This window comes from Myiozetetes cayanensis, unplaced genomic scaffold (genome assembly GCF_022539395.1).
Source record: "Myiozetetes cayanensis isolate MyiCay16 unplaced genomic scaffold, myiCay2020 scf99, whole genome shotgun sequence".
In the NCBI taxonomy this organism is placed as follows: Eukaryota; Metazoa; Chordata; class Aves; order Passeriformes; family Tyrannidae; genus Myiozetetes; species Myiozetetes cayanensis.
This window is the reverse complement of record NW_026088285.1, coordinates 1-135,256: the sequence shown is the minus strand read 5'-3', so window position 1 is coordinate 135,256 and position 135,256 is coordinate 1. Positions and strand designations below refer to the sequence as shown.

The window sequence follows — 135,256 nt, the reverse complement described above, 5'->3', positions numbered from 1 at the left end:
ACGCAGCGCGGCTACGAGAGCCCTGGGTGGGGAGGAGGGAAATTGGGAGGGGGAGGGGACACAAACACGGGGGAGAGAGGACACGCGAGGTCAGAGCTGGATCCGAGACCCTCCTCGTGTCCTCCTCCTGTCCCCTACGACCCCCTCCCCATTCGTGTCCCCTCCCCATTTCCTGTCCCTTGTCCCCCTACGACCCTCCCCATTTCCCTTCCCCATTTTCCCTCCCCATTTTCCCCTCCCCACGACCCCCTCCCCATTTCCCCTCCCCATTTCCCTCCCCCCACGACCCTCCCCATTTCCCTGTCCCCTCCCTTGTCCTTGTCCCCCCACGACCCTCCCCATTTTCGTGTCCCCTCCCCATTTCCCCCTCGTCCCTCATTTCCCCTCTCCCCCCTCACGACCCCCTCCCCATTTCCCTGTCCCCCTCCCCTTGTCCCTTGTCCCCCGACGACCCCTCCCCATTTCCCCATCCCTCCCTACGACCCTCCCCATTTTCCCGCTCCCCCACGACCCCCTCCCCATTTCCCTGTCCCACTCCCTTGTCCTCTCACGACCCCCTCCCCATTTCGTGTCCCCCTCTCCTTGTCCCTTGTCCCCCCACGACCCCCTCCCCATTTCCCCTCCCCATTTCTCCCTCCCATTTCCCTGCCCCCCACGACCCTCTCCCCATTTCCCCCTCCATTTCCCTGTCCCCACGACCTCCCCATTTCCTCTCTCTCCCCCCCTATTTCCCCTCCCCATTTCCTGCCCCCACGACCCCCTCCCCATTTCCCCTCCCCATTTCCCTGTCCTCCCTACGACCCCCTCCCCATTTCCCTTCCCCTACCCCCCCATTTCCTCCACTCCCACGACCCCTCCCATTTCCCCCTACCTCCCTCCCCTCCCCCTCCCATTTCCCCTCCCCTCCCCTCCCATCTCCCCCCCAGCTCCCTCCCCATTCCCCCTTACCTCGATCCATCCCCTGCGCTGCCCTCTCCCCTCCTCCTCCCCTCCCGCTCCCTCCCCCCTGCCCCTGCGTGGAGCTGCCGCGCCCCCTCCCCTCCCCACCCCCACCTCCCCACACCGCCCTCGCCCCCACGGCCACCCGCCAGGCGCGCTCACCACCCTGCACACCACGTAGGGACCCCCTCCCTCCCTCGCCCCTCCCCCACCCCATCCCCTCCCCCATCCTCCCCTCCCCCAGGGCGGCTCCTGCGGGGCGGCCGCGCTGGGGCGGGGAGAGGGCGGCCGGCGGGGGTGGCGGGGTGGGGAGGGGCGGCGGGCGGGGAGGGGCAGCGGCGCTGCTCGAGGCGACGCGCGCGGTGCTCGCAGCAGAAGCGGAGGCTGCAGGTGCCGCAGCAGAAGCGGAACGCGCCCGTCGAGCAGTTGAAGGGGGCGTCGAACTGGCCCATCACGTCGTAGTAGCCGTGGCACAGCTCCGGGGAGGGCAGGACCCCGGACCACCCCGGGGCGAGGAAAGTCCGGGGAAACCCCCTGTTTGGGAACCCGGGGAAACCCCTGGTTGAGGAACAACTCCTGGTTGGGAAGCCCCTCCCCACCCGGGGAGAGGCGGAGGTGGCCGCGACGGGGGAGGGGAGGGAGAGGAGACTCCCCTCTGTTCGTGGAAGCCCCCAGAACCCCCCTGGTTGGGAAACCCTCCTGAGTTGGGGAGCCCTCCCCCACCCGGGGAGAGGCGGAGGTGGCCCTGACGGGGGAGGGGAGGGAGGAGCGGGACCCCTGAAACCCCCTGGGCGGGGAAAGTCCGGGAAACCCCTGTTTGGGAAACCCCCCCTGGTTGGGGAACAACTCCTGGTTGGGGCCCTCCCCCACCCGGGGAGAGGCGGAGGTGGCCGCGACGGGAGGGGAGGGGGAGATGGGGAGATGGAGGAGGAGGAGACCCCACTCTGTTCGTGGAAACCCCGGGCGGGGAAACCTGGGAAACCCCTGGTTGGGGAACAACTCCTGTTTGAGGCCCCTCCCACCTGGGGAGAGACGGAGGTGCCGTGACGGGGGAGGGGGAGGGGGAGACCCCCACTCTTGTTCGTGGAAACCTCCTCGGAAACCCCCTGGTTGGGGAACCCTGGGAAACCCCCGGGTTGGGAAACCCCTCCCCACCCGGGAGAGGCGGAGGTGGCCTCGACGGGGAGGAGGGGAAGGGAGACCCCACTCAGACCCCCCGGGTGGGGAAAGTCCGGGAAACCCCCGGGCTGGGAATTCGGGAAACCCCCTGGTTGGGAGCCCCTCCCCACCCGGGGAGAGGCGGAGGTGGCCGTGACGGGGAGGGAGGAGGAGATGGGGAGGGTCAGAGGACCCCCACCTGTGGAAACCCCCGGGTTGGGAACCCCGGAAACCCCTCCTTGTTGGGAGCCCCTCCCCACTCGGGGGAGAGGCGGAGGTGGCCGCGACAGGGGAGGGGGAGGGGGAGGAGACCCCACTCTTGTTCGTGGAAACCCCGGAAACCCCCCTGGTTGGGAGCCCTCCCCACCCGCGGAGAGGCAGGAGGTGGCCGACGGGGAGAGGGGAGGGAGATGGAGGGGAGGAGACCCCACTCGAGACTCCCTGGTTGGGAAACCCCGGAAACCCCCCGGGTTGGGGGTGAAAAGAGGGAGGGGAGGTAAAAGGGGGAGGAGGAGGAGGAGAGGAGGAGGAGGAGGGGAGGGGAGGGCATGGCCAGGAGGGAGGGGGAGGGGAGGGGACCCCTAATTGGGGAGGGGGTTGATTTGGGAAGGGGGATCCCAATTAGGGGAGGGGGATCCCAATTAAGGAAGGGAGACCCCAATTAGGGGAGGGGGGTTCTAATTAGAAGAGGGGGATCCCAATTAGGGGAAGGGGATCCCAATTAGTGGGGGAGACCCCAATTAGAGGAGGGAGACCCCAATTAGGGGAGGGGGATCCCAATTAGGGGAGAGGGGTCCTAATTAGAGGAGGGGGATCCTAATTAGAGGAGGGGGGTCCCAATTAGGGGAGGGAGACCCCAATTAGGGGAGGGAGACCCCAATTAGGGGAGGGGGATCCCAATTAGGGGGGGAAGACCCCAATTAGGGGAGGGAGACCCCAATTAGAGGAGGGAGACCCCAATTAAGGGGGGGATCCCAATTAGGGGAGGGGGGTCCCAATTAGAGGAGGGGGATCCCAATTAGGGGAGGGGGATCCCAATTAGGAAGGGAGACCCCAGTGGGGAGGGGATCCCAATGGGAAGGGAGACCCCAATTAGGGGAGGGGGATCCCAATTAGGGGAGGGGATCCTAATTAGGGGAGACCCCAGTAGGGGGGATCCCAGTAGGGAGGGGGACCCCAATTAGGGAGGAGACCCCAATTAGGGGGGATCCCAATGAGGAGGGGGTCCCAATTGGGGAGGGGATCCCAATTAGGGAGGGGATCCCCAATTGGGAGGGGATCCCAATTAGGGAGGGATCCCAATTGGGGAGGGGACCCCAATTGGGAGAGACCCAATTAGGGGAGACCCCAATTAGGGAGGGCCCCAATTGGGAGGAGACCCCAATTGGGGAGGATCCCAATTAAGAGGGAGACCCCAATTAGGGGAGGGGTCCCAATTGGGAGGGGATCCCAATTGGGGAGGGAGACCCCAATTAGGGGAGGGGGATCCCAATTAAGGAAGGGAGACCCCAATTAGGGGAGGGGGATCCCAATTAGGGGAGAGGGGTCCTAATTAGAGGAGGGAGACCCCAATTAGGGGAGGGGGACCCCAAAAAGAAGGGGTGGGTTAATTAAGAGGGGGGGTTAATTAAGAGGGGGGGCTAATTAAGGGGAGGGGGATAATTTGGGGAGGGTCCCGGGTGGGGGAGGGGCCGAGGGCTCCTTCTGTGCCGCTCCTGTGGGGAGGGGAGGAGAGGGGGTGATTTTTGGGGGGGAGGGAGGGGTCCCTCCCTTTTCCCATCGTGCTTTGTGGCCCCTCCCCCACCCCCGGCCCCTCCCCACCCCGGCCCCTCCCCTGGTCTCCAAGGCAGCATCTTCCCGGTTGCCATGGCAACGGCTGCTGACAACCCAGCCCATCCCCCACCCCCAAAAAACCACCCCAAAAATACCCCAAATCCACCCAAAAATACCCCAAAAATATCCCAAAACCACCCAAAAATCCACCCAAAAATACCCCAAATCCAACCAAAAATACACCCAAAATACATCCCAAAAAAACCACCCCAAAAACCACCCCAAATCCACTCAAAATCCACCCAAAAATACACCCCAAAACACCCCAAAAATCCACCCAAGAAACCCACCCCAAATTCACTCAAAATCCACCCAAAACCACCCAAAAATACACCCAAAACAAACCCTAAAAATACCCCAAATCCACCCAAAAATGCACCCAAAATACATCCCAAAAATACCCCAAATCCACTCAAAAAGCACTCAAAAATACCCCAAATACACACCCCAAATACACCCCAAAAATACCCCAAACCCACCCCAAAAATACCCCAAATCCACCCTAAAAACTCACCCCTAAACCACCCCCCTGAAACCCCTCTCCAACCACAAAAAAACCCAAATCCTCTAAAATCCACCCAAAAATCCACCTTAAAGCCCCCGCCCCAAATCGACTCAAAATCCACCCAAAGCCCCCAGGAAGGCCAAAGGGCACTCGGTGTCACCCCCTTGTCACAATCATTGTCACCCCCTGGTGTCACCCCTGGGATGTCACACTTGTGATGTCACACCCAGTGTCACCCCCAGTGTCACCCCCGTGTCACCCCCCTTGTCACACTCATTGTCACACCCTGGTGTCACCCCCCTGGTGTCACCCCTGGGGTGTCACACTCCTGTCACACTCCTGGTGTCACCCCCAGTGTCACCTCCCCAGTGTCACACTGTCCCTGCCACACTTTCACTGTCACACTGTCCCTGTCACACTCCTGGTGTCACCCTCCCAGTGTCACACACTCACTGTCACCCCCACTGTCACACTCGTGACGTCACTCCCTGTGTCAGTGCCACACTCCCGGTGTCACTCCCCCAGTGTCACCCTCCCCCAGTGTCACACTGTCCCTGCCACACTGTCCCTGTCACATTCCTGGTGTCACACCCAGTGTCACCCCCCCAGTGTCACACTCCTGATGTCACACTCCCTGTCACACTGTCCCTGTCACACTGTCACAGGTGTCACACACTCAGTGTCACGCTCAGTGTCACATCCAGTGTCACACCCCTGATGTCACACTCGGTGTCACTGTCACTCCTGGGGCCACACTCAGTGTCACACTCAGTGTCCCACGGTCCCTGTCACAGTGTCACACACTCGGTGTCACATCCAGTGTCACACCCCTGATGTCACACCCCTGATGTCACACTTGGTGTCACACTTGGTGTCACACTCCTGTCACCCACTCAGTGTCACACTCAGTGTCACACTCCTGATGTCACACTCCTGGGGCCACACTCCCTGTCACACTCGGTGTCACCCACCTGTCGGTGTCACACACTCGGTGTCACTGTCACTCCTGTCACACTCAGTGTCCCACAGTCCCTGTCACACTCAGTGTCACACTCAGTGTCACTGTCACTCCTGTCACGGTGTCACACTCCCTGTCACACACTCAGTGTCCCACACTCCCTGTCACAGTGTCACGCACTCGGTGTCACCATCACTCCTGTCACACTCAGTGTCCCACACTCCCTGTCACAGTGTCACACACTCGGTGTCACTGTCACTCCTGTCACACCCCTGATGTCACACCCCTGATGTCACACCCCTGATGTCACACTCCCTGGCACACACTCGGTGTCACACACTCGGTGCCACACTTGCTGTCACTGTCACTCCTGTCACACTCAGTGTCACACTTAGTGTCCCACGGTCACTGTCACAGTGTCACACTCCCTGTCACACTCAGTGTCACACACACATTGTCACACTCGGTGCCACCTCCCTGCCGTCGGTGCCACGCTCGCTGCCGCACTCCCTGTCACACTGCCTGGCCCTGTCACACCAACCCTGTCACACCTCCAGTGTCACACCAGCCCTGTCACACTCACACCGTCACAGTCACATTGTCACTGCCACACTCCCTGTCACAGTCATTGTCACACGTCTCACACTGTCCCTGTCACACCCCTGTGGGTGTCACACACTCCCTGTCACACCAGCCCTGTCACACTCCTGATGCCACACTGCCACTGTCACACTCCCTGTCACACCAGCCCTGTCACACCTCCAGTGTCACACCGTCCCTGTCACACCAGCCCTGTCACACTCCCTGTCCCCCTGTCCCTGTTCCCCTGTCCCTGTCACACGTGTCACACTCCCTGTCCCCCACATCCTGTCACACCTCCGTCACCTGTGTCACACTCATCTCCTGTCACACTCATTGTGGGTGTCACACACTCATCCTGTCACACTCCCTGTCCCCCTGTCCCTGTCACCCCCTCCCTGTCACACTCCTGATGTCACGCTCCCTGTCCCCCTGTCCCTGTCCCCCCCTCCCCATCCCTGTCCCCCCTCCCTGTCACACTCCTGATGTCACACTGGGGGTGTCACACACTCCCTGTCACCCCATCCCCATCCCTGTCACCCCATCCCTGTCACACTCCTGATGTCACACTCCTGATGTCACTGTCCCTGTCACACTCCCTGTCCCTGTCACCCCATCCCTGTCACACCATCCTTGTCACACTGGGGGTGTCACACACTCATTGTCACCCCCTCCCTGTCCCCCTGTCCCTGTCCCCCTGTCCCTGTCACACTCGTGATGTCACACTCCCTGTCTCCCTGTCATTGTCACACGTGTCCCCCCCATCCCCTCCCCCCATCCCTCTGCCGTTCCCATGGCAGCCACTCACCCTCCCCTCCCCTAGATCCCCAGGACCCCCCAAAAACAACTCACCGGGAATGAGGGAGGGGGCGTCCTGAGGGGTCCTGGAAGGGTCCTGGGGGGACTTGGGGTCCTGAGAGGTCCTTGGGGGATTTTGAGGGTCCTGGAGGTCAGGGAGGTCAGGGGTCCAGGGGAAAATCTGGGGTCCTGGGGATTTGGGGATCCGGGGGATTTTGGGGGTCCTGGGGGGTCCGGGAGGAGTCTGGGGAGCTTTGGGGGTCCGGGGGGTCCGGGGGTATTTTGGGGGTCCTGGGGGTCCTGGGGGATCCGGGGAGGCTTTGGGGTCCCAGGGCGATTTTGGGGGTCCAGGGAGAAATTTGGGGGTCCTGGGGAGGATTTTGGGGTCCTGGGGGATTTTGGGGCTCCCGGGTGTTTTGGGGGTCCTGGGGATTCCAGGGGGTCCGGGGGCTCCTGGGGGAAATTTGGGGGTCCTGGGGTCCCGGAGAGGAAATTTGGGAGGTCACGGGGGCTTTGGGGGTCCCGGGGGATTTTGGGGATCCGGGGATTTGGGGGTCCCAGGGGGTTAGGGGGTCCTGGGGGTCCCGGGAGGGGTCCAGGGGTTTTGGGGGTCCCAGGGAGGATTTTGGGGGTCCTGGGAGGGGTTTTGGGGGTCCCTGGGAGGATTTTGGGGGGTCCCAGGGGGGTTTTGGGGGTCCCGGGAGGGAGTCTCAGGGGTTTTTGGGAGTCCTGGGAGGATTTTGGGGGTCCCGGGGGTTTGGGGGTCCCAGGGGGTCCTAGGAGGGGGTCCCAGGGGTTTCTGGGGGTCCCGGGAGGATTTTGGGGTCCCAGGGAGGATTTTGGGGTCCCGGGGGTTTTGGGGTCCTGGGGGTCGTGGAGCCGTCAGCGGAGCCCCTGCAGGACAAGCGGCTCCCACGGGGGGAAGGGGCGGGGAAGGGGCAGGCTCTGATTGGCTGAGAGCGGCCAATGGGGGCGGGGGCGTGGCCTGAGCCCCCTCCCCCCTTTTGGGGGGGTTCATTAACAAAAAGACCCCTGGGGGCGTGGCCAGGGCTGTCAATCAACAGGAGGGGGCGTGGTCAGGGCCGGGGGTGGCTGTCAATCAATTGCGGTGGGCGTGGCCAGGGCTGTGGGCGGCTGTCAATCAACAGGAGGGGGCGGGGCTAAGGAAAGGGTTGAGCTGTCAATCAACAGGAGGGGGCGGGGCCAAGGAAGGGGCTGAGCTGTCAATCAATCGCCGTGGGCGGGGCTAAGGAAGGGGCTGAGCTGTCAATCAATCGTGGTGGGCGGGGCTAAGGGGCTGAGCTGTCAATCAATCGCCGTGGGCGGGGCTAAGGAAGGGACTGAGCTGTCAATCAATCGCTGGGGGGCGGAGCTAAGCGAGTCCCACAGTGCCCCTCTCCCCCAAAAAGACCCCTCCCCACCTCCTTGACCCCCCAAACCACTCAATTCGAGGGGGAGGGGTCAAAGTTTATTGATCCCCCAAAATTTGGGGGTTGGGGGGTCTCAGAGACCCCCTTAAATTTGGGGAGGGGGAGGGGAATTGAGGGGTTTTGGGGAGGGGGTCAGAATCCCCCAAGGTCGGGGGGGTTGGGAGCTGGATTGGGGGCGATTTTGGGGGATTTTGGGAGGATTTGGGGGATTTTGGGGGCATTTGGGGGATTTTGGGGGGATTTGGGGGAATTTGGAGGCAATTTGGGGAGGGATTTGGGGTCAGATTTGGGGCGATTTTGGGGGATTTGGGGAGGATTTGAGGGGAGGATTTTGAGGGGATTTGGGGAGGATTTGGGGGATTTTGGGGGAATTTGGGGGATTTTGGGGGATTTGGGGGATTTGGGGGTTAGGGGGATTTGTGGGGATTTTGGGGAGATTTTGGGGATTTTGGGGGTTTGGGGTCGGATTTGGGGGATTTGGGGATTTGGGGTTGATCTTGGGAAGGATTTGGGGGATTTGGGTCAGATTTGGGGGATTTTGGGGTGGGATTTGTGGGGATTTTAGGGGGATTTTGAGGAGATTTAGGAGAGATTTTTGGGAGGATTTTTGGGGGATTTTGAGGGGATTTTGGTGGGGATTTGGGGGGGATTTTGAGGTCAGATTTGGGGGGAAATTTGGGGGATTTTAGGATATTTTTGGGGAGATTTTGGGGGATTTGGGGGATTTGGGGAGGATTTTGGGGGATTTGGGGAGGATTTGGGGGATTTGGGGAGGATTTTGGGGGATTTTGGGGGATTTTGGGGTCAGATTTGAGGGGATTTTGGGAGGATTTGGGGGATTTTGGAGGGGATTTTGAGGATTTTGGGGGATTTGGGAGGGATTTGGGGTCAGATTTGGGGGATTTGGGGAGGATTTTGAGGGATTTTGGGGGATTTGGGAGGGATTTGGGAGGATTTTGAGGGGATTTTGGGGGATTTTGAGGGGATTTTGGGGATTTTGAGGGGATTTGGGAGGATTTTGGGGAGATTTTGAGGGGATTTTGGGGGATTTGGGGTCAGATTTTGGGAGGATTTTAAGGGATTTGGGGAGGATTTTGGGGGGATTTGAGAGGATTTTTGGGGGGATTTGGGGGGGATTTGGGGACGCTTTGAGGGCTCAGCCCCCAATTCAGGGGGTTCGGGGCTGTTTTTGGGGCCATTTCTGGCATTTTTGGGGTTGTTTTGGGGGGGTTTTTTGGGGGTCTCAGGGCCCCCCCAGGACCCCCCCCAGGAGCAGCCCCGTGTCCGGCCAGGGCTCCTTCAGCAGGGGCAGGATCTGTAGAGGGGGTAATTAACACTAATTAGTGCTAATTAACACTCATTAAGCCATTCACCACCCATTAACCAGTCACTAATTAACCCTAATTACCCCCATTAACCAGGTAAACCACTCCTAATTAACCACCCCCTAATTAAACCCTAATTAACACTGAATAAATAGCCATTAATTAACCCCAATTAACCAAATAACCAGCCCCTAATTAATTATGCTAACCAGGCCCTAATTAACCCCTTATTAGCGCATCAAGCACTGATAACCCCCAACAGAGTCATTAACCAGGCCCTAATTAACCCCTAATTAACACACCAATTAACCCCTAATTAACACACCAAGTATTGATACTTAACCCCAACCCAGTAATTAATGAGGGCCTAATTAACCCTGAATAAACAACCATTAATTAACCCCAATTAACCCAATAACCAACCCCTAATTAATTATGTTAACCAGGCCCTAATTAACCTTTAATTAATGCATCAAGCACTGCTAATTATCCCTCATCAAACCTAATTGACCCCATTAACCAGGTAACCCATCCTTAATTACCCACCCCCTAATTAACCTGTTAACCACCCTCTAATTAACACTGAGTGATCACCCACTAATTAACCCCAATTAACCAAGCATATAGCCCCTAACTAACCCCTAATTAACGCATCAAGCCCTGCTAATTATCTCCCACATAGTCATTAATTAACTGCTAATTAACCCCTAATTAAGGCATTAAGCAACCATTAAAACCCCGCCCCTTCCCCATTAATGAGTTTGGGGGTGGGCGTGGCCTGATTGGGTGTGGTCGGGGTGGGCGTGGCCACACAGGTGTGGGAATGTTCTAGGGGGCGTGGCCTGACTGGGTGTGGTCAGGGGGCGTGGCCCACCACCCAGAAGTGGGCGTGGCCCCACAGGTGTGGGGGCGGTTCTAGGGGCGTGGCCTGACTGGGTGTGGTCAGGATGTGGTCAGGTGGGTGTGGCCCACCATCCAGAAGTGGGCGTGGCCCTAGAGGTGTGTGGGGGGGGGATGTTCTAGGGGGCGTGGCCTAACTGGGTGTGGTCAGGGGGGCGTGTCCCACCACCCGGAAGTGGGCGTGGCCCTAGATGTATTGGGGGCATGGCCTAACTGGGTGTGGTCAGGGGGCGTGGCCACACAGGTGGGGGGGCAGTTCTAAGGGGTCCTAGGGGGCGTGGCCTAGCTGGGCGTGGCCAGGGCGTGGCCCACCAATTAGAAGTGGGTGTGGCCACACAGGTGGCCAGGTTGTTCTAGGGGGTCCTATGGGGCGTGGCCTGGCTGGGTGTGGCCAGGTGGGCGTGGCCCACCACTCAGAAGTGGGCGTGGCCACACAGATGGGGGGCAGTTCTAAGGGGTCTTAGGGGGCCTGGCCTAACTGGGTGTGGTCAGGGCGTGGCCACATGGGGGCAGTTCTAGGGGGTCGGGGGTGTGGCCTAACTGGGTGTGGTCAGGGTGTGGTCAGGGGGCGTGGTCAAACAACCAGAAATGGGCGTGGCCCTACACATGTGGGGGACGGTTCTTGGGGGCGTGGCCTAACTGGGTGTGGTCAGGGGGTGTGGCCACATGGGAGCAGTTCTAAGGGGTCCTAGGGGGTGTGGCCTAACTGGGTGTGGTCAGGGGGGCGTGGCCACACTGGGAGAAGTTCTAAGGGGTCCTGGGGGTGTGGCCTAACTGGGTGTGGTCAGGGTGTGGTCAGGTGGGCGTGGCCCACCAATTAGAAGTGGGCGTGGCCACACAGGTGGCGGGATGTTCTAGGGGGTCCTGGGGGGCGTGGCCTGACTGGGTGTGGTCAGGGGGCGTGGCCACACAGGTGGGGGGGGTTCTAGGGGGTCCTAAGGGGTGTGGCCTAACTGGGTGTGGTCAGGTGGGCGTGGCCCACCAATTAGAAGTGGGCGTGGCCACACAGGTGGGGGGGCAGTTCTAGAGGGTCCTAAGGGGCGTGGCCTGACTGGGTGTGGTCAGGTGGGCGTGGCCCACCAACTAGAAGTGGGCGTGGCCACACAGGTGGTGGGATGTTCTAGGGGGTCCTAAGGGGTGTGGCCTGGCTGGGTGTGGTCAGGGGGGTGTGGCCACACAGGTGGGGCAGTTCTAGGGGGTCCTGGGGGCATGGCCTAACTGGGTGTGGTCAGGGTGTGGTCAGGTGGGTGTGGGCGTGGTCAGGGCGTGTCCCACCTGCCGGAAGTGGGGGTGCTGGCTGTCCCTGAGCAGCAGCAGGAGGGGGCGTGGCTCTATTTTTGGGGGGTTCTGGGGGCGTGGCCTGTCAGGGTGTGGTCAGGTGGGTGTGGGCGTGGTCAGGGCGTGGCCAGGGCGTGTCCCACCTGCCGGAAGTGGGGGTGGTGGCTGTCCCTGAGCAGCAGCAGGAGGGGGCGTGGCTGTACTTGGGGGTTCGGGGGCGTGGTCTGACTGGGCGTGGTCAGGTAGATGTGGGCGTGGTCAGGGTGTGGTCAGGGCGTGTCCCACCTGCCGGAAGTGGGGGTGGTGGCTGTCCCTGAGCAGCAGCAGGAGGAGGGGAGGGGGCGTGGCTCTATTTTGGGAGGGTTCTGGGGGCGTGGCCTAACTGGGTGTGGTCAGGGCGTGGTCAGGGCGTGGTCAGGGCGTGTCCCACCTGCCGGAAGTGGGGGTGCTGGCTGTCCCTGAGCAGCAGCAGGAGGGGGATGGGGTGGCTGTATTTTGGGGGGTGTGGCCTGGCTGGGTGTGGTCAGGGCGTGGTCAGGGCGTGGCCAGGTGGGTGTGGGCGTGGTCAGGGCGTGTCCCACCTGCCGGAAGTGGGGGTGGTTGCTGTCCCTGAGCAGCAGCAGGAGGAGGGGGCGTGGCTCTATTTTGGGGGTTCTGGGGGCGTGGCCTGTCAGGGTGTGGTCAGGTGGGTGTGGGCGTGGTCAGGGCGTGGCCAGGGCGTGTCCCACCTGCCGGAAGTGGGGGTGGTGGCTGTCCCTGAGCAGCAGCAGGAGGGGGGCGTGGCTCTATTTGGGGGTCTGGGGGCGTGGCCTGTCAGGCGTGGTCAGATGGATGTGGGCGTGGTCAGGGCGTGGTCAGGGCGTGTCCCACCTGCCGGAGAGTGGGGGTGCTGGCTGTCCCTGAGCAGCAGCAGGAGGAGGGGCGTGGCTCTATTTTGGGGGGTTCTGGGGGCGTGGCCTGACTGGGTGTGGTCAGGTGGGTGTGGGCGTGGTCAGGGCGTGGTCAGGGCGTGTCCCACCTGCCAGAAGTGGGGGTGCTGGCTGTCCCTGAGCAGCAGCAGCAGGAGGGGCGTGGCTCTATTTTGGGGGTTCTGGGGCGTGGCCTGACTGGGCGTGGTCAGGGCGTGGTCAGGTGGATGTGGGTGTGGTCAGGGCGTGTCCCACCTGCCGGAAGTGGGGGTGGTGGCTGTCCCTGAGCAGCAGCAGGAGGGGGGCGTGGCTCTATTTTGGGGGGTTCTGGGGGGCGTGGCCTGACTGGGCGTGGTCAGGGCGTGGTCAGGTGGGTGTGGGCGTGGTCAGGGCGTGTCCCACCTGCCGGAAGTGGGGGTGCTGGCTGTCCCTGAGCAGCAGCAGGAGGGGGGCGTGGCTCTATTTTGGGGGGGTTCTGGGGGGCGTGGCCTGTCAGGGTGTGGTCAGGTGGATGTGGGCGTGGCCAGGGCGTGGCCAGGGCGTGTCCCACCTGCCGGAAGTAGGGGTGGTGGCTGTCCCTGAGCAGCAGCAGGAGGGGGCGTGGCTCTATTTTGGGGGTTCTGGGGGGCGTGGCCTGTCAGGGTGTGGTCAGGTGGGTGTGGGCGTGGTCAGGGCGTGTCCCACCTGCCGGAAATGGGGGTGGTGGCTGTCCCTGAGCAGCAGCAGGAGGGGATGGGGTGGCTGTATTTTGGGGGTGTGGCCTGGCTGGGTGTGGTCAGGGCGTGGTCAGGGCGTGGTCAGGTGGATGTGGGCGTGGCCAGGGCGTGTCCCACCTGCCGGAAGTGGGGGTGGTGGCTGTCCCTGAGCAGCAGCAGGAGGAGGGAGGGGGCGTGGCTGTATTTTTGGGGTGTGGCCTGTCAGGGTGTGGTCAGGGCGTGTCCAGGTGGATGTGGGCGTGGTCAGGGCGTGTCCCACCTGCCGGAAATGGGGGTGGTGGCTGTCCCTGAGCAGCAGCAGGAGGGGGGCGTGGCTCTATTTTGGGGGGGTTCTGGGGGGCGTGGCCTGTCAGGGCGTGGTCAGGGCGTGGTCCAGGTGGGTGTGGGCGTGGTCAGGGCGTGTCCCACCTGCCGGAAGTGGGGGTGCTGGCTGTCCCTGAGCAGCAGCAGGAGGGCGCTCTCGCAGCTCGTCAGGAAGGCCCCGCTCTGGCGCATCCGGGACAGGGCTATGGCTCGTTCTTCCTGGCTGGGGACCCCAAAAATCACCCCAAAATACCCCAAAAATATCCCAAAATTACCCCAAAATACAGCTGAGATCCCCCCCAAAATACCCCAAAAATATCCCAAAATTACCCCAAAATACACCTGAGATCCCCCCAAAATACCCCAAAAACACCCAAAAAATACCCCAAAAATACCCCAAAATACCCCTAAATACACCTGAGATCCCCCCCAAAATACACCTGAGATCCCCCCCCAGAAAACACCCCAAAATACCCCCAAAATACCCCAAAATACATCTGAGATCCTCCCCAAAAATACCCCAAATTACCCCAAAATACACCTGAGATCCCCCCCCAGCTACAGCTCATTCCTCCTGGCTGGGGACCCCAAAAATCACCCCAAAATACCCCAAAAATATCCCAAAATTACCCCAAAATACACCTGAGATCCCCCCCAAAATGCATCTGAGATCCCCCCCCCAAAAAACACCCCAAAATACCCCAAAATACATCTGAGACACCCCCCCAGCCACGGCTCGTTCTTCCTGGCTGGGGACCCCCAAAATCACCCAAAAATACCCCAAAATACCCCAAAAATACACCTGAGACCCCCCCCAACATCCCCTCCCAGCCATGACCTGCTCCTCCTGGCTGGGGACCCCAAAATACCCCAAAAATACCCTAAAAATACACCTGAGATCCCCCAAAATACCCCAAAATACCCCAAAATACACCTGAGATCCCCCAGCCACGGTTTGTTCCTCCTGGCTGGGACCCCCAAAATCACCCCAAAATCACCCCAAAAACACCTCAAAATACCCCAAAAATACCCCAAAATACACCTGAGATCCCCCCCAAAATACACCTGAGATCCCCCCCAAAATACCCCAAAAATACCCTAAATTATACCTGAGATACCCCAATACCCCCTCCCAGCCATGGCCCGTTCTTCCTGGCTGGGGACCCCCAAAAACACCCCCAAATTACCCCAAAACCACCCCAAAATACACCTGAGATCCCCCCAAAATACACCTGAGATCCCCCCCAAAATACATCTGAGATCCCCCCCCCAAAACACCCCCAAAATACCCCAAAATACACCTGAGATCCCCCCCAGCCATGGCTCGTTCTTCCTGGCTGGGAGACCCCCAAAAATCACCCCAAAATACTCCAAAAATACCCCAAAATACACCTGAGACCCCCCAAAATACATCTGAGATCCCCCCAAAACACCCCAAAATACCCCAAAATACACCTGAGATCCCCCCCAAAATACACCTGAAATACCCCCAAAATACACCTGAGATCCCCCCCCAGCCACGGCTCGTTCTTCCTGGCTGGGGACCCCCAAAAATCACCCCAAAATACCCCAAAAATACCCCAAAATTACCCCAAAATACACCTGAGATCCCCCCCAAAATACCCCAAAAACACCCCAAAAAATACCACAAAATTACCCCAAAATACACCTGAGATCCCCCCCCAGCCACGGCTCGTTTTTCCTGGCTGGGAGACCCCAAAAATACCCCAAAATACCCCAAAATAGAGCTAGGACCCCCCAAAAAACCCCCCCAAAAAACCCCAGGCACCCCAGGACCCCCAGGACCCCCCAAAACCTCCCCAAAATCCCCCCAAAAGCCCCCCAGGACCCGCCAAAGCCCCCTCCAAGACCCCCAAACCCCCAAAATCACCCCCTCCCCGGACCCCCAGACTCCCCAGGATCCCCAGGACCCCCAAAACCCCTCAGGACCCCCAGGACCCCCAAAAAGCCCCCAGGACCCCCAAAGCCTCCCAAGATCCCCAAAACCCCCCAGGACCCCCAAAAAGCCCCCAGGACCCCCAAAGCCCCTCCAAGACCCCCAAACCCCGCAAAATGACCCCTCCGGACACCCCAGACCCCCAGGACCCCCAGGATCCCAAAACCCCCAGGACCCCCAAAGCCCCCAGGACCCCCAAAGCCCCCCAGGATCCCCAAAAGCCCCCAGGACCCCCAAAGCCCCCAAGACCCCCAAACCCCCCAAAATCACCCCCTCCCAGGACCCCTCAGATCCCCCAGGACCCCCAGGACCCCAAAATCCCCCAGGACCCCCAAAACCCCCAAAAGCCCCAGGACCCCCAAACCTGCGGGAGGAGCAGGCATTGACCACGAGCGTGCACGTCCAGACCCCCAAAAACCCCCCAAAACCCCCAAAACTCACCCAAAATCCCCAAAATCACCCCTCCCGGACCCCCCAGACCCCAGGACCCCAAAACCCTCAGGACCCCAGGACCCCCAAAAGCCCCCAAACCTGCGGGAGGCAGGCATTGACCACGACGTGCACGATCCAGACCCCCAAAAACCCCCAAAATCCCCAAAACCCCCAAAATCACCCTCCTCGGACCCCCAGACCCCCAGGACCCCCAAACCCCCAAAGCCCCCAGGACCCCCAGAACCCCCAAACCTTCGGGAGGAGCAGGCATTGACCACGACGTGCCGTCCAGCCCCCAAAAACCCCCAAAACCCCCAAAAACCCCCAAAATCCCCAAAATCACCCCCTCCCCGGACCCCCAGACCCCCCAGGATCCCCAAGCCCCCAAAACCCCTCAGGACCCCCAAAAAGCCCCCAGGACTCCCCCAAAGCCCCCCAGGACCCCCAAAGCCTCCCCAAATCCCCCAAAACCTCCCCAGGACCCCCCAGTCCCCCAAATCCCCAAAATCACCCCCTCCCCGGACCCCCCAGACCTCCCAGGATCCCCCAAACCCCCAGGATCCCCAGGACCCCCAAAGCCCCCCAGGATCCCCAAAAAGCCCCCAGGACCCCCAAAGCCCCCAGGATCCCCAAAAAGCCCCCAGGACCCCCAAAGCCCCCTCCAAGACCCCCAAACTCCCCAAAATCACCCCCTCCCCGGACCCCCAGACCCCCAGGATCCCCAGGACCCCCAAAACCCCTCAGGACCCCCAGGACCCCTGCAAAGCCCCCCCATGAACCCCCACAAATAGTGGGACCCCTGTGACCTCCCAAACTCCCCTAAAAAGCCCCCAGGACCCCCAAAGCCCTCCAAGACCCCAAAGCCCCCCAAAATCACCCCCTCCCCGACCCCAGACCTCCCAGGACTCCTCCCAGACACTCAGGACCCCCAAAGCCCCCAGGACTCCTCAGCATCCCCAAACCTGGAGAGGGCAGGCATTGACCATGACGTGTGCGTCCAGACCCCCTAAACCCCCAAATCACCCAAAATCACCCAAATCCCCCAAATCCCCTCCTCGGGATCCCCAGACCCCCAGGACCCCAGGACCCCAAAACCCCCCAGCCCCCCCAGGACCCACCAGGATCCCCCAAAGCCCCCAGGACCTCCCAAAGCCTCCCCAAATCCCCCAAGAACTTCCCCAGGACCCCCAAAAGCCCCTCCAAGACCCCCAAATCACCCCTCCCTGGACACCCCAGACCCCCAGGACCCCAGGACCCCCAGGACCCCCAGGATCCCCCAAAACCCCTCAGGACCCCCTAAAACGCCCCCAAACCTGCGGGAGGAGCAGGCATTGACCACGACGTGCACGTCCAGACCCCCAAAACCCCAAAAACCCCAAAATCCCCCAAAATCACCCCTCCCCGGACCCCCAGACCCCCAGGACCCCAAAGACCCCCAGGACCCCAAAACCCCTAGGACCCCCCAAAAGCCCCCAAACCTTCGGGAGGAGCAGGCATTGACCACAACGTGCACGTCCAGATCCTCCAAAAACCCCCAAAACCCCCAAAACCCCCAAAACCCCCAAAATCACCCTCCCCGGACCCCCTAGACCCCCAGGACCCCCAGGACCCCTAAAACCCCAGGACCCCCCAAAGCCCCCCAAACCTGCGGGAGGAGCAGGCATTGACCACCACGTGCCGTCCAGCCCCCGCTCCAGCAGGTCCAGAGTCGTTTGCTGGGGGGAGAGAAATTCAGGTGCAGGACCCAAACCCCCAGAATCCCCCAAATTCCAACAGGATCCCCAAATTCAACAGGGACCCCAAAACCCCCCAGGGAGCACCCAAATCCCTCAAATCACCCCAAATCCCTCCAGGACCCCCCAAATCCCAATCCAGGAGCCCCCAACTCCCCAAAATCCCCCTCAGACCCCTCCCAGGACCCCCAAACCCCTCCAGACCCCCAAGACCCCCAAATCCCTTCCTGACACCCCCAGGACCCCCAAATTCCACCAGGATCCCCCAAACCCCTCCAGGACCCCAAAATTCTTCTAGGACCCCCAAAACCACCCCAAATCCCCTCTAGGAACCCCTAACCCCCCAAATCATCCTAAATCCCCCAAACCCTCCAGGACCCCAAATCCCCCAACCCCCCAAATCCTCTAGGATCCCCCAAAATCCCCCAAATCTCCCAACCCCCAAATCCCTCTAGGACCCCAAATCCTCCAGGACCCTAAATCCCATCCAGGACCCCCAAACCCCCAACTTTGGGGTCCCCCTCACCATGCAGGCAGGCTTGGGACCCCAGCCCCCAAACCCCCAAACCCCCAGGACCCCCAAACCCTCCAAATTTGGGGTCCCCCTCACCAGCAGGCAGGCCTCCCCAAACCCCCTCAAACCCCCCAAATTCCTCCTAACCCCCAACCCCCCAAATCCCCTCAAATCCCCCAAATCCTCAGGACCCCCTCCAACCCCCAAATCCCTCTAGGACCCCAAGCCTCCCCAAACCTCCCCAAATCCCCTCTGGGACCTCCCAAATCACCCCCAGCCTCCCCAAATCCCTCTAGGACCCCAAATCCCTCTAGGACCCCCAAATCCTCTCTAGGACCCCCAAATCCCCTCTAGGACTCCCCAATCACCCCAAATCCCCCAAATCCCCCAAATTTGGGGTCCCCCTCACCAGCAGGCAGGCCTGAGACCCCCAGCCCCCAAACCCCCAGGACCCCCAAATTTGGGGTCCCCCTCAGCAGCAGGCAGGCCTGGGACCCCAGCCCCCAAACCCCTCCAGGACCCTCAAACCCCCCAGATCCCCTCTAGGACCCCCAAACCCCCCAGATCCCCCAAACCCCCCAAATTTGGGGTCCCCCTCACCAGCAGGCAGGCCTGGGACCCCCAGCCCCCAAAACCCCTCCAGGACCCCCAAATCCCCCAAACCTCCCCAGGACCCCCAAATCCCTCTAAGACCCCCAAACCCCCAAACCCCCCAAATTTGGGGTCCCCCTCACCAGCAGGCAGGCCTGGGATCCCCAGCCCCCAAACCCCTCAGGACCCCTCAAACCCCCCAGATCCCCTCTAGGACCCCCAAACCCCTCAGATCCCCCAAACCCCCCAAATTTGGGCCCCCTCACCAGCAGGCAGGCCTGGGACCCCAGCCCCCAAACCCCTCCAGGACCCCCAAACCCCCAAACCTCCCCAGGACCCCCCAAATCCTCTAGGACCCCCAAACCCCCAAACCCCCAAATTTGGGTTCCCTCACCAGCAGGCCCAGGACCCCAGCCCCCAAACCCCTCCAAGACCCCCAAAGCCCCTCAAAACCCCCAAATCCCTCAAAATCCTCCCCAAATTCCCTCTAGGACCCCCAAACCCCTCCAGACCCCCAAATCCCCCTCAAAACCCCTCCAGGCCCCCAAATCACCCCAAATCCCTCTAGGACCCCCAAACTCCCCAAATCCCTCAAATCCCCCAAATCCTCCCCAAATCCCCCAAATTCTCCCAATATCCCTCCAAATCCCCCAAACTCCCTCAAAACCCCCAAATCCCCCAGCTCCCCCAAACCCCCCAAACCCCCAAATTGGGTCCCCCTCACCAGCAGGCAGGCTCCCCCAACCCCCTCCCAAACCCCCAAACCCCCAAATCCCTCAAACCCCCAAACCCCCAAATTTGGGGTCCCCCTCACCAGTAGGCAGGCCTGGGACCCCAGCCCCCAAACCCCCTAAGACCCCTCTAGGACCTCCAAACCCCCAAACCCCCAAATTTTGGTTCCCCCTCACCAGCAGGCAGGCTCCCCCAAACCCCCTCCCAAACCCCCAAATCCTCCCAAATCCCTCTAGGACCCCCTCAAACCCCCAAATTTGGGGTTCCCCCTCACCAGCAGGCAGGCCTGGGACCCTCAGCCCCCAAATCACCCCAAACCCCCAGGACCCCCAAATTTGGGTCCCCCTCACCAGCAGGCAGGCTCCCCAAACCCTCAAATGCCCCCCAAAACCCCCAAATCACCCCCAAATCCCCTCAGGACCCTCAAGCCCCCAAATCCTCAAATCCCCCAAATCCTCCCCAAAATCCCCCAAATCCCCCAAATTTCCCAAAATCCCCAAATCCTCCAAATTTCCCAATATCCCCCAAACCCCAGGACCTCCCAAACCCCCAGGACCCCCAAATTTGGGGTCCCCCTCACCAGCAGGCAGGCCTGGGACCCCAGCCCCAAACCCCCAAACGCCCCAAATCACCCCAAATCCCCTCCAGGACCCCCAAACCCCCCAAAATCCCCTCTAGGACCCCTAAACTCCCCAAACCCCCTCCAGGATCCCCAACCCCCAAATCACCCCCAAATCTCTCTAGGACCCTCAGGACCCCCAAACCCCCCAAATTTGGGGTCCCCCTCACCAGCAGGCAGGCCTGGGACCCCAGCCCCAAACCCTTCCAGGACCCCCAAACCCCCCAAATCCCTCTAGATCCCCAAACCCCCAAATCCCCTCTAGGACCCCCTAAACTCCCCCAAACCCCTCCAGGACCCCCAAATCCCCCCAAACCCCTCTAGGACCCCCAAATCACCCCAAACCCCCCCAACTCCCCCTAGAATCTCCCAAAATCCCTCTACAGACCCCCAAACCCCCAGTGACCCCCCCAATTTGGGGTCCCCTCACCAACAGGCAGGCCTGGGATCTCAGCCTCCCAAACTCCTTCCAGACCCCCAGCCCCCCAAACCCCCCAATTGGGATCCCCCTCACCAGCAGGCAGGCCTGGGATCTCAGCCCCCCAAACCTCCTCCAGACTCCCAAACCCCCCCAAATCCCCCCAAATTTGGGGTCCCCCTCACCAGCAGGCAGGCCTGGGCCTCGATGCCGCAGAGGAGCACGGAGCGGATTTTGGGGTCCCCCTCCCCAGCAGGGCCCTCACGGCCCCCACCCCCACCATGCTGAAACAGCTCTTGGGGTGCCGGGGCAGGTCCTGAGCCCCCAACTCGGGCACCGTGGGCCCCAAAAGCTCCGGGCGCTGCTCGGTCACCAGGGCCGGGACCCCAAAATCCGGCACCCCTGGGGGATCAGAAGGATTTTTGGGAGGTTTGAGGGTTTAAGGGGGGATTTGGGGAGTTTAAGGAGATTTGGGGGGGTTTAGAGGATTTGAGGGGATTTGGGGGTTTAGAGGGATTTGGGTGGGTTTGAGAGGGATTTGAGGGGATTTGAGGGGTTTTGGGTAGGTTTAGGGATTTGAGGAGATTTGAGGAGGATTTGGGGCTTTGAGAGGGATCAGGGAGGGGTTTAGGGAGATTTAGAGGGTTTAAGTGAGTTTGGGGGATTTAAGAGATTTGAGGGACTTGGGGAGAGGGATTTGGGAGATCTGGAAGACTTGGGATGGATTGGGGAGGATTTGGGGAGGTTTGAGAGGTTTGAAGGGATTTGAGGGATTTAGAGACTTAGGGGTTTGAGGGGGTTTTGAGGGGACATTAGAGGTGGAACTATAGCTGGGACTTAGGGAGGACTTGAGGGGATTTGGGAGGGATTTGGGGTGATTTGGGGGGGATTTGAGGGAGTCAGGAAAGGATTTTGAGGGGTTTTGGGAAATTTGGGGGATTTAAGGGGATTTGAGGGGGTTTTGAGGGCTTGAGCCTCAACTCGGGCACCGTGGGCCCAAAACCTCCGGCGCTGCTCGGTCATCAGAGCCGGGACTCCCAAAATCCGGCACCTGGGGAGCAGGAAAAGGTTTGGGGGATTTAGGGGGCTTAGGTGGGATTTGGGGGTTTTAGAGGATTTGAGAGGGTTTAAGAGGGATTTGGGGGTTTGAGGAAATTTGGGGGATTTGAGGGAGGTTTAGGGGGATTTTGAGGGATTTGGGAAATTTGGGGGATTTGGGGAGAATTTGAGGGGATTTGAGGGATTTTGGGGAGTCAGGAAGGGATTTTGGGGGATTTAGGGGTCAGGAAGGATTTGGGGGTTTAGAGGGATTTGGGGGTTTGGGGGATTTGAGGGGTTTTGAGGAGTTTGAGCCCCCAACTCGGGCACCGTGGGCCCCAAAACCTCCGGGCGCTGCTCGGTCACCAGAGCTGGGACCCCAAAATCCGGGCACCCTGGGGGGCACAGAAGGATTTTGGGGGGTTTGAGGAGTTTAAGGAAGGGATTTGGGGGGTTTAAGAGAGCTTGAGGGTTTAGGAAATTTAGGGGATGAGGATTTTGGGGCAGGACTTTGAGGGAGTCAGGAAAGGATTTTGGGGGTTTGAGAATTTGGGAGGGTTTAGGAGGATTTGGAGGTTGGAGAAGATCTAGGGGATTTGAGGGATTTGAGGGAGATTTGGAGGGATTTGAGGGTTTGAGGAGTTTGAGGGGATTTGGGGGTTCATGGGATTTGGGGGTTTAGGAGGATTTGAGGGGTTTTAGGGGATTTGGGGGACTTAGAGGGATTTAGGGGGGGATTTGAGAGGTTTAGGGGATTTGAGAGGGTTTAGAGGTTTGAGGGGTTTGAGGGAGATCCTGAGCCCCCAACTCGGGCACCGTGGGCCCCAAAACCTCCGGGCGCTGCTCGGTCACCAGAGCCGGGACCCCCAAAATCCGGCACCCCTGGGGGATTAGGGGGTCAGGAAGAGTCTGGATTTGGAAATTTAGGGGATTCAGGGAGGTTTGAGTGGAAATTTGGGGATTTGAGGATTTGAGGGTGATTTTGGGAAATTTGGGGGGTTTAGAAGGGTTTGAGGGCTTTAGGAAATTTGGGGGCTTAAGGGATTTGGGGCACTTAGGGGGCTTAAGAGGATTTGGGGATCTGCAAGATTCTGGGAGATTTGAGGGGTTAGGAGGATTGAGAGGTTCTGAAACTGGGGAGGATCTGGGGAGATTTGAGGGGATTTGAGGGGTTTAGGGGGACTTGAGTGGGTTTGAGGGGATTTAGGGGGGATTTAGGGGGATTTGAGGGGACTTAGGGGGTTTGGGGAAGGTCAGGAAGGGATTTTAGGGGATTTAGGAGTCAGGAACGGATTTGAGGGGAGACTGTGAGAGTGTAAGAGGATTTGGGGGAACCCTGGGGGTTTGGAGGGGTTTCAAGAGGATTTGGGGGATTTTGAAATGTATGGGGGATTTGGGAGGACTTAGAGGGATTTAGGTAGTTCTGGAGGTATTTTTGGTGTTTTGGGGTGTTTTGAGGCACTTTGAGCATTTTGGGGCAGATTTTAGGGGTGTCTGGGGTGGTTTTACGTGTTTTTGGCATGTGGGGGTATTTTGGCGTGTTTTTGGGGTATTTTGGGGTGGTTTTGAGGTATTTCAGGACGTTTTCAGTGTTTCTGGTGTATTTTTGGGGCATTTAGGGTGCTTTTGAGGGTGTTTCGAGAGCCGTACCTGCAGCATCCGGGCGGCCACGGCCACGACCTCGGGAGAGGCGGCGACGGAGCCGCGGAACGCTCCTGGAGATCACAGAGGAAGAGCAGGGAGGAACAGGGGTCCAACCGACCCAGGGGACGTCCTGGGGCATCATCCACCTGGGGGACACCTGGGGACAGGTGGGGACAGTTGGGGACAGTTGGGGACAGGTGGGGACAGGTGGGGACAGGTGGGGGAGCTCAGGAAACGACTCCTGGAGATCACAGAGGAAGAGCAGAGGAGGAACGGGGTCCAACCTGCCCAAACGGGGCATCATCCACCTGGGGGGACACCTGGGGACAGTTGGGACAGCTGGGGACACCTGGGGACAGGTGGGGACAGGTGGGGACAGTTGGGGACAGTTGGGGACAGGTGGGGAGCTCAGAAACGCTCCTGGAGATCACAGAGGAAGAGCAGAGAGGAACGGGGTCCAATCGGACCCAGGGACGTCCTGGGAGCATCATCCACCTGGGGGGACACCTGGGGACAGGTGGGGACAGTTTGGGGACAGGTGGGGACAGTTTGGGGACAGGTGAGTGGGACAGTTTGGGGGCACAGGAAACGCTCCTGGAGATCACAGAGGAACAGGAGAGAGGAACGGGGGTCCAACCTGCCCAGGGGACGTCCTGGAGCCATCATCCACCTGGGGGGACACCTGGGGACAGTTGGGACAGTTGGGGACAGTTTGGGGACGGTTGGGACAGGTGGGGACAGTTGGGGGCTCAGGAAACGCTCCTGGAGATCACAGAGGAACAGGAGGGAGGAACGGGGGTCCAACCGACCCAAACGGGGCATCATCCACCTGGGGGGACACCTGGGGACAGGTGGGGACAGGTGGGGACAGGTGGGGACAGGTGGGGACAGTTGAGGGACAGGTTGGGACAGTTGGGGACAGTTGAGGACAGTTGGGGACAGGTGGGACAGTTGGGGACAGGTGGGGACGAGGTGGGGACAGTTGGGAACAGTTGGGGACCCCCAAAGCCCCCAAATCCCCAAAACCCCCAAAAATCCCCCAAATCGCCCCCCGCGACCCCCCACGCGAGTGTCACTCGCGTCACGTGACCCGCCGCGCCACGCCCCCTCATTCGCTCTCAGCCAATCAGAAGCCGCCTTTCCGCCACGCCCACCCTCATCGCGGCCAATCAGAGCCCGCCGAAGCCGCCGGCCAATGGGAAGTGTGGGACGGCGATGGCCACGCCCCTTTTTGCGCTTTCAGCCAATCGGGTGGGGAGGGGGCGGGGCCTCCTCGAGGAGGGGGCCGGAGTAAGGAACCAACGGGCCCCAAAACCACCCTAAAATAACCCAAAAATAGCCCCAAATAGATTTGGGGGATTTGAGGGAGTCAGGAAGGATTTTGAGGGGTTTTGGGAAATTTGGGGGTTTAAGGGGATTTGAGGGGTTTTGGGGGTTTGAGCCCCAACTCGAGCACCGTGGCCCCAAACCTCCGGGCGCTGCTCGGTCACCAGAGGCTGGACCCCCAAAATCCGGCACCTGGGGAGCAGGAAAAGGTTTGGGGGATTTAGGGGGCTTAGTGGGATTTGGGGGTTTAAGGGGATTTGAGGGGTTTAAGGGGATTTGGGGGTTTGGGGAAATTTGGGGGATTTGGGGAGGTTTAGGGGATTTTGGGGATTTTGGGAAATTTGGGGATTTGGGGAGATTTTGGGGGATTTGAGGGGATTTTGGGGAGTCAGGAAGGGATTTTGGGGGATTTAGGGGGTCAGGAAGGGATTTGGGGGTTTAGGGGGATTTGGGGGTTTTGGGGGATTTGAGGGGGTTTTGGGGGTTTGAGCCCCCAACTCGGGCACCGTGGCCCCAAACCTCCGGGCGCTGCTCGGTCACCAGAGCTGGGACCCCAAAATCCGGGCACCCTGGGGCACAGAAGGATTTTTGGGGGTTTGAGGGTTTAAGGGGATTTGGGGGTTTAAGGGGATTTGGGGGTTTAGGAAATTTGGGGATTTGAGGGATTTCGGGGTTTAGGGGATTTGGGGAGTCAGGAAAGGATTTTGGGGGTTTGGAAATTTGGGAGGGTTTAGGGGGATTTGGGGGTTGGGAAATTTGGGGGATTTGAGGATTTGGGGAGATTTGGGGATTTGAGGGGTTTGGGGGATTTGAGGGGATTTGGGGGTTCAAGGGATTTGGGGGTTTATGGGATTGAGGGTTTAGGGATTTGGGGGCTTAGGGGATTTAGGGGGATTTGGGGTTTAGGGGGATTTGGGGTTTAGGGGTTTGAGGGGGTTTGGGGCAGGTCCTGAGCCCCCAACTCGGGCACTGTGGGCCCTAAACCTCCGGGCGCTGCTCGGTCACCAGAGCTGGGACCCCAAGATCCGGCACCCCTGGGGGATTGGGGGTCAGGAAGGGGTTTAGGGATTTTGGGAAATTTGGGGGATTTGGGGAGGTTTAGTGGAAATTTGGGGGATTTGAGGGATTTGAGGGTGATTTTGGGAAATTTGGGGGGTTTAGGGGATTTGGGGGTTTAGGGAAATTTGGGGAGTTTAAGGGGATTTGGGGGACTTAGGGGGTTTGAGGGGATTTGGGGATTTGGGGAGATTTTGGGGGATTTGAGGGTTTAAGGGGATTTGAGGGGTTTGGGAAATTTGGGGAGGATCTGGAGAGATTTGAGGATTTGAGGGGATTTAGGGAGATTTGGGGGGTTTGGGGGATTTGGGGGATTTAGGGGATTTAGGGGGATTTAGGGGATTTGGGGAGGATCAGGAAGGATTTGGGGGATTTAGGGGTCAGGGAAGGGATTTGGGAAATTTGGGGGTGTAGGGGATTTGGGGAAATTTGGGGGTTTAGGGGTTTTAAGGGGGATTTGGGGGGGTTTTGGGAAATTTATGGGGGATTTGGGGGGGATTTAGAGGGGATTTAGGTGGTTTTGGAGGTATTTTTGGTGTTTTTGGGGTGTTTTGGGGCACTTTGAGGTATTTTGGGGCGGTTTTTAGGGGTGTTTGGGGTGGTTTTTACGTGTTTTTTTGGCATGTAGGGGTATTTTGGCGTGTTTTTGGGGTATTTTGGGGTGGTTTTGAGGTATTTCAGGACGTTTTTTCAGTGTTTCTGGTGTATTTTGGGGCATTTAGGGGTGTTTTTGGGACGTTTCGGGGGCCGTACCCGCAGCATCCGGGCGGCCACGGCCACGACCTCGGGGAAGGCGGCGACGGAGCCGCGGAAACGCTCCTGGAGATCACAGAGGAAGAGCAGGGAGGAACGGGGGTCCAGACGGCCCAGGGGACGTCCTGGAACCATCATCCACCTGGGGGGACACCTGGGGACAGGTGGGGACAGGTGGGGACAGGTGGGGACAGGTGGGGACAGGTGGGGACAGGTGGGGGCTCAGGAAACGCTCCTGGAGATCACAGAGGAAGAGCAGAGAGGAACGGGGGTCCAATCGACCCAAACGAGCCATCATCCACCTGAGGGGACACCTGGGGACACCTGGGGACAGGTGGGGACAGGTGGGGACAGTTGGGGACAGTTGGGGACAGGTGGGGGCTCAAGAAACGCTCCTGGAGATCACAGAGGAAGAGCAGAGAGGAACGGGGGTCCAATCGACCCAGGGGACGTCCTGGGGGCATCATCCACCTGGGGGGACACCTGGGGACAGGTGGGGACAGTTTGGGGACAGGTGGGGACAGTTTGGGGACAGGTGGGGACAGTTGGGGGCTCAGGAAACGCTCCTGGAGATCACAGAGGAACAGGAGAGAGGAACGGGGGTCCAACCTGCCCAGGGGACGTCCTGGAGCCATCATCCACCTGGGGGGACACCTGGGGACACCTGGGGACAGTTGGGACAGTTGGGGACAGGTGGGACAGTTGGGACAGTTGGGGACACCTGGGGACAGGTGGGGACAGTTGGGGACAGGTGGGGACAGGTGGGGACAGTTGGGACAGGTGGGGACAGGTGGGGACCCCCAAAACCCCAAAAACCCCCCAAAACCCCCCCAAAATGCCCCAAAATCGCCCCCGCGACCCCCACGCGAGTGTCACCTCCGCGTCACGTGACCCGCCGCGCCACGCCCCCTCATTCGCTCTCAGCCAATCAGAAGCCGCCTTTCCGCCACGCCCACCCTCATCGCGGCCAATCAGAGCCCGCCGAAGCCGCCGGCCAATGGGAAGTGTGGGAGGGCGGTGGCCACGCCTCCTTTTCGCGCTTTCAGCCAATCGGATGGGGAGGGGGGCGGGGCCTCCCCGGGGAGGGGGCGGGGCCGTTAAAGGAACCAACGGGACCCCAAAAAATGCCCAAAATAACCCAAAAATAACCCCAAAGTAGCCCCAAAATAGAACAAAGTAGCCCCAAACGGCCCAAAATGGCCCAAAATAGCCCCAAAATAGACCCCAAATGGCCCAAAGTAGCCAAAGTGCTCCCAGTACTGTCCAGTGACCCCCAGTGCTCCCAGTATTCCCAGTGACCCCCAGTGCTCCCAGTACCGCCCAGTGACCCCCAGTATTCCCAGTGACCCCCAGTGCTCCCAGTACCGCCCAGTGACCCCCAGTGCTCCCAGTACTGTCCAGTGACCCCCAGTGCTCCCAGTGACCCCCAGTGCTCTCCAGTGACCCCCAGTGCCATCCAGTGACCCCCAGTGCTCCCAGTACCATCCAGTGACCCCCAGTGCTCCCAGTACTGTCCAGTGACCCCCAGTGCTCCCAGTACTGTCCAGTGACCCCCAGTGCTCCCAGTGACCCCCAGTACCGCCCAGTGATCCCCAGCGCTCCCAGTACTGTTCAGTGATCTCCAGTGCCTTCCAGTGACCCCCAGTGCTCCCAGTGCTCCCAGTACTGCCCAGTAACCCCCAGTGCTCCCAGTGACCCCCAGTACTGTCCAGTGACCCCCAGCGCTCCCAGTACCGCCCAGTAACCCCCAGTGCTCCCAGTACCGTCCAGTGACCCCCAGCACTGTCCAGTGACCCCCAGTACTGTCCAGTGACCCCCAGTACTCCCAGTATTCCCAGTATTCCCAGTCAGTATTCCCAGTCCCTCCCCGATCCCGCCGCGCTCCCATTCCCTGCAGAGCCCGCGCTCCGATTGGCCGAGCGCCACGTCCATCTCCCCAATCCCCGCCCTCCCCGCGGCGGTTCCCGCAGCTGATTGGCCCTTCTCCCTTCCCGCCCTTTCTCCCCCTGCCCTGCTCCTCTCCCATTGGCCTCTGGCCCCGTCAATCCCTCCCCGCCCTCCCTCCCGGTTGGTCCCCGCCCTTGTCCATCAGGCTGGGCGGGCGCTGATTGGCCGGGGCGGGGCGGGGGGGCGGGAGTTGGAGGCGTGAGGGGGCTGAGGGGGAGAGGGGTCCGCCATGGCGGAGCCTGAGGCGGCGGCGGCCGGGACGGACCCGGGAACGACCGGGACGGGCCCGGGAGCGGCCGGGAATGGCCCCGAGGAGGAACCCTTGGGGCCCCTGGACCTGCTGGATCACTGCGGGCGCTGCCGGGAGCGCCTGAGCCCCCGGCGGGAGCCGCGGCTCCTGCCCTGCCTGCACTCGGTGTGCGGGCCGTGCCTCGGAGGGGACGGAGCGGGTGAGGGGGGCACTTTGTGTGTGTGGGGAGGGGGCTCTGGGGGTATAAAAGGGGCGCTGCTGGGGTGGGTGGGATCACCAGGAGCTCAGGGTGACCCCTCTGTGTGCCCGCAGTGTTCGAGTGCCCCGTGTGCCACCATCAGTGTCCCCTGGGCGACATCCTGGACAACTTTTTCCTGCAGGACAGCGGGGCCGGAGCCGCCTCAGGGCCTGAGCCCTTTCAGGTAGAGCCTCGTTAGTGGTTAATTAGCGCTAATTAAGGGGAAAGGAGTGTTGGTGGCCCAGCCCGTCCCTTGTCCGCAGAGCTGCACCAGCTGCGAGGACAACGCGGCGGCCACGAGGTTCTGCAGCGACTGCTGCGAGCCCCTGTGCGACACCTGCGTGCAGGCTCACCTGAGGGTCAGGTACACCCGCGGCCACTCCGTCAGGGACATCGGTGAGCTGCTGGCACCTTCCCCACCCTCCCCGTCCCGTCCTGCCTCTGCTCTGCGTGACGCCCGTCCCAGGGGATCGCTCCCGTTCCCGGTGCTGTCCTGGTGCCATTCCCATTCCTGGTGCCATTGCTGTTCCCACTGCTGTCCTGGTGCCATTCCCGTTCCCACTGCTGTCCTGGTACCATTCCCAGTGCCATTCCCGGTGCCGTTCCCAGTGCCACTCCCGTTCCCAGTGATATCCTGGTGCCATTCCCACTCCCGTTCCCGGTGCTATCCTGGTGCCATTCCCAGTGCCATTCCTGTTCCCATTGCTGTCCTGGTGCCATTCCCGGTGCCATTCCTGGTGCCATTCCCATTCCCACTGCTGTCCTGGTGCCATTCCTGTTCCCGGTGCTGTCCTGGTGCCATTCCCATTCCTGGTGCCACTCCTGTTCCCGGTGCCATTCCTGGTGCCATTCCCACTCCCACTGCTATCCTCGTGCCATTCCCATTTCCAGTGTTTTCCTGGTGCCATTGACAGTGCCATTCCCACTCCTGTTCCCACTGCTGTCCTGGTGCCATTCCCGTTCCCACTGCTGTCCTGGTGCCATTCCCAGTGCCATTCCCACTCCTGTTCCCACTGCTGTCCTGGTGCCATTCCCGGTGCCATTCCCACTCCCATTCCCACTGCTGTCCTGGTGCCATTCCTGTTCCCGGTGCTATCCCGGTGCCATTCCCATTCCTGGTGCCACTCCTGTTCCCGGTGCCATTCCTGGTGCCAGTCCCGTTCCCGATGCTGTCCTGGTGCCATTCCCATTCCCAGTGCTATCCTGGTGCCATTCCTGTTCCTGGTGCTATCCTGGTGCCATTCCCATTCTTGGTGCTATCCTGGTGCCATTCCTGTTCCTGGTGCTATCCCGGTGCCATTCCCATTCCTGGTGCTATCCTGGTGCCACTCCCATTCCCAATGCTATCCTTGTGCCATTCCCAGTGCTATCCTGGTGTCATTCCCACTCCCATTCCCACTGCTGTCCTGGTGCCATTCCTGTTCCCGGTGCTATCCCGGTGCCATTGCTACTCCCATTCCAGGTGCCATTCCTGGTGCCATTCCTGGTGCCATTCCCAGTGCCATTCCCATTCCCGGTGCTATCCTGGTGCCATTCCCAGTGCCATTTCCATTCCCAGTGCTATCCTGGTGCCACTCCCGTTCCCGGTGCTATCCTTGTGCCATTCCCACTCCCGTTCCCACTGCTATCCTGGTACCATTCACAGTGCCATTCCTGGTGCTATCCTCATGCCATTCCTGGTGCCATTCCCACTCCCGTTCCCACTGCTGTCCTGGTGCCACTCCTGTTCCTGGTGCTATCCTCATGCCGTTCATGGTGCCATTCCCATTCCCATTCCCGGTGCTATCCTGGTGCCATTCCCGTTCCCGGTGCTGTCCTGGTGCCATTCATGGTGCCATTCCCACTCCCATTCCTGGTGCCATTCCCGGTGCCATTCCCACTCCCGTTCCCACTGCTGTCCTGGTGCCATTCCTGTTCCCACTGCTGTCCTGGTGCCGTTCCCGGTGCTATCCTGGTGCCGTTCCTGGTGCCGTTCCTGGTGCCATTCCCACTCCTGTTCCCACTGCTGTCCTGGTGCCATTCACGATGCCATTCCCACTCCCATTCATGGTGCTGTCCTGGTGCCATTCCCGTTCCCACTGCTGTCCTGGTGTCGTTCCCACTGCTGTCCTGGTGCCATTCCTGTTCCCAGTGCTGTCCTGGTGCCATTCCCACTGCTATCCTGGTGCCACTCCTGTTCCCAGTGCTATCCTGGTGCCGTTCCCAGTACCATTCCCACTCCCGTTCCCACTGCTGTCCTGGTTCCATTCACGGTGGTCCATCCCCATCCATCCCAGTCCATCCCCATCCATCCCAGTCCTGTCCCAGTCCATCCCCATCCATCCCAGTCCATCCCAGTCGGTTCCCGCAGGCTCAGTTCTATCTTAGCTCCATCCCAGTCCTATCCCAGTCCATCCCAGTCCTATCCCAGTCCATCCCCACCCATCCCAGTCCATCCCAGTCCATCCCCATCCTATCCCAGTCCTACCTCAGTCCATCCCCATCCATCCCAGTCCTATCCCAGTCCATCCCCATCCCATCCCAGTCCTATCCCCATCCATCCCAGTCCATCCCCATCCATCCCAGTCCTATCTCAGCTCCATCCCAGTCCATCCCAGTCCATCCCAGTCCTATCCCAGTCCATCCCCATCCATCCCAGTCCTATCCCAGTCCATCCCAGTCCATCCCAGTCCTATCCCAGTCCATCTCTGTCCTATCCCAGTCCTATCTCAGTCCTGTCCCAGTCTATCCCAGTCCATCCCAGTCCTATCCCAGTCCATTCCCACAGGCTCAGTCCTATCTCAGCTCCATCCCAGCTCCATCCCAGTCCATCCCAGTCCATCCCAGTCCATCCCAGTCGTATCCCAGTCCATCCCAGTCCATCCCAGTCGGTTCCCACAGGCTCAGTTCTATCTTAGCTCCATCCCAGTCCGTTCCCATCCATCCCAGTCCATCCCAGTCCTGTCCCAGTCCATCCCAGTCCCGTCCCAGTCCTGTCCCAGTCCTATCCCAGTCCATCCCAGTCCGTCCCCATCCATCCCAGTCCATCCCAGTGGGTTCCCGCAGGCTCAGTTCTATCTTAGCTCCATCCCAGTCCTATCCCAGTCCATCCCAGTCCTATCCCAGTCCATCCCCATCCATCCCAGTCCATCCCCATCCATCCCAGTCCTGTCCCAGTCCATCCCCATCCATCCCAGTCCCGTCCCAGTCCATCCCAGTGGGTTCCCGCAGGCTCAGTTCTATCTTAGCTCCATCCCAGTCCCGTCCCAGTCCTATCCCAGTCCTATCCCAGTCCATCCCAGTCCATCCCAGTCCATCCCAGTCCATCCCAGTCCCGTCCCAGTCCATCCCAGTCCATCCCCATCCATCCCAGTCCATCCCAGTCGGTTCCCACAGGCTCAGTTCTATCTTAGCTCCATCCCAGTCCCGTCCCAGTCCATCCCAGTCCTATTTTAGTCCATCCCAGTCCATCCCAGTCCCGTCCCAGTCCATCCCAGTCCATCCCAGTCCGTTCCCGCAGGCTCAGTTCTATCTTAGCTCCATCCCAGTCCATCCCAGTCCTATCCCAGTCCCATCCCAGTCCCGTCGCAGTCCATCCCAGTCCGTCCCAGTCCATCCCAGTCCTATCCCCAATCCATCCCCACCCATCCCAGTCCGTCCCAGTCCATCCCAGTCCATCCCAGTCCATCCCCATCCATCCCAGTCCTATCCCAGTCCATCCCAGTCCATCCCAGTCCTATCCCAGTCCATCCCAGTCCTATCCCAGTCCTATCCCAGTCCTATCCCCATCCATCCCAGTCCATCCCAGTCCATCCCAGTCCCGTCCCAGTCCCTCCCAGTCCCGTCCCAGTCCATCCCAGTCCTATCCCAGTCCATCCCAGTCCATCCCAGTCCATCCCCATCCATCCCAGTCCCGTCCCAGTCCCTCCCAGTCCATCCCAGTCCAGTCGCCTAGGCTTAGCCCGCCCTAGTCCCGCTCCTGTCCCGCTCCGTCTCTGGGGCCGTGCCCGGAGCACCCCGAGGAGCCCCGGGATCACTTCTGCTCCACCTGTGCCACCCTCATGTGCCGCCTGTGCCAGCTCAGCGCCCACCAGGGCCACCGGTGAGTTCGTTAGCGCTCATTTGCATATTAATTAAGCACGTTAATTAGCGTGGGGAGCCATCGTCCCGCTCCTCAGCCCGGGATAAACGGGGATCGGGGGCAAAGAGGGGCTGCAAATTGGAGTTATTGGACTAAAAGTGCACCTGGAAGGGGGATTAATTAATTAGTTACGTTAATTATTTGGTGAAGAAGAGCTAGAAAAAGTTTGCAGGTTGATTATTGTCATTAATTGAATTTTAGTTTAGTAAGCACAGCTCGTTAGTGGGGCAGGTAACGAACGCTTGTTGAGCTGATGAGAAACTTAACCAGGTTTTTGGTTTTGTTTCTTTTTTCTCTCATTTTTTCTCTTCCTTCTCCTGTTTTTATTTTTCTTTTTTATTTTATGCTTACACCTTTTTACAATTTTCCCCTTTTTTCCTCCTCCTTTTTTTCTCCCCCCCTTTTCTCCCCCTTTTCCTTCTCCCCTTTCTTCCTGCTTTTCCTCCCTTTTCCCCCTTTTTCCCACCTTTTCCCCCTTTTCCCCCTTTTCTTCCCCCTTTTTCCCCCTTTTCCCCCTTTTTCCCCCTTTTCCCTTGTACCCCACTTTTCCCCCTTTTCCCCTTTTCCCCCTTTTTCCCCCTTTTCCCCCTTTTTCCCCCTTTTCCCCTTCTTTTCCCATCCTTCTTTTCTCCCCTTCTTTTCCTCCTTCTTTCCTCCTTCTTTTCCCCCTTTTCCTCCTTTTTCCTCCTTTTCTCCCCTTTTACCTCCTTTTCCTTTCCTTTTCTCTTTCCGTTTTCTCTTTTCCCCCTTTTTCTCTCTCCACCTTTTTCCTCCCTTTTCCCACTTTTCCCCCTTTTTCCTCCCATTTTTCCTTTCCCCTTTTCCTTTTCCCATTTCTCCCCTTTTCCCCCCTTTTCCCCTGCCCTTTTTCCCCCTTCCCCCTTTTCCCCCTTTTTTCCCATCTTTTCCCTTTCTTCCCCCTTTTCCCCCTTTACTTCCTTCCCCCTTTTCCCCTTTTCCCTATTTCTCCTTTTTCCCCCTTTCTCTCCCTTTTCCCTGTCCTGTCATTCCCCCGTTTCCCTCCTTTTTTTCCCCCTTTTCTCCTCCTTTTTCCCCCTTTTTCATTTCCCCCTTTTCCCCTTTTCCCCATTTATCCCTTTTTTTCCCCCCTTCCTCTCCCTTTTCCCTGTCATTCCCCCCCATTTCCCTGCCGATTCCTGTTCTCATTCCCAGTTCCCGGAGCGTTCCCGAGGCGGTCCCGACGGAGCAGGCTCTGCTGCTGGATCTGTCCCGGTGCTTGGGCACCAAACTCTCGCTGCTGCAGCGCTGCCAGCGCCACCTGCGAGGCCTGTGCGTGTCCCCTGTGTCCCCTGTGTCCCCTCCTGTCCCCTGTGTCCCCTCCTGTCCCCAATGTCCCCTCCCTGTCCCTGTGTCCCCTCCCTGTGTCCCCTCCCTGTCCCCTCCTTGTCCCCTCCCTGTCCCCTCCCGTGTCCCTGTCCCTGTCCTCCTGTGTCCCCTCCTGTGTCCTCCTGTCCTCCTGTGTCCCTCCTGTCCCTCCCCTGTCCCTCCCTGTCCCTCCTGTCCCTTCCCTGTCCCTCCTGTGTCCCCTCCTGTCCCCTCCTGTCCCTCCTGTGTCCCTCCTGTCCCCTCCCTGTCCCTCCTGTGTCCTCCTGTCCCTCCTGTCCCTCCCTGTCCTCCTGTCCCTCCCTGTCCCTCCTGTGTCCCTCCTGTCCCTCCTGTGTCCTCCTGTGTCCCCTCCTGTCCCTCCTGTCCTCCCTGTCCCCTCCTTGGCCCCTGTGTCCCCATTCCCGTTATTCCCATTGTTACCAGGCAGCTCCAGGGGCTGTCCCCAGCATTCCCAGCTCCAGGGGCTGTCCCCAGCATTCCCAGCATTCCCAGTATTCCAGTTGTTCCCAGGCAGCTCCAGGGGCTGTCCCCAGCATCCCCGTTATTCCCGTTGTTCCCAGGCAGCTCCAGGGGCTGTCTCCCCCTCCCCATCATCCCCAGCATTCCCGTTATTCCCGTTGTTCCCAGGCAGCTCCAGGGGCTGTCCCCAGCATTCCCAGCATTCCCAGCATTCCCAGCATTCCCAGCATTCCCATCATTCCCGTTATTCCCGTTATTCCCGCTGTCCCAGGCAGCTCCAGGGGCTGTCTCCCCCTCCCCAGCATCCCCAGCATTCCCAGCATTCCCAGCATCCCCAGCATTCCCGTTATTCCCGTTGTTCCCAGGCAGCTCCGGGGGGTGTCCCCATCATCCCCAGCATTCCCAGCATTCCCAGCATTCCCAGCATTCCCGTTATTCCCGTTGTTCCCAGGCAGCTCCAGGGGCTGTCCCCAGCATTCCCAGCATTCCCAGCATTCCCAGCATTCCCGCATTCCCGTATTCCCAGTCAGTTCCCAGGCAGCTCCAGGGGCTGTCCCCAGCATTCCCAGCATTCCCATTATTCCCGTTGTTCCCAGGCAGCTCCAGGGGCTGTCTCCCAGCATTCCCAGCATTCCCAGTATTCCCGTTGTTCCCAGGCAGCTCCAGAGGGTGTCCCCAGCATTCCCAGCATCCCCAGCATTCCCAGCATTCCCAGCATTCCCGTTATTCCAGTTGTTCCCAGGCACTCCAGGGGCTGTCCCCAGCATTCCCAGTATTCCCATTGTTCCCAGGCACTCCAGGGGCTGTCCCCCATTCCCAGCATTCCCATTATTCCCGTTGTTCCCAGGCAGCTCCAGGGGGTGTCCCCAGCATTCCCAGCTCCAGGGGCTGTCCCCAGCATTCCCAGTCTGTTCCCAGGCACTCAGGGCTGTCCCCAGCATTCCCAGCATTCCCAGTTGTTCCCAGGCAGCTCCAGGGGCTGTCTCCAGCTCCCAGCATTCCCAGCATTCCCAGCATTCCCGTATTCCCGTTGTTCCCAGGCACTCCAGGGGCTGTCCCCAGCATTCCCAGCATTCCCAGCATTCCCATTATTCCCGTATTCCCATTGTTCCCAGGCAGTTCCAGGGGCTGTCCCCAGCATTCCCAGCTCCAGGGGCTGTCCCCAGCATCCCCAGCATTCCCATCATTCCTGTTGTTCCCAGGCACTCCAGGGCAGCTGTCCCCAGCATTCCCAGCATTCCCAGCATTCCCAGTGTTCCCAGGCAGCCAGGGCTGTCCCCAGCATTCCCAGCATTCCCGTTGTTCCCAGGCAGCTCCAGGGGCTGTCCCCAGCATCCCCAGCATTCCCAGCATTCCCAGCATTCCCATTATTCCCATTGTTCCCAGGCAGCTCCAGGGAGTGTCCCCAGCATTCCCAGCATTCCCAGCATTCCCAGTTCCCATTCCCGTTATTCCCAGCAGTTCCAGGCAGCTCCAGGGGCTGTCCCCAGCATTCCCAGCATCCCCAGCATTCCCGTTGTTCCCAGGCAGCTCCAGGGGCTGTCCCCGGCATTCCCAGCATTCCCAGCATTCCCAGCATTCCCAGCATTCCCAGCATTCCCATTATTCCCATTGTTCCCAGGCAGCTCCAGAGGGTGTCCCCAGCATTCCCAGCATTCCCAGCATTCCCAGCATTCCCGTTATTCCCGTTGTTCCCAAGCAGTTCCAGGGGCTGTCCCCAGCATTCCCCAGCATTCCCAGCATCCCCATCATTCCCGTTATTCCCGTTGTTCCCAGGCAGTTCCAGGGGCTGTCTCCCCCTCCCCAGCATTCCCAGCATTCCCAGCATTCCCAGCATTCCCAGCATTCCCAGCATCCCCAGCATTCCCATCATTCCCATTATTCCCGTTGTTCCCAGGCAGCTCCGGGGGGTGTCCCCAGCATTCCCAGCATTCCCAGCATTCCCATTATTCCCGTTGTTCCCAGGCACTCCAGGGAGTGTCCCCAGCATCCCCAGCATCCCCAGCATCCCCAGCATTCCCAGCATTCCCAGCATTCCCGGTATTCCCGTTGTCCCAGGCACTCTGGGGGCTGTCCCCAGCATCCCCAGCATTCCCAGCATTCCCATTATTCCCATTGTTCCCAGGCAGCTCCGGGGGGTGTCCCCAGCATTCCCAGCATTCCCAGCATCCCCAGCATTCCCAGCATTCCCAGCATTCCCAGCATCCCCATCATCCCCATCATTCCCGTTATTCCAGTTGTTCCCAGGCAGCTCCAGGGGCTGTCTCCCCCTCCCCAGCATTCCCAGCATTCCCATCATTCCCGTTATTCCCGCTGTCCCAGGCAGCGGCGCGGCTCGGAGGCGCAGCAGCGGCTGCAGGTGGAGGTGAAGATGGCCATCCTGCAGGTCATGAGGGAGCTCAACAAGCGCGGCAAGGTCCTGCTCGGGGAGGCACAGGTCAGGTGGCACTGCTGTCCCCTCCTGTCCCCTTCCCTGTCCTGTCCCCTCCTGTCCCTTCTCTGTCCCCTCCTGTCCCCTCCTGTCCCCAATGTCCCCTTCTGTCCCCTCCTGTCCCCAATGTCCCTCCTGTCCCTCCTGTCCCCTCCTGTCCCAATGTCCCCACTGTCCCCTCCTGTCCCCTCCTGTCCCCTCCCATGTCCCCTCCCTGTCCCTCTGTGTCCCCTCCTGTCCCTCCTGTCCCCTCCCCTGTCCCCTCCTGTCCCCTCCCTGTCCCCTCCCTGTCCCCTCTGTCCCCTTCTGTCCCCTCCTGTCCCCAATGTCCCCTCCTGTCCCCTCCTGTCCCCTCCTGTCCCTCCTGTCCCTCCATGTCCCTCCTGTCCCCTCCATGTCCCCTCCTGTCCCCTCCCTGTCCCCTCCTGTCCCCTCCATGTCCCCAATGTCCCCTCCTGTCCCCAATGTCCCCTCCATGTCCCCTCCTGTCCCCTCCTGTCCCCTCCTGTCCCCTCCCTGTCCCTCCATGTCCCCTCCTGTCCCCTCCTGTCCCCTCCTGTCCCTCCTCTGTCCCCCTGTCCTGTCCCCTCCTGTCCCCTCCTGTCCCTCCCTGTCCCCTCCTGTCCCTCCCTGTCCCTCCTGTCCCTCCTGTCCCCTCCTGTCCTCCTGTCCCCCTCCTGTCCCCTCCCTGTCCCCTCCTGTCCCCTCCATGTCCCCATCCTGTCCCCTCCTGTCCCACCATGTCCCCCGCTGTCCCTGTCCCCTCCTGTCCCCTGATGTCCCCAAAGCTACCCCGATGTCCTCGTCCATGTCCTGTGCTCTCCAAGCCCTGCCAGTGTCCCCTGCTGTCCCCTGCCCTGCTGCCCTCCATGTCCCCAATGTCCGCCTCCATGACCCCCAATGACCCACCTGCTGTCCCCAATGTCCCTCCATGTACCCCAATGTCCCTGCTCCTGTCCCCAGAGTCCCATCCCCCGATGTCCTCCTGCGTGTCCCCCATGTCCCTCAGTGTTCCCTCCATGTCCCCTGCTGCTCCCCGATGATCCTCAGTGACCCTCCATGACCCCCCAATGATCCCCTCCATGTCCCTTCCATGTCACCCAATGTCCCCAATGACCCCTGCTGTCCTCAATGTCCCATCCTTGTCCCCTCCTGTACCCCAGTGTCCTCTCCAGTCCCCCAATGCCCCCCCAGACCGGTGACCGAGGCGTGGCACCCGGAGCTGAACCGGCAGCCGCAGGGCGCTGCGGAGCCTGCTCGAAGCACCACCTGAACCCCCGTCACGGCCATCCGTGAGTCCAGGCCAGGGTGTCCCTGCTCGTCACTCCCATCCTGCTGCTCTCCTACAACCTGGTGAGGCTGAGACCCCAAAACCCACCCACAGACCCCTGAACCTCAAATCCATCCCTCGAGTCCCCTGAACCCCCTCAAATCCATCCCTCGAGTCCCCAGGGTGTCCCTGCCTCGTCACCCCCATCCCTGCTGCTCTCCTACAACCTGGTGAGGCTCAGACCCCCAAAACCCACCTACAGACCCCCTGAACCCCCTCAAATCCATCCCTGGAGTCCCCCTGAACCCCCTCAAATCCATCCCTGGAGTCCCCAGGGTGTCCCTGCCTCGTCACCCCATCCCTGCTGATCTCTCCTGGTGAGGCTCAGACCCCACCACAGACCCCCTGAACCCCTCAAATCCATCCTCGAGTCCCCTGAACCCCTCAAATCCATCCCAGGACCCCTGAACCCCTCAAATCCATCCTCTGAGTCCCCAGGGTGTCCCTGCCTCGTCACTCCCATCCCTGCTGCTCTCTACAACCTGGTGAGGCTGAGACCCCCAAAGCTCCCCAGACCCCTGAATCCCTCAAATCCACCTCCAGGACCCCTGAACCCCTCAATCCATCCCCTGAGTCCCCAGGGTGTCCCTGCCTCGTCATCCCCATCCCTGTGACCTTGTGTGTGTCCTGCCACATCCCTGCTGCTCTCCTACAACCTGGTGAGGCTGAGACCCCAAAATCCACCTACAGACCCCTGAACCCCCTCAAACCCACTCCCTTGTCCCCAGGGTGTCCCTGCCTCGTCACCCCCATCCCTGCTGCTCTCCTACAACCTGGTGAGGCTCAGACCCCCAAAACCCACCTACAGACCCCCTGAAACCCCTCAAATCCATCCATGGAGTCCCCTGAACCCCTCAAATCCATCCCCAGGACCCCCTGAACCCCCTCAAATCCATCCCCCCCCGTCCCCAGGGTGTCCCTGCCTCGTCACCCCCATCCCTGTGACCTTTGTGTGTGTCCTTTGTCACATCCCTGCTGCTCTCCTACAACCTGGTGAGGCTGAGACCCCCAAACCCACCCCCCAGACCCCTGAACCCCCCAAAGCCCACCCCCAGACCCCTGAACCCCCAAACCCACCTACAGACCCCTGAACCCCCAAATCCACCTCCAGGACCCCCTGAAACCCCTCAAATCCATCCTTCGAGTCCCCAGGGTGTCCCTGCTCTCGTCACCCCCATCCCTGCTGCTCTCCTACAACCTGGTGAGGTTGAGACCCCCAAAACCCATCCAGGACCCCTGAACCCCTCAAATCCAGCCCTGGAGTCCCCTGAACCCCCTCAATCCATCCCTGGATTCCCAGGGTGTCCCTGACTCGTCACCCCCATCCCTGCTGCCTCCTACAACCTGGTGAGGCTCAGACCCCAAAGCCCACCTACAGACCCCTGAACCCCCTCAATCCACCCTCAGGACCCCTGAACCCCCTCAAATCCATCCCCTGTCCCCAGGGTGTCCCTGCCTCGTCACCCCCATCCCTGTGACCTTTGTGTGTCCTGCCACATCCCTGCTGCTCCTACAACCTGGTGAGGCTGAGACCCCTCAAATCCATCCCCAGGACCCTGAACCCCTCAAATCCATCCCTGGAGTCCCCAGGGTGTCCCTGCCTCGTCACCCCCATCCCTGCTGCTCTCCTACAACCTGGTGAGGCTGAGACCCCCAAACCCACCCCCAGACCCCTGAACCCCTCAAATCCAGCCCTGGATCCCCTGAACCCCTGAAATCCATCCCTGGAGTCCCCAGGTGTCCCTGCCTCGTCACCCCCATCCCTGTGACCTTTGTGTGTGTCTCTGTCACATCCTTGCTGCTCTCCTACAACCTGGTGAGGCTGAGACCCCCAAAGTCCACCTACAGACCCCCTGAACCCCCTCAAATCCATCCCTCGAGTCCCCCTGAACCCCTCAAATCCATCCCTGGAGTCCCCAGGGTGTCCCTGCCTCGTCACCCCCATCCCTGCTGCTCTCCTACAACCTGGTGAGGCTGAGACCCCCCCAAAATCCACCTACAGACCCCCTGAAACCCCTCAAATCCATCCCTGGAGTCCCCCTGAACCCCCTCAAATCCATCCCTGGATTCCCCAGGGTGTCCCTGCCTCGTCACCCCCATCCCTGCTGCTCTCCTACAACCTGGTGAGGCTGAGACCCTCAAAGCCGCCCCCAGACCCCTGAACCCCTCAAATCCATCCCCAGGACCCCTGAACCCCCTCAAATCCATCCCTCGAGTCCCCAGGGTGTCCCTGCCTCGTCACCCCCATCCCTGCTGCTCTCCTACAACCTGGTGAGGCTGAGACCCCCAAAACCCCGTCCAGGACCACCCCCCCGAGCCTCAAACCTGCCCCCAGGACCCCTGAACCCCCTCAAATCCATCCCTGGAGTCCCCCTGAACCCCTCAAATCCATCCCTGGAGTCCCCAGGGTGTCCCTGCCTCGTCACCCACATCCCTGCTGATCTCCTACAACCTGGTGAGGCTGAGACCCCCAAAACCCCATCCAGGACCCCCTGAAACCCCTCAAATCCATCCCCAGGACCCCCTGAACCCCCTCAAATCCATCCCCAGGACCCCCTGAACCCCCTCAAATCCATCCCTGGAGTCCCCAGGGTGTCCCTGCCTCGTCACCCCCATCCCTGCTGCTCTCCTACAACCTGGTGAGGCTGAGACCCCCAAAACCCACCTACAGACCCCCTGAACCCCCTCAAATCCATCCCCAGGACCCCTGAACCCCTCAAATCCATCCCTCGAGTCCCCTGAACCCCTCAAATCCATCCCTGAGTCCCCTGAACCCCTCAAATCCATCCCTGGAGTCCCCCTGAACCCCCTCAAATCCATCCCCAGGACCCCCTGAACCCCCTCAAATCCATCCCTGGAGTCCCCCTGAACCCCCTCAAATCCATCCCTCCCTGTCCCCAGGGTGTCCCTGCCTCGTCACCCCCATCCCTGCTGCTCTCCTACAACCTGGTGAGGCTGAGACCCCCAAAACCCACCTACAGACCCCCTGAAACCCCTCAAATCCACCCCTCGAGTCCCCCTGAACCCCTCAACCATCCCTGAGTCCCCTGAACCCCCTCAAATCCATCCCCAGGACCCCCTGAACCCCTCAAATCCATCCCCTCGTCCCCAGGGTGTCCCTGCCTCGTCACCCCCATCCCTGTGACCTTTGTGTGTGTCCTTTGTCACATCCCTGCTGCTCTCCTACAACCTGGTGAGGCTGAGACCCCCAAAACCCACCTACAGACCCCTGAACCCCTCAAATCCATCCCTGGAGTCCCCAGGGTGTCCCTGCCTCGTCACCCCCATCCCTGCTGCTCTCCTACAACCTGGTGAGGCTGAGACCCCCAAAACCCACCTACAGACCCCCTGAGACCCCCCAAACCCACCTACAGACCCCTGAACCCCTCAAATCCATCCCTCGAGTCCCCTGAACCCCTCAAATCCATCCCTGGAGTCCCCAGGGTGTCCCTGCCTCGTCACCCCCATCCCTGCTGCTCTCCTACAACCTGGTGAGGCTGAGACCCCCGAAATCTACCTACAGACCCCCTGAACCCCCTCAAATCCACCTCCAGGACCCCCTGAACCCCCTCAAATCCATCCCTGGAGTCCCCAGGGTGTCCCTGCCTCGTCACCCCCATCCCTGCTGCTCTCCTACAACCTGGTGAGGCTGAGACCCCCAAAATCCACCTACAGACCCCCTGAACCCCCTCAAATCCATCCCCCCCTGTCCCCAGGGTGTCCCTGCCTCGTCACCCCCATCCCTGCTGCTCTCCTACAACCTGGTGAGGCTGAGACCCCCAAACCCCATCCAGGACCCCTGAACCCCTCAAATCCACCCCAGGACCCCTGAACCCCCTCAAATCCATCCCTTGAGTCCCCTGAACCCCTCAAATCCACCCCTCGAGTCCCCTGAACCCCCTCAAATCCATCCCTCGAGTCCCCTGAAACCCTCAAATCCATCCCTGAGTCCCCTGAACCCCTCAATCCATCCCTGAGTCCCCAGGTGTCCCTGCCTCGTCACCATCCCTGTGACCTTTGTGTGTCCTGCCACATCCCTGCTGCTCTCCTACAACCTGGTGAGGCTCAGACCCCAAAACCCTGTCCAGGACCCCCTGAACCCCTCAAATCCATCCCTGAAGTCCCCTGAACCCCTCAAATCCATCCTCGAGTCCCCCTGAACCCCCTCAAATCCACCCCCGAACTCCCTCAAAGCTGCCCCCAGACCCCTGAACCCCTCAAATCCATCCTCGAGTCCCCTGAACACCTCAAACCCCTCCCAGGGTCCCCTGAGCCTCAAAGCCACTCCCAGGACCCCTGAACCCCTCAAATCCATCCCTGAGTCCCCCTGAACCCCTCAATCCACCCCCGTCCCCAGGGTGTCCCTGCCTCATCACCCCCATCCCTGCTGCTCTCCTACAACCTGGTGAGGCTGAGACCCCCAAAACCCACCTACAGACCCCTGAACCCCTCAAATCCATCCCTGAGTCCCCCTGAACCCCTCAAATCCATCCCTGAGTCCCCAGGGTGTCCCTGCCTCGTCACCCCCATCCCTGCTGCTCTCCTACAACCTGGTGAGGCTGAGACCCCCAAAACCCCATCCAGGACCCCTGAACCCCCTCAAATCCATCCCTCGAGTCCCCTGAACCCCTCAAATCCAGCCCTCGAGTCCCTCTGAACCCCTCAATCCACCCCCTGTCCCCAGGGTGTCCCTGCCTCATCACCCCCATCCCTGCTGCTCTCCTACAACCTGGTGAGGCTGAGACCCCCAAAACCCCATCCAGGACCACCTGAACCCCCTCAAATCCATCCCCAGGACCCCCTGAACCCCCTCAAATCCATCCCCCTGAGTCCCCAGGGTGTCCCTGCCTCATCACCCCCATCCCTGCTGCTCTCCTACAACCTGGTGAGGCTGAGACCCCCAAACCCATCCTACAGACCCCCTGAAACCCCTCAAATCCACCTCCAGGACCCCCTGAACCCCCTCAAATCCATCCCTGGAGTCCCCCTGAACCCCCTCAAATCCACCCCTCGAGTCCCCAGGGTGTCCCTGCCTCGTCACCCCCATCCCTGCTGCTCTCCTACAACCTGGTGAGGCTGAGACCCCCAAAACCCCATCCAGGACCCCCTGAACCCCCTCAAATCCATCCCTGGAGTCCCCAGGGTGTCCCTGCCTCGTCACCCCCATCCCTGCTGCTCTCCTACAACCTGGTGAGGCTCAGACCCCCAAACCTGCATCCAGGACCCCCTGAACCCCCTCAAATCCACCTCCAGGACCCCCTGAACCCCCTCAAATCCATCCCTCGAGTCCCCAGAGTGTCCCTGCCTCATCACCCCATCCCTGCTGCTCTCCTACAACCTGGTGAGGCTGAGACCCCAAAACCACCTACAGACCCCCTGAGACCCCCTAAACCCACTCTACAGACCCCCTGAACCCCTCAAATCCATCCCCTGAGTCCCCTGAACCCCTCAAAGCCACTCCCAGGACCCCCTGAACCCCTCAAATCCATTCCTGGAGTCCCCAGGGTGTCCCTGCCTCGTCACCCCCATCCCTGCTGCTCTCCTACAACCTGGTGAGGCTGAGACCCCAAACTCCCATCCAGGACCCCTGAACCCCCTCAAATCCATCCTCAGGACCCCTGAACCCCTCAAATCCATCCCTGGAGTCCCCCTGAACCCCCTCAAATCCATCCCTGGAGTCCCCAGGGTGTCCCTGCCTCGTCACCCCCATCCCTGTGACCTTTGTGTGACCTTTGTGTGTGTCCTTTGTCCCCCCCTCCCCTCCAGATCCACTCCCAGATCCAGCGCAGCCTCCTGGTCCCCGTGGAGCCCGAGGAGCGGCTGTGGGAGCTGAAATTCCAGTGGGACCTCCCCGCCTGGACCAGGAGCGCCGAGAACTTCGGTGGGGGTTGGAATAGGAAGGGTTAAAATTCAAAATATTTTTATTGTAAACCCATAAAAACCCCCCTTACCTCCATATTTTGTAATTTTTTTATCTGCCTTTTTTTTTGGGTATCAGGTTGAGGGGGGGACAGGAGGGGTTTGGGGGAGGTGATGAGGGACCTGGGGGTCAAGGGGTTTTTGGTCCCACCCCCCCAGTGATGTCCTCCTCCCTCCCCCACAGGCACCATCATCTCGGAGTGGCCCCTCCCCTGCTTCTGGGAGCCCCCCAGCCATGAGACACCGAGACCCCCAAACACACAGGTATTTAGTGGGGGGTCTTAGGGGTTTCTGCTTCCTCCCTCAAATAACCTCCCATCCCCCAAACGGGCAGGTGACCCCGGGCTTGCCCGCAGCCCCCAAACGGGCTGGGGGCCAAGCCCAGGAGACCCCTGGGGTCCCCCTGATGCGGGGGCTTGGGCCCCCCTCCTGCCTCAGTTTCCCCGCGTCGAGGGCTTGAGTGTCCTGAGCTGTCCCCCCCATCTGGAGCGACAGCGGAGACCCCGAGCTGGGTGAGGATATTGGGGGTTTGGGGTTTGGGGGACAGGGGGTTTGGGGGACAGAGGGGTTTGGGGGGGACAGGGGGTGTTTGGGGGACAGGGGTTTGGGGGGACAGGGGGTTTGAGGCACAGGGGTGTTTGGGGGCACAGGGGGATATGGGGACATGGGGGGACATATGGGAGGCACAGGGGGATATGGGGGCACAGGGGATATGGGGCACAGAGATATGGAGGGACAGGGGGTTTGGGGGACAGGAGGATGTGAGGGGGATATGGGGACATGAAGGCACAGGGGACATGGGGGCACAGGGTTATGGGGGGACAGAGGGATGTGGGGCATAGGAGATATGGGGGCACGGGGGATATGGGGGCACAGAGGACATGGGGGATATGGCACATGGGGATATGAGGGGCACAGGGGATATGGGATATGGGGGCACAGGGGATATGGGGGCACAGGGGACATGGGGCACAGGGGATATTGGGGCACAGGAGGATTTGGGGGATATAGGGGCACAGGGGATGTGAGGGGACAGGGGATATGGGGGCACAGGGGGATATGGATAGGATAAAGGAGATAGGGGCACAGGGGGCACATAGGGATATGGGGACAGGGGGATATGGAGGCACAGGGGATATGGGGGCACAGGGACATGGGGGCACATAGGGGGACATGGGGGCACAGGGGGATATGGGGAGCACAGGGGGACATGGGGATAGGGGACATGGACAGGGGGACATGGGGGCACAGGGGACATGGGGGCACAGGGGACATGGGGGCACAGGGATGGGGGCACAGGGGATATGGAGGCACGGGGACATGGGGATATGGGGGCACAGGGGACATGGGGGCATGGATATGGGGCAGGGGGTTATGGGGAGCACAGGGGACATGGGGGCACAGGGGACATGGGGGCACAGGGGATATGGGGGACAGGGGATGTTATGGGGGCACAGGGGACATGGGGGGCACAGGGGACATGGGGGGCACAGGGGATATGGTGAGGGGACATGGGGACAGAGGGGATGGGGCACAGGGGATATGGGGGGCACAGGGGATATGGGGGCACAGGGGGGACATGGGGATATGGGGGCACAGGGGACATGGGGGCACAGGGGATATGGGGCACAGGGAGATATGGGGCACAGGGGACGTGGGGGCACAGGGGATGGGGCACAGGGGGATATGGGGGCACAGGGGACATGGGAGGCACAGGGAGATATGGGGGCACAGGGGATATGGGGGCACAGGGGACATGGGGGCACAGGGGGACATGGGGCACACAGGGGATGAATGGGGATATGGGGGCACAGGGGGACATGGGGGCACAGGGGACATGGGGACATGGGGCACAGGGATATGGGGGACATGGGGCACAGGGGATATGGGGGCACAGGGTGTTTAGGGGCACAGGGGGACATGGGGAAGCACAGGGGATATGGGGCACATAGGACATGGGGCACAGAGGGATATGGGGGTACAGGGGGATATGGGGGCACAGGGGGCACATGGGGACATGGGGCACAGGGAGATGGGGGACAGGGGGACATGGGGACAGGGAGATATGGGGCACAATGGGACATGGGGGGATATGGAGGGCATAGGGGACATGGGGATACGGGGGATGTGAGGCACAGGGGATATGGGGCACAGGGGGATGTGGGGAGGGTCAGGAAGCGGGGTGACACCGAGGGTCTCAGGGAGGGGGCACATGGGGAGAAAGGGAGGGGAGGGGGATGTGGAGGTTCAGGAAGCGGGGGTGACACCGAGGGGTCTCAGGGGGAGGGGGCACAGAGCGAGCAGCCCCAGGAATTCCCCCCTGATGGGGGCGTTTCCCAGCAGCCAGCGGGCCCCCCGAAAACACCGTCACGGGAGGGGACAGGTGAGGATGGGGGGGGACACCCTGACCTTTGTCACCCCCCCTGGGACACCCTGTCCCTTGTCACCCCCCAGTCCCCCTGTCACCCCCGGTCCCTCCTGTCCCTTGTCACCCCCCCTCTTGTCCTTTGTCACCCCCCTGGCCCCTCTTGTCCTTTGTCACCCCCCCAATCCCTCCTGTCCCTTGTCACCCCCCTTGTCCCTTGTCACCCCCCCAGTCCCTCCTGTCCCTTGTCACCCCCTTTTGTCCCTTTGTCACCCTCAACCCCTCCTGTCCTTGTCACCCCCCCAGTCCCTCTTGTCCTTTGTCACCCCCTCTTGTCCTGTCACCCCCAGTTCCTCCTGTCCTTTGTCACCCCCTGGTCCCTCCTGTCCTTTGTCACTCTCCTCTTGTCCTTTGTCACCCCCTCTTGTCCTTTGTCACCCCCTTGTCCCTTGTCACCCCCTGGTCCCTCCTGTCCCTTGTCACTCCCAGTCCCTCTTGTCCCTTGTCACCCCCTTGGTCCCTCCTGTCCCTTGTCCCCCCCAGTCCCTCTTGTCCCTTGTCACCCCCCTCTTGTCCCTTGTCACCCCCGGTCCTCTTGTCCTTGTCACCCCCCAGTCCCTCCTGTCCCTTGTCACCCCCTTGTCCCTTGTCACCCCCTCTTGTTCCTCCTGTCCCTTGTCACCCCCTCTTGTCCCTTGTCACCCCCTGGTCCCTCCTGTCCTTTGTCACCCCCTGGTCCCTCTTGTCCCTTGTCACCCCCTCTTGTCCCTTGTCACCCCCTCTGGTCCCTCCTGTCCCTTGTCACCCCCCAGTCCCTCCTGTCCCTTGTCACCCCCTCTTGTCCCTTGTCACCCCCTGGTCCCTCCTGTCCCTTGTCACCTCCCTTGGTCCCTCCTGTCCCTTGTCACCCCCAGTCCCTCTTGTCCCTTGTCACCTCCCCTAGTCCCTCCTGTCCCTTGTCACCTCTTTGTCCCTTGTCACCCCCAATCCTCTTGTCCCTTGTCACCCCAATCCTCCTGTCCCTTGTCACCCCCTGGTCCCTCCTGTCCCTTGTCACCCCCTGGTCCCTCCTGTCCCTTGTCACCCCCTCTTGTCCCTTGTCACCCCCTGGTCCCTCCTGTCCCTTGTCACCCCATCCCTGGTGACATTTGCGGCTTTAGGTCTCCTGGAGCCCCCTGACCCCTCCCCCTCGTTATTCAGGAGGAAATCCGGAGTTCTCCCTGGAGGAGAAGTTGAAGAAGCTGCTCATTAAACGGTAATTGGAGGAGGGAGGTGAGGGGACCTCTGTAGTGTCACCCCTTTGGGGTCCCCATCTCTTGGTCCCTGAGGGTCCCCCTGTTTTGTCCCCTGGGCCAGGGGTGCCAGGACCGCCCTGGCTTTGTCCCCTGTGTCCTCCAACACCGCCCTGGGTCCCCCTGTCCCCAACTCCCCAGACCAAACCCCATCTGCCTCTTGTCCCCCCACCCCAAAGCTCCCAGACCCTTCAGCTCCCCCAGACCTTGCCCTCTATCTCTTTTCCCCACCCAAAAGCCCCAGACCCTTCCAGCTCCCCAGACCCTTCCAGCTTCCCCAAAAGCCCCAGACCCTTCCAGCTCCCCCAGACCCTTCCAGCTCCCCCAGACCCTTCCAGCTCCCCCAGACCTTGCTCCTCTGCACTCTTGTCCCCACCCCAAGCCCCAGACCCTTCCAGCTCCCCTAAAGCCCTCCAGACCTTCCAGCTCCCCCAGACCCTTCCAGCTCCCCCAGAGCCCCAGACCCTTCCAGCTCCCCCAGACCCTTCCAGCTCCCCAAAAGCCCCAGACCCTTCCAGCTCCCCAGACCTTGCCCCCTCTGTCTTTATCCCCCACCCCAAGCTCCCCAGACCCTTCCAGCTCCTCAAAAGCCCCAGACCCTTCCAGCCTCCCAGACCCTTCCAGCTCCCCCAGACCCTTCCAGCTCCCCCAAACCTTGCCCCTTTGCCTCTTGTCCCCCCACCCCAAAAGCCCCAGACCCTTCCAGCTCTCCCAGACCTTCCAGCTCCCCCAGACCCTCTCCAGCTCCCCAGACCCTTCCAGCTCCCCAAACCTTGCCCCTTGCCCTTGTCCCCCACCCTAAAAGCCCCAGACCCTTCCAGCCTCCCCCCAGACCCTTCCAGCTCCCCAAAAGCCCCAGACCCTTCCAGCTCCCCAGACCCTTCCAGCTCCCCCAAAGCCCCAGACCTCTTGCCAGCTCCCAGGACCCTTCCAGCTCCCCAGACCTTCCAGCTCCCCCAAAGCCCCAGACCTTCCAGCTCCCCAGACCCTTCCAGCTCCCCCAAAGCTCCCAGACCCTTCCAGCTCCCCCAGACCCTTCCAGCTCCCCCAGACCTTGCCCCTCTGTATTTTATCCCCCACCCCAAACCCCAGACCCTTCCAGCTCCCCTAGACCCTTCCAGCTCTCTAGACCCTTCCAGCTCCCCAGACCTTGCCCTCTGCCTCTTGTCCCCACCCCAAAAGCCCCAGACCCTTCCAGCTCCCCCAGACTCTTCCAGCTCCCCCAAACCTTGCTCCTCTGTCTTTTATCCCCCCACCCCAAAAGCCCCAGACCCTTCCAGCTCTCCCAAAAGCCCCAGACCCTTCCAGCTCCCCCAGACCCTTCCAGATCCCCCCAAAGCTCCCAGACCCTTCCAGCTCCCCAAAGCCCCAGACCCTGTCCAGCTCCCCAGACCCTTCCAGCTCCCAGACCTCTTCCAGCTCCCAGACCCTTCCAGCTCTCCCAAAAGCCCCAGACCCTTCCAGCTCCCCCAGACCCTTCCAGATCCCCCAAAAGCCCCAGACCCTTCCAGCTCCCCCAAAAGCCCCAGACCCTTCCAGCTCCCCCAGACCCTTCCAGCTCCCCCAAAAGCCCCGGACCCTTCCAGCTCCCCAGACCCTTCCAGCTCCCCAAAGCCCCAGACCCTTCCAGCTCCCCAGACCCTTCCAGCTCCCCAGACCCTTCCAGCTCCCCCAAACTTTGCCCCTCTGCCTCTTGTCCCCCCACCCTAAAGCCCCCAGACCCTTCCAGCTCCCCAAACCTTGTCCCCTCTGCCTCTTGTCCCCCACCCCAAAGCTCCCAGACCCTTCCAGCTCCCCCCCCAGACCCTTCCAGCCTCCCCAGACCTTGCCTCTGTCTCTTGTCCCCCACCCCAGACCCTTCCAGCTCCCCAGACCTTGCCCTCTGTCTTTATCCCCCACCCCAAAAGCCCCAGACCCTTCCAGCTCCCCAAAAGCCCCAGACCCTTCCAGCTCCCCAGACCCTTCCAGCTCCCCAAAGCCCCAGACCCTTCCAGCTCCCCAGACCCTTCCAGCTCCCCAAAAGCCCCAGATCCTTCCAGCTCCCCAAACCCTTCCATCTCCCCAAACTCCCTGTGGGATGGATAGGGTGTCCCCTGGTGCTGACCCCAACTTTTCCCCCCCCAGGAGGGCCCCCCAGGGTGCCCCCCCGGTGCCCCCCAAGGTGCCCCCCAAGGTGCCCCGGGTGTCTCTGGAGCGGCTGGAGCTGGGCCTGGCGCTGGACCCGGCGCTGCCCCCGCCCGCCTTCCGCGTCCTGCCCGGCCCCTCCGCCGGCCAGTTCAGCGTCATCGTCATCGAGCAGGCCGGGGGGACGCCCCAGAGGGGACAGCAGCCCCAGGGGACACTCCAAGGGACGCCAGGGCAGGGGCAGCAGCCCCGGGGGGACGTCCCCGTCAAGGTGAGCGTGGCCTGGCCCCCCCGGGGTCACCTCGTGTGTCACCTCCCCACCCCCTGATGTAAGGTGTGTTTGGCTGGTGTCAGCTCTATCCTTCTGGTGTCACCTGTCCGTTTCCAGTGTCCCCCTGTGTCCCACTGCCCCTTCCCTGTGTCCCCTCTCCAGTGTCCCCCCTGTGTCCCCTCTCCTGTGTCCCCTCTCCAGTGTCCCCCTGTGTCCCTCTGCCCTTTCCCCACATCCCCTCTCCAGTGTCCCCCTGTGTCCCACTGTCCCTTTCCTGTGTCCTGCCCTTCCCAGTGTCCCCCTGTGTCCCCCTGTGTCCCACTGCCCCTTCCCCAGTGTCCCCTCTCCAGTGTCCCCTCTCCAGTGTCCCCCTCCTCATCTCCCTCCAGTGTCCCCTGCCCTCCAGTGTCCTCCTGTGTCCCACTGCCTCCTTCCCTGTGTCCCCTCTCCAGTGTCCCCCTGTGTCCCACTGCCCCTTCCCTGTGTCCCCTCTCCAGTGTCCCCCTCCTCATCTCCCCTTGTCCTCCCATCCCCTCCTCTCATCTCCCAATGTCCCTCTCAGTGTCCCCTAGTGTCCCACTGCCCCTTCCCTGTGTCCTCTGTCCTGTGTCCCCTCTCCAGTGTCCCCTGTCCTCATCTCCTCCCCTGTATCCCCACTCCCTCCTCCTATCTCCCATTGTCCCTCCCCCACTGCCCCTCCCCTCGTCCTCCCCACTGTCTCCCTGTCCCTTCCACGTCCCCCTTGTCCTCCTCCCTCCCCTGTCCTCCTTCTTGTCCTCCCCTGTGTCCTCCTCCACGTCCCCTTGTGCTCCCCCATTGTCCTCTCTCACATCCTCTCCTGTATCCCCCTGTCCTCCCCCCATCCTCCCCCCATCCCCCTCTAGTCCTCCCCCTGCTCATCCCCCTTGTCCTCCCTCCAGTCTCCCCTTATTGCCCCCTGTCCTCCCCTCATCCCCTGTGTCCTCTTCCCCACATCCCCTCTCAGTGTCCCCCCATGTGTCCTCCTCCACATCTCCCCATGTCCTCCTCTCCTGTGTCCCTATCGTCCCTGCCCTTCCTTGTGTCTCCTCTGTGTCTCCTGTGTCCTATCCTCCCCATCCCCCTCATCCCCTCCACCTCCTCTTCTCCTCTTATCTTTCCCTCCCCATCTCTCTCTCACTCCTCTCCTCCCCGTCCTCCCCTTTCTCCTCTCATGTCCTCCCCGTCCCTTCCATCCCCTTGTCCTCCCTCTCCTCTGCCCATCCCCTCCTCGTCCTCCCCCATCCCCTCATTCCTCCCACCTCTCCCTATACTCCTCCCCATCCCCCATCCCCCTCACCTCCCCTTTCTCTTTACCCCCATCCCCTCCTCTCTATCCCTCCCTCATCATCCCCATCCCCCGCCCCCTCACCTCTCCTTTCTCCCCCTCCCCCAGGAGAGAGCCCCACGAAGTGGCCATCGGCGACCCCGTGGACACAAGCCGGAGGGCCAGCCCTCCCCTGTGGGGGTCTGGTGGTGTTAGGGCCGGCCCACCCCTTGGGGTCCTGGTGGTGTTGGGGCTAGCAGCCCTCCCCTGCTGGGGGTCCCTGAGTGGGGCCGGGGGCCGTGGAGCTGCGCGTGTGCGGCCGCGCGGGCGCCGTGGTGATGTGCGACCGCTGCCAGCGCTGCTTCCACCTGCACTGCCACCTGCCCGCCCTCGCCGACGTGCCCAGGTACCCAGAGCACCTCGGGATCCAGGTACCCCCAGGGGATCCACTGGGATCCAGGTACCCCCAGGGGATCCACTGGGATCCAGGTACCCCCAGGGGATCCGCCGGGATCGGCTCCTCCCCGGGATCCCTCGGGATCCAGGTACCCTGAGGGGATCCAGGTACCCCAAGGGGATCCGCCGGGATCGGCTCCTCCCCGGGATCCCGAGGGATCCAGGTACCCTGAGGGGATCCACTGGGATCGGCTTGCTCCCGGGATCCCGAGGATCCAGAGTACCCCAGGGATCCGCCGGGATCGGCCCATCCCGGGATCCCGAGGATCCAGGTACCTGAGGATCCCACTGGGATCGGCTGCCCCAGGATCCCGAGGGGTCCAGGGCTACCCTGAGGGATCCACTGGGATCGCTCCTCCCGGGATCCCGAGGATCCAGGTACCCTGAGCCCCCTAGGATCGGCTCTCCCGGGATCCCGAGGGATCCGCTCCCTCGGCACCTCCGCCGTCCCCGCGACTTCCCCAGACCTCGCGAGTGTCTCCCGTGTTCCCTGCTCCCCGATCCCTCTGGGAATCCCCCACCCCCACTAGGATCCTCTGGGAATCCCCCTAACAGGATCCCTCCGGGAATCCTCCACCAGGATCCCTCTGGGAATCCCCCTAACAGGATCCCTCCGGGAATCCCCCCACCAGGATCCCTCTGGGAATCCCCCACCGAGATCCCTCTGGGAATCTCCCACCCCCACCAGGATCCCTCTGGGAATCCCTGAGCAAGATCCCTCTGGGAATCCCCCCCCCAATCCCTCTGGGAATCCCCCACTGAGATCCCTCTGGGAATCCCCCGCCAGGATCCCTCTGGGAATCCCCCACCAAGCCCAAACGTGGCTTCCCTTGGATCCCCCTGGCTCCCCCTGGCTCCCCCTGGTTCCCCCTGGATCCCCCTGGATTCCCCTGGCTTCCCCATTCCCTCTGGATCCCCATGGATCCCCATGGATCCCCATGGCTTCCTGGATCCCCTGGATCCCTGGGCTTCCATCCCCTGGATCCCCCTGGATCCTCCTGGCTTCCCTGGATCCCCTGGATCCCCTGGATCCCCTGGCTTCCCTGGATCCCCCTGGATCCCCATGGCTTCCCCACCCCTCTGGATCCCCATGGATCCCCGTGGCTTCCCCATTCTTCCTGGATCCCCATGGCTTCTCCTGGATCCCCCTGGATCCCCATGGATCCCCATGGATCCCCATGGATCCCCATGGCTTCCCCATTCCCCATGGCTTCCCCATGGCTTCCCCTGGCTTCCCCATTCCCCATGGATTCCCCCTGGATTCCCCCTGGATCCCCATGGCTTCCCCTGGATCCCGTGGATCCCCTGGATCCTCAGTGGCTTCCCCTGGATCCCCTGGATCCCCCGGGCTTCCCCACCCCTCTGGATCCCCCTGGCTTCCCCTGGATCCCCCTGGATCCCCCTGGATCCCCATGGCTTCCCCACCCCCTTGGAATCCCGGTGTCTTCCCCTGGATCCCTGTGGCTTCTCTTGGATCCCCCTGGATCCCCCATGGCTTCCCCACCCCTCTGGATCCCCCTGGCTTCCCCTGGATCCCCGTGGATCCCCCTGGATCCCCATGGCTTCCCACCCCTGGAATCGGTGGCCCCTGGATCCCTGTGGCTCTCTCTTGGATCCCCTGGATTCCCTGGATCCCCGTGGCTTCCCACCCCTGGATCCCCCTGGATCCCCTGGATTCCTGTCCCCCTGGATTCCCTGGATCCCCTGGATCCCCTGGATCCCCGATCCACTGGCTCCCCTGGCTCCCCCAGATCCCTGGATCCCCCAGATCCCCTGGATCCCCATCTCCATCTGTCCCCGTTTCCACAGCCCCGACTGGGCGTGCCTGCTGTGCCAGGAGCTCCCCGCCCTCCGAGAGCCCCCGGGACTGGGACCCCCCACCTGAGCCCCTGGACCAGCAGGTGAGTCCTGGGGAGAGGATCCCAAGGGATCCAGGGGTGTCCCTGGGGGGATCCAGGGGTCCTGGGGGATTCAGGGGTGTCCTGGGGATCCTGGGGGATCAGGGGATCCTGGGGATCAGGGTGTCCCTGGGGGGATCCAGGGGATCCAGGGTGTCCCTGGGGATCCTGGGGGGATCCAGGGGATCCTGAGGGATCCAGGGTGTCCCTGGGGATCAGGGGATCAGGGAACCAGGGGTGTCCCTGGGGGGATCCAGGGTGTCCCTGGGGGATCCCTGGGGATCAGGGGATCCCTGGGGGATCAGGGGTGTCCCTGGGGAGGGGCTTTGGGGGTGATCCCAAGGGATCAGGGGATCCCTGGGGATCCAGGGGTGTCCCTGGGGATCCGGGGGATCCAGGGGATCCCTGGGGAGATCCAGGGTGTCCCTGGGGGATCCAGGGTGTCCCTAGGGGGATCCAGGGGTGTCCTGGGGATCCTGGGGGATCAGGGTGTCCTGGGGGGATCAGGGGTGTCTCTGGGGATCCAGGGGGTGTCCCTGGGGAGGGATCCAGGGGTGTTCTGGGGGATCCAGGGGATCCCGGGGGATCCAGGGGATCTCTGGGGATCGAGAGGATCAGGAGGATCCAGGGGATCCAGGGATCTCTGGGGATCCCTGGGGATCAGGGGTGTCTCCTGGGGGATCAGGAGTGTCCCTGGGGGGATCAGGAGTGTCCCTGGGGAGGGGATCAAGGGGATCCTGGGGGATCAGGGGATCCTGAGGGATCCAGGGGATCCTGGGGGGATCAGGGGTGTCCCTGGGGGGATCCAGGGGATCCCTGGGGATCCAGGGGATCCCTGGGGGATCCAGGGTGTCCTGGGGATCCAGGGATCCTGGGGATTCAGGGATCCTGGAGGGATCCAGGAGTGTCCCTGGGGGATCCAGGGTGTCCCTGGGGATCAGAGGTGTCCCTAGAGGGATCCTGGGGGATCCAGGGGATCCCTGGGGAGGGGCTTTAGGGGTGATCCCAAGGGATCAGGGGATCCCTGGGGAGGGGGCTTTAGGGGGTGATCCCAAGGGATCCAGGGGATCCTGGGGGATCCTGAGGATCAGGGTGTCCCTGGGGGATCCTGAGGATCCAGGGTGTCCCTGGGGGATCCTGAGGATCCAGGGGTGTCCCTGGGGGATCCAGGGTGTCCCTGGGGGATCCCTGAGGGGATCCAGGGGTGTCCCTGGGGGATCCAGGGGTGTCCCTGGGGGGGATCCAGGGTGTCCCTGGGGGATCCAGGGGTGTCCCTGGGGGATCAGGGGTGATCCCAAGGGATCCAGGGTGTCCCTGGGGACCAGGGGATCCTGGGGGATCCAGGGTGTTCCTGGGGGGATCCAGGGGATCCCTGAGGGGATCCAGGGTGTCCTGGGGGGATCCAGGGGTGTCCTGAGGGGATCCCTGGGGGATCCAGGGTGTCCCTAGGGGATCCAGGGTGATCCCAAGGGATCCAGGGGATCCCTGGGGGATCCAGCAGGTGAGTGAGTCCTGGGGCAGGGGTGATCCCAAGGCATCCAGGGAGGGGCTTTGGGGGTGATCCCAAGGGATCCAGGGGGATCCTGGGGGATCGAGGTGATCCCAAGGATCCAGGGGAGGGGCTTTGGGGTGATCCAAGGGATCAGGGGATCCAGGGGATCCCTGGGGGATCCAGGCCTGCTGCCCTTTGTCCCCCCAGAGGTGTGAGCTGGTGCTGCTGGAGCTGCTTTGCCACGAGCCCTGCCGGGCCCTGCAGCGCCCACCCCGCCCCACGGTCAGTGAGTGACCCTGAGGGCTACAGAGCCCTGGGGACCCCCTTAAAGGGGTGTCCCTGCGTGGGGGGCTGGGGTCCCTCTGGGTGTCTCTGGGTGGGGGCTAGGTCCCTCTGGGGGTCCCTGGGTGGGTTCTGGGGTCTGGGAGGGGTCTGGGTGTCCCTGGGAGGGGTCTGGGGTTCCTGGGTGGGGGAGGGTTCTGGGAGGGTCTGGGGTCCCTCTGGGGGTTCTGGGGGTGCCTCTGGGTGTCTCTGGGTGGGGGGTCTGGGAGGGTCTGGGGTCCCTGAGGGTGGTTTCTGGGAGGGTCTGGGGTCCTCTGGGTGTCCCTGGGTGGGGGGTCTGGGAGGGGTCTGGAGGTCCTCTGGGTGTCCCTGGGGCCCTGGAGGGTCTGGGGTCCTCTGGGTGTCCCTGGGGGGTTCTGGGAGGGGTCTGGGGGTTCCTCTGGGTGTCCCTGGGGTGGGGTCTGGAGGGGGTCTGGGGGGTCTGGGTGTCCCTGGGAGGGGTCTGGGGTCCCTGGGGAGGGGTTTGGGAGGGTCTGGGGGTCCCTGGGAGGGTCTGGGGGTCCCCCTGGGTGTCCCTGGGTTGGGGGAGTTCTGGGAGGGTCTGGGGGTCCTCTGGGTGTCCTTGGGGGTCTGGGAGGGGTCTGGGGGTCCCTGGGGTTTCTGGGAGGGTCTGGGGGTCCCTCTGGGAGGGGTCTGGGGGGGTTTCTAGGAGGGGTTCTGGGGGTCCCTCTGGGTGTCCCTGGGAGGGGTCTGGGGTCCCTGGGGTGGGGGGTCTGGGGGTCCCTTGGGGGGGTTCTGGGAGGGGTCTGGGGTCCCTCGGGGGTCCCTAGGGGGGGTCTGGGAGGGTCTGGGGGTCCCTCTGGGTGTCCCTGGGGGCGGTTCTGGGAGGGGTTTGGGGTCCCTGGGGGTTCTGGGAGGGTCTGGGGTCTCTCTGGGTGTCCCTGGGTGGGGGGTCTGGGAGGGGTCTGGGGTCTCTCTGGGTGTCCCTGGGTGGGGTGGGGTCTGGAGGGGGTCTGGGGGGGTCTGGGGTCCCTGGGGGGTTTTGGGAGGGGTCTGGAGGTCCTGGGGGAGGCCTGGGAGGGTCTGGGGGTCCCTGTGGGTGTCCCTAGGTGGGGTTTTGGGAGGGGTCTGGGGGTCTCTCTGGATGTCCCTGAGGGAAATCTGGGGGTCCCTCTGGGGGTCCCTGTGGGGGAGGGGATTCTGGGAGGGGGTCTGGGGGTCCTCTGGGTGTCCTGGTGGGGGGTTTTGGGAGGGGTCTGGGGTCCCTGGGAGGGGTCTGGGGGTCCCTCTGGGGGTCCCTGGGGGGAGTCTGGGAGGGGGTCTGGGGTCTCTCTGGATGTCTCTGGGAGGGGGGGTCTGGGGGTTCCTCTGGGTGTCCCTGGGGGTTCTGGGAGGGTCTGGGGTCCTCTGGGTGTCCTGGGAGGAGGTCTGGGGTCCCTGTGGGGAGGGTCTGGGAGGGTCTGGGGGTCCCTGGGGAGGGGTTTTGGGAGGGGTCTGGGGTCCTCTGGGGGTCCCTGGGGAGGAGGGGGTTCTGGGAGGGGTCTGGGGTCCCTGGGAGGGGTCTGGGGTCCCTCTGGGTGTCCTGGGGGAGGGGGTTCTGGGAGGGGTCTGGGAGGGGTCTGGGGTCCCTCTGGGAGGTCTGGGGGTCCTCTGGGTGGGGGTCTGAGGGGGTGGGGGTGGGTCTGGGGGTCCCTCTGGGGGTCCCTGGAGTGGGGTCTGGAGGGGGGGTCTGGGGGTCCCTCTGGGGGTCCCTGGGAGGGGTCTGGGGGTCCTCTGGGTGTCCCTGGGGGGTTCTGGGAGGGGTCTGGGGGTCCCTGGGGAGGAGGGGTCTGGGAGGGTCTGGGGTCCTGGGGGTGTCTGGGAGGGGTCTGGGGGTCCCTCTGGGTGTCCCTGGGGGGGTTCTGGGAGGGTCTGGGGGTCCTCTGGGGTGTCCTGGGGAGGGGGTTTCTGGGAGGGTCTGGGGTCCCTGGGTGGGGGAGGGGTCTGGGGGTCCCTCTGGGGGGGTCTGGGGGTCCTCTGGGTGTCTCTGGGGAGGGGGTCTGGGGTCCCTCTGGGTGTCCCTGGGGGTTTCTGGGAGGGTCTGGGGTCCCTGTGGGGAGGGGGTCTTTGGGAGGGGTCTGGGGTCCCTGTGGGGAGGGGTTTTTGGGAGGGGTCTGGGGGTCCCTCTGGGTGTCCTGGGGGGTCTGGGAGGGGTCTGGGGGTCCCTGGGGCCTCCTGGGCTCGCTGACCCTCGGGGGAGAAGTTTGGTGGCCCCAGGTGGGGTCTGGTGGTCCCTGACCCCTGACCCCCACTGTGTGGTGGTCGCAGGGGGTCCCGCCTGGACCTGACCCTGATGAGGCGAGCTGCAGGGAAGCTGAGCCCCCTGCGGGACCCCGGGGAGTTCGCCAGGGACGCCTGGGGGTCCTGGGGCAGCTCCAGGGGACCACCGAGGTCTGGGGGTCTGGGGGGTCTGGGGGGTCCCTCTGGGGGTCCCTGGGGTCGGGGGGTTCTGGGAAGGGTCTGGGGGCCTGGGGAGGGGTCTGGGAGGGTCTGGGGTCCCTGGGGGTGTCCCTGGGGTGGGGGTCCTGGGGCAGCTCCAGGGGACCACCGGAGGTCTGGGGGATCTGGGGGGGTCTGGGGGGGGTCTGGGGGGGGTCTGGGGTCCTGGGGCAGCTCCAGGGGACCACCGAGGTCTGGGGGGGTCTGAGGGGGTCTGGGGGTCCTGGGGCAGCTCCAGGGGACCACCGAGGTCTGGGGGTCTGGGGTCTCTCTGGGTGTCCCTGGGGGAGGGGGTCTGGGAGGGGTCTGGGGTCCCTGGGGTGGGGGTGTTCCTGGGACAGCTCCAGGGGACCACTGAGGTCTGGGGGGTCTGGGGAGGGGTCTGGGAGGGGTCTGGGGGTCCCTCTGGGTGTCCCTGGGGGAGGCCTGGGGGGTCTGGGGTCCTCTGGGGGGAGGGGTTCTGGGAGGGGTCTGGGGGTCTCTGGGTATCCCTTGGGGGTCCCTGGGGATCTGGGGGGTCCCTGGGGATCTCAGGGGATCTGGGGGTCTCTGGAGATCTGGGGGCCCTGGGGATTTGGGGTCTCGAGGGATCTGGGGGGTCCCTGGGGGTTGTGCAGCCCCTGACCCCCATGTGTCCCCCCCAGACAAGGCTGGGCTGCGGCCCTGAGGGAGTCCTGGGATCTGGGGGTCCGCTGGGGATTTGGGGGTCCCTGGGGATTTGGGGGTTCCTGGGGGTTTGGGCGGTCCCTGGGGTAGCAGCCCCCTGACCCCCCCCCTGTCTCCCCCAGGACAAGGCTGGGCGAGTCCCTGAGGGGTCCCTGGGGATCTGGGAGGGTCCAGGATCTGGGGGTCCTAGGGATCTGGGGGTCCCTGAGGGTCTGGGGGGGTCCCTGGGAGTCATGCGGCCCCTGACCCTCTCTGTGTCCCCACACCCCAGGACAAGGTGGGGGTCCCTGAGGGGACTCTGGGATCTGGGGTCTCTGGAGATCTGGGGGTCCCTGGGGATCTGGGGGGTCTCAGGGGATCTGGGGGTCCTGGGGATCTGGGGATCCCTGGGGCAGGTCCCTGGCCCTGGTCCCCCAGGACATGGCTGGGCGCAGTCCCTGAGAGGGGGTCTAAGGGTCTGAGGGGTCTCTGGGGATCTGGGGGATCTCAGGGATCTGGGGGTCTCTGGGGATCTGGGGGGTCTCTGGGGATGTGGGGGTCCCTGGGGATCTGGGGGTCTCTAGGGGATCGGGGGTCTGGGGATCTGGGGGTCCCTGAGGATTTGGGGGTCCCTGGGGATCTGGGGGTCTCTGGGATCGGGGGGTCCCTGGGGATCTGGGGTCCCTGGGGATTTGGGGGTCCCTGGAGGTTGTGCAGCCCCTGACCCCCCTGTGTCCCTCCCCAGGACAAGGCTGGGCTGCAGTCCCTGAGGGGTCCCTGGGGATTTGGGGGTCCCTGAGGGTCTGGGGGTCCCTGGGGATTTGGGGGTCTCAGGGGGGTTGTGCAGCCTCTGACCCCCTGTGTCCCCCCCAGGACAAGGCTGGGGGTCCCTGAGGGGTCCCTGGGGGTCTGGGGGGTCTCTGGGGATCTGGGGGGTCTCTGGGGATCTGGGGGTCCCTGGGGATCTGGGGGGTCCCTGGGGATCTGGGGATCTCAGGATCTGGGGATCTCCTGGGGATCTGGGGGTCTCTGGGGATCTGGGGGTCCCTGGGGATCTGGGGGGGTCCCTGGGGATCTGGGGGGCTCTCTGGGGATCTGGGGGATCTCAGGGGATCTGGGGGGATCTCTGGGGATCTGGGGGTCTCTGGGGATCTGGGGGTCCCTGGGGTTGTGCAGCCCCCTGACCCCCCTGTGTCTCTCCCCCCCCAGGACAAGGTGGGGGTCCCTGAGGGGTCTGGGGATCTGGGGGTCTCAGGGGATCTGGGGGGTCCCTGGGGATCTGGGGGTCCCTGGGGTCTGGGGCTCAGGTTGTGCAGCCCTGACCTCCCTAGGTCCTCCCCCAGGACAAGGCTGGGCTGCAGTCCCTGAGGGGAGTCCCTGGGGATTTGGGGGTCTCAGGGGATCTGGGGGTCTCCTGGGGATCTGAGGGGGTCTCTGGGGATCTGGGGGGTCTCAGGGGATCTGGGGGTCCCTGGGATTTGGGGGTCTCAGGGATCTGGGGGTCCCTGGGATCTGAGGTCCCTGGGGGTTGTGCAGCCCCTGACCCCCCTGTGTCCCCCCCAGGACAAGGCTGGGCTGCAGTCCCTGCTGAGCGTGCAGAGGTTCCTCGAGAGCCGCCTGAGCCGCGTTTTTGGGGACAGGAAATTCTGGGACCACCCCCAGGACCCCCCCACTGCCTGAGCCCTCCCCAGGGTGCTGGGACCACCCAGGACCCCCCCACTGCCTGAGCCCTCCCCAGGGGCTGCTGGGACCCCCAGGGACCCCCCACGGCTTACACCCCTCCCCAGGGTGCTGGGACCCCCCACTGCCTGAGCCTCTCCCCAGGGGTGCTGGGACCCCCACTGCCTCAGCCCTCTCCCCAGGGGTGCTGGGACCACCCAGGACCCCCCACTGCCTGAGCCCCTCCCCAGGGGAGCTGGGACCCCCCACTGCCTGAGCCCCCTCCCCAGGGGTGCTGGGACCCCCAATGCCTGGAGCCCCTCCCCAGGGGGTGCTGGGACCCCCCCAACGGCTTAAGCCCCCTCCCCAGGGGTGCTGGGACCCCCACTGCCTGAGCCCCCTCCCCAGGGGCTGCTGGGACCCCCCCACTGCCTGAGCCCCCTCCCCTGGGGTGCTGGGACCCCCACGGCCTTAGCCCCTCCCCAGGGGTGCTGGGACCCCCACTGCCTGAGCCCCTCCCCAGGGGCTGCTGGGACCCCCCCACTGCCTGAGCCCCCTCCCCAGGGTGCTGGGACCACCCAGGGACCCCCAGTGCCTGAGCCCCTCCCCAGGGGTGCTGGGACCCCCCCCACTGCCTGAGCCCCCTCCCCAGGGTACCCCAACCTTCCTTCTCTCTGGGACCCCAGCCCACCCTGCCAGGGGTCGTGATCCTCCCCCTGGGACCCCAGCCCACCCTGCCAGGGGTGCTGATCCTCCACGGGACCCCCAGACTCCTCCCCTGGGACCCCAGCCCCTCCCCAGGACCCCAGCCCCCTCCCCAGGGCTGCTAGGATCCTCCCCAGGGACCCCCAGGCCCGACCCTCCCTGCCTGCAGGACCCCCAGGGCCCACCCTGCCAGGGGCCACGCATCCTCCCCGGGTAGGACCCCCAGGGACCCCCTCCCAGGACCCCGAGCCCCCTCCCTGGGGCTGGATTCCTTCTCCCTGGGACCCCAGCCCTCCCCCAGGACCCCAGCCCCTCTCCCTGGGCTCATGATCCTCCCCTGGGACCCCAGCCCCCCCTCCCAGGACCCCAGCCCCCTCTGCCAGGGATCGCGTGATCCTCCCCCTGGGACCCCAGCCCCTCTCCCTGGGACCCCAGCCCCTCTCCCTAGGACCCCAGCCCACCCTGCCTGGGATCTTGATCCCTCCCGGGACCCCAGCCCTCCCCTGGGACCCCAGCCCCCTCCCTGGGACCCCAGCCCCCTGCCTGGGGTCGTGATCCACTCCTGGGACCCCAGACCCCCTCCCAGGACCCCAGCACCCTCTCCCCGGGTGCGTGATCCCCAGCCCACCCTGCCCAGGACCCCAGCCCCTCCCCCTGGGACCCCATTTCTGCTCCCCTAAAACCTCTCCTGGCCCTTCCTCGTTTGGGGCCGAGGAGGGAGGACCCCGGAGGGAAGGAGGGGGTTCAATTTCGAGGCCGTTTCGTTTCTTTGTCCTCTCAGTGATAAATTAAAAAATTCTCTCTCCTCACTTTGAGTCTCCCAGTTCTTGTCTCGACTCCGAGTCCTGGGGTTTAGAGGGGGGGTGGTGCCCAGCTGGGGGCAAACTGGTCCCAGTAACCCGCTCCAGAGGGCAAACTGGTCCCAGTAACCCGCTCCAGAGGGCAAACTGGTCCCAGTAACCCGCTCCACAGGGCAAACTGGTCCCAGTAACCCGCTCCAGAGGGCAAACTGGTCCCAGTAACCCGCTCCAGAGGGCAAACTGGTCCCAGCACAGCACTCCAGAGGGCAAACTGGTCCCAGTAACCCGCTCCAGAGGGCAAACTGGTCCCAGTAACCCGCTCCAGAGGGCAAACTGGTCCCAGTAACCCGCTCCAGAGGGCAAACTGGTGCCAGCACAGCGCCCCCCCCACTCCCGGTAAAGATGGCGGCGCCCAGGGCCAAGATGGCGGCGCCCATGGCCAAGATGGCGGCGCCCAGTGGCAGAAAGTGCCTCAAGCCCCGCCCCCCCCCCGCGCGGGGATTGGTCGGTGGGGCCGGAAACAGGCAAAGTTTTCCCGAGCTCCTTTTGGAGATCCCAGAACCCTTCCCGGAATTTCCTGAGGCCTTCCCGGACCCTCCCGGACCCTTCCCGGAGCAATTACCGAGCTCTTCCGGAAGTTGCCGAGCTATTCCGGAAGTTGCCGAGCTCTTCCGGAAGTTACCGAGCTGTTCCGGAAGGTGTCGAGCTGTTCCGGAAGTTCCCGAGCTATTCCGGAAGTTGCCGAGCTCTTCCGGAAGTCGCCGAGCTCTTCCGGAAGTTGCCGGGCTGCTCCGGAAGTTGCCGAGCTATTCCGGAAGGTGTCGAGCGGCTCCGGAAGTTCCCGAGCGGCTCCGGAAGTTGCCGAGCGGCTCCGGAAGTTGCCGAGCGGGCCGGCCCTCAGCGCTCGCCCCCGGCCCCGTCGGTCCCGGACCCCCCGAAACTCCCCCTAAAAAAAGGAAAAAAAAAAAAAAAACCCACAAAAAACCCCGAAGCCCCCTTAGAAAGCCCCCCCGAACCGTCGCTCCCCCCGCGCCCCCCGGGGGGGCCGGCGCCGCCCCGGCCCGGGCCCGGCAGGATGATCAAGCTGTTCTCCCTGAAGCAGCAGAAGAAGGAGGAGGAATCGGCCGGGGGCACCAAAAGCTCCAGCAAAAAGGCCTCGGCGGCGCAGCTGAGGATCCAGAAAGGTACGGAGGGGACGGACTGGGACCAGTGAGGGGCACGGGCTGGGACCAGTGAGGGGCACGGGCTGGGACCAGTGAGGGGCACGGGCTGGGACCAGTGAGGGGCACGGGCTGGGACCGGTAACGATCCCGAGGGGGGAGAGCGGCTGGGCCCAGCGGGGATCAGGGACTGGGCCCAGTTAGGCCCTGGCGGGGGGATGGGGGTGGTCCCAGTAAGGGTCAGGGACTGGGCCCAGTAAGGGTCAGATACTGGTTCCAGTAAGGGTCAGGGAATGGTTCCAGTAAGGGTCAGAGACTGGTCCCAGTAAGGGTCAGGGGCTGGTCCCAGTAAGGGTCAGATACTGGTTCCAGTAAAGGCCAGGGACTGGCCCCAGTAAGGGTCAGATACTGGTCCCAGTAAGGGTCAGATACTGGTTCCATTAAGGGTCAGATACTGGTCCCAGTAAGGGTCAGGGACTGGCCCCAGTAAGGGTCAGATACTGGTTCCATTAAGGGCCAGGGACTGGTTCCATTAAGGGTCAGGGACTGGTTCCGTTAAGGGTCAGGGACTGGTCCCAGTAAGGGTCAGATACTGGTTCCATTAAGGGTCAGATACTGAGTCCAGTAAGGGTCAGGGACTGGTCCCAGTAGAGAACAGGTGCTGGACTCAGTAAGGCTCCAGTTGGGGTCACATACTGGTCCCAGTATGAGTCACGTATTGGTGCCAGTACAGTTCCGCTGGGGGCCAGGGACTGGTCCCAGTTGGGGTCAGGGACTGGTCCCAGGAAGGGTCACACACTGGTCCCAGGAAGGGTCACACACTGGTCCCAGGAAGGGTCCCACACTGGTCCCAGTTGGGGTCCCGCACTGGTCCCAGTTGGGATCAGGCACTGGTCCCAGGAAGGGTCCCACACTGGTCCCGGTTGGGGTCACACACTGGTCCCAGCTGGGATCAGGGACTGGTCCCAGCTGGGGTCCCACACTGGTCCCAGGAAGGGTCCCACACTGGTCCCAGTTGGGGTCCCACACTGGTCCCACCTGGGGTCACAGTCTGGTCCCAGCTGGGATCAGGGACTGGTCCCAGGAAGGGTCACACACTGGTCCCAGTTGGGGTCACACACTGGTCCCAGTTGGGGTCACGCACTGGTCCCAGTTGGGGTCAGGGACTGGTCCCAGTTGGGGTCCCACACTGGTCCCAGTTGGGGTCACAGACTGGTCCCAGTTGGGGTCCCGCACTGGTCCCAGTTGGGGTCCCACACTGGTCCCAGGAAGGGTCCCACACTGGTCCCAGTTGGGGGTCACACACTGGTCCCAGTTGGGGTCACGCACTGGTCCCAGGAAGGGTCCCACACTGGTCCCGGTTGGGGTCACACACTGGTCCCAGTTGGGGTCACAGACTGGTCCCAGTTGGGGTCCCACACTGGTCCCAGGAAGGGTCCCACACTGGTCCCAGTTGGAGTCCCACACTGGTCCCAGGAAGGGTCCCACACTGGTCCCAGTTGGGGTCCCACACTGGTCCCAGTTGGGGTCCCACACTGGTCCCAGTTGGGGTCCCACACTGGTCCCAGGAAGGGTCCCACACTGGTCCCAGTTGGGGTCACACACTGGTCCCAGTTGGGGTCCCACACTGGTCCCAATGGGGACGTGTCTGTGTCCCCTCTGTCCCTGCCCCCCGTGTGTCACCTGTGTCGTGTCCCCGATGTCCCCCCCGGTGTCCCTTGGTGTCCCCAATCCCCCCCCCATGTCCCTCATCACCCCAGTATCCCCCAGTATCCCCAGTGCCCCCAGTGCCCCCAGTGCCCCCAGTGCCCCTCAAATGTCCCGGTTTGCCCCCCCAGACATCAACGAGCTCAACCTGCCCAAGACGTGCGAGATCGACTTCTCCGACCAGGACGACCTCCTGCACTTCCGGCTGCTCATCTGCCCTGACGAGGTGGGATTGGCACCCTCCTGTCACCTCTGGGTCACCTCCCTGGGTCACCTGGGTCATTCCCTGTCACCTGAGTCACCTCCTGTGTCACCTGGGTCACCTGGGTCACCTCCTGTCACCCCCTGACACCCCCTGTCACCTGGGTCACCTCCTGTCACCTGGGTCACCCCCTGAGTCACCTGGGTCACCTCCTGGGTCACCTGGGTCACCTCTGGGTCACCCCCTGTCACCTGGGTCACCTCTGGGTCACCCCTGTGTCACCTGGGTCACCCCCCTGTCACCTGGGTCACCTGAGTCACCCCTGGGTCACCTGGGTCATTCCCTGTCACCCCCCTGTCACCTGGGTCACCTCTGTCACCCCCCTGGGTCACCTGGGTCACCCCCTGGGTCACCTGGGTCACCTCCTGGCACCTGGGTCACCCCCTGTCACCTGGGTCACCTCTGGGTCACCTCCTGTCACCTGGGTCACCTCCTGTCACCTGGGTCACCCCTGGGTCACCCCCTGGGTCACCTCTGGGTCACCTCCTGTCACCTGGGTCACCCTCCTGTCACCTGGGTCACCTGGGTCACCCCCTGTCACCTGGGTCACCTCTGTGTCACCTCCCTGGGTCACCTCTGGGTCACCTGGGTCACCCCCCTGTCACCTGGGTCACCTCCTGTCACCTGGGTCACCTCCTGTCACCCCCCTGTCACCTGGGTCACCTCTGGGTCACCTGGGTCACCCCCTGGGTCACCTGGGTCATCTCTGGGTCACCTGGGTCATCCCCCTGTCACCTGGGTCACCTCCTGTCACCCCCCTGTCACCTGGGTCACCTCTGGGTCACCTGGGTCACCTCCTGTCACCTGGGTCACCTCTGAGTCACCTCCTGTCACCTGGGTCACCTCTGGGTCATCCCCTGTCACCTGGGTCACCCCTGGGTCACCTCTGGGTTACCCCCTGTGTCACCTGGGTCACCTCTGGGTCACCTGGGTCACCTCCCTGTCACCTGGGTCACCCCCTGTCACCTGGGTCACCTCCTGTCACCCCCCTGTCACCTGGGTCACCCCTGGGTCACCTCCTGTCACCCCCTGGCACCTGGGTCACCTCTGGGTCACCTGGGTCACCTCCCTGTCACCTGGGTCACCTCTGTCACCTGGGTCACCCCCTGTCACCTGGGTCACCTCTGGGTCACCTGGGTCACCTCCTGTCACCTGGGTCACCTCCCTGTCACCTGGGTCACCTCTGGGTCACCTGGGTCACCTGGGTCACCCCTGGGTCACCTCCCTGTCACCTGGGTCACCCCTGTGTCACCTGGGTCACCTCCTGTCACCTGGGTCACCTCCTGTCACCTGGGTCACCTGGGTCACCTGGGTCACCTCCGTGTCACCTGGGTCACCCTGGGTCACCCCCTGTCACCTGGGTCACCTCCTGTCACCTGGGTCACCTCCTGTCACCTGGGTCACCTGGGTCACCTGGGTCACCTCTGTGTCACCTGGGTCACCCCCCTGTCACCCCCTGTCACCTGGGTCACCCCCTGTCACCTGGGTCACCCCCTGTCACCTGGGTCACCTCTGGGTCACCTCTGGGTCACCTCTGGGTCACCCCCTGTCACCTGGGTCACCCTCCTGTCACCTGGGTCACCTGAGTCACTCCCTGTCACCCTCTGTGTCACCTGGGTCACCTCCTGTGTCACCTGGGTCACCTCCCTGTCACCTGGGTCACCTGGGTCACCTCTGGGTCACCCCTGGGTCACCTCTGGGTCACCTCTGGGTCACCTCCTGTCACCTGGGTCACCTCTGGGTCACCCCCTGTCACCTCCTGTCACCTGGGTCACCTCTGGGTCACCTCCTGTCACCTGGGTCACCTCTGTGTCACCTGGGTCACCTCTGGGTCACCCCCTGTCACCTGGGTCACCCCCTGTCACCTGGGTCACCCCCTGTCACCTGGGTCACCCCCTGTCACCTGGGTCACCTGGGTCACCTCTGGGTCACCCCTGTGTCACCTGGGTCACCTCCCAACCCCCCCAGATGTCCCCTCCCATCCCTGAGGTCCCCCGCTGTCCCCTAGCCCCCCAGATGTCCCCTCCCCCTCAAGTGACATTTTCTGTCCCTCAGGGTTTCTACAAAGGCGGCAAATTCGTCTTCAGCTTTAAGGTGAGTCCTGGGCCACCAAACCTGTCCCTGGGCCACCAGATCTGTCCCCTGGGCCACCAGACCTGTCCCCTGGGCCACCAAACCTGTCCCCTGGGCCACCAAACCTCTCCCCTGGGCCACCAACCCTGTCCCCTGGGCCACCAAACCTGTCCCCTGGGCCACCAAACCTCTCCCCTGGGCCACCAAACCTGTCCCTGGGCCACCAAACCTGTCCCCTGGGCCACCAAACCTCTCCCCTGGACACTAAGCCTCTCCCTGGGCCACCAACCCTGTCCCCTGGGCCACCAAACCTGTCCCCTGGGCCACCCAACCTGTCCCTGGGCCACCAAACTCCTCCTTTTGGCCACCAAACCTGTCCCTGGGCCACCAAACCTGTCCCCTGGGCTACCAGATCTGTCCCCTGGGCCACCAAACCCTGTCCCTGGGCCACCAACCCTGTCCCTGGGCCACCAAACCTGTCCCCTGGGCCACCCAACCTGTCCCTGGGCCACCAAACCTGTCCCTGGGCCACCCAACCTGTCCCCTGGGCCACCAAACTCCTCCTTTTGGCCACCAAACCTGTCCCTGGGCCACCAAACCTGACCCTGGGCCACCAGACCTGTCCCCTGGGCCACCAGACCTGTCCCCTGGGCCACCAACCCTGTCCCCTGGGCCACCAAACCTGTCCCTGGGCCACCCAACCTGTCCCCTGGGCCACCCAATCTGTCCCTGGGCCACCCAACCTGTCCCCTGGGCCACCAAACCCCTCCTTTTGGCCACCAAACTTCTCCCCTGGGCCACCCAACCTCTCCCCTGGGCCACCAAACCTGTCCCCTGGGCCACCAAACCTGTCCCCTGGGCCACCAAACTCCTCCTTTTGGCCACCAAACCTCTCCTTTTGGCCACCAAACCCCTCCTTTTGGCCACCAGACCTGTCCCCTGGGCCACCAACCCTGTCCCCTGGGCCACCAAACCTCTCCTTTTGGCCACCAAACTCCTCCTTTTGGCCACCAAACCCCTCCTTTTGGCCACCAAACCCCTCCTTTTGGCCACCACGCCCTGCTGGGGCCACCCTGGGTCCAGGGGGGGGCCCTGGGGGTTGGTGGCCACCAAGGAGGGACCGGTGGCCACCAAGCCCTGACTGTGGTGGCCACGTCCTCCCCCCCAGGTGGGCCAGGGGTACCCCCACGACCCCCCCAAGGTGAAGTGCGAGACGATGGTTTATCACCCCAACATCGACCTGGAGGGCAACGTGTGCCTCAACATCCTCAGGTGGGCTACCAAACGGCTCCTGGGGGCTACCAACCCATGGGGGGGCTACCAAACAGCTCCTGAGGGCTACCAAACCATGGGGGGCTACCAAACACCCCAGGGGCTACCTCAGCCCATGGGGGCTACCAAACACCCTGGGGCTACAAACCATGGGGGCTACTGAACACTCCGGGGCTACCAACCCAGGGGGGGCTACCAAACACCCCTGGGGGGCTACCAACCCAGGGGGGGCTACTGACACTCCTGAGGGCTACCAAACCATGGGGGGCTACCAAACACCCCTGGGGGGCTACCAACCCATGGTGGGCTACCAAACACCCCTGGGGGGCTACCAACCCATGGGGGGCAACGTGTGCCTCAACATCCTCAGGTGGGCTACCGAACACCCCTGGGGGGCTACCAAACACCCCTGGGGGCTACCAACCCATGGGGGGGCAACGTGTGCCTCAACATCCTCAGGTGGGCTACTGAACACCCCTGGGGGGCTACCAAACACCCCTGGGGGCTACCAACCCATGGGGGGGCTACTGAACAGCTCCTGGGGGCTACCAAACCAGGGGGGGCTACCAAACACCCCTGGGGGCTACCAACCCATGGGGGGCTACCGAACACCCCTGGGGGCTACCAACCCAGGGGGGGCTACTGAACACCCCTGGGGGCGCTAGCTCAACACCCTAGGGGGCTACCAAACACCCCTGGGGGCTACCAGCCCATGGGGGGCTACCAAACACCCCCAGGGGGCAACGTGTGCCTCAACATCCTCAGGTGGGCTACTGAACACCCCTGGGGGGCTACCAACCCATGGGGGGCTACCAAACACCCCTAGGGGTGCTAACGCATGTGCCTCAACAGCCTCAGGTGGGCTACCGAACACCCCTGGGGGGCTACCAAACACCCCTGGGGGGCTACCAACCCACAGGGGGCTACTGAACACCCCTGGGGGGCTACCAACCCATGGGGGCTACTGAACAGCTCCTGGGGGCTACCAACCCAGGGGCTACTACCCAAGCTGCCACCTGGGGCTACCAACCCCTGGGGGCTACCAACCCAGGGGGGGCTACCAAACACCCCTGGGGGGCTACCAACCCAGGGGGGGCTACCAAACACCCCTGGGGGGCTACCAACCCATGGGGGGGCAACGTGTGCCTCAACATCCTCAGGTGGGCTACCAAACACCCCTGGGGGGCTACCAACCATCCCCGGGGGGCTACCAACCACCCCTGGGGGGCTACCAACCCCTGACGTGTCCGTGTGTCCGCAGGGAGGACTGGAAGCCCGTCCTGACCATCAACTCCATCATCTACGGCCTCCAGTACCTGTTCCTGGTGAGGAGATGGGGGGGGGACACCTGGGGGACACACCTGGGGGGCACCTGGGGGCACCTGGGGGGCACCTGGGGGCACAGGACATGGGGACACCTGGGGGCACCTGGGGGCACCTGGGGGTACCTGGGGGACACACCTGGGGGCACCTGGGATATGGGGACACACCTGGGGGCACCTGGGGGGGACAGGACATGGGGACACACCTGGGACACACCTGGGGGACACCTGGGGGGGACCTGGGACACACCTGGGGACACACCTGGAACACACCTGGGGGGCACCTGGGGGGTACCTGGGGGGGACAGGACATGGGGACACACCTGGGGGGCACCTGGGGACACACCTGGGGGGTACAGGACATGGGGACACACCTGGGACACACCTGGGGACACCTGGGGGGCACCTGGGGGTATCTGGGGGACAGGACATGGGGACACACCTGGGGGCACCTGGGGGTACAAGACATGGGGACACACCTGGGGGACAGGACATGGGGACACACCTGGGGTACCTGGGCACCTGGGGGCACCTGGGGGCAACCTGGGGGACACACCTGGGGGACACACCTGGGGACACACCTGGGGGCACCTGGGGACACACCTGGGGACACACCTGGGGGGCACCTGGGGGACACCTGGGGGACAGGACATGGGGACACACCTGGGGGCACCTGGGGACACCTGGGGGACACCTGGGGGGACCTGGGGGCACCTGGGACACATGGGGGTACCTGGGACACATGGGGGGTACCTGGGGGGGACACACCTGGGGGGCACCTGGGGGGGACACCTGGGGGGCACCTGGGGGGGTACAGGACATGGGGACACACCTGGGACACACCTGGGACACACCTGGGGGGCACCTGGGGGGGACACACCTGGGGACACACCTGGGACACACCTGGGGGACAGGACATGGGGACACACCTGGGGACACACCTGGGACACACCTGGGACACACCTGGGGGGGACAGGACATGGGGACACATCTGGGGACACACCTGGGACACACCTGGGGGGTACAGGACATGGGGACACACCTGGGACACACCTGGGGACACACCTGGGACACACCTGGGGATACAGGACATGGGGACACACCTGGGGACACCTGGGACACACCTGGGGACACACCTGGGACACACCTGGGACACACCTGGGGGGGACAGGACATGGGGACACATCTGGGGACACACCTGGGACACACCTGGGGGGTACAGGACATGGGGACACACCTGGGACACACCTGGGGACACACCTGGGACACACCTGGGGATACAGGACATGGGGACACATCTGGGGACACACCTGGGGACACACCTGGGACACACCTGGGACACACCTGGGACACACCTGGGGACACACCTGGGACACACCTGGGGGACAGGACATGGGGACACACCTGGGACACACCTGGGGACACACCTGGGACACACCTGGGGATACAGGACATGGGGACACACCTGGGGACACACCTGGGACACACCTGGGGGGGACAGGACATGGGGGCACCTGGGGGGCACCTGGGGGGCACCTGGAACACACCTGGGGGGCACCTGGGGGGCACCTGGGGGGCACCTGGGGGATGAGGGGCCGGGGGGCAAGGGCAGTCAAATTTGGGGATCCCAGAGGGTGTTTTTAGGGTCGGGGGCTTGGGGTTGGGGGCCGTTAATGGGGTTTTTGGGGTCTGTTCAAGCGTTTTGGGATCTGGGGTGAGTTTTAATGGGGTTTGGGTTGGGGGTTTTTTGGGGTCCCTAGGGGCTGTTAATGGGGTTTTGGGTTGGGGGTTGTTAATGGGGTTTTGGGGTCTGTTCAAGCGTTTTTGGGATCTGGGGTGGGTTTTAATGGGGTTTTTGGGTTGGGGGCTGTTAATGGGGTTTTTGGGGTCTGGGGGGCTGTTAATGGGGTTTTGGGTCTGGGAGGGGCTGTTAATGGGGTTTTGGGTTGGGGGCCGTTAATGGGGTTTTTGGGGTCTGTTCAAGCATTTTTGGGATCTGGGGTGAGTTTTAATGGGGGTTTGGGTTGGGGGGGTTTTTTGGGGTCCCTGGGGGCTGTTAATGGGGTTTTGGGTTGGGGGGGTTGTTAATGGGGTTTTTGGGGTCTGTTCAAGCGTTTTTGGGATCTGGGGGGGGTTTTAATGGGGTTTGGGGTCTGGTGGGGGCTGTTAATGGGGTTTTTGGGATCTGGGGTGGGTTTTAATGGGGTTTTGGGTTGGGGGGGCTGTTAATGGGGTTTTTGGGGTCTGTTCAGGTATTTTTGGGATCTGGGGGGGCTGTTAATGGGGTTTTGGGTTGGGGGGGGCTGTTTTGGGGTCCCTGGGGGTTGTTAATGGGGTTTTGGGGTCTTTTCAAGCATTTTTGGGGATCTGGGGGGTGGGTTTTAATGGGGTTTTGGGTTGGGGGGGCTGTTAATGAGGTTTTGGGGTCTGTTCAAGCATTTTGGGGTCTGGGGGAGCTGTTAATGGGGTTTTGGGTTGGGGGGCTGTTAATGGGGTTTTTGGGGTCTGTTCAAGCGTTTTTGGGATCAGGGGTGGGTTTTAATGAGGTTTTTGGGGTCTGGGGGTCTGTTAATGGGGTTTTGGGTCTGGGGGGGTTGTTAATGGGTTTTTGGATTGGGGGGGGCTGTTAATGGGGTTTTTGGGGTCTGTTCAAGCGTTTTTGGGATCTGGGGGGGGTTTTAATGGGGTTTTGGCTCAGGGGGGGCTGTTTTGGGTTGGAGGGGGCTGTTAATGGGGTTTTGGGGTCTGTTCAAGCATTTTTGGGGTCTGGGGGGGTTGTTAATGGGGTTTTGGCTGAGGGGGGGCTGTTAATGGGGTTTTGGGATCTGGAGGGGCTGTTAATGGGGTTTGGGGTCTGGGGGGTTGTTAATGGGGTTTGGGCTCAGGGGGCTGTTAATGGGGTTTTGGGATCTGGAGGGGCTGTTAATGGGGTTTGGGGTCTGGGGGTTGTTAATGGGGTTTGGGCTCAGGGGGCTGTTAATGGGGTTTTGGGGTCTTTTCAAGCATTTTTGGGGATCTGGGGTGGGTTTTAATGGGGTTTTGGGATCTGGGGTGGGTTTTAATGGGGTTTGGGTTGGGGGAAGTTTTGGGGTCCCTTAGGGCTGTTAATGGGGTTTGGGGTCTGGGGGGTTGTTAATGGGGTTTGGGGTCTGGGGGGGGCTGTTAATGGGGTTTTGGGGGTCTGTTCAAGCGTTTTTGGGATCTGGGGTGGGTTTTAATGGGGTTTTTGGGTTGGGGGGGGCTGTTAATGGGATTTTGGGTTGGGGGGGTTGTTAATGGGTTTTTGGGGTCTGTTCAAGCATTTTTGGGGATCTGGGGTGTGTTTTAATGGGGTTTTGGGCTCAGGGGTGTGTTTTAATGGGGTTTTTGGGTTGTGGGGGCTGCTCATGGGGTCTGTACCCTCCTCTCTGCCCCCCTTTTCCAGGAGCCCAACCCCGAGGACCCCCTGAACAAGGAGGCTGCCGAGGTCCTGCAGAGCAACCGGCGCCTCTTCGAGCAGAACGTGCAGCGCTCGCTCCGGGGGGGCTACGTGGGGGCCACCTACTTCGAGCGCTGCCTCAAATAAACCCCTCCCCACCCCAAAAAAATCCCCTCAAAAACACCCCCGGGACCCCCACCCTGCCCCCAAAATCCCCCAAAATCCCTGACCCCACAGAGCCCCCACCGCCTCCGGGGGCTACGTGGGGGCCACTCTACTCGAGCGCTGCCTCAAATAAACCCCTCCCCACCCCAAAAATCCCCCAAAAACACCCCTGGGACCCCCAAAACCCCAAAATCCCCCAAAATCCCTGACCCCCTGGACCCCACAGAGCTCCCCCCACCCCAAAAACCCCGCTCAGGGGGCTACGTGGGGGTCACTGTGATTTTGAATAATCCCCTCCCACCCCAAAAAATCCCCTCCAAAACACCCCGGGACCCCCCAAAACCCCCAAATCCCCCCAAAATCCCTGACCCCACAGAGCCCCCCACCCCAAAAACCCCGCTCAGGGGGCTACGTGGGGTCACGGACTTTGAGTGCTGCCTCAAATAAACCCCTCCCCACCCCAAAAAATCCCCCAAAAACACCCCAGGACCCCCAAAACCCCCAAAATCCCCCAAAATCCCTGACCCCACAGAGCCCCCCACCCCAAAAACCCCGCTCCGGGGGCTACGTGGGGGTCACGGACTTTGAATAATCCCCTCCCCACACACCTCAAAAAATCCCCCAAAAACACCCCAGGACCCCCAAAATCCCCCAAAATCCCTGACCCCACAGAGCCCCCTCACCCCAAAAACCCCGCTCAGGGGGGCTACGTGGGGGCCACCTACTTCGAGCGCTGCCTCAAATAAACCCCTCCCCACCCCAAAAAAATGCCCCCAAAACACCCCTGGGACCCCAAAATCCCCCAAAATCCCTGACCCCACAGAGCCCCCCACCCCAAAAACCCCGCTCAGGGGGGCTACGTGGGAGTCACGGACTTGAGCGGTGCCTCAAATAATCCCCCTCCCACCCCAAAAAATCCCCCCAAAAACACCCCAGGACCCCCCAAAATCCCCCAAAATCCCTGACCCCACAGAGCCTCCCCACCCCAAAAACCCCGCTCAGGGGGCTACGTGGGGGTCACGGACTTTGAATAACCCCCTCCCCACCCCAAAAAATCCCCCAAAACACCCCAGGACCCCCAAAATCCCCCAAAATCCCTGACCCCACAGAGCCCCCCCCAAAAACCCCGCTCAGGGGGCTACGTGGGAGGTCACGGACTTTGAATAATCCCCCTCCCACCCCAAAAAATCCCCCCAAAAACACCCCAGGACCCCCCAAAATCCCTGACCCCACAGAGCCCCCCCAAAAACCCCGCTCAGGGGGGCTACGTGGGGGTCACGGACTTTGAGTGGTGCCTCAAATAAACCCCCTCCCCACCCCAAAAAATCCCCCAAAAACACCCCTGGGACCCCCAAAAACCCCCCAAAATTCCCTGACCCCACAGAGCCCCCCCACCCCAAAAACCCCGCTCAGGGGGCTACGTGGGAGCCACAGACTTTGAATAATCCCCCCACCCCAAAAAATCCCCCAAAAACACCCCAGGACCCCCAAAACCCCCAAAATCCCCCAAAATCTCTGACCCCACAGAGCCCCCCCAATCCCAAAATACCCCCAGGACCCCCCCCAAATTCTCCCCAGGACCTCCTGGGATGGGACCCCCACCCGGGGACCCCCAAAATTCCCACCCCACCCCCGGACCCCCTCCCTGTGGGACCCCGGGACCCCAAAATCCCCTGGGGACCCCCAAAATCCCCTGGGGACCCCCAGGACCTTCTGGGACCCCCAAAATCCCCAGGACCTCCTGGGGACCCCCAGGACCCCCAAAACCCCCCTGGGGACCCCCGAGGACCCCCAAAATCCCCCTGGGGACCCCCCAGGACCTCCTGGGGACCCCCAAAATTCCCCTGGGGACCCCCCAGGACCTCCTGGGACCCCCCATGACCCCCAAAATCCCCCTGGGGACCCCCCAGGACCTTCTGGGGACTCCCCAGGACCCCAAAAATCCCCTGGGCCCCCAGGACCCCAAAATTCCCCTATTTATTCCCCCCGGGGGTGGGGGGGGCTCCCAGTCCTGGCTCGAGCGGAGATTAAAAGAGCGAAGGGAACGAGGGCACTGGTTATACTGGTTTATACTGGTTTGTACTGGTTTATACTGGTTTATGTGTGTGGGGGGTGGTTATACTGGGGGTAGCGGGTTGTACTGGGTTATACTGGTTTATACTGGTTTATATGGGGGGTTGTGCTGGTTATACTGGGGGTAGCGGGTTGTACTGGTTTATACTGGTTTATACTGGTTTATGTGGGGGGAGGGTGGTTATACTGGGGGTAGCGGGTTGTACTGGTTTATACTGGTTTATACTGGTTTATATGGGGGGGGTCATACTGGGTTGTGCTGGTTGTACTGGGGGTAGCGGGTTGTACTGGGTTACACTGGTTTATACTGGGAGGGGCCCAGTGTGCGTTCCTGGTTATAGTGGGGTGTTACTGGTTATACTGGGCTGGGGGTGTTACTGGTTATACTGGTATGGGGGTGTTACTGGTTATACTGGGCTGGGGGTGTTACTGGTTATACTGGCATGGGGGTGGTGTTACTGGTTATACTGGTATGGAGGTGCCGAGTTCCTGGTCTCGTAGTTCCCAGTCTGCCCAGTGGAATCTCACAGTTCCCAGTCTGCCCAGTGGCACCAGTTCCCCGCTCCAGTACGGCGAGTTCCCAATCCCACCGCTCCCAGTTCCCCCAGTTCCCCCAGTTGCCGATCGCGATTCCCCCGAGCCGCCAGGGGTCGCTTCTGTCTCTGCCCCCGACCCGGAAGTGCCGCTCTGGCCTCTCCTCTATGGCCCTCCCCCGTCACGTGACCGCGCATCGGTGACGTCACTGTTTGCGGAAGTGCCGGTAAAGGGGCCGGGGCGATTTTGGGGCGATTTTGGGGCGTTTTGGGGGCGTTTTGGGGGGCATTTCTGGGCCGACTTCGGGGCAGTTTTGGGGGCATTTTTGGGCCGATTTCGGGGCGGTTTTGGGACGATCTTGGGCCGATTTCGGGGCAGTTTTGGGGGGCATTTTCGGGCCGATTTCGGGGCGTTTTGGGGCCGATTTCGGGGCGTTTTTGAGGGGCATTTTCGGGCCGATTTCGGGCCGGTTTTGGGGCGTTTTGGGGGCATTTTTGGGCCGATTTCATGCCGATTTCTGGGGCGTTTTGGGGGGCATTTTCGGGCCGATTTCGGGGCGGTTTTGGGACGATCTTGGGCCGATTTCGGGGCGGTTTTGGGGGGCATTTTTGGGCCGATTTCGGGGCGTTTTTGAGGGGCATTTTCGGGCCGATTTCGGGGCGGTTTTTGGGCCCATTTCGAGGCAGTTTTTGGGCCGATTTCGGGCCGGTTTCTGGGCGGTTTTGCTGGGGGCATTTTTGGGCCGATTTCGGGGCGTTTTGGGGCCGATTTCGGGGCGGTTTTTGGGGGGCATTTTTGGACCGATTTCGTGCCCATTTCGTGCCCATTTCGGGGCTTTTTGAGGGGCATTTTTGGGCCGATTTCGGGCCCATTTGGGGCCGATTTCAGGGCGGTTTTGGGTCGATTTCGGGCCGATTTCGTGCCCATTTCGGCTCGGTTTTTGAGGGGACGCATTTTTCGGTCCGATTTCAGAGCCGAACCTCTCGAATCTGGGGGTGGTGGTGGCGATGAATTCGAAGGGCACTTCAAGAGACCCCTGAGTTCCTTTGGGGTCCCTCACGGAACAATTTGGGGTCCCTCACGGCACCATTTGGGTCGCGCCTTTCCAGGCGGGATTTTTTCCAGGTTGGGGAGGAGATTTCAGAGCGGGGTTTTCACCTCCCCACCCCTCCCAGGTGCTCCCCCCACCCCTCCCCTGGCCATGGAGCTGCTGTTCGGGCGCCGCAAGACGCCGGAGGAGCTGCTGCGGCAGAACCAGCGGGCGCTGGCCCGCGCCGTGCGCGAGCTCGACCGCGAGCGCCTCAAACTCGAGGCCCAGGAGAAGAAAATCATCGCCGACATCAAGAAGATGGCCAAGCAGGGCCAGATGGTGAGGATGGGGGGGACATGAGGGAAGGGGGCTGAGGGACGTCCCCAATGACCCTGACACCCCCCTGTCCCCCCAGGACGCCGTCAGGGTGATGGCCAAGGACCTGGTGCGGACCCGGCGCTACGTCCGCAAGTTCATCACCATGAGGGCCAACGTCCAGGCCGTGGCCCTCAAGATCCAGACCCTCAAATCCAACAGCTCCATGGCCACGGCCATGAGAGGCGTCACCAAGGCCATGGCCACCATGAACAGACAGGTGAGGGGTCAGCAATGGTCACCAAGGGTCACCAAGGCCATGGCCACCATGAACAGACAGGTGAGGGGTCATTGGGGGTCACCTGGGGTCATTGGGGGTCAGCAATGGTCATCAGGGGTCACCAAGGCCATGGCCACCATGAACAGACAGGTGAGGGGTCAGCAATGGTCACCTGGGGTCATCGGGGGTCATCAGGGGTCATCAGGGGTCATCAGGGGTCACCAAGGCCATGGCCACCATGAACAGACAGGTGAGGGGACACCTGGGGTCATCAGGGGTCATCAGGGGTCATCAGGGGTCATGGCCACCATGAACAGACAGGTGGGGTCATCGGGGGTCATCAGGGGTCATCAGGGGTCAGCAATGGTCACCAAGGGTCACCAAGGCCATGGCCACCATGAACAGACAGGTGGGGTCATTGGGGGGTCATTGGGGGTCACCAAGGGTCACCAAGGGTCATCAATGGTCACCAAGGCCATGGCCACCATGAACAGACAGGTGGGGACACTTCTGGGGTCGTCAGGGGTCACCTGGGGTCAGCAATGGTCACCAAGGGTCACCAAGGGTCATCGGGGGTCATCAAGGGTCAGCAATGGTCACCAAGGCCATGGCCACCATGAACAGACAGGTGGGGACACTTCTGGGGTCAGCAATGGTCACCAAGGGTCACCAAGGGTCATCGGGGGTCCCCAAGGGTCACCAATGGTCACCAAGGGTCACCAAGGCCATGGCCACCATGAACAGACAGGTGGGGGTCATTGGGGGTCAGCAATGGTCACCAAGGGTCATCAGGGGTCATCGGGGGTCATGGCCACCATGAACAGACAGGTGAGGGGACACCTGGGGGCACCTGGGGTCATCAGGGGTCACCAAGGGTCAGCAATGGTCACCAAGGCCATGGCCACCATGAACAGACAGGTGGGGTCATCGGGGGTCATTGGGGGTCATCAGGGGTCATCAGGGGTCATCAGGGGTCACCAAGGCCATGGCCACCATGAACAGACAGGTGGGGGGCACCTGGGGACACCTGGGGTCATCAGGGGTCATTGGGGGTCACCAAGGCCATGGCCACCATGAACAGACAGGTGGGGGTCATTGGGGGTCACCTGGGGTCACCTGGGGGCACCTGGGGACAGCAATGGTCATCGGGGGTCAGCAATGGTCACCAAGGGTCACCAAGGCCATGGCCACCATGAACAGACAGGTGGGGTCATCGGGGGTCACCTGGGGTCATCAGGGGTCATTGGGGGTCACCAAGGCCATGGCCACCATGAACAGACAGGTGGGGGTCATTGGGGGTCACCTGGGGTCACCTGGGGGCACCTGGGGACAGCAATGGTCATCGGGGGTCAGCAATGGTCACCAAGGGTCACCAAGGCCATGGCCACCATGAACAGACAGGTGGGGTCATCGGGGGTCATCAGGGGTCATTGGGGGTCACCAAGGCCATGGCCACCATGAACAGACAGGTGAGGGGTCAGCAATGGTCACCAAGGGTCACCAAGGCCATGGCCACCATGAACAGACAGGTGAGGGGTCAGCAATGGTCACCAAGGGTCACCAAGGCCATGGCCACCATGAACAGACAGGTGAGGGGTCAGCAATGGTCACCTGGGGACACTTCTGGGGTCATCGGGGGTCATCAGGGGTCACCAAGGCCATGGCCACCATGAACAGACAGGTGGGGTCACCTGGGGTCATCGGGGGTCATCAAGGGTCAGCAGGGGTCACCAAGGCCATGGCCACCATGAACAGACAGGTGAGGGGTCAGCAATGGTCACCAAGGGTCACCAAGGGTCACCAAGGGTCAGCAATGGTCACCAAGGCCATGGCCACCATGAACAGACAGGTGGGGGCACCTGGGGACATCAGGGGTCATCAGGGGTCAGCAATGGTCACCAAGGCCATGGCCACCATGAACAGACAGGTGGGGTTCACCTGGGGACACCTGGGGTCATCAGGGGTCACCAAGGCCATGGCCACCTGATGTCCCTGGTGTCCCCCCCAGCTGAAGCTGCCCCAGATCCAGAAGATCATGCTGGAGTTCGAGCGCCAGGCCGAGCTGATGGACATGAAGGAGGAGCTGATGAACGACGCCATCGACGACGCCCTCGGGGACGAGGACGACGAGGAGGAGAGGTGGGGACACCCTGGGGACACCCTGGGGACACCCTGGGGACAGAGGGGACACCCTGGGGACACCCTGGGGACACCCTGGGACAGCCAGGGGACACCCAGGGGACACCCAGGGACACCCAGGGACAGAGGGGACACCCCAGGGACACCCAGGGACACCCCAGGGACACCCAGGGGACACCCAGGGGACACCCCAGGGACATCCAGGGGACACCCAGGGACACCCTGGGGACAGAGGGGACACCCAGGGACACCCAGGGACAGAGGGGACACCCAGGGGACAGCCAGGGACACCCCAGGGACACCCCAGGGACATCCAGGGGACAGCCAGGGACACCCAGGGGACACCCAGGGACACCCTGGGACATCCAGGGACACCCAGGGGACATCCAGGGACATCCAGGGGACACCCCAGGGACACCCAGGGACATCCAGGGACACCCAGGGACACCCCAGGGCAATCTGTGGACACCCAGGGGACACCCAGGGACACCAGGACATGGAGGACACCCAGGGGACACCCTGGGACAGCCAGAGACACCCAGGGACACCCAGGGACATCCAGGGACACCCAGGGGGGTCAGGGGACATCCGGGGACACCCTGGGGACACCCTGGGGACACCCTGGGGACACCCTGGGACACATTTGGGGACAGGAAGGGGGGATGTGGCATTTTGGGACCCTGGGCAGGGGCTGTTGGGGGTCCCAATGTCCCCCTGTCCCATTCCCAATGTCCCAGTGTTCCATTCCCAGTGTCCCATTCCCAGTGTCCCCCTGTCCCATTCCCAATGTCCCAGTGTTCCATTCCCCATTCCCAGTGTCCCAGTTGTCCCAGTTGTCCCAGTGTTCCCAGTATCCCACTTTCCCCCCATGCTTTGCAGCGACGCGGTCGTGTCCCAGTGTCCCATTCTCCCATTCCCAGTTGTCCCAGTGTTCCCAGTGTTCCCAGTATCCCTTTCCCCCCATTCCTTGCAGCCACGCCCGCCGTGTCCCAGTGTCCCAGTGTCCCATTCCCAGTTGTCCCAGTGTTCCCAGTGTCCCATTCCCAGTATCCCATTCCCCGTGTCCATTGCAGCGACGTGGTCGTGTCCCAGTGTCCCATTCCCAATGTTCCCAGTGTCCCAGTTGTCCCAGTGTTCCCAGTGTTCCCAGTATCCCTTTCCCCCGTTCCTTGCAGCGACGCGGTCGTGTCCCAGTGTCCCATTCCCAGTGTCCCATTCCCAGTGTCCCAGTGTCCCATTCCCAGTGTCCCATTCCCAGTGTCCCAGTGTCCCAGTGTCCCATTCCCAGTGTCCCATTCCCAGTGTCCCATTCCCAATGTTCCCATTCCCAGTTGTCCCAGTGTCCCCCTGTCCCATTCCCAGTGTCCCATTCCCAGTTGTCCCAGTTGTCCCAGTATCCCACTTTCCCCCCATGCCTTGCAGCAACGCGGTTGTGTCCCAGTGTCCCATTCCCAGTGTCCCATTCCCAGTGTCCCATTCCCAGTGTCCCAGTGTCCCATTCCCAGTGTCCCATTCCCAGTGTCCCATTCCCAGTGTCCCAGTGTCCCCCTGTCCCATTCCCAGTGTCCCAGTGTCCCATTCCCAGTGTCCCAGTGTCCCAGTGTCCCACTGTCCCCGTGCCATTCCCAGTGTCCCATTCCCAGTGTCCCAGTTGTCCCAGTGTTCCCAGTATCCCTTTCCCCCCGTGCCTTGCAGCGACGCGGTCGTGTCCCAGTGTCCCATTCCCAGTTGTCCCAGTGTCCCCCTGTCCCATTCCCAGTGTTCCCAGTGTCCCAGTTGTCCCAGTTGTCCCAGTGTTCCCAGTATCCCACTTTCCCCCCGTTCCTTGCAGCGACGCGGTCGTGTCCCAGTATCCCATTCCCCCTGTCCCATTCCCAGTGTCCCAGTGTCCCATTCTCAATGTTCCCAGTTGTCCCAGTGTTCCCAGTGTCCCAGTATCCCCCATTCCCATTCCCAGTGTTCCCAGTGTTCCCAGTATCCCTTTCCCCCCGTTCCTTGCAGCGACGCGGTCGTGTCCCAGTGTCCCCCATTCCCAGTGTCCCATTCCCAGTGTCCCATTCCCCATTCCCAGTGTCCCAGTTGTCCCAGTGTTCCCAGTATCCCCCTGTCCCATTCCCAGTGTCCCAGTGTCCCATTCCCCCTGTCCCAGTTGTCCCAGTGTCCCACTGTCCCCGTGCCATTCCCAGTGTCCCATTCCCAGTGTCCCATTCCCAGTGTCCCAGTTGTCCCAGTGTTCCCAGTATCCCTTTCCCCCGTTCCTTGCAGCGACGCGGTCGTGTCCCAGTGTCCCCCTGTCCCATTCCCAGTGTTCCCAGTGTTCCCAGTGTTCCCAGTGTTCCCAGTATCCCACTTTCCCCCCGTTCCTTGCAGCGACGCGGTCGTGTCCCAGTGTCCCATTGTCCCATTCCCAGTGTTCCCAGTGTTCCCAGTGTTCCCAGTATCCCTTTCCCCCCGTTCCTTGCAGCGACGCGGTCGTGTCCCAGTGTCCCCCTGCCCCATTCCCAGTGTCCCATTCCCAGTGTCCCATTCCCAGTGTCCCATTCCCATTCCCATTCCCAGTGTCCCATTCCCAGTGTCCCATTCCCAGTGTCCCAGTGTCCCAGTGTCCCAGTGTTCCCAGTGTCCGTTCCCAGTGTCCCATTCCCAGTGTTCCCAGTGTTCCCAGTGTCCCATTCCCAGTGTCCCATTCCGTGTCCCATTCCCAGTGTCCCAGTATCCCCTGTCCCATTCCCAGTGTTCCCAGTGTCCCAGTTATCCCAGTTGTCCCAGTGTTCCTGTGCATCCCACTGTCCCCGTTCTTGCAGCGACGCGGTCAGGTCCCAGCATCCCATTCCCTGTCCCATTCCAGTGTCCCAGTGTCCCATTCCCATCAATGTTCCCAGTTGTCCCAGTTGTCCCAGTGTCCCAGTGTCCCATTCCCAGTGTTCCCAGTGTTCCCAGTATCCTTTCCCCCCGTTCCTTGCAGCGACGCGGTCGTGTCCCAGTGTCCCCATTCCCAGTGTCCCATTCCCAGTGTCCGGCCCCCATTCCCAGTGTCCCAGCTGTTCCAGTGTTCCTAGTATCCCCTGTCCCATTCCCAGTGTCCCAGTGTCCCATTCCCAGTGTCCCAGTGTCCCAGTGTCCCACTGTCCCCGTGCCATTCCCAGTGTCCCATTCCCAGTGTCCCATTCCCAGTGTCCCAGTTGTCCCAGTGTTCCCAGTATCCCTTTCCCCCCGTGCCTTGCAGCGACGCGGTCGTGTCCCAGTGTCCCATTCCCAGTGTTCCCAGTGTTCCCAGTGTTCCCAGTGTTCCCAGTATCCCTTTCCCCCGTTCCTTGCAGCGACGCGCGGTCGTGTCCCAGTGTCCCATCTCTACCGTTCCCAGTGTTCCCAGTGTTCCCAGTGTTCCCAGTATCCCTTTCCCCCCGTTCCTTGCAGCGACGCGGTCGTGTCCCAGTGTCCCATTCCCAGTGTCCCATTCCCAGTGTCCCATTCCCAGTGTCCCATTCCCATTCCCATTCCCAGTGTCCCATTCCCAGTGTCCCATTCCCAGTGTCCCAGTGTCCCAGTGTTCCCAGTGTTCCCAGTTGTCCCAGTGTCCCATTCCCAGTGTTCCCAGTGTTCCCAGTATCCCTTTCCCAGTGTCCCCCTGTCCCATTCCCAGTTGTCCCAGTGTCCCCCTGTCCCATTCCCCATTCCCAGTGTCCCAGTGTTCTAGTGTTCTGCATCCCTTTCCCCCCGTTCCTTGCAGCGACGCGGTCGTGTCTCAGGTGCTGGATGAGCTGGGACTGAACCTCACGGACGAACTGGCCAGTGAGTGGGGGGATTTTGGGGGGATTTTGGGGGGGATTTTGGGTGGATTTGAAGGGATTTTGGGGCCATTCCGTGGGGGATTTGAGGCCTGGGGGAGGAATTTTGGGGGATTTGAAGGATTTTGGGGCCATTCCGTGGGTTTTTACTCAGGCCTGGGGTGTTTGGAGGGGGGCCCCAGGGGGGCGTTTTTTAAGGGATTGGGGGGGGGGGGGAGATTTGGGGGCATTTTTTGGGTATTTGGGGGCATTTTAGGGCTTTATTGGGCTATTTTGGGGCCATTTCAGGGCTATTTTGGGGTCATTTCAGGGCTATTTTGGGGCCATTTCAGGGCTATTTTGGGGCCATTTCAGGGCTATTTTGGGGTTGGTTTAGGGCTATTTTGGGGCCATTTCAGGGCTATTTTGGGGCCATTTCAGGGCTATTTTGGGGCCATTTCAGGCTATTTTGGGGCCATTTCAGGGCTATTTTGGGGCCATTTCAGGGCTATTTTGGGGCCATTTCAGGCTATTTTGGGGTTGGTTTAGGGCTATTTTGGGGCCATTTCAGGGCTATTTTGGGGCCATTTCAGGGCTATTTTGGGGCCATTTCAGGGCTATTTTGGGGTCATTTCAGGGCTATTTTGGGGCCATTTCAGGGCTATTTTGGGGTCATTTCAGGGCTATTTTGGGGCCATTTCAGGGTTATTTTGGGGCCATTTCAGGGCTATTTTGGGGCCATTTCAGGGCTATTTTGGGGCCATTTCAGGGCTATTTTGGGGTTGGTTTAGGGCTATTTTGGGGCCATTTCAGGGCTATTTTGGGGTCATTTCAGGGCTATTTTGGGACCATTTCAGGGCTATTTTGGGGTTGGTTTAGGGCTATTTTGGGGCCATTTCAGGGCTATTTTGGGGTCATTTCAGGGCTATTTTGGGGCCATTTCAAGGCTATTTTGGGGTCATTTCAGGGCTATTTTGGGGTCATTTCAGGGCTATTTTGGGGCCATTTCAGGGCTATTTTGGGGCCATTTCAGGGCTATTTTGGGGTCATTTCAGGGCTATTTTGGGGCTGGTTTAGGGCTATTTTGGGGTCGGTTTAGGGCTATTTTGGGGCCATTTCAGGGCTATTTTGGGGCCATTTCAGGGCTATTTCGGGGCCATTTCAGGGCTATTTTGGGGTCGGTTTAGGGCTATTTTGGGGTCGCTTTAGGGCTATTTCGGGGCCATTTCAGGGCTGTTTGGGGCCATTTCAGGGCTGTTTTGGGGCCATTTCAGGGCTGTTTTGGGGTAATTTCAGGGCTGTTTTGGGGTCATTTCAGGGCTATTTTGGGGCCATTTCAGGGCTATTTTGGGGCCATTTCAGGGCTATTTTGGGGCCATTTCAGGGCTATTTTGGGGCCATTTCAGGGCTATTTTGGGGCCATTTCAGGGCTGTTTGGGGCCTTTTGGGAGATGTTTCCCCCCCTCCCCCATTTTGGGGGAATTTGGGGGGAATTTGGGGGGAATTTTGGGGGTCCTAGTGTCAACTCCTGACCCTCTCTCTGTGTGTGCCCCCAGCTCTGCCCGGGGTCCCTGGCGGCGGGGAGGGGCGGGGAGGGGCCGAGGCCGCGGCCGCTTTGGCCGATGCTGACGCCGACCTGGAGGAGAGGCTGAAGAACCTGCGGCGGGACTGAGACCCCCGACCCCCAGGACCCCCGACCCCGGGAGGAGCTGGGACCCCCCGGGCTTTGACTCCCACCCGGGAGATTCACCCCTTTTTTGGACTTTTCTGGCATTTTTGGGGTATTTTGACCCCTGGGGTGTTTGACCCCTCGGGGCTATTTGACCCTGGGGGTGTTTGACCTCCTCAGGGCTATTTGACTCCCGGGGGTGTTTGACCCTCCTCACACTTTTTCTGGGTTTTTACTCTTTTTGGGGGTATTTTTAGGGTATTTGACCCTCTCCCCCGAAGGAACTTCCCCATCTCCTTTTATTGCTCCTTCACTTCTTATTTTGGGGTACCTCCTCCTTTTTGGGGGTTCTCCATCCTTCTCCCGGGAGGGGGTGGGGTTTTTTCCCTTTATTTGGATTATTGACACTATTTTGGGGTCTTTCCTTTCCTTTTAGGGTCTTTTCCTCCCTGGGGTAATAAAAGGCCTGTTGGACCCGAGGCTGCTGCAGCCTCTTCCTGGCCTTCCCCAGTTTGGGACTGGGAGCACTGGGAGAGGGGAGGAGGGGGGTGCTGGGAGGGGGTCAGGTTGGGGTCTTTAAGGGGGGTGGGGTCCCACTATATCCCAGTCCCCTCCAGTGCCCCCCAGTCCCCTCCAGTGCCCCTCAACTCCTCCCCAGTCCATCCCAGTCCCTCCAGTGCCTCTCAACCCCCTCCCAGTCCATCCCAGTGCCCCTCAATCCCCTCCCAGTCCATCCCAGTGCCCCTCAATCCCCTCCCAGTCCCCTCCAGTGCTCCTCAATCCCCTCCCAGTCCATCCCAGTGCCCCTCAATCCCCTCCCAGTCCATCCCAGTCCCCCTCAATCCCTTCCCAGTCCCCTCCAGTGCCCCTCAATCCCCTCCCAGTCCATCCCAGTCCCCCTCAATCCCCTCCCAGTCCATCCCAGTGCCCCTCAACCCCCTCCCAGTCCATCCCAGTGCCCCTCAATCCCCTCCCAGTCCATCCCTCCCAGACCAGGGATTGGAATCCCGGGACCACCAGAGACTGGGGTCAGCAGTCACATCCCACGGTCCCCTCCCCACGCCGGGGTCCCTCCTTCCTCCCGAATCCTCACCCCTGGGGTCCCTCCCTTCCCCCTCACCCCGGGGTCCTGCGCCCCCGAAGCTGTTCCGGCCCTCTGCCCGCCCCCCGAGGGGCCTCAGGAGGGGGGCCCGGGGGGTCCCAGGGGGTCCCTTCGCCCCCCAAAAACCTCCCCCCAAAAAAACACCCCCAAAAAAAAACCCCCCGTACGTGGGGAGGAGCAGGGAGCGGGCGATGATTGGGCAAGAGCGCTGTCAATCACAGGGAGGTTCCGCCCACTTGCTCTGCCTGATTGACAGTGCGAGGAGCCAATGGGAGCGCGAGGGGGCGTGGCCAAGGCGGGAGGTTAAGGGGGTGATTGACGGCGCAGCGAACCAATGGGAGCTCGGCAAGGCGCGAAAAGGGCGGGGTTCGGGGGGAGGACACGCCCCCTTCCCGAGTTTTTCCACGGGAAAAGCGGTCCCGGACAGGATTTTTCCAGGGAAAAACCAGCGGGAAACGAGGGAGTTTAGCCAGGTTAATGTGCTCTGGGAAAGGAGGAACTGCCCGGGATTTGGGAAAAGGGGGAAACTCGAGCAGTTTTGGAAATTCAAAAAAAAAAAAAAAGGAGAGGAAGGTTATTTGGAAAAGGAGGAATCGGAGGAAATTTGGAAAAGGGGAAAATTGAAGGAGTTTTGGGAAAAAGAGGGGTAGAAGGGAGCTTCGGAAAAGCAGGAAATGGAGAGGATTCCGAGAAGGAGGAAGTGAAGTTTTGGGGATGGGGAAGGGAGTGAAGTTTTGGGGATGGGGAAGGAAGTGAAGTTTTGGGGATGGGGAAGGAAGTGAAGTTTTGGGGATGGGGAAGGGGGTGAAGCTCTGGGGATGGGGAAGGGAGTGAAGCTTTGGGGATGGGGAAGGGACTGAAGCTCTGGGGATGGGGAAGGAACTGAAGCTCTGGGGATGGGGAAGGGAGTGAAGTTTTGGGGATGGGGAAGGAAGTGAAGCTCTGGGGATGGGGGAGGAAGTGAAGCTTTGGGGATGGGGAAGGAACTGAAGCTTTGGGGATGGGGAAGGAACTGAAGTTTTGGGGATGGGGGAGGAAGTGAAGTTTTGGGGATGGGGAAGGGAGTGAAGTTTTGGGGATGGGGAAGGGAGTGAAGTTTTGGGGATGGGGAAGGGAGTGAAGCTCTGGGGATGGGGAAGGAAGTGAAGCTCTGGGGATGGGGAAGGAAGTGAAGTTTTGGGGATGGGGAAGGGAGTGAAGCTCTGGGGATGGGGAAGGGGGTGAAGCTCTGGGGATGGGGAAGGAAGTGAAGTTTTGGGGATGGGGAAGGAACTGAAGCTCTGGGGATGGGGAAGGAAGTGAAGTTTTGGGGATGGGGAAGGGAGTGAAGCTTTGGGGGTGGGGAAGGGAGTGAAGCTCTGGGGATGGGGAAGGGGGTGAAGTTTTGGGGATGGGGAAGGGAGTGAAGCTCTGGGGATGGGGAAGGGAGTGAAGCTCTGGGGATGGGGAAGGAAGTGAAGCTCTGGGGATGGGGAAGGAACTGAAGCTCTGGGGATGGGGAAGGGAGTGAAGCTCTGGGGATGGGGAAGGGAGTGAAGTTCTGGGGATGGGGGAGGAAGTGAAGCTCTGGGGATGGGGAAGGAGTGAAGTTTTGGGGATGGGGAAGGAACTGAAGCTCTGGGGATGGGGAAGGAAGTGAAGTTTTGGGGATGGGGAAGGGAGTGAAGCTCTGGGGATGGGGAAGGAAGTGAAGTTTTGGGGATGGGGAAGGGGGTGAAGTTTTGGGGATGGGGAAGGAACTGAAGCTCTGGGGATGGGGAAGGAACTGAAGCTCTGGGGATGGGGAAGGGAGTGAAGTTTTGGGGATAGGGAAGGGAGTGAAGCTCTGGGGATGGGGAAGGGGGTGAAGCTCTGGGGATGGGGAAGGAAGTGAAGCTCTGGGGATGGGGGAGGAAGTGAAGCTTTGGGGATGGGGAAGGAAGTGAAGCTCTGGGGATGGGGAAGGAACTGAAGCTCTGGGGATGGGGAAGGAACTGAAGCTCTGGGGATGGGGAAGGAACTGAAGCTCTGGGAATGGGGAGGGTCCCCCTCGGGGCCACCCAAAGGCAACAAAGGAGGCGGGAATGGCGCTAGGACAGACCCTTTATTGGAGTCGTGCTGGGGGGGTGGCCCAGCAGGCAAAGCCCCTGTGGAGCGGGCTCGGGGGTTCACGAGGGTCTGGGGGGGTCCCGGGCGGGGCTCGGGGGTTACGAGGGTCTGGGGGGGTCCCGGGCGGGGCTCTGGGGGTCCCGGGCGGGGCCTGGGGTTACGAGGGTCTGGGGGTCCCAGGCGGGGCTCAGGTGGGGGTCCCAGGCGGGGCTCGGGGTTACGAGGTCTGGGGGGTCCCGGGCGGGGCTCGGGGGGTCCCGGGCGGGGCCTGGGGTTACGAGGGTCTGGGGGGTCCCGGGCGGGGCTCGGGGGTCCCGGCGGGGCTCGCGGGGGGTCCCAGGCGGGGCTCGGGGGTCCCGGGCGGGGCCTCGAGGGGGTCCCAGGCGGGGCCTGGGGGTCCCAGGCGGGGCTCTGGGGGTCCCGGGCGGGGCTCAGGGGTTACGAGGGTCTGGGGGTCCGGTCCCCGGGTAGGGCGGGGCTCGGGGGTTCAGCTGCGCTCCTCCTCCAGGCTCAGGCGGTCGAACAGGTACTCCCCGAGGCCGGCCGGGGCCGGGGCGGGGCCGGTGGAGCCGCCGGTGCCGCCGAGGCGCCGCAGGTTGGTGGCGTGGTCCCCCAGCGCCTTGATGGCTTTCACTTGCTCGTCCAGGTAGTGAGACTCGAGGAAGTCGCAGAGCTGCGGGGAAAAAGGGGAGATCAGGCAGGGCTGGAGTCGGGGGGCTCAGCCCACAGGGGGGGCTGGAGGAGGCAGAGACTCCCAAGGGAGGGCAGCTGGAGGTCCCAAAAATGTCCAGGGGAGCACAGGGGTGGACCCCCGAGGCAGAGATGTGCAGGGAAAGAGAGGGAAACGTCGTTTGGGGGGCGCAGATGTGCAGGAAAAGAGAGGGAAACGTCGTTTGGGGGGCACAGATGTGCAGGGAAAGAGAGGGAAACGTCGTTTGGGGGGCGCAGATGTGCAGGGAAAGAGAGAGAAACGTCGTCTTGGGGGGCGCAGATGCTTCGGGGGGGGGTCGAGGAGGACTCACGTGGGGGTCTCCCTTCTCGGAGGCCAGAGCGTGCAGGTCCAGCAGCGCCTGGTTCACCGACTTCTCGAGCTGCAGCGCCGCCTCCACCGCCTCCAGCGCCGACCCCCAAGTGTCCCGCTCCGGCTTCTGGGGGGGAAGGAAGGGAGGGCAAGGGAGCGTCACCGCAGGGACCCCCACGACCCCAGCCCCACCCGCAGCCCCCGGCCCAAACCTTGATGTCCTGCAGCAAGACGCGGCCGCCGCGGCGCGTCTGGAAGCGCAGGAGCCCCTGGGCGTGCTCCCGCTCCTCCCGAGCCTGCTCCAGGAAGAAGCGGCCGAGCCGCGGCAGCGCCACATCGTCCCGCTCGAAGTAAAAGCCCTAAGGAGGGGAGGGGAGGGGAGGGGAGGGCGGATCAGAAAGAGCCCACCGGGACTCCCCCAAAAAACCCTTCCATCATCATCACCACCACCAGCAGCCCGTTATCTCGCCCTGGCAGGCGGCGCCGCCCCATCGCCGTCGGGTTTTTGGGGGTGCAGGAGGGCGCTCGGGGGAGGTGGTGGTGGTGGTGGGGGGAAGGGGGTGTCCCTCAGCCCCCCACAAAGCCCCCCTACCATGGAGAGGTAGGCGTAGGACGCGTGGAGCTCCATGTTGGCCATGCGGTTGACGGCGGCCTCGCAGTCTCGGTGGTAATTCTGGCGGACCTGGGACTCCATGATGGACGGGATGGACGGGATGGACGGACAGACAGACAGACAGATGGAATGGACGGGGAGGGAGAGGGAGCCGAAGGGGCAGCCGGTTCCGTTCAAGCACTGTTGAAGCGAGAACGCGGCTCTGGCCGCACAAAGCCCCGCAGAGGGGGTTTTATCCCTTCTTCACCGGTGGGCGGGAAAGGGGGTGGGTTGGGGTGGGGGACCACCCTCCTGCCCAGGGACCCCCTCCACTCCCGCTCCCGCCCGGAAGGCGCGGTGGCCTGGCCCTTGTCCCTGTTTGTCACAACGGGCCCAGTCAGCGTGACTGGGCAGGATTGGAGGGTCGGAGCTCACCAGGGTTCTCACCCTGGGCAGGGGTCTCCCAGGGGGGGTGGGCAGGGTCTCCCGGGGGTGGGGGTGTGGTTCGAGGGAGCCCCTGCTCCCTGCTGGGCTGGGGGCACCAGGAGCCTGCCGGGGGTTGAGGGGAGGGGAGGAGCTGGAAAGGGGCGATCAGGGGGAATTTTGGGGGTGGGCTCGGTCCTGCCCCGCTTGGCGAGGCAGCGATCGCCCGCCCGGTGGAGTTCGATGACCGGGGCCGGGGGTCACGATGGGGGCGGGGAAGGAGCTGACTCAGCCCCTGAGGCCATAAAAGGGAACTTGGCCCCTGGAAGTGCTGACTCGGCTTTTCCTCAGGGCTGGGAGAAGCGCGGGGGTGGGGGTGCCGGGGGAAAATGGGGGGATGAGGGGTTTAGGGCAGCCCCCGACCCTACAGTTCTTCCTTTGGGTTTTTACTCCTTGGGCTCCCTCCTGCACTCAGCCAGCCTCCCCCCAAAAAGACGTGACCCCATCGAGGTGGGTGTTGACCCTCACCCAGGGGGCACAAGAAGCGCCGCGTTTGCTTTTTTTTTTTTTTTTTTTAATTCCCGTTGAAATTCCTGAGATACAAAACAAGGTACAAAAAAAGAGAAGGAAAACAAAAAAAAACCAACAAAAAACCATCGAGAAAAGGCTGGGGTGGGGTGGGGGAGGGGGTGAGGCAGGGTCCCCGCGCCCCTGTTTGGGAGGGGGCGTCCCCGATGACGTCACCGCGTCACGACATCCCCAAAGAGCACCGTGGGGGTGGGGGAGGGGTCCGGGGCAGGTCCTCAGGGATTGCCGAGTGGGGACCCCTGAGGGGCTGGGGGAGGAGGGGGTGTAAACAGGGGGCACGGCCCCCCACCCTGAGAGCCTCCGCCCTGGGAGGGGGTATTGCACCTGGGGGCCCTTCTGGGGACAGGGAGCCCCCAATAAATACTCCACCTGCAGCTGGGGCTGCAACCTCCCCACCCCCTCACCCCACATTTTGGGGGGTCACAGACACCCCACCCCCACATCTGGGGGTGGAACTGCAGGACCCCCAAAAAAAAAGCACCGCAAGTCCTGGGGTTGAACCGCTCTGAGGCCGGGGGGGGAGGGGGAAAAGCGGGGCTTGTGGCCCCCTACCCCTCAGGAGGGGCCCAGCACTGGGGCTGGGAAATGTGGGAGGGAGTGGAGTGACCCCCACCCCGCTAACCCCCTCCCCAAATCTGGTATGGGCCCAGCCATGGCAGAAGGGTTTGGTGGGGAAGGGGGTGCCACAGCTTTTTTTGGGGGGAGGGAAGGAGGGAGGGAGAGGAGGGGAGGGTCCCCACAGCTCAACCACCCCTCCCAAAGTCCAGGCCAGCAAGTCCTGGGTGTTAAAAGCCCCCTGCCCCTGGAAGGCACGGGGGAGAGGGGGTCAGCACCATCCCTGCCGGCAGGGCCGGGCCAGGCCAGGCCAGGGAGGGGGTGAGGATTGTTGTGGGGAGGGGTCACAGCCCCCTTCCCCACCCTCCCAAGAGCCTAGGACATCTTCCAGATGGTGAGCGAGGCGGTGAGGACGCCGGCGGCGAAGATGGTGATGGTCTGCCAGGTCGGGGTGCCGAAGTGCGAGAGCAGCCCTTCCTGGGGGGGGCACAGAGGGGGGAGATATCACCTCAGGGACCCCCCAAAGCTTCCCCTGGGGAGCGAGGGGGGGTCCAGGACTCACCCAACCGCCCTGGGCCTGGATCCAGGCCAGCACGTGCTCCCGCAGGTACTCCAAGGTCCAGCCCAGGATGGTCTGCACCAGCTCGGGGACCTTGGTGCAGAGCGCCTGGGGGGGGACAGGGAGGGGTCAGGGGGGGCCAAAGCAGGGCTGGGGAGGGGGCTACAGAGGGGTCAGGGACGCAGCCACCTTCAGAACCAGCTTGCAGGCGAAGTAGAAGAGGGCGACGACGCGGCCCCAGTTGAAGGCGCCGTCGGCAAACATCTCCTTGGCCACGCGGAAGAAGAGCTGCTTGGGGGCGTCGCAGCCCACCTGCTCGATCATCCTGGGGAGGCGGGGCCCGTCAGTGCCGCGGGGAGGGGTCGGGATGGACGGCGGGACCCCCCCCCCCGTTACCTCTGCAGCTCCATGTTGCTGTCGAGCTCGTCGCCGATGCGCCGCAGGCACTCGCTGAGGCGTTTGGTGTCGGGGCTGCTGGGCTGGGGCTCGCCCAGCTCGGCCACGCTCAGCGCCACGGCCTGCGGGTCCCCGCAGCGCTCCACGCGGTCCCGCACGAACCTGGGGGCGGCGCAGAGGGACCCCTGCCACTCTGGGGGACCGCCCGGCAACGCGTGTCCCCACCCCACCCCTGCACACCCCCAAATCCCCGCTGTGATCCCCGAGGTCCTGCGTCCTCCCAAGTCCTCCCTCCGTGTCCCACCACCTGTGCCCCAAATCCCCCAAGTGCCCCCTGCACCCCAAGTGCCCCCACGACCCCCGTGTCCCTCCCGACCCTTTCTCTTCTCAGGACCCCCAAGTCCCTTCCGTCTGCCCAGTCCCCCAGCTTCGAGGCTGCCTCCGCACCCCCAAGTGCCCCCTGCACTCCCCGGGTCCTCCCCTCGCCCCCTCCCCTCGCCCCCTCCCCTCGCCCCCAGCTCCCCAGCCCTCCTCCCGGCGGGCCCCCAGCTCCCCCACTCACGCCCGCAGCAGGATCGCCCCCGTCTGCATGATCTGGTCCGAGGAGGCCCCCTGCGAAGAGCGGGGCGCTGACCCGGGGGAACGCGGGGGCACCGGCCCTGGCCGCCGCTCCCCCCAAGGCCCGCACAGGCCGCGCCCCCCGCGGGGGTCCCGGCGCCACACTCACCGCCGCCCCCCGGGGCCGGGGCGGGCTCGCGGCCGCCGGAGCCGCCCCCAGCCCCGGCTCCAGCCCCGGTCCCGGCCCCGGGATCGCCGCTGCCGCTGCCGCCGCCGCCGCCGCCGCCCCGCTGGGCCGAAGCCGCCGCCGCCGCCATCGCGCCCGGACCACGTGGTGTGCCCGCCGGCGTCACGTGACACCGGCCGAGCGGAGCGGGAGCCGCGCCCGAGTCACGTGACGAAGGACAACGTGCTACGGGGCCCGGTGAGGCCACGCCCCCCCCCACCTTGCCACGCCCATCGGGGCTCGGCCACGCCCACGCGGCGTCTTCACCGGGACCCCCGCGGTCACCGGGGGGGGGGCGGCGAACACAGAGATACCCCCGGGGGTCGCACACGGAGATACCCCCGGGGGTCACACACGGATACCCCCGGGGGTCCCTGGGGGTCACACACGGAGATACCCCCGGGGGTCGCACACGGAGATACCCCCGGGGGTCCCTGGGGTCAGACACACAGACACTTCAGGGGTCCTTGGGGGTCGGACACGGAGATACCCCCGGGGGTCCTTGGGGGTCGACACACAGACCTTTAGGGGGTCCCTGGGGGTCGCACACGGAGATACCCCCGGGGGTCCCTGGGGGTCGCACACGGATACCCACGGGGGTCCCTGGGGATCGCACACGGAGAAACTCACGGGGGTCCCTGGGGTCACACACGGAGACACCCTAGGGTCCCTGGGGGTCAGCACACACAGACACTTCGGGGGTCCCTGGGGGTCGACACACAGAGACACTTTGGGGGTCGCTGGGGGGTCACGCAGACACCTCAGGGTCCCTGGGGTCGCATCACGGACACTCCCCAGGGGTCGCTGGGGATCACACACCGACATTTCGGGGTCGATGTGAGGGGTCGCAGACACCCTAGGGTCGAGTGTGGGGTCACAGACCCTCCCCAGGCGTCGATGAGGGGGTCTCACACCGATACCGGGGTGGGGAAGGGGGTCGATGGGGGGTGTCGGTCACAGACCCTCCCCAGGCGTCGATGAGGGGGTCCCACACCGATACCGGGGGTCCATCACACGCTCTCGACGGGGGTCCGGGGGCCGCACCACTCGCGACGCCCCCGCGGCGCTTCCACCGCCCCCGGCGCTTCCTGCGGGGCCCGAGGCACCCGAAGGGGACGGGCGGGGCCGCCCGCGGGGCTGTGCGGGGCTCAGGCCCGGGGTGGGCACCGGCTCCGGGCGTGCGGCCGCGACCACCCTCGAGCAGACATGAGCCCCAGAGGCTGCCTGGGCTGCGCCAAGCGCTTTCTCTTCCTCCTCAACCTCTTCTTCTTCGTGAGTGCGGTCGCGGCGGGGAGCTGGGGGGGCTACGCGGGGCTGGGGAGGGACTCGGGGGCGGGAGAGTGAGGGGCAGGGGGTAGATGGGAGGGTGCGGGGCTGAAGGGATGGGGAGATGGGGACAAGGGCAGATGGGGCACCTGGGGACATAGGGGGATAGGGAGACCTGGGAGGGGCCCAGCTACGCCTTGGGGGGGGGGGGCCAACAGTTTCACAGGCACCGGAGGGTCCCCAATTTGCTGACCCGGCTTGGGTGCCCCCCCTCGACCCCCCCCAGGCCCTGGGCACCCTCCTCCTCGCCTTCGGCCTCTGGGTCCTCTTCGACCGGCAGAGCTTCGCCGCCGTGCTGGGTAAGGGACCCTGGGACCCTGGGGCACCCTGAGCTGGGGGAGTGGAAAAAGGGGGACCCTGACCCCCCGTGTGCCCCCCAGGGTCACCGCTGGTCAATCTGAGGGTCTGGTTGGTCCTACGACCCCCCGTGTGCCCCCCAGGGTCACCGCTGGTCAGCCTGAGGGTCTGGTCCTACGGCTTCTGCGGGGTCGGCATCGTCACGATGCTGCTGGGGTTCCTGGGCTGCCTGGGGGCCCTCAAGGAGGTCAAGGTGCTGCTCATGCTGGTAAGCTGGGGGCTGGGGGGTCGGGGGGTGGTCCAAGGGGGAGGGGGCTGCAGAACTGGGAGCTGTGCTGCAATTTCCTGGCGCGACCGCGGGCCACGTGCTGCCACCACATCCTGTGCTGGTGGTGGGGGACCCCTCTGCGCCCCCCAAGAAGGGGGCTGGGGGGTCCTGGCTGAACCATCCCTCCATTTGTCCCTGAAGTACTTCGGGGTCCTGCTGCTGCTCTTCGTTGCCCAGATCACGGTGGGCGTCATCGTCTACACGCAGCGCTGCTGTGAGTACTGGGGGACCCTGGGGCTTTTTGGGGGTGGGGTGGGGGACAGGACCAGGGGGCAGGGCTGCTCTCACCCTGCACTCCCCCCGCCCAGCTGGCCACCAAGGTGGCCACCTACGCGCAGAGGCTGATCCAGGAGTACCCAGCTCAGGGACCGCCTGGGGACCCCCACGAGGGCTGGGATGCTGTCCAGCAGCAGGTGAGACCCCCACAGAGCCCCCACCCACCCCAGGCACAGCCACAGCCACCCCACTGACCCCCTGCCTCCCCCAGCTCGGCTGCTGCGGCTGGAATGGGCGCCAGGATTGGGAGCACCGGGATGGACCCTCTGGGGACACGGACGAGGCTGAGACTGTCGCCTGCTCCTGCCTCAGGGCCCCCAACAGCACCCACAGCACCCCAGGGACGCTGCCCCACGGCCGCTGCCTCGCAGCTGCCCCCGGTGACATCTTCCCCAAGGTGAGGCACCGGGGTGGGGGTCACAGAGCTCCTGGAGATTTGGGCAGGGGGGCTCTCCAGGTGACCCCTGATTGTCACACACCTCCCCGTCCTCCTCCTCCTCCCACAGGGCTGCGCCGCGGGCGTCCGGGACTGGCTGGCTGCAAACCTGGTCACCGTCACGGGGGTGTGCCTGGGCATTGGCCTGGGGGAGGTGAGGGGGCTGAGCTGGCATGGGTGGACTGGGGGTGACCCGGGGGGTTCAGGGGGGTTTCAGGTTGGCCGTGGTGGGGTCAGAGGGCTGGAAGGGGGATGTTCAGGGTGGTTGGGGTGGGGTCTCAGAGGATCCGGGCAGGTCAGGTTGCTGACTCAGCTCTCTGCTCCTAGCTCGCCCTGCTGATGCTGTCGATGTTCCTGGTCAGGAACCTGGACCCCCACTATGAGAAGCTGCTGCGGGGGCTCTGAGAGGCTGGGGAATGGTGGAAGGGCGGCGTGGGGGGTAGGGGGGGAGGTGTTTGCCAGTGGTCTGTCTTTCAATAAAGCCGGCGGGAAGCAACAAGACGGAGTCGGGGACTGGGACAGGGACCGGGACAGAGACCAGGACAGGGATCGGGACAAGGACCGGGACAGGGATCGGGACAAGGACCGGGACAGGGACCCGGGACAGAGACCGGGACAGGGATCGGGACAAGGACCGGGACAGGGACCGGGACAAGGACCGGGACAGGAATCGGGACAGGGATCGGGACAAGGACCGGGACAGGGATCGGGACAGGGATCGGGACAAGGACCGGGACAGGGACCGGGACAGGGACCGGGACAAGGATCGGGACAGGGACCGGGACAGGGACCGGGACCCCCGACCCGCGAAGATCGACACGTGGGGACCCCCCCCTTCCAAAATCCGACCCCGCCTGGCCACGCCCCTGGCCACGCCCCTGCCCCCGCCCCTGCCTTCGGGCCAGCCGAGGTGGCCCCGCCCCTTTCCCCTCTGGGCGGGAACGGCTCGCGCCAGGCCCCGCCCCCTCCCCGCCCTGAGGCGATTTCCAACCCCCCCTTCACGACGGGACCCCGACCCCGCCTCAGGCCCGCGACCCCCCGGGACCCCCAAAACAAACGACCCCGGGGCAGGGGGAGCCCCGAGCCACCCCCAGGATGGCCGCAGAGGGCCCCTGCTCCCCGGCAGCCACCGGGCCCCCGCTGGGTGGGGACCGTGAGGGCCCGCGGGAGGTGGGAGGGAGGGAGGGAGGGAGAGCCGGGACCCCCCCCCTCACGACCCGCCGTGTCTCCCCCAGCCCCGGCCGAGAGCGGCTGCTCGGACGAGTTTGCCCTCGACTGCACCTTCGCCGCCTGTGACCCCGAGCGCACAGGTGGACGGGACAAACCCCCCCCTGGGCCCAATACCCCCTTTTCCCCCTGCCCGGGGCCGGGGAGGCCTCGGCCCTGACCGGTGCCCACCGCAGGGACGGTGCTGCCGCAGCGGGTGGTTGAGTACGTGGCAGCGGTGACCGGGCACAGCGGGCACGACGGGCGGCTGAGGGCCCTGCGGCGGGCGCTGGACCCCGAGGCCTCGGGGGCCGCCCTGGACCTGCCCCGGTTCCGAGCGGCCATGGGCGGCTGGATCGCAGCGTGCCGGCAGGACGGGTCAGTAACAGGGTCAGGGTAAGGACAGCGGTCAGTCCCGAGGCCAGCAGGGCAGGTCGGTGCCGGGGGCAGGGTCAGTGTAAGGACAGCGGTCAGTCCCGAGGCCAGCAGGGCAGGTCGGTGCCAGGGGCAGGGTCAGTGTAGGACAGCGGTCAGTCCCGAGGCCAGCAGGGCAGGTCGGTGCCGGGGTCAGTAACAGGGGCAGGGTCAGTGTAAGGACAGCGGTCAGTCCCGAGGCCAGCAGGGCAGGTCGGTGCCGGGGGCAGGGTCAGTGTAAGGACAGCGGTCAGTCCTGAGGCCAGCAGGGCAGGTCGGTGCCGGGTCAGTAACAGGGCAGGGTCAGTGTAGGACAGCGGTCAGTCCTGAGGCCAGCAGGGCAGGTCGGTGCCGGGGTCAGTGTCAGGTGACAGCGGTCAGTCCCGAGGCCAGCAGGGCAGGTCGGTGCCGGGGGCAGGGTCAGTGTAAGGACAGCGGTCAGTCCCGAGGCCAGCAGGGCAGGTCGGTGCCGGGGGCAGTAACAGGGGCAGGGTCAGTGTAAGGACAGCGGTCAGTCCCGAGGCCAGCAGGGCAGGTCAGTGCCGGGGGCAGGGTCAGTGTAAGGACAGCGGTCAGTCCCGAGGCCAGCAGGGCAGGTCGGTGCCGGGGGCAGGGTCAGTGTAGGACAGCAGTCAGTCCCGAGGCCAGCAGGGCAGGTCGGTGCCGGGGGCAGGGTCAGTGTAAGGACAGCGGTCAGTCCCGAGGCCAGCAGGGCAGGTCGGTGCCGGGGGCAGGATCAGTGTAGGACAGCGGTCAGTCCTGAGGCCAGCAGGGCAGGTCGGTGCCGGGGGCAGTGCCGGGGTCAGGGTCAGTGTAAGGACAGCGGTCAGTCCCGAGGCCAGCAGGGCAGGTCGGTGCCGCTGCTCCACGTGCCCACGGATGGCTCTGTGTCCCTGCAGGAGCGCATGGCTCGGCGAGGAGCGGGAGGACACGGAGAGCGGCGAGCCCAGCCCGGCGCTGGCTGGTGGGTGTCAGTGCAGGAAAGGGAAATCAGGGTGGGGGGCCCACAGTGGGGACACCACCACGATGTCCCGTGTCCCCATCCCGCAGAGGAGGACAGCCACGTGGCCCCGGCAGCTGCCCAGCTCCAGGGTGGCGACGGTGGCGGCGACACGGACGCCACCAGCCTGTAAGTGTCGAGACCTCGGGGACATCCCGGCCCTGGCCGTGCTCGGGGCCCCCATCCCCGGAGCACCCCCAGACTGGAGGAACTCCCCGGCAGCGCTGAAGCCGCCGGGCTGCGCAGCCGTGCCAGGCAGCTGGCCGCCCACAACACGAAGCTGCAGCGGGACGCCGAGCTGGCCGAGGAGCTGAACGCCCGCCTGGCCGAGGAGACGGCTCAGCTCCAGGCTCAGCTGCGGAGGTGTGGAGTGGGTGCAGGGTGGTGGCTCCTGCCTGGCTGCTCTGGGGACACCGAAGTACCTTTGTTGCCCTCTCACCCCCGGCAGCAGCCGGCAGGCGCTGGAGCAGGCCCGGGCGGCCGCTGAGGAGCTGGAGGACCTGAAGGCCGTGGCGAAGGGGCTGGAGGAGGAGAACGGCGAGCTCCGGCGGCACGCTCGGCACATGGTGAGCGGCGCTCGAGGTGTGAGGTCACCACGCCGTGACTCCTGCCCCACTCCCACCTCACAGCCCCCGCCCGCCTTCCCCAGGAGAAGGAGCAGCGGAGCCTGTGCTTGCGGGCCGAGGGTCTCCAGGAGGAGGTGAGGCCGGGACCGAGGGGCTGCCCCGGTGTCGCGGTGCCGCGGCGAAACCCCGGCCCCTCTTTGCCCCGAGCAGAACCGGCGGCTGATCGCCGAGGGGCAGGGGCTGCGGGAGCAGATCCAGGCGCAGGCGGCCCGCGTGGCTGACCTGGAGGTAAGTGCCGGTGCCGGTGGCGGCCTCCCCGCCGGGCAGCGCCGGGGATGGTGCGACGACCCCCTCTCCCCTCCGCCCAGGCCCAGCTCTGCCGTGACACCGCGCTCCTCTCTGCCCGGGACGCTGCCCTTGCCCAGGTGAGCGCTGCCCTGCCTGTGCCCCCCCCTAGAGCCCCCCCCAGAGCCACCCCCAGAGCCCCCCGCAGCCCCTCACGCTGGGCCTGTCCCGCAGGCGGGGCGGCGGGCGCAGGAGCTGGCGGTGGCGCTGGAGGAGTACGACCGGGCGGTGCAGGTACGGCGTGTCCCGAGCCAGCCCCTCGGGGTGGGGGACATGGAGCCCCTCGGGGTGGGGGACACGGAGCCCCTGGGACACAGCGGAGCCCCTCGGGTGGGGACACAGGCCTCGGCATGGGGACACGGAGCCCTCGGGACACAGCGGAGCCCCTCGGCATGGGGACACGGGCCTCAGGGTGGGGGGCACGGAGCCCTCAGGTGGGGAACATGGGAGTCCTCGGCGTGGGGGACACGGAGCCCCTCGGGGTGGGGGACACTGAGCCCCTCGGCGTGGGGGACACGGAGCCCCTCGGGGTGGGGGACACCGAGCCCTCGGCGTGGGGACACGGAGCCCCTCGGGGTGGGGACACGGAGCCCTCGGCGTGGGGGACACGGAGCCCCTGGGCCACAGCGGAGCCCCTCGGCGTGGGGGACACGGAGCCCCTCGGGGTGGGACACAGCGGAGCCCTCGGGGTGGGGACACGGAGCCCCTCGGGGTGGGGACACGGAGCCCTCGGGTGGGGGACACGGAGACCCTCAGGGTGGGGGACACGGAGCCCCTGGGACACAGCAGAGCCCCTCAGCGTGGGGGACACGGAGCCCTCGGGGTGGGGACACGGAGCCCCTGGGACACAGCAGAGCCCCTCGGTGGGGAGACACTGGAGCCTCTCGGGGTGGGGGACACGGAGCCCCTTGGAGTGGGGGACACGGGCCCTGGGACACAGCGGAGCCCCTCGGGGTGGGGGGACACGGAGCCCCTCTGGGCACAGCAGGCCCCTCGGGTGGGGACACGGGAGCCCCCTCGGGCACAGGACACGGAGCCCTGGGGACACGGCGGAGCTCCCTCGGCATGGGGACACGAGCCTCAGGGTGGGGACCACGGAGCCCTCAGGGTGCAGAACATGGAGCCCCGCGGTGGGGACACGGAGCCCTCGGGGCCGGGGGACACTGAGCCTCGAGCGTGGGGGACACGGAGCCCCTGGGCACACCGCACGCGGAGCCCTCGGGGTGGGGACACGAGGCCCTCTGGGCCTGAACGGAGCCCCTCGGGGTGGGGACACGGAGCCTGGGACTGGGGCCCCTCGGGTGGGGACCGCAGGCCTCAGGCTTGGGCAGGCCTCTCTGCCGAGGTGGGGACACGGAGCCCCTCGGCGTGGGGACACGGAGGACACGGAGCTGGGACACAGCGGAGCCCCTCGGGTGGGGGACACGGAGCCCCTCGGGGTGGGGGACCACGGAGCCCCTGAGTGGGGCGGAGCCCCTGGGACAGCGGAGCCCCTCGGGGTGGGGGACACGGGCCCATGGGCCACAGCAGGCTCGGGGTGGGGACACAGGCCCCTGGGCCGCGGAGCCCTCGGGTGAGGCACGGAGCCCTGGGACACAGCGGAGCCCCTCGGGGGTGGGGGACACGGAGCCCTGGGCCTGCGGAGCCCCCGTGGGGGGGACACCGAGCCCCTGGGCCACAGCGGAGCCCCTCGGGGTGGGGGACACGGGCCCTCTGGGCCAGGCAGAGCCCTCGGGGTGGGGACACGGAGCCCCCTCGGGGTGGGGACACGGAGCCCCTGGGACACAGCGGGCCCCTCGAGTGGGGACACGGAGCCCCTCGGGGTGGGGACACGAGGCCCCTGGCCCACAGCGGAGCCCCTCGGGGTGGGGGACACGGAGCCCCTCGGGGTGGGGGACACGGAGCCCCTGGGACACAGCGGAGCCCCTCAGGGTGGGGGACACGGAGCCCCTCGGGGTGGGGAACACAGAGCCCCTCGGGGTGGGGGACACGGAGCCCCTCAGTGTGGGGGTCACGGAGCCCCTCGGGGTGGGGGACACGGAGCCCCTCGGGGTGGGGGACACGGAGCCCCTCGGCGTGGGGGACACGGAGCCCCTGGGCCACAGCGGAGCCCCTCGGCGTGGGGGACACGGAGCCCCTCGGGGTGGGGGACACAGCAGAGCCCCTCAGCGTGGGGGACACAGCAGAGCCCCTCGGGGTGGGGGACACGGAGCCCCTCGGGGTGGGGGACACTGAGCCCCTCGGTTGTGGGGACACGGGCCCCTGGGACACAGTGGGCCCCTCAGGGTGGGGGACACGGAGCCCCTCGGGGTGGGGAACACGGAGCCCCTGGGACACAGCAGAGCCCCTCGGGGTGGGGGACACGGAGCCCCTCGGGGTGGGGGACACGGAGCCCCTCGGGGTGGGGGACACAGAGCCCCTCAGGGGGGAGGACACAGAGCCCCTGGGACACAGCGGAGCCCCTCGGCGTGGGGGACACGGAGCCCCTCGGGGTGAGGGACACGGAGACCCTCAGCGTGGGGGACACGGAGACCCTCAGCGTGGGGGACACGGAGCCCCTCGGCGTGGGGGACACGGAGCCCCTGGCCCACAGCAGCCCCCCACGGTGGCCGCCGTCTCTGGGGGTGAGGTGGGTGCTGAAAACGCCCCTTTTCCCCCCAGGAATTGCGGCTGGAGACGACGCAGCTGCGGCAGCAGCTGGGCCGGATGAGGGACGCCTGGGCCATGTACGTGGGGCTGGGTGGGGAGACAGGGGCGGGGAGGACACAAGGGTGAAGGAAGGGGAGGGGGTGGAAATGGGGACATGCCAGCCCAGCTGTGGCTCCCGGGGGCCGCACGGCATCCCGCTGGCCCGCAGCCCAGCCCGCTCTTTAGTCTTCCCAGAGCTCCCAGGGCTCAGAAATGGGGAGGAAAGGGCCGGAATTAGGTCTGGCAGAAACGGGGAGATCCACTGGTCCAGCTGTGCCATGGGGCTCCTGCTCCTGCTCCTTCTCACTCTCACCCCTCCTCCTCCTCCTCCCTCAGGCGCCCGTGGTGCCCCCTCGAGCAGGCCACGGACATCACGGCCCCGGCGGCACCGAGCCCGGTAAGGGAGGGGGCATTGGGGTCCCTGGGGGTTCCCCACGGCCGCTGAACCCCCCCTTCCCACCCTGTATGACCCCCGGCCCACCGCTCTGCCCAGGGGACAGGGGACACGGAGCAGGAGGAGGACTCAGAGGAGGACTCGGGGCCGGCGGGGAGCCGTGAGGAGCCGGCCCCGCGGGCGTCGCCGTGGGCGCCGTGGGCGCTGACGCTGCTGGCCCTGCTGGCCCTGCTGGCCCTGCTCTACCTCCTGCCCCCCCGCTGGCCCCAGCCCCAGCTGCGTTACCAGAGACCCCCGCCCCTGTGAGCTGCCCCCCAATAAAGAACCCGTGGGGCAGGACAGGGCCAGCCCGGTCTGTACCCTGTGAGCTGCCCCCCAAATAAAGACCCTGTGAGGGCAGGACGGGGCCAGCCTGGTCTGTACCCTGTGAGCTGCCCCCCAAATAAAGACCCCGTGGGGCAGGACAGGGCCAGCCTGGTCTGTGCCCTGTGAGCTGCCCCCCCAATAAAGACCCCGTGGGGCAGGACGGGGCCAGCCTGGTCTGTGCCCTGTGAGCTGCCCCCCCAATAAAGACCCCGTGGGGCAGGACGGGGCCAGCCTGGTCTGTACCCTGTGAGCTGCCCCCCCCCAAATAAAGAACCCGTGGGGCAGGACAGGGCCAGCCCGGTCTGTACCCTGTGAGCTGCTCCCCCAAATAAAGACCTCGTAGGGCAGGACGGGCCAGCCCGGTCTGTACCCTGTGAGCTGCCCCCCCCCCAAATAAAGACCCCGTAGGGCAGGACAGGGCCAGCCTGGTCTGTACCCTGTGAGCTGCCCCCCCCCCAAATAAAGACCCCGTGGGGCAGGACAGGGCCAGCCTGGTCTGTACCACCCCACCTGGTCCCACAAACTCGTCCCTTCTCCTCCCAGTTCCTCCCAGAGCAGGCTCAGAGTCAGGGTCTCAACACCAGCTTTATGGGCCTTGCCAGGGGGGGCCAGGTTGGGGGCCCTGGCTCTCCGTGGCTCTGGGAGGTCCTGGTGCAGCCCCCCCCGGGTGGGCACTTGGAGGGGGGGGTCCCCATCTCCTGGGTCACCAGTGGCTCAGGCCTGCCTGAACAAGGGCACAAAGTGAGGGGCCATTCATTCCCCTGCCCCCCTCCCACCCTGAGAACTTATTGTCCCCCTGGGGTCGTCCCCCACAGTACCTGTGTCTGTCCCCAACTCCTGCTTGGCTGCTCAGGTCCCGTCCTGCTCCGATGTTGGGGGGCCCTGGGAGGGCTGGGGGTGGGGGGGGCACAGAGGGGAGGCACCCCTAACACCCCCAGTGCCCCCAGTGTCCCCCAGTGTGCCCAACAAATCCCCAACACCCCCAGTGCCCCCAGTGTCCCCCAGTGTGCCCAACAAATCCCCAACACCCCCAGTGCCCCCAGTGTCCCCAACACACCCAACACTCCCAGCACCCCCAGTGTCCCCCAGTGCCCCCAACACCCCCAGCGCCCCCAATGTCCCCAGCATCCTCAGTGCCCCCAGCGTCCCCAACACCCCAGCACCTCCCATCCTCCCAGTGCCCCCAGCGTCCCCAGTGCCCCCAGTGCCCCCAGCATCCTCAGTGCCCTCCCTTGCCCCAATGCCCCCAGTGTCCCCAATGCCCCAGTGCCCCCAATGCCCCAGTGCCCCCAGCATCCCCAGTGCCCCCAGTGTCCCCAACACCCCAGCACCTCCCATCCTCCCAGTGTCCCCAGCGTCCCCAAACCCCCATGCCCCCAGTGCCCCCAGCGTCTCCCAGTGCCCCCAGCATCCCAATGCTCCCAGTGCCCCCAACATCCTCAGTGCCCTCCTTGCCCCCAGTGCCCCCCAGTGCCCCCAGTGCCCCCAGCATCCTCAGTGCCCTCCATGCCCCCAGTGCCCCCAATGCCCCCAGTGCCCCCAGCATCCCCAGTGCCCCAATGCCTCCCAATGCCCCCAGTGCCCTCCAGTGCTCCCCAGTGCTCTCAATGCCCCTCAGTGCTCCCAGCATCCTCAGTGCCCCCTCAGTGCCTCTCAGTGCCCCTCAGCACCCTCACCTGGGCACAGGGCCGCCTCCACAGCACCCAGGCCGCCGCCAGCTCCCAGGGTGCCCCCAGCCCCCAGCAGTGCCAGCCCGTGGCTGCCGGGGTGGGGGCCCCTGCCTGGCCCCCAGGGTCCCCTGGAGCTGCACCGTGGGTGGGCAGTGTGGGGGCTCTGGGGAGGCAGGGAGGGATCAGAGGGTCCTGGGGTGTTGGGGGCTGGGTGGGGGAGGCAGGGAGGGATCAGCGGGTCCTGGGGGTGTTGGGGGCTGGGTGGGGGAGGCAGGGAGGATCAGTGGGGTCCCGGGGGATGTGGGGGCTCTGGGGGAGGCAGGGAGGGATCAGCAGGGTCCTGGGGTGTTGGAGAGGGGGGATCCCCGGTGGTCTGGGGTGGTACCTGGCGGTAGCGCAGGCGGGCACAGCCCGGGAAGTGGGGGGTCTCCTGAGCTCCCGCAGGTGCTGCCCGAGGGTCTCCAGCAGCTGCGACACGGTCGCAGCTCTCCCAGCCGGACACAGCCCTGGGGTCCTGGGGGGGTTGTCACGAGAGCCCCAGAGAGCCCCTAACCCCTCCTTGGTGTCCCCTCCTGGGGGTGCCAACCCAGAGCTCCTACAGCCCTGGGGTCCTAGAGGAGTTGTCACGAGGAGCCCCCAGAGAGCCCCCCAACCCTCCCTGGTGTCCCCCACCCCTCTCTGGGGTGCCAACCCAGAGCTCCACAGCCCTGGGGTCCTGGAGTTGTCACAGGAGCCCCCAGAGAGCTCCCAACCCTCCTGGTGTCCCCACCCCTCTCTGGGGTGCCAACCCCAGAGCTCCACAGCCCTGCCCGGTGGGCTCCCTCCAAGACCCCTGGAACTGCCTGGACACTCCAGAGAACCTCCCAGCCCCCTCAGGGCCCCCAGAGCCCCTCTGGGACTCCCAGCTACTCTGAACTCCCTAGAGACCCTCCCCCTCCACAGATGCCCGCAGGGCCCTCCCAGACCTCTGGGACCCCCGAATTACTCTGAACTCCTAGAGACCTCCTACAGAGCCTCGCAGGCCCACTGAGACCCCCTCGAATTACTCTGAACTCCCTAGAGACCCTCCCCTCCGAATCCCTGATCCAGAGCCCTGAGACCTGAATTACTCTGAACTCCCTGGAGACCCTCCCCTCACAGATGCGCGACCCCAGAGACCTCTGGAGAGGACCCCCAACCCCATCAGAGCCCCCACTCCCCACGAACCTCCCAGCGTGTCCCCCAGAGCCTTCCCCAGCCCCTGAGGAGGGAACCCACCCCCCCACCCCAGGGGACCCTCCCAGAGCCCCCTCACCTGGATGTGGCACTCGGCCACGGCTGAGGTGGGCGATGACGGCGCCGAGGCAGGGGGCCAGGCCCTCCCCCGCCACCCCCCCAGCATGCGGCGCAGCACCGCGCCTCAAGTGCAGCCCCCACAGGGGAGCAGCCGCTGTCCTGGGGGTCGGGGGCGAGTGGCTGGTGAGTGGGGGCACACAGGTCAGGGGTTGGGTGGATCAGGGGATGCCGGAGGCTGCAGGAGTTGGGGGTCAGGGGCTCACCGGCTCCAAGTTGCTGGGCATCGCCTACGGGGGTGAGTCGAGGAGCAGCCAGGGGGTCTGCAGGAGGGGTCGGGGGTCCCCAAAGAGAGCCCAGGGAGGTAGTGGGGGGAGGGGAGCTCAGGGGGTCCCAAACTATTGCGGATGGGGGGTCAGGGGTTTTCGGGACCCAGGGTGGGACTTTTCCCTGGGAAAAGAAGGAGTTCAGGGTGTTGGGGCAGGGGGGCGGCGTCACGGGGAAATCCTTTGGGTCCCGGAGGTCCCATAAAGGGTCTGTAGGATCCCAGAGGAGTTTGGGGGGTCCCAGAGGTGCGGGGGTCTCGGGAGGGGAGGGGAGGGGGAGTCCTGGGGAGAGAGAGGGGGGAGTCTCACCAGCTTGTTCAGGTGGGGTGCTGAAGGTGCTGCCGACGGGGTTAAAGCCGAAGGAGCAGCAGCCGCCGGGGGCTGGCACGGCCAGGAGGAGCAGGAGGGGGACCTGGGAGGGCACCGGGGTGGTCCCCGAGGGGGTCTCGCGGGGATCCCAGAGGGGCGCGGGGGGGTTTGGGGGGGACACGAAGGGTGCGGGCACGACCCCCACTTACCAGAGCAGGGCTGGCAGGGAACGAGTCCATGGCGGTGCCGAGCTGGGGGGGGCGCACGGGGACCCGAGACACCCCCCCCAAAAAGCCCCCGGGACCCTCGTCGGGCCGCGCGGAGCCATGCCATGAAAGCGAGTGGGACCGACCGTGCCGGGGGCAGAACCCAGGAAAGCCTTGGGGTGGGGCACCCAGGCGTCGGGACCTTCCCCGCGGCCTCGCCCACCCCTCACCCCGGGGACCCCCACCCGCCTCCCGAGGGGGCTCCGCGACGTCCGGGACACCCCCCCAACCCCGCACGGTCCCGCCGAGCTCTCGGGTGCGGCTGCTTCGAGCGAGGGGGGCGTCCGGGCACGTGCGGAGGCGGGGCGACCCACCTCCCTCCCCCCGAGAGTCCCCAGGACCTCCCCAAACCCCCTCAAGAGGCACAGACACGACAAGGGCTGCGGATGGGGATTGGGCTTATTGGGGTGAGGGGGGTCACAGTGCGAGGTCAGAGACCACCAGAGCTTTGGGGTGGGGGCTCTGGGAGGGTCTCAGTGCCCCCGGCACCCAGAGGCAGCGGGGCCGGTGCAGCGCAGCTCCAGCTCCCGCTCGGCGCCGGGAGGGGGTCCTGCCCCAGAGCCCCCACGAGCTTCGCCGGGACCCCCCACGCGGGGACGCTCAGGGCCGAGCTCAGTCCTGGGATGGATGAGGGGGGAGGCAGCGCGGGTGAGCGAGGGCACAGCCCCCACTGCTGGAGACCCCCAGGCCTAGTGCTGCAGGGACCCCCAACAGCGGGGTTTGGTGCCCTCCCCAGCCCCTCAACCCCCCCTGTGCCCCCCCAAGGCCCCACTCACCGTGTCTGCCCCGCACAGCCACAGCCCATCGGGCGGTGGTCGCGCCAGTTCAGCCCCGGACCCTCGAGGCGCCCCCGGCAGCACCGCCAGGGCCCCCGACGCCCGCGCCACGGCCACAGAGCCTGGGGACACACGGGGGGGCTGTCACCCAGACAGGGGGTGCAGGCCTGGGGAGGCTCGGGGTGGGAGAGCCGGAAGGAACCAGGAGGGTCACAGGGTGAGATCCTCAGGGGTGCTCCTGGGGAGGTCCAGGGAGCTCTAGGAGGTCCACAGGGGGTTTCTGGGGGGGGGACAGAGGAAATCCCAGGGGGGGCACAGGGAGGGCTCTCTGTGGGGGACAGCCTCGAAGGGCAAAGGGGTCTCGGGAGGCGGCACATGGGGGTCCTGTGGGGGCATGAGGCGATAGCCTGGGGTGGGGCACACAGGGAGTGGGCCATGGGGGCATGTGGGGCCATGGGGGCACATGGAGGGGTCACTGGCCTGGGGGTGGGGGCACATGGAGGGATCCTGGGGTGGGGCGGGGGCATGGGGTGGGGGCACATGGGGTCCTGGGTGGGGGCATGGAGGGTCCTGGGTGGGGGCGCATGGAGGGATCCTGGGGTGAGGGCACATGGGGGGTCCTGGGGGGCACATGGAGGGGTCCTGGGGTGAGGGGCACATGGAGGTGTCCTGGGTGGGGGCACATGGAGGGGTCCTGGGGGGCACATGGACAATCCCAGGGGCTCCTGGGGGTCCCAGGGTTGTAAGGGACCACATAGCGGGGTTGTAGGGTGGGCACTTGGGGGATGGGGGTCCCCACCTGGCGCAGGCTCAGGGCAGCGGTGGCAGCGCCGGGCGGGGCCACCACCACGACGCTGTTGCCAAGTGCCAGCACGGGGGGGAGGAGGAGCTCCAGTGAAAAGGGGCGGGGCCAGCACCAGGCCACGCCCACCACGCCCAGCGGCCTCCGTGTCACCAGGGCCCGCCCGCCGGGCACCTCCTGAGGGGGGAAAAGGAGGTGTTAACCTCGCTCTCCAAGGCCCAGATGGCATCCCATTTATCGATGAACCCCTGAACAATCAAGCCCCACCTATTAATTATTGCATAGCCCCACCCACAGCTGCCTGGCCCCACCCCCCACTGCCCCTCAGCCACTCGTGCCCACCTCAGCCCTCAGGCCCTGCCCTCCTGCGGGCCCTGCCCTCCAGGTCCCTCCCACCCCACCCCAGCTGACTACCATTCTGCACGGCCACCCAGCCCATCCATGACCCACCCATTCCCGCCCACCCATTCACGGCCCCACCCATTTATGCACCATCAGGTCCACACTCCACCACCTACCACCCATCCACGTGGCTACCACATCACCCTGCCTATTCACGGCCACACCCATTTACATGGCCTCACCCATCAGTGGCCCACACCACCACCACCACCACATGCCCATTTGGCCCCACCCATCCAGTGGCCACCCACCACCCACACCCATTTACACGGCTCACCATTGCATTGCCTATCAGCGGCTCCACCCACCCACATCAGTGTACTTACCATTATCTTACCCATTTATGTGGTCCCACCCATCCATGTGGCCACACCCATTTACATGGCCCCACCCATCCATGTGGCCACACCCACTTCACCCCACCCACCCATGTGGCCCCACCCACCCACGCAGCCACCACCCACCCCCATCCCGCAGGCCCAGCCCACCTGCACGGCCCCGCCCATCTGCTCCACGTGGGCCGCCCAGCGCAGCAGCGCCCCCTGCAGGCGCCCCTCGGCGTCACCTGCGGGGGTCCCGCCGCGCGCCCCCAGCGCCGCGCGCCCCCTCAGCACCCGGGCCCGCGACGCCCCCGGCAGCCGCCCCCACCTGGGGACACAGACACAGAATCACACTCAGGGGGAGGGTGTTGGGGTCTGAAATCGCTCCCCCCAAACTCTCCCGGCCTCCCCTCCATCACTCACTCCCAGGGCGGCGGCGCGGGCGGCCGCCACAGCCCCGGCGAGCTCCTCGGCGTCCTTGGGGTCCGGCACGGCCTCCTCCAGGCTGGGGCTGGGGCTGGGGCACACAGGGAGGGGGCTCAGAAGGGTCAGGGGGCATTGCTGGGTCTGGGGTGGGGGTTATTCAGGGGGTACCTGAGTGACTCTTCCAGCTCGGGGGGCTCTTCCCAAGGGGAGCGTCCCAAACTCTCTGAGTGCCTGGAGTTAAAGGGGGTCCTCAACCCATCTGTAAGGGCACAAAACACCCCAACCCGGCGAGCCACCCCCAAAAGCATGTTCCCACGGGCCATATGCCCAGCTCCCCAGCTTTCCACTGACCCCAAAACCTGCTTCAGAGACACCCTAGGAAACCCCAAGCCCTGCCAGGTCCTCTTCCCCACTCCCTCCAGCCCCTCCAAAGCTCCCCCAACCCCACTCGAGACTCCCCCACAATACCAGGAACCCCCAAACTCCTGCCAGGGCACCCCAGCATCCAAAAAAATCCCTCAACAGGCACCACGTTCTTTGCATCACCCCAACATTCCCATGGCCCCCCCCCATTCCCCCACCTCAATCCTATGGAGTTGGGGGGCTGCAGAAAGCAGTGGCCCCACATTAGCGTGGTCAGAGCCCTCCACAGCCCCCTTCTAAAACCCCAACCTCTAGCCTCCCCACCTCCCTCCAGGGTGGTCTCCCCGTCCCGCTGTGCGCAGCCCCCTCGGGTCCAGCAGGTTGAGCGCGTTGAGCCACACGAGCCCCTGGGGCAGCCTGGGGGGAGATGCAAACCCTCAGAAATTTGGGGTTTGAGGGGAAAGCAGAATGGGGAGGGGTCTGGAGGAGTCCCACCGACCTCTCAGCGGTGTCCAGGCGGCGGTGACGTCCTGGGCTCAGACGGCAGCGGCGACTCCGAGGAGGCAGCCCGAGGCCACGGCCACGGCCTCGCCGGGGGAGCGCACGGGGAGCAGCACCAGCACCGGCCCTGCTGCCTGGGAGAGGGACAGGGGTGTGGGGGCACTCAGGAGAGCCCCAGACCCCACTCCCACCCCCACCCCCGGGCACCCACCGGCTCCCGCAGGCAGCGAGGTGGGGCGACCCGTGATGAGGGGTGGGGGTAGAAACGACTTCCCGGCGGCAGCGGCGGCTGGAAAACCTGGGGGGGGATGGGGGACACACATGAGGAACCTGCTGGCTGGGGAACCCCCAACTGCAACCCCTCCCCACCCCCAACACCCAGGAACCCCCAAACCCCACCCCCGGGGCACCCCAATGGCCAAACCCTCCCAGAATCCCCTCAGGGAACCCCAGGATTGGGAACCCCTCCAGGTGACACTCATGTCCCCCCAGGACCTCTCGTGTCACCCAATGTCCTCACAGCCCACCCCCTTCTCATTCCACACCCTTCATGTCCTCTCTCTCGGGTGCCCCTCTCACCTCAAACCCCCTGTGTCCCCCCCCAAACTGGACTCACCTCAGCCCCCTCCTCTCGTGCCGCCTCCACCATCCCCTCGGGGTGTGGGGCCTCAGGGGGCAGCGGCCTCCACGATCGGTGCCGGGGTCCAGGGTCTCCATGGCCGCAGCCCCCGAGCCGGGCCCGGAGCCGCCCGCTCCAGCGGAGCCAGGACCCCCTCCTGGGCCAGCACCACGCAGCCCCCCCACGGGAACTGGGGGGGGAAAAAAAAGGGTCAGGGGGCGCTCCCAAGAGCCCCCCCGAGCGCCCCCCCAGCACTCACCAGCGCCGGGGGGGTCCCCAGAACCCCCGCCACGGCGGCGGCGGCCGTCCCAGGTCGGCCGAGTCGAGGGCGACGACCACGACGCGGCCCCCCCGGGCGCGGCCCACCCGCGGCCCCCGGCACGGGGACCCCCAGGCCAGGGCCTGCACCTGCTCCTGGGGGAGGGGGAGACAGATTAGGGGGTGTGGGGGGCGCAAGGAGCTCCCCCCAGCCCCGCTCAGGTCACATCTCCCCTCTCCTGGTACCTGGGGGACGCCGAGGAAGGCGATGGCGGCGACGGCGGGGTGGGCGCGGAGGGCGCGGCAGAGCTCGGGGAGGGGTCCCGCGACCACGTTGAGGACCCCCGGGGGCAGAGCCCCCCCCTCCCCACTCAGCTCCGCCAGGAACAGCAGCGGCGGCGCCGCCTCGGGGGGGCACAGCACCAGCACCGTGTTTCCTGCAGAGAGAGCCCCAAAAACACCTGGAAACGGCTCCCCCCACGGATACATGGGAACAATGGAACACCTGAGACCCCCACAGATCCCTGGGACCACCACACGGAGCCCTGGGATCACCAGAATGCCTGGGACCCCCCCACAGACCCCTGGGACAACCAGGATGCCTGGGACCCCCACAGATCCCTGGGACCACCACACAGAGCCCTGGGACCACCAGGACACCTGGGACCCCCACACAGACACCTGGGACAACTAAGATGCCTGGGACCCCCCACAGATTCCTGGGACCCCCACACGGACCCCCTGGGACCATCAGAACGCCTGGGACCCCCACATGGACCCCTGGGACCCCCCCACGGACCCCTGGGACCACCACACGGACCCCTGGGACCCCCACACGGACCCCTGGGACCACCAGAACGCCTGGGACCCCCACACGGATACCTGGGACAACCAGGACGCCTGGGACCCCCCACGGACCCCTGGGACCCCCCACGGACCCCTGGGACCACCAGAACGCCTGGGACCCCCACATGGACCCCTGGGACCACCAGAATGCCTGGGATCCCCACAGATCCCTGGGACCACCACACGGAGCCCTGGGACCACCAGGATGCCTGGGACCCCCCACGGACCCCTGGGACCACCGGAACACCTGGGACCCCCACAGAGACACCTGGGACCCCCACAGATCCCTGGGACCCCCACACAGACACCTGGGATCACCGGAATGCCTGGGACCCCCACAGATCCCTGGGACCCCCACACGGACCCCTGGGACCCCCACAGATCCCTGGGACCCCCACATGGACCCCTGGGACCACCAGGACGCCTGGGACCCCCCCACGGACACCTGAGTCCCTCCCATGTCCCCGGAGTCCCCCCCACATACCCAGGGCCCCCCCATGTCCCCAGAGTCCCCCCTCATCCCCAGATTTCCCCTCGTCCCCAGGGCCCCCTGCTCTGTCCACAGAGCCCCCTCATCTCCACAGTCCCCCATGTCCGCAGAGCCCTCCTCATGCCCAGAACCCCCCCTCATGCCCAGGGCCCCCTCATCCCAGAGCCCCCTCATCCCCACAGTCCCCCTTGTCCCCATGGCCCCTGCTGTGTCCCCAGAGCCCCCCATGTCCCCAGAACCCCCCTCATCCCCACAGTCCCCCTCGTCCCCAGGGTCCCCTGCTCTGTCCCCAGAGCCCCCCTCATGCCCAGAGCCCCCCTCGTGCCCAGAGCCCCCCTCGTCCCCACAGTCACCCCTCATCCCCAGGGCCCCTGCTCTATCCCCAGAGCCCCCTATGTCCCCAAAGCCCCCTCATCCCCACAGTCCCCATGTCCCCAGAGCCCCCTCATCCCCAGAGCCTCCCTCGTCCCCAGAACCCCTGCTCTGTCCCCAGGCCCCCCTCATCCTAGAGCCCCCTCATTCGCAGAGCCCCCTCGTCCCCAGAGTTCCCCCTCATCCCCAGAGCCCCCCTCGTGCCCAGGTGCCCCCTGCTCTGTCCCCAGACCCCCCTCATCCCCAGGGCCCCCCTCGTCCCCAGAGCCCCCTGTCCCCAAGGCCCCTGCTCTGTCCCCAGAGCCCCCTCATCCCCAGAGCCCCTCCTCATCCCCAGAGCCCCCTCATCCCCAGAACTCCCCCATGTCCCCAGAGCCCTCCTCATCCCAGAACCCCCTCATCCCCAGAGCCCCCTCATCCCAGGTGAGCCCCCTCACCCATGGCCAGGGCCGGCCCCAGTTTCCAGAGCAGCGCCGGCGCCGAGCAGGGCCCTGCCACGACCACGGCCACCACCCCTGGGGACAGCGAAGTGGGGTGGGGTCAGGGGGAGCAGAGGGGGTCCCAGAGCCCCAGGAGGGGGTGGGTCAGGGGCACTCACCCAGAGGACTCCACCCCTCCAGGCCGGGGGCCCAGCTGAGCCCCCCCCGCCGGCGCCCGCAGCAGCCCCCGCGCCAGCTCCAGGTCAGGCCCGAGGGTCCCGCGCAGGGGACGCCCCCCAAAGAGGGACAGCAGCCCCCAGGGACCCCCGGGGACCCTCCAGGGCCAGAGCCAGCCTGGGGGCAGGGGGGCATGGAGGGTATTTGGGGGCACGGGATGGGGGGTGGGGGATGGAGGGTGGGCATGGGGGGCAGGAGGGGGCACAGGGAATGGGGAGGGGACAGGGTGGGCATGGGGAGGAGGGGGACACAGGAATGGGGGCACAGGAGGGGAGGGGACAGGGGATGGGGGTGGGCTTGGGGAGCAGGAGGGGGACACAGGGAAGGGGCACAGGGAATGGGGGTGGGCATTGGGGGCAGGAGAGGGACACAGGGAATTGGGGGCACAGGGAATGGGGGTGGGCATTGGGGGGCAGGAGGGGACACAGGAGTGGGCGGTACAGGGGGAGAGGGGCACAGGGGGTGGGCATGGAGCAGCAGAAGGGGGACACAGGGAATGGGGTGGGCATTGGGGGGCAGGAGGGGGACACAGGGAGTGGGGGGGCACAGGAAATGGGGGTGGGCATTGGGGGGCAGGAGGGGGACACAGGGAATGAGGGGGGCACAGGAGGGAGAGGGGCACAGGGGGTGGGCATGGAGCAGCAGAAGGGGGACACAGGGAATGGAGGGTGGGCATTGGGGGGCAGGAGAGGAACACAGGGAATGGGGGACACAGGAAAGGCCAAGAGCCCTGGGGACACAGGGTGGGGGGTGGGGTGGGGGTCCCAGGACTCACCTGTGCAGGTGCTGCCCCGCCGGGCCCCCAGCCGCCCCACTCGGCAGCCGCCACCGCCGCCCCCACGGCCGCGCCACGTCAGAGCCGTCCCCCGGCACCGAGACCACCCAGCGGCCTGGGGGAAAAGGGGTGGTGAGCTGACCCTGACCTCTGACCCTGACCTCCTGTCCCTGAGCTCCAACCCCCAATTCCCCCAATTCCCCCCCAGTGCCCCCAAATCCCCCCAGGCCCCCCTGTGCTCCCCAATTCCCCCAGTGACCCCAATTTCCCCCCGTGTCCCCCTCACCTCCTTCAGTGCCCCCCAGTGCCCCTCCCAATTCCTTCCCCAATTCCCCAGTGCCCCCAAATCCCCCCAGGCCCCCCCATGCTCCCCCCACTCCCCCCCAGTGCCCCCTAATTCCCCCCAGTGCCCCCCATTTCCCCCAATTCCCTCCCCCAATCCCCCAGTGCCCCCCAATTCCCCCAAATTCCCCCAGTGTCCCTCCCAATTTCCCCTCAATTCCCCCAGTGCCCCCCCAGTGCCCCCCCACCTCCCCCAGGCCCCCTAATGCCCCCCAGTGACCCCCAATTTCCCCAGTGCACCCCCCAATTCCCCCAATTCCTCCGCAGGCCCCCTCACTCCCCCAGTGCCCCCAGGTGCCCCCCACCTCCCCATTTTCCCCCAAATTCCCCCAGTGCCCCCCACCTCCCCCAAATTCCCCCAAATTCCCCCCAATTTCCCCCTCACCATCAGGGCCCCCGGCTCTCGAGGTTCCTCCGTCCCGGGGTCTCAGCCACGTCCCCCACGAAGTGTCCGAGGCAGCGCCCGTGGGACTCCAGCCAGGCCTGGGGGGTCCAGACATGGCTGGGACCCCTCAAATCGGGAGGAGGAGGGGACACACCAGGACCCGCCCAGACCCCCCACCTCAAAACGACCTTTGGCCTCGGGTGGGACCCTGCACTTTGACCCCCATCCTCCCCCACTGCCCTCCCCCTAGGGGTCACCCCTGACCCCTCCCACCCCCTCAAGGCCCCCAGGACCCCCACCCCAGGACCCCTTCCCAGGGTACCCCCACTCCAAACCCCCCAACCCCAAAGCCCACCCCAACTTCCCCCCTCCGCCTCCCCAGCCCCATTGGTGCCCTCAGGACCCCCAGCTCCACAGACCCCTCCCCACTCCAGACCCCCAGCTCCACAGACCCCTCCCACTCCAGACCCCCCTCAGCCCTCCAGGACCCCCCAGCTCCACAGACCCCTCCCACTCCAGACCCCCAGCCCTCCAGGCCGCCCTCCAGACCCCTCCTCAGCCCCCAGGACCCCCAGCTCCACAGACCCCTCCCCAAACCCCCCTCAGCCCTCCAGGACCCCCCCAGGTCCACAGACCCTCCCCAACCCCCCCAGCCCTCCAGGACCCCCCCAGCCCCCTCCAGGACCCCCAGCTCCACAGACCCCCTCCCAAACCCCCCAGCCCCTCCAGGACCCCCAGCTCCACAGACCCCTCCCCCAAACCCCCCAGCCCTCCAGACCCCCAGCTCCACAGACCCCTCCCCAAACCCCCCAGCCCCTCCAGACCCCCCAGCCTCCAGGACCCCAAGCTCCACAGACCCCCCAGCCCTCCAGGACCCCCAGCTCCACAGACCCTCCCCAAACCCCCCCAGCCCTCCAGGACCCCCAGCTCCACAGACCCCTCCCCAAACCCCCTCAGCCCTCAGGGACCCCCAGCTCCACAGACCCCTCCCCAAACCCCCCCCAGCCCTCCAGACCCCCAGCTCCACAGACCCTCCCCAACCCCCAGCCCTCCAGACCCCCAGCCCTCCAGGACCCCCAGCTCTCCACGCCCCCCGCCATGAGGCCCCCAGGGCCCCCAAGGGCCCCGGACCCCACGCCTCCCCCTCACCTGCCCTGCGTGTTCCTCGCCGGGGCCGGACCCTCGTCCATGGCGGCGAAGATCGCGGGTACCGGGGGGGGTCCCGGCCCTGCCAGCGCCGCCATCGCCGCCGCGGGACCACCGAGACGGGGCCCGAGGGAGCGGAGCGGCCCCCGCCGGCACCACCGAGACGGGGCCCGGAGGAGCGGAGCGGCCCCCGCCGGCACCACCGAGACGGAGCCCGGGGGAGCGGAGCGGCCCCCGCCGGCACCACCGAGACGGAGCCCGGGGAGCGGAGCGGCCCCCGCCGGCACCACCGAGACGGGGCCCTCCGGCGGGGACAGAGCGGCCCCCCCACCGCCGGAAGCGGAAGCGGCCAGAGAGGAGGCCGGGACGAAAGAGAAAGGGGTCTGGGGGGGTCTCTGAGGGGTCTGGGGGGTCTCTGAGGGGTACTGAGGGGTCTCGGAGGGGTCTTGAGGGGTCTGAGGGTCTCTGAGGGGTCTTGGGGGTCTCTGAGGGGTCCTGGAGGGTCTCTGAGGGGTCGTGGGGGTCCTGGGGGTCTCTGAGGGGTCCTGGGGATCCTGAGGGGGTCTCTGAGGGGGTCTGGGGTCTCGGAGGTGTCCTGGGGGGTCTCGAGGGGATCCTGGGGGTCTCTGAGGGTCCTGAGGGGGTCCTGAGGGGTCTCTGAGAGGTCCTGGGGGTCCTGGGGATCTCTTAGGGGTCCTGGGGGTACTGGGGGTCTCTGAGGGGTCCTGGAGGAGTCTGGGGGTCTCTGAGTCGTGAGGGGTCTCTGAGGGGTCCTGAGGGAGTCTGAGGGGTCCTGGGGGTCTCTGAGGGGGTCTCTGAGGGGTCCTGGGGGGTCTCTGAGGGGTCCTGGGGGTCTCTGAGGGGTCCTGAGGGGTCTCTGAGGGGTCCTGAGGGGTCTCTGAGGGGTCTCTGAGAGGTCCTGGGGAGGTCTCTGAGGGGTCTCGGGGGGGTCTCTGAGGGGTCTGGGGGGGTCTCTGAGGGGGCCTGGGGGGTCTCTGAGGGTTCCTGGGTGGTCTCAGGTGATCCCAAGGTGGGTACGGGAGTTCTGAGGGTCCCAGGGCAGGGGAGGGTTCTGAGGGTCCCCTCCCCCCCAGCCCATGGAGCCCCCACGGACCCCTCGCTGCTCTCGGCCGAGCTGGAGACCGAGGAGGACGAGGACGAGGAGGATGAAGAGGAGGAGGCCCTGCGGCGGCTCCTACTGCAGGTGGGACCCCAGGAGGGGATTTTGGGGGATGGTCCCAATCCTGACCTCACTCCTGACCCCTCCCCTTCCCCTCACTCCACAGGTGACCCCAGACCATGAGGAGCCCCCGCCCGCCGGCCCCGCCCGCGCTGTCACCCCCAGCCGGGTGAGGGCGTGGGGCAGAGCTCCTGGGGGGTTGGGGGTCTCTGAGGGGCTCAGGGGGCTTTGCTGAGCCCCCATCCCCCCTCCATGCAGGGCTGTGCGTGAAGACCCGGGCGGGGAGGGGCACAAAGTGTTCGGTCAACGTTTGTCACTCGGGAGGTGCCCCTCCCCCCTGGACCCCCGGGCCTCCAGGGGCTCCTCCGGGACCCCCGGCCCCCACGGCTCCTTCCGCATCCCCATGAGCCTGGGGAGCCCACACCGAGCTGGACCGAGGTGAGAGACCCCCAGCAACACCCCATGAGCTCCCCAGGGCCCCCTGAGCCACCCCCAGGGCTCCCAAACCCCTCTGAGTCCCCCAGTCCCCTCTGAGACCCCAACAACACCCCATGAGCACCCCCAGGGCCCCTGAGCCACTCCCAGGGCTCCCAATCCCCACCTGAGCACCCCCAATCCCTCTGAGACCCCCAGCAACACCCCATGAGCACCCCCAGGGCCCCCTGAGCCCCCTGAGACCCCCCAATCCCCATGAGCACCCCCTAGGGCTCCCAAACGCTTCTGAGTCCCCAATCCCTTCTGAGCCCCCAGCAACACCCCATGAGCACCCCCAGGGCCCTCTAGAGCCCCCTGAGACCCCCAATCCCCCATGAGCACCCCCAACACCCCTGAGTTCCCCCAGGGCCTCCCAAGCCCCTCTGAGACCCCCAACAACACCCCATGAGCACCCCCAACACCCCCTGAGCCACCCCAGTCCCCTCCTGAGCTCCCCTGTTCCCCCTGAGTCCCCCAAGGCTCCCGATCCTCCTGAGCCCCCCAATCTCCCTCAGCCACCCCAGGGCCCCCAATCCTCCTGAGCCCCCCAGGGCCCCAATCCCACTCTGAGTCTCCCCAGGGCTCCCAATGCCCCCAAACCCCTCCAGGGCTCCCCCAATCCCTCTGAGCCCCCAATCCTCCTGAGCCCCCCAGGGTTCCCAATCCTCTCGAGCCCCCAGTCCCCCTGAGCCACTCCCAGTCCCCCCTGAGCCCCCCCAGGGCTCCCAATCTCTGACCCCCTCCCAGAGCCCCCCAACCCCCTGAGCCCCCAGGGCTCCCAATCCCTGAGCCCCCCAGAGTTCCAAATCCTCCCTGAGCCCCCCCAGGGCTCCCAACCCCTCCTGAGCCACCCCAATCCCCTGAGCCCCCCGATCCCCCTGAGCCCCCCAGATCCCTCCTGAGCCCCCCAATCCCCCCTGAGCCCCCCAGGGCTCCAAATCTCCTGAGCCCCCAATGCCCCCTGAGCCCCCCAGGGCCCCCAATTTCCACTGAACCCCCCAGGGCTCCCAATCCCCTGAGCCCCCCAATGCCCTTGAGCCCCCAAATCCCCCTGAGCTTCCCCTAGCTCCCAATCCCCCTTGAGCCCCCAATCACCCTCTGACTTCCTCAAATCCCCTGAGCCCCCTGCCCCCAGGAGGCCAGTGGCTGCACCGCCTACGACGTGGTGGTGAACTCGGGGTTCTTCCGGACCCTCCAGGTGAGGGGGGCTGGGGAGCTGGGGGCTCCAGGAGGAGCTGGGGGTCCTGATTTCCACCCCAAACCCCCCAGAGTGACCCCCTGTACCTGGAGTTCTTCCTGACCGTGGCCATGGAGGGGCTGTCGGAGAAGTACGGGGTGGAACTGGAGCTGACTGGTGAGACTGGGGGCACTGGGGTGGACTGGGGTGTTAGGGAGAACTGGAGGGGGCTGTGAGGTCTCCTCCCCTCCCTGACCCCCTGTGTCCCCTTCCCCCCAACCCCAAGGCTGGCGGGTGCTGAAGAACCGCAGGTTCATGGGCTCCATCTCGGCCCAAAACATCCGGGCCCGGCCTCGGCCCCGCATCCAGGAGCTCCAGGGGTGAGTGGAGACCCTCCTGGGACCCCCACCCACCCCAGGTGTTGTCCCCCCACCCCAGGTGTTTCCCCCCTCTTCTTCCTCTGACCTCCCTCCTCCCTCAGGTCGCCCCACTGCTGCCGTCACCCCAGGCAGGACCTGTGGGACCTGGTGAGGCTAGGACCCCCAATACCAGCCCCCCAGGACCCCTTGGCCTGACCTCTGTGCCTCCCAGCCCCTCAGAGCCCCCCAGTTCGTGGTGGTGGCCGAACCTTCGGCCCAGCACCTGAGTGCTGCAGGCGCGGGTGCTGCTGCCCCACGTTGTGAGTTTGGGGGCTCTGGGGGCTGGGGAGCTGAGGGGAGGGAATTGGAGGGGCTGGGAGGGTTGAGGGGTGCTGGAGGAGCACTGGGATTGAGGGGGAATTGGAGGGGCTGGGAGGGCTGGGGGTGCTGGAGGAGCACTGGGACTGGGGGGACACTGGGGCTAAGTGGGATAAGGGGAGGGAAGTGGAGGGGACTGGGAGGGTTGAGGGGTGCTGGAATTGGGGGAGGGCACTGGGGGTCTAAATGGGAGGGAATTGGAGGGGGCTGGGAGGGTTGAGGGGGCTGGAGGAGCACTGGGATTGGGGGCACAATTGGAGGGGGCTGGGAGGGTGGAGGGGCTTAGAGGAGCACTGGGATTGGGGGTGACTGGGGAGCTAAGTGGGGACGTGGGGAGGGGAATTGGAGGGGCTGGGAGGGTTGAGGGGGCTGGAGGAGCACTGGGATTGGGGGAGGGGGCACTGGGGGTTGAGGGAGAGGAATTGGAAGGGGCTGGGAGGGTTGAGGGGTCTTAGAGGAACACTGGCATTGGGGGGGTACTGGGGGTTAAGAGGGAGGGAATTGAGGGGACTGGGAGGGTTGAGGGGTGCTGGAGGAGCACTGGGATTTGAGGGGGGCACTGGGGTTAAGGGAGAGGGAATTGGAGGGACTGGGAGGGTTGAGGGGTCTTAGAGGAGCACTGGGATTGGGGGCACTGGGGGCTAAGTGGGGACGGGGGAGGGAATTGGAGGGGGCTGGGAGGGTGGAGGGGTCCTAGAGGAGCACTGGGATTGGGGAGGGGGCACTGGGGGTTAAGGAGGAGGGAATTGAGGGGGCTGGGAGGGTCAAGGGGTGCTGGAGGAGCACTGGGATTTGAGGGGGGCACTGGGGGCTAAGTGGGGACGAGGTGGGGAGGGAATTGAGGGGGCTGGGAGGGTTGAGGGGTCTTAGAGGAGCACTGGGATTGGGGGCACTGGGGGCTGAGGGGGAGGGAATTGGAGGGACTAGGAGGGTTGAGGGGTCTTAGAGGAGCACTGGGATTTGGGGGGGCACTGGGGGCTGAGGGGAGGGAATTGGAGGGGGCTGGGAGGGTTGGGGGGTGGTGGAGGAGCACTGGGATTGGGGGCACTGGGGGGCTGAGTGGGGAGGGAGGAGTGGAGGGGCTGGGAGGGTTGAGGGGTGCTGGAGGAGCACTGGGATTGGGGGGCACTGGGGGCCAAGTGGGGACGAGGGGGAGGGAATGGAGGACTGGGAGGGTTGAGGGGTGCTGGAGGAGCACTGGGATTTGAGGGGGCCACTGGGGGTTAAGGAGAGGAATGGAGGGGGCTGGGAGGGTTGGGGGTGCTGGAGGAGCACTGGGATTGGGGAGGGGGCACTGGGGGCTAAGGGGACGGGGAGGGAATTGGAGGGGCTGGGAGGGTTGAGGGGTGCTGGAGGAGCACTGGGATTGGGGGGGCACTGGGGGCTAAGTGGGACGGGGAGGGAATTGGAGGGGCTGGGAGGGTTGGGGGTGCTGGAAGAGCACTGGGGGAGTGGTGGGGGGAATTGGAGGGGGCTGGGAGAGTTGAGGGGTCTTAGAGGAGCACTGGGATTGGGGGTCACTGGGGCTAAGTTGGGACGGGGGGAGGGAAGTGGAGGGAGCTGGGGAGGTTAAGAGGGGTTTGGGGGTTGTGGAGGGGCTGGGGAGGTTAAGAGGGGGTCTTGGGGTTGTGGAGGGGCTGGGGAGGTTAAGAGGGGGTTTGGGGGTTGTGGAGGGGCTGGGAGGTTAAGAGGGGGTTTGGGGGTTGTGGAGGGGCTGGGGAGGTTAGAGGGGGTTTGGGGTTGTGGAGGGGCTGGGGAGGTTAAGAGGGGGGTCTTGGGGGTTGTGGAGGGGCTGGGGAGGTTAAGAGGGGGTTTGGGGGTTGTGGAGGGGGCTGGGGAGGTTAAGAGGGGGTTTGGGGGTTGTGGAGGGGCTGGGGAGGTTAAGAGGGGGTTTGGGGGTTGTGGAGGGGGCTGGGGAGGTTAAGAGGGTTTGGGGTTGTGGAGGTTAAGATGGGGGTCTTGGGGTTGGGGAGGTTCCTGGGGGCTGGGACTGGGGAGAATTCCGAGGTCCCGGAGGTTCCCCCGTAACAGAGGGTCGGCTTTATGGGACCCCCACCCCGGGGGGTGTGGTGGGTGGGGTGGTCAATGGGTGGGCGTGGCCTCTGACCGCGGTTGGCCCCGCCCAGGAAGGGGCGTGGTCTCTGCGGCTCGGGCTGAGCGAGGAGCGCCTGGTGCTGTGGGGGCCGCCAGAGGGCGCCGCGCTGCTGGAGCTGGGGCTGCCCCGCCCCGCCGAGCCCGCGCGGGGGCGCGCGCGCTTCCACCGCCGCTCCAAGGTAACGGCTGCCATGGCAACGGCCGCTGGCCACGCCCCCTTCCCCACCCCGGGACACGCCCCCCTCCCCCGCCCTCCCGACTCCTTACCGCCCCCTGCAGGTGCTCACGGTGACGGTGCCGCTCCGGGCCTGAGGGACCGGGACCCCCTCGGGACCCCCCAGGACACCCCCTTGGGACCCCCCTGGACACCCTTTTGGGACACCCAGAGGTCCCCCTGGATGGGCACTCTGGGAGCCCCTCAAGATTTCCAGGATGCCCCTTCAGGACCCTCCCCCAGACGCCTCCCCCACAACCCTTCGGGACACTCAGACACCCTTTGGGACCCCCCAGGACACCCTTTTGGGACACCCAGAGGTCCCCCTGGATGGGCACTCTGGGAACCCCTCAAGATTTCCTGGAAGCCCCTTCAGGACCCCCTGAACATCCACTCGGGGACCCCCCAGGACACTCCCTTGGGACCCCCCTGGACACCCTTTGGGACACCCAGAGGTCCCCTGGATGGGCACTCGGGAACCTCTCAAGATTTCCTGGAAGCCCTTCAGGATGCCCTGGACATCCACTCTGGGGACACCCCCAACGCCTCCCAGCACCTTGGGACACTCAGACACCTCTGGGACACCCCAGACACCCCCTCGGGACACCCAGAGGTCCTCCTGGATGGGCACTCTGGGAACCCCTCAAGATTTCCAGGACACCCCTTCAGGACCCCCTGAACATCCACTTGGGGACCCCCCCCTTGGGACACCCCGAGGTCCCCCTGGATGGGCACTCTGGGAACCCCTCAAGATTTCCTGGAAGCCCCTTCAGGACCCCCTGGACACCCACTCTGGGACCCCCCCAGACGCCTCCCCCGGGACCCCCCTGGACACCCACTTGGGGACCCCCCCCTTGGGACACCCCGAGGTCCTCCTGGATGGGCACTCGGGAACCTCTCAAGATTTCCTGGAAGCCCTCTTCAGGACCCCCCTGACACTCACTGCAGGGACCCCTGGACACCCTTTGGGGACACCCAGAGGTCTCCTGATGGGCACTCCGGGAACCCCTCAAGATTTCCTGGATGCCCCTTCAGGACTCTCCCCCAGGACCCCTTTGGGACCCCCCTGGACACCCTTTTGGGACACCCAGAGGTCCCCCTGGATGGGCACTCCAGGAGCCCCTCAAGATTTCCAGGACGCCCCTTCAGGACCCCCTGAACATCCACTTGGGGACCCCCCCCTTGGGACACCCCGAGGTCCCTGGATGGGCACTTTGGGAACCCCTCAAGATTTCCTGGAAGCTCCTTCAGGATCCTCCCCCAGGACCCCCTTGGGACCCCCCTGGACACCCCCTTGGGACACCCCGAGGTCCCCCTGGATGGGCACTCCAGGAACCTCTCAAGATTTTGTGGACACCCCTTCAGGACCCCCTGAACATCCACTCGGGGACCCCCCCAAACGCCTCCCCCAGGACCTTTCGACACCCCTGACACCCCCGGACACCCCCTCGGGACACCCCGAGGTCCCCCTGGATGGGCACTCTGGGAGCCCCTCAAGATTTCCAGGATGCCCCTTCAGGACCCTCCCCCAGACGCCTCCCCCAGGACATCCCCTCGGGACCCCCCTGGACACCTCTTTGGGACACCCCGAGGTCCCCCTGGATGGGCACTCCGGGAGCCCCTCAAGATTTCCTGGAAGCCCCTTCAGGACCCCCTGAACACCAACTTGGGACACCCCCTTGGGACACCCTGAGGTCCCCCTGGATGGGCACTCTGGGAACCCCTCAAGATTTCCTGGATGCCCCTTCAGGACCCTCCCCCAGGACCCCTTTGGGACACCCCCTCCGGGATCCCCTCAGGATCTCCTGGGCACCCCCACCCCCTCCCCCACCCCAGGACACCCCTGGGTCTGTGCCAGGACTGCCCCCAGCTCCCCCTTTTTTTGTACAAAAGCTCCCAATAAAGGGTAAATCGGCCCCTGGCGTGCGATTGGCCAAACCCTGGGGCCCCGGGCAGCCCCCTCCTTCCTGCTGTGTGTGGGGGGGGGGCTCAGCCCACGCATGGGGGATTGGGGGACTTAGTGCTGAGCTGGTGGCGGGGGCTGGGGGCTCCCAGAGCTCCCCGGAGGAGGCGAAAAAGGCCCAGGAGCGGCCCGGACATCACGTGGGTTGGGGGATCCCAGGTGTCCCAGGGTGGGTGGGGGCACCCCAAGTGTCCCAGGGGTGGGGGCTGGGGTCACCTGGGGTGTCCATCGGGTCATGGTGCCCTGAGCTGCCATGCAGTTCAACAAGGAGGAATTCCGGCGCCAGGTGGGCGCCGGGCTGGGCCGCCTGCACAGTGAGTCCCCACCCAGGGCAAGGTGGGGGGTGTTCTGAGGGGGCTGGGGCAGGCTTGGGGGCACAAAGCACCTTGGAGGGTGGGGAGGGGATGGTTCTGCTCCTGGCACTGCCCTGGCTGGGAGGGCCAGGAGGTTTGCCCCTTTCCCATTTCCCCGTCCCGGACCCCTGGCCGTGCCCCCCCAGTTATGTAAAGTGTGAACAGGCGACCCAGGCGGGTTTGGGGGTCTGAGAGGGCGTGGCTGGGGACACTCTCGCTGACCTCACCCGGCCCACAGCATCCGCCCACACGCGTGCGCGTGTCAGCGGTACGCGGAAGGCGAGTCCCCATCCACCCCAGCGCCCCAGCACAGGATTTACAGCCCTTAATCTGCTGCCACTCACCATGGGGAGCTGGGGGACACGAGGATCAGGAGGTGGGGAGTGGCGGGGAAGGACACATGAGGACAGCTGGGGTGGGGGGAGGGCCCTGAGAGCACGGGGAGAGGCTGTGAGGCCGGGGGTGGCACAGGGGGTCGCTTAGGCGCTCCAGGCCCTGGGGTGGCATCTCCCGTGTCCTGGGGGACACGGGCATCGTGGAGGTGGCGGGGAAGGACACGGGGACAGCTGGGGTGGGGGGATCCCTAGGGGCACGGGGAGAGGCTGTGAGGCCGGGGGGGTGGCACAGGGGGTCCCTGGGGGCACTCCGGGCCCCTGGGGTGGGTGACACCTCCCGTGTCCTGGGGACGACGGGGGACATCAGGGGGTGGCGGGGGAAGGACACGGGGGACAGCTGGGTGGGGGGAGCCCTGAGGGCACGGGGAGGGGGCTGTGAGGCCGGGGGGGTGGCACAAGGGGGGTCCTTGGGGACACTCCAGGCCCTGGGGTGGGTGACACCCCCCCCCCTATGGCTCCCCCATCGTGTCCCTCCTCGCAGGTTCCTGGAGCGGCGTCAGGATGGCGCTGAGGACCTGGAGCTGAGCTCAGGCGGGGGGCCCGGGGTGGCACCCAGAGCCCCCTGAGGCCCCCGTGGTGGACTGCACGTTCTGCGGGCTGCCCCGGCGCTACGGCATCGCCGTCCTCTGCGGCATCGGCTTCTGCATCAGCTTCGGCATCCGCTGCAACCTGGGCGTGGCCGTGGTCAGCATGGTCAACGGGGCTCCTGGGCAGGTACGGGTCAATGGGGTCGTGGTCAGCATGGTCAACGGGGCCCCCGGGCAGGTACGGGGTCAGGGGCAGGTATGGGGTCAATGGGGTCAATGGGTAGGTATGGGGTCAATGGGGCCGTGGTCAGCATGGTCAACGGGGCCCCCGGCCAGGTATGGGGTCAATGGGGTCAATGGGCAGGGAGGGGGTCAATGGGGTAGGTATGGGGTCAGCAGGGTCATGGGCAGGTGTGGGGTCAATGGGGCCGTGGTCAGCATGAGCCAACGAGGCCCCGCCAGGTATGGGGTCAATGGGGTCAATGGGCAGGGAGGGGGTCAATGGGGCAGGTATGGGGTCAATGGGGTCAGGGGCAGGTATGGGGTCACAGGGGTCGTGGCCAGCATGGTCACCTGGCCCCCGGCCCAGGCGCGGGCCATAGGGGTCAGGGGCAGGTATGGGGTCAATGGGGCCGTGGTCAGCATGGTCAATGGGGCCCCCGGGCAGGTATGGGGTCAATGGGGTCGTGGGCAGGTATGGGGTCAATGGGGCCGTGGTCAGCATGGTCAACGGGGCCCCCGGCCAGGTACGGGGTCAAGGGGGTCAGGGGCAGGGATGGGGTCAATGGGGCCGTGGTCAGCATGGTCAATGGGGCCCCCGGACAGGTATGGGGTCAATGGGGCCATGGTCAGCATGGTCAACGGGGCCCCTGGGCAGGTATGGGGTCAATGGGGCCGTGGTCAGCATGGTCAACGGGGCCCCCGGCCAGGTATGGGGTCAATGGGGTCGTGGGCAGGGATGAGGTCAGTGAAGCCCCCAGGCAGGTATGAGGTCAGCAGGGTCGTGGGCAGGTGTGGGGTCAATGGGGTCCTGGACAGATACAGGGTCAAGGGGATCAGCAGGGCCCCCAGGCAGGGATGGGGTCAATGAGGCCCCCAGGCAGGGATGGGGTCAATGAGATCAGCAGGGCCCCCAGGCAGGGATGGGGTCAATGAAGCCCCCAGGCAGGGATGGGGTCAGTGAAGCCCCCAGGCAGGGATGGGGTCAATGAGGTCCCCCAGGCAGGGATGGGATCAATGAAGCCCCCAGGCAGGGATGGGGTCAGTGAAGCCCCCAGGCAGGTATGAGGTCAGCAGGGTCATGGACAGGTGTGGGGTCAGGGGTCCCACAGACAGCTCTGAGCAGGCACAGGGACCCAGGAGGGGCAGGAGGGCTGGGGGTTTAACAGGGAGGGAGGCGATGCCTGAAGGACTCGGGGGTCCCCTGGGCACAGAGGCAGGTCCAAGGCCCTGCCCAAGTGCTCCTGACCCCCCCCTCCTCCCCTCCACCAGCGCGCCCAGTTCAACTGGGACCCCGAGACGGTGGGGATGATCCACGGCTCCTTCTTCTGGGGCTACATCGTCACCCAGATCCCGGGGGGCTTCATCGCCCAGAAATTCGCCGCCAACAGGTCCGGGGGAGATGGGGCCAGCAGGGGGGTGGAGGGGGTGTCAGGGGGTCCCCCTCACCCCCTGTGTGTCCCCCCCACCCCCAGGGTGTTCGGCCTGGCCATCGTGTCCACGTCGGTGCTGAACATGCTGATCCCCTCGGCCGCCCGCACGCACGTCGGCTGCGTCATCGCCGTCAGGGTCATGCAGGGGCTCGTGGAGGTAACGAGGGGGGGGCGTGGCTGGAGGTGGGTAATTAATTCAGGGGTGGGGCCAATGCTCATTGGCTGGCGGGGTGGGTGGGGCTGATTCTGGTTGGTTAATTACGCGGGTGGGGGACAGCGCTGATTGGTTGAGGGGGTGGAACCGGTGTTGATTGGCTAGTGGAGCGGGGTTGGGGGCACTGCTGCACTGCCATTGGCTGATAGGGCAGGGCGTGGCCACTGCTGTGCTCCCATTGGCTGCTAGAGCAGGGTGTGGCCACTGCTGTACTCCCATTGGCTGATTGGGCAGGGTGTGGCACTACTGTGCTCTCATTGGCTGATAGAGCAAAGTGGTGCCACTACTGTTCTCTCATTGGCTGATAGGGCAGGGCGTGGCCACTACTGCACTGCCATTGGCTGATAGGGCAGGGTGTGGCACTGCTGTGTTCCCATTGGTTGACAGGCCAGGGCGTGGCCACTGCTGTGCTCCCATTGGCTGCTAGAGCAGGGTGTGGCCACTGCTGTGCTCCCATTGGCTGATAGGCCAGGGTGTGGCCACTGCTGTGCTCCCATTGGTTGATAGGGCAGGGCATGCTCACTGCTGTGTTCCCATTGGCTGATAGACCAGGGTGTGGCCACTGCTGTGTTCCCATTGGCTGATAGGCCAGGGCGTGGCCACTGCTGTGCTCCCATTGGCTGACAGGGCAGGGTGTGGCACTACTGTGCTCCCATTGGCTTAAAGAGCAAGGTGGTGCCATTACTGTGCTCCCATTGGCTGGCAGGCCAGGGTGTGGCCACTGCTGTGCTCCCATTGGCCGGTGGGGCTGGGAGGTGTAGGTTTGGTGCTGAGCTCCCATTGGTGGTCCCGCCTGGGGCGTGGCAGGGCGTGGCAGGGTGGGGCCAGTTCCCCTGGGGTGGGGCTGGTTCCTGTAGGGCGGGGCAGGGCGTGGCAGGGCGTGGCCGGTTCCCTGAGGTGGGTGTGGCCCTCCCTGACCCCCTCCCCACGCCCTCCCCCTCCCAGGGCGTGACGTACCCGGCCTGCCACGGCATCTGGAGCAAATGGGCCCCTCCCCTGGAGCGGAGCCGCCTGGCGACCACGGCCTTCTGCGGTATGGGGGGTGGGGGGAGGAAATTTGGGGAGGGGGAGGCACAGGGACCCCCCAAAGCCGGGACAGGACGCTGCAGGGTGGGGGAGGATCACCCTGGGTTTTGGGGGGGGGTCCCTGGGGGATGGAGGGGCTGCAGGGAGGGACCACCCCCCACACACACACCCCCACCCCAGGGGTCCTCACAGGATTGGGGTTCCCTGGGGGGCTCGGGCGTGGGTTTGGGGGGGTCTCTGGGGGGTGCCAGCCCTGATGACCCCCCCCTGGCGCAGGGTCCTATGCAGGGGCGGTGGTGGCCATGCCCCTGGCCGGGGTGCTGGTGCAGTACACGGGCTGGAGCTCCGTCTTTTACGTCTACGGTGAGACCCCCACCCCTGGGACCCCCTCCCCAAACCCCCATCCCCACCCCATGCCCTCCTTCCCCAGGGTGATTTTGGGGTGTGCTGGTCATGTTTTGGGTGCTGGTGTCCTACCCTGAGCACCCCAACCCCAGCACCCTGCCCTGACCCCACCCACCCTCCCCCTGTGCTCCCCAGGCAGTTTTGGGGTGTGCTGGTGCCCGTTTAGGTGCTGGTGTCCTACCCTGTGAGCACCCCAGCTAGCACCCCTGCCCTGACCCTCCCCACCCTCCCCAGGCAGTTTGGGGTGTGCTGGTCCATGTTTTGGGTGCTGGTGTCCTGCCTGTGAGCACCCCAGCCCCAGCACCCCCTCCCTGTGCTCCCCCAGGCAGTTCTGGGGTGTGCTGGTTCATGTTTTTGCATGCTGATGTCTACCAGCACTCAGCCCCAGCACCCTGACCCCCCTGTGCTCCCCCAGGCAGTTTTGGGGTGTGCTGGTCCATGTTTGGGTGCTGGTGTTGTGCCTACTGCCCTCGTGCTGTCCTCGGCCCCAACACCCCCCTCCCACGCCCTCCCCTGCTCCCCAGGCAGTTTTGGGGTGTGCTGGTGCCACGCTTTGGGTGCTGGTGTCCTGCCCTGTGAGCACCCCAACCCCAGCACCCCTGCCCTGACCCTCCCCGCCCTCCCCAGGCAGTTTTGGGGTGTGCTGGTCCATGTTTTGGGTGCTGGTGTCCTACCCTGTAGAGCACCCCCAGCCCCAGCACCCTCCCTACCTTCCCCACCCTCCCCCAGGCAGTTTTGGGGTGTGCTGGTCTCATGTTTTGGGTGCTGATGTCCTACCAGCACCCCTGTGAGAGCACCCCACCCCAGCACCTGCCCTGACCCCTCCCACCCACCCTGTGCTCCCCCAGGCAGTTTTGGGGTGTGCTGGTTCATGTTTTGGGTGCTGGTGTCCTACCCTGTGAGCACTCAACCCCAGCACCCCCCTCTCCCTGTTCCCCCAGGCAGTTTTGGGGTGTGCTAGTCCATGTTTTGGGGTGCTGGTGTCCTACCCTGTGAGTCACCCCCAACCCCAGCACCCTCCCCACCTCTCCCCAGGCAGTTTTGGGGTGTGCTGGTACATGTTTTGGTGTGGTGTCCTGCCACCCTGTGAGCACCCCCAGCCCCAGCACCCCCTCCCTACCCTCCCTGTGCTCCCCCAGGGTGATTTTGGGGTGTGCTGGTTCATGTTTTGGGTGCTGGTGTGTCCTGCCCTGTGAGCACCCTGTGAGCACCCCCAACCCCACCCACCCTGTGCTCCCCAGGCAGTTTTGGGGTGTGCTGGTTCATGTTTTGGGTGCTGGTGTCCTACCCTGTGAGCACTCCCAACCCCAGCACCCCTCCCCACTCCACCCTGTGCTCCCCAGGCAGCTTTGGGGTGTGCTGGTGCATGTTTTGGGTGCTGGTGTCCTACCCTGTGAGCACCCCCAGCCCCAGCACCCCCTCCCTGACCCCCCTGTGCTCCCCAGGCAGTTTTGGGGTGTGCTGGTCCATGTTTGGGTGCTGGTGTCCTACCCTGTGAGCATCCCCAACCCCAGCACCCCCTCCCAACTCCACCCCGTGCTCCCCAGAGGTAATTTTGGGGTGTGCTGGTCCATGTTTTGGGTGCTGGTGTCCTACCCTGTAGAGCACCCCCAGCCCTAGCACCCTGACCCTTCCCCCAACCCCCTGTGCTCCCCCAGGCAGTTTTGGGGTGTGCTGGTCCATGTTTTGGGTGCTGGTGTCCTACCCTGTGAGCACCCCCAGCCCCAGCACCCTTCCCAACCCCCTGTGCTCCCCAGGCCAGTTTTGGGGTGTGCTGGTTCATGTTTTGGGTGCTGGTGTCCTACCCTGCGAGCACCCCAACCCCAGCACCCCTCCCCACCCTCCCCCAGGCAGTTTTGGGGTGTGCTGGTACATGTTTGGGGTGCTGGTGTCCTACTCCTGGAGCACCTCCAACCCCAGCACTCCTCCCCACCCTCCCTGTGCTCCCCAGGCAGTTTTGGGGTGTGCTGGTTCATGTTTTGGGTGCTGGTGTCCTGCCCTGTGAGCTACTCCCAACCCCAGCACCCCCTCCCTGCTCCCCAGGCAGTTTTGGGGTGTGCTGGTACATGTTTTGGGTGCTGGTGTCCTCACGAGAGCCCCGCCCAGCACCCCACCATCACCCCCTGAGGAGCGCAAGTACATCGAGGAGAGCATCGGGGAGAGCGTGGGCACCAATCCCCTGCTGGTGGGCACTGGGGGCACTGGGAGGGCACTGGGAGGGCACTGGGGGCACTGGGGGTCAGGGGCACCAATCCTGCTGGTGGGCACTGGGAGGGCACTGGGGGGGCACTGGGAGGCACTGGGGCACCAATCCCTGCTGGTGGGCACTAGGAGGCACTGGGGGGCACTGGGGGCACTTGGGGGACACTGGGGGCACTGGGAGGCACATGGGGGGTCAGGGGCACCAACCCCTGCTGGTGGGCACTGGGAGAGCACTGGGAGGGCACTGGGGGGCATTTGGGGGCACTGGGGGCACCAACCCAGCGCTGGTGGGCACTGGGGGGGCACTGGGGGCACTGGGGGGTCAGGGGCACCCAATCCCTGCTGTGGTGGGCACTGGGGGCACTGGGAGGGCACTGGGGGCACTGGGGGTCAGGGGGCACCAACCCGCTGCTGGTGGGCACTGGGGGGCACTGGGGGGTCAGGGGGCACTGGGGGGCACTGGGGGCACTGGGGGGCATTTGGGGGCACCAACCCGCTGCTGGTGGGCACTGGGGGGCACTGGGGGCACTGAGGGGTCAGGGGCAGCAACCCGCTGCTAGTGGGCACTGGGGGCACTGGGGGCACTGGGGGTCAGGGAGCACCAACCCAGTGTTGGTGGGCGTGTAGGGGTAATTGTGGGGGCAGGAGGTCACGGTGGGGATGGTTGGGGGTCTGGGGCCTGTTGGGGTCACTGTGGGGTCAGGAGGGTGGGGGCAGGGCCTGTTGGGGTTCAGGAGGTTGGGGGTTTGGGGTCCTGTTGGGGTCAGGAGGTTGGGGGTTTGGGGTCCTGTTGGGGTCAGGAGGGTGGGGGGTCCGGGGCCTTTTGGGGTCAGGAGGTTGGGGGTCTGGGGTTGTTGTGGGGTCAGGAGGTTGGGGGCTCAGGGTCCTGTTGGGATCGTTGTGGGGTCAGGAGGTTTTGGGGTCCGGGTCCTGTTGGGGTCAGGAGGTTGGGGGCTCCGGGGCTTGCTGGGGTCAGGAGGTTGGGGGGTCTGGGTCTTGTTGGGGTCAGGAGGTTGGGGGGTCTGGGGTCGTTGTGGGGTCAGGAGGTTTTGGGGGTCCAGGGTCCTGTTGGGGTCATTGTGGGGTCAGGAGGTTGGGGGTCTGGATCCTGTTGGGGTCAGGAGGTTTTGGGGTCCAGGGCCTGTTGGGGTCAGGAGATTGGGGGTTCCAGGGCCTGTGTGGGGTCAGGAGGTTGGGGGTCTGGGTCCTGTTGGGGTCGTTGCTGGGGTCAGGAGATGGGGGTCTGGAGCCTGTTGGGGTCAGGAGGTTGGGGGGTGGGGGTCCTGTTGGGGTCGTCGTGGGGTCAGGAGGTTTTGGGGTCTGGGACCTGTTGGGGTCAGGAGGTTTTGGGGTCCGGGGTCCTGTTGGGGTCAGGAGGTTTTGGGGTCTAGGGTCCTGTTGGGGTCAGGAGGTTGGGGGGTTCCTGTCGAGGGCAGCTCTGGGGTCAGAAGGTCACAGTGCCTCCCACCCCCTCCTTTGCCCAGATGGCCACCCCTGGCGCCAGTTCTTCACCTCCATGCCCGTCTACGCCATCATCGTGGCCAACTTCTGCCGCAGCTGGACCTTCTACCTGCTGCTCATCAGCCAGCCCGCCTACTTCGAGGAGGTCTTTGGCTTCGAGATCAGCAGGTTGGACCCCAAAACCCCCAAAACCCCCTAAAACCCTCCCCAGGGACAGGACCCCACTGACGGCCCCGGGGCAGGTGGGGCTGCTGTCGGCGCTGCCCCACCTGGTGATGACGATCGTGGTGCCCATCGGCGGCCAAATCGCCGACTTCCTGCGCTCCCGGGGGCTCATGTCGACCACCAACGTCAGGAAGATGATGAACTGCGGCGGTGAGGGGGTGGGACAGAATTGGGGGTTTAGGGGTGAGGAAGGGGACAGGTGAGGTGGGGGGTCAGGAGGGGGATATGGGGGCAGGGAGGGCGACCTGGGGGACAGGGAGAGGGATATGGGGGCAGGGAGGGCGACCTGAGGGGACAGGGGGACAGGGAGGGGGATATGGGGGCAGGGAGGGCGACCTGGGGGACAGGAGGGGATGCAGAGGGGACAGGGAGGGGATGAAGGGAGGGGGACACAGGGGGAACAGGGAGAGGGATGTGGGGGCAGGGAGGGCGACCTGGGGGGACAGGGAGGGGGATGCAGGGAGGGGGACACAAGGAGGGAACAGGGAGGGGATATGGGGGCAGGGAGGGTGACCTGAGGGGACAGGGGGGACAGGGAGAGGATATGGGGGGCAGGGAGGGCGACCTGGGGGACAGGGAGGGGGATGCAGGGAGGGGGATGCAGGGGGGACAGGAGGGGATATGGGGGCAGGGAGGGTGACCTGAGAGCCCAGGGGGAACAGGAGGGGGATATGGGGGTAGGGAGGGTGACCTGGGGGGACAGGAGGGGAATGCAGGGGGACAGGGAGGGGATGAAGGAGGGGGACACAGGGGGACAGGAGAGAGGATATGGGGGCAGGGAGGGTGACCTGGGGGCCAGAGGGAACAGGGAGGGGGATATGGGGCAGGGAGGGCGACCTGGGGGGACAGGAGGGAGAGGGTGCAGGGAGGGGACACAGGGGGACAGGGAGGGGGATGCAGGGAGGGGGACACAGGGGGACAGGGAGAGGGATACAGGGGGACAGGGAGGGGATGCAGGGAGGACAGGAGGGGGTGATGGGTGGCACACAAGAAGGACCCAAAGGGACGGGGAGAAGCGATTTGAGGAGGACAAAAAGGGGGACAGTGAGTGGGGGGAAGGCCCGGGTTTGGGTGGGAAGAGGGGACACCCCAGGAGCTCTCCCGGGGTCCCAGGGGCCGAGGGGTGTCTGGGGCGACCCCTCCCCGCCCTCCCCAGGGTTTGGCATGGAGGCCACGCTGCTGCTGGTGGTCGGCTACTCGCACTCCCGCGCCGTCGCCATCTCCTTCCTGGTGCTCGCCGTGGGCTTCAGCGGCTTCGCCATCTCCGGTGGGCGCCGTGGGAGGGGCACAGGGGGCGAGGGGAGGGGAGGAGGGCCACACACGTGGGAGGTGCATCCTGACCCCCAACCCCAACCCCGGACCCCTCAGGGTTCAACGTGAACCACCTGGACAGCCGCCCCCCGCTACGCCCAGCGTCCTCATGGGGGCTCTCCAACGGCGTGGGGACCCTGTCGGGGATGGTGTGCCCCCCTCATCGTGGGGGCCCTCACCCGCCACAAGGTCAGGGGGCACCAGAACCTGGGGTCTGAGGGGATGGTGTGCCCTCATCGTGAGACCCTCACCCACCACAAGGTCAGGGGCACCAGAACCTTGGGGGGTCTGAGGGGGATGGTGTGCCCCCTCATCGTGAAGCCCTCACCCGCCACAAGGTCTGGGGGGTCAGCAAGGGGGGATCAGGGGTACCAGAACTGGGGGTCTGAGGGGATGGTGTGCCCCCTCATCGTGGGAGCCCTCTACCCCCACAAGGTCAGGGGGCACCAGAACCTAGGGGTCTAGGGGGATGGTGTGCCCCTCATCGTGGAGGCCCTCACCTGCCAAGGTCAGGGAGGTCAGCAAGGGAAACCCGGGGTCAGGGGGCACCAAGAACCTGGGGAGTCTGAGGGGGATGGTGTGCCCCCTCATCGTGAGGGCCCTCACCCGCCACAAGGTCAGGGGTCGGGGTGGGGAGTCCAGCGAGGGATCCAGGGGTCAGGGGGGCACCAAGAACTTGGGGAGGCAGCAATGGGAGCTGGAGGGGTTTGAGGGGATGGTGTGGGGTGTGATGGGCACGGGGACCCAGGAGGGAGTCAGTGGGGCCAGGGGACAGTGTGGGGTGTTGATGGGCACTGGGACCCGGGTTTGGGGCATGCAGGGACCAGGAGGGAGTCAGTGGGGCCAAGGGGACAGCGTGGGGTTTGATGAGCACTGGGATCCGAGGGTGGGGGCACTGGGACCCCAATTGGAGGCAGGGGAACACGGTGGGGAACTTTGGGGGCTCGCACTAGGACCCTGTAACTCACCGCCACCCTGGCCCCGCCCCCTCGTTCCGTTAACCCCGCCCCTCACTCCTTAACCACGCCCCTTCCTTAGCCCCACCATCTCCCTCCTTTAACCCGCCCCTTCCTTAACCCGCCCTCCATTCCTTAACCCCGCCCACTCCCTCCCTTAACCCCCGGGCGTTGTCCCACCCGCGCCGCGATTGGC

The 135,256-nt window shown here is 64.5% G+C and overlaps 8 protein-coding genes and 2 pseudogenes across 15 annotated transcripts; 5 read left to right on the top strand and 5 right to left on the bottom strand.

Moving 5' to 3' along the window:
• Nucleotides 1–9,366: 9,366 nt before the first annotated feature.
• LOC126653226 (isochorismatase domain-containing protein 2A-like) lies at nt 9,367–27,451 on the bottom strand. Its single transcript, XM_050340757.1, is given in 9 exon segments — nt 9,367–9,515; nt 13,736–13,853; nt 17,498–17,539; nt 17,706–17,734; nt 20,812–20,874; nt 20,877–20,978; nt 22,496–22,546; nt 26,444–26,597; nt 27,320–27,451. Coding segments are annotated over 9 exon segments (669 nt in total). The 5' UTR covers nt 27,358–27,451; the 3' UTR covers nt 9,367–9,443.
• Nucleotides 27,452–28,599: 1,148 nt separating this feature from the next.
• TRIM28 (tripartite motif containing 28) lies at nt 28,600–60,752 on the top strand. Its single transcript, XM_050340760.1, has 22 exons — nt 28,600–28,839; nt 28,953–29,062; nt 29,142–29,274; nt 32,004–32,047; nt 32,829–32,959; nt 34,172–34,301; nt 36,504–37,241; nt 40,235–40,302; nt 41,678–41,726; nt 42,594–42,623; nt 44,332–44,446; nt 44,669–44,748; nt 46,765–46,867; nt 48,050–48,104; nt 50,266–50,536; nt 51,158–51,183; nt 51,951–51,994; nt 52,107–52,227; nt 54,087–54,156; nt 55,875–55,949; nt 58,257–58,379; nt 60,636–60,752. The coding sequence occupies exons 1-22, from the start codon at nt 28,620–28,622 to the stop codon at nt 60,750–60,752; spliced, it is 2,853 nt and encodes a 950-aa protein (XP_050196717.1). The 5' UTR covers nt 28,600–28,619.
• A 2,367-nt stretch (nt 60,753–63,119) lies between these two features.
• Nucleotides 63,120–75,095, top strand: UBE2M (ubiquitin conjugating enzyme E2 M). 8 transcript variants are annotated; one of them, XM_050340750.1, is made up of 7 exons: nt 63,120–63,420; nt 65,235–65,329; nt 67,421–67,459; nt 68,607–68,710; nt 69,972–70,035; nt 73,457–73,624; nt 75,082–75,095. In XM_050340750.1, exons 1-6 carry the CDS (start codon nt 63,312–63,314, stop codon nt 73,595–73,597), a joined length of 552 nt encoding a protein of 183 aa, XP_050196707.1. In that variant the 5' UTR covers nt 63,120–63,311; the 3' UTR covers nt 73,598–73,624; nt 75,082–75,095. The 8 variants fall into 8 exon arrangements, with proteins under 8 accessions (XP_050196707.1, XP_050196708.1, XP_050196709.1 ...); XM_050340751.1 differs by lacking the exon at nt 75,082–75,095 and adding an exon at nt 74,945–74,958; XM_050340752.1 differs by lacking the exon at nt 75,082–75,095 and adding an exon at nt 74,808–74,821.
• Nucleotides 75,096–76,328: 1,233 nt separating this feature from the next.
• CHMP2A (charged multivesicular body protein 2A) lies at nt 76,329–85,429 on the top strand. The gene is made up of 6 exons (XM_050340762.1): nt 76,329–76,448; nt 77,398–77,591; nt 77,668–77,847; nt 79,856–79,986; nt 83,717–83,778; nt 85,310–85,429. The coding sequence occupies exons 2-6, from the start codon at nt 77,424–77,426 to the stop codon at nt 85,423–85,425; spliced, it is 657 nt and encodes a 218-aa protein (XP_050196719.1). The 5' UTR covers nt 76,329–76,448; nt 77,398–77,423; the 3' UTR covers nt 85,426–85,429.
• A 3,159-nt stretch (nt 85,430–88,588) lies between these two features.
• Nucleotides 88,589–90,415, bottom strand: LOC126653233 (ferritin heavy chain A-like). Its single transcript, XM_050340763.1, has 5 exons — nt 90,226–90,415; nt 89,846–89,992; nt 89,635–89,760; nt 89,094–89,285; nt 88,589–88,744 (listed from the first exon to the last, which is right to left on the bottom strand). The coding sequence occupies exons 1-4, from the start codon at nt 90,325–90,327 to the stop codon at nt 89,100–89,102; spliced, it is 561 nt and encodes a 186-aa protein (XP_050196720.1). The 5' UTR covers nt 90,328–90,415; the 3' UTR covers nt 88,589–88,744; nt 89,094–89,099.
• A 1,648-nt stretch (nt 90,416–92,063) lies between these two features.
• BAX (BCL2 associated X, apoptosis regulator) lies at nt 92,064–93,381 on the bottom strand. Its single transcript, XM_050340761.1, has 5 exons — nt 93,309–93,381; nt 92,747–92,908; nt 92,540–92,675; nt 92,354–92,458; nt 92,064–92,268 (listed from the first exon to the last, which is right to left on the bottom strand). The coding sequence occupies exons 1-5, from the start codon at nt 93,335–93,337 to the stop codon at nt 92,167–92,169; spliced, it is 534 nt and encodes a 177-aa protein (XP_050196718.1). The 5' UTR covers nt 93,338–93,381; the 3' UTR covers nt 92,064–92,166.
• A 10,398-nt stretch (nt 93,382–103,779) lies between these two features.
• LOC126653229 (uncharacterized) lies at nt 103,780–106,988 on the bottom strand (annotated as a pseudogene).
• A 444-nt stretch (nt 106,989–107,432) lies between these two features.
• LOC126653228 (aldehyde dehydrogenase family 16 member A1-like) lies at nt 107,433–116,695 on the bottom strand (annotated as a pseudogene).
• Nucleotides 116,696–117,446: 751 nt separating this feature from the next.
• PIH1D1 (PIH1 domain containing 1) lies at nt 117,447–124,286 on the top strand (the record flags this gene model as incomplete). Its single annotated transcript, XM_050340758.1, is given in 14 exon segments — nt 117,447–117,698; nt 117,781–117,841; nt 117,930–118,043; nt 118,046–118,112; nt 119,292–119,346; nt 119,418–119,502; nt 119,612–119,705; nt 119,917–119,927; nt 119,930–119,969; nt 119,971–120,004; nt 122,189–122,335; nt 122,436–122,544; nt 123,088–123,239; nt 123,834–124,286. Coding segments are annotated over 12 exon segments (993 nt in total), but the record flags the coding sequence as incomplete, so codon positions are not given.
• Nucleotides 124,287–124,586: 300 nt separating this feature from the next.
• On the top strand, nt 124,587–134,293 carry LOC126653223 (vesicular glutamate transporter 1-like; the record flags this gene model as incomplete). The annotated part of the gene is given in 15 exon segments (XM_050340748.1): nt 124,587–124,669; nt 125,563–125,635; nt 125,637–125,795; nt 127,100–127,218; nt 127,303–127,417; nt 128,420–128,507; nt 128,777–128,863; nt 129,754–129,803; nt 131,000–131,026; nt 131,028–131,094; nt 132,592–132,735; nt 132,809–132,943; nt 133,950–134,060; nt 134,162–134,259; nt 134,261–134,293. Coding segments are annotated over 15 exon segments (1,389 nt in total), but the record flags the coding sequence as incomplete, so codon positions are not given.
• Nucleotides 134,294–135,256: the final 963 nt, after the last annotated feature.

What these genes read in the sequence shown, in the direction of transcription:
- UBE2M (XM_050340750.1), top strand. Translation starts at nt 63,312, where the DNA reads ATGATCAAGCTGTTCTCCCTGAAGCAGCAGAAGAAGGAGGAGGAATCG. An exon ending in TGCTCATCTGCCCTGACGAG is followed by an intron (nt 65,330 to 67,420) that starts GTGGGATTGGCA and finishes TCTGTCCCTCAG; the next exon opens with GGTTTCTACAAAGGCGGCAA. An exon ending in AATTCGTCTTCAGCTTTAAG is followed by an intron (nt 67,460 to 68,606) that starts GTGAGTCCTGGG and finishes CCTCCCCCCCAG; the next exon opens with GTGGGCCAGGGGTACCCCCA.
- LOC126653233 (XM_050340763.1), bottom strand. Translation starts at nt 90,327, where the DNA reads ATGGAGTCCCAGGTCCGCCAGAATTACCACCGAGACTGCGAGGCCGCC. An exon ending in TCTTGCTGCAGGACATCAAG is followed by an intron (nt 89,761 to 89,845) that starts GTTTGGGCCGGG and finishes CTTCCCCCCCAG; the next exon opens with AAGCCGGAGCGGGACACTTG. An exon ending in CCGAGAAGGGAGACCCCCAC is followed by an intron (nt 89,286 to 89,634) that starts GTGAGTCCTCCT and finishes TTTTCCCCGCAG; the next exon opens with CTCTGCGACTTCCTCGAGTC.
- CHMP2A (XM_050340762.1), top strand. Translation starts at nt 77,424, where the DNA reads ATGGAGCTGCTGTTCGGGCGCCGCAAGACGCCGGAGGAGCTGCTGCGG. An exon ending in GAGGACGACGAGGAGGAGAG is followed by an intron (nt 79,987 to 83,716) that starts GTGGGGACACCC and finishes CGTTCCTTGCAG; the next exon opens with CGACGCGGTCGTGTCTCAGG. An exon ending in CCTCACGGACGAACTGGCCA is followed by an intron (nt 83,779 to 85,309) that starts GTGAGTGGGGGG and finishes GTGTGCCCCCAG; the next exon opens with CTCTGCCCGGGGTCCCTGGC.
- TRIM28 (XM_050340760.1), top strand. Translation starts at nt 28,620, where the DNA reads ATGGCGGAGCCTGAGGCGGCGGCGGCCGGGACGGACCCGGGAACGACC. An exon ending in CCACTCCGTCAGGGACATCG is followed by an intron (nt 29,275 to 32,003) that starts GTGAGCTGCTGG and finishes CATCCATCCCAG; the next exon opens with TCCATCCCCATCCATCCCAG. An exon ending in GGGGGGACGTCCCCGTCAAG is followed by an intron (nt 50,537 to 51,157) that starts GTGAGCGTGGCC and finishes TCCCCTCTCCAG; the next exon opens with TGTCCCCTGTCCTCATCTCC.
- BAX (XM_050340761.1), bottom strand. Translation starts at nt 93,337, where the DNA reads ATGCAGACGGGGGCGATCCTGCTGCGGGC. An exon ending in CCTGCAAGCTGGTTCTGAAG is followed by an intron (nt 92,459 to 92,539) that starts GTGGCTGCGTCC and finishes GTCCCCCCCCAG; the next exon opens with GCGCTCTGCACCAAGGTCCC. An exon ending in TCCAGGCCCAGGGCGGTTGG is followed by an intron (nt 92,269 to 92,353) that starts GTGAGTCCTGGA and finishes TGCCCCCCCCAG; the next exon opens with GAAGGGCTGCTCTCGCACTT.